This window comes from Amblyomma americanum, chromosome 1 (assembly GCF_052857255.1).
Source record: "Amblyomma americanum isolate KBUSLIRL-KWMA chromosome 1, ASM5285725v1, whole genome shotgun sequence".
In the NCBI taxonomy this organism is placed as follows: Eukaryota; Metazoa; Arthropoda; class Arachnida; order Ixodida; family Ixodidae; genus Amblyomma; species Amblyomma americanum.
The window spans coordinates 44,826,463-44,970,641 of NC_135497.1; the positions used below are offsets into that span (position 1 = coordinate 44,826,463).

The 144,179-nt window shown below is 46.0% G+C and overlaps 1 protein-coding gene across 6 annotated transcripts; it reads right to left on the bottom strand.

Annotated features, from left to right (window-relative positions):
* Positions 1–23,898: 23,898 nt before the first annotated feature.
* On the bottom strand, positions 23,899–82,970 carry LOC144112715 (uncharacterized). Of its 6 annotated transcripts, none has more exons than XM_077645543.1 (6): positions 82,528–82,970; positions 81,573–81,718; positions 70,190–70,810; positions 69,748–69,934; positions 34,552–34,697; positions 23,899–24,226 (listed from the first exon to the last, which is right to left on the bottom strand). In XM_077645543.1, the coding sequence occupies exons 3-6, from the start codon at positions 70,406–70,408 to the stop codon at positions 24,164–24,166; spliced, it is 615 nt and encodes a 204-aa protein (XP_077501669.1). In that variant the 5' UTR covers positions 70,409–70,810; positions 81,573–81,718; positions 82,528–82,970; the 3' UTR covers positions 23,899–24,163. The 6 variants fall into 6 exon arrangements, with proteins under 6 accessions (XP_077501669.1, XP_077501673.1, XP_077501668.1 ...); XM_077645547.1 differs by lacking the exons at positions 69,748–69,934; positions 70,190–70,810 and adding exons at positions 35,703–35,799; positions 63,607–63,686 and having other exon boundaries at positions 23,951–24,226; positions 82,528–82,954; XM_077645542.1 differs by lacking the exon at positions 23,899–24,226 and adding an exon at positions 27,939–28,041 and having other exon boundaries at positions 82,528–82,966.
* Between the last annotated feature and the right edge of the window lie 61,209 nt (positions 82,971–144,179).

A 144,179-nucleotide genomic window follows, 5' to 3' on the forward strand; every position in this document is an offset into this window, starting at 1 on the left:
TCTCAGCTTTTAGCATCTTAGAGCCATTTCCATCACATCTTGCGTTGAAAAATTGATAAAGCACGTTATTCAATCAAAACTAAATAGATTCATGGAACATCAAAATATTTATCCTGATACCATGATAGGCTGCAAATCAAACCTTTCGGCATGCGATGCCATGTTACAGCTGAAAGAGCAGGTCATCAATAAAAAGACTGTTGATACTAGGGTCATTGTTGGACTGGACGTCTTCAAAGCTTTTGATAGTGTCAAACACGTTGCCTTACTTCAGATAATTAGCGCGATAAATGTTCGAGTCAAGACATATAACTACGTAAGGGACTTTCAAATCGGACTGTCACCATCAGCCTGGGAGAACAATCACTCGAAAACATTAGATTGGGGAATTGAGGGAGGCTGCAAGGGTCCGTTATCTCTCCGACCGTTTAATGTAACGATGATTGGGCTTTCAGGGCAGCTGGACGGAATCACAAATCTCCATCATACTATATATGCCGACGATTTGACGCCGCGGGTGAGCGGATAGCGATGGACAGATTAAAAGCACACTTCAGAGAGCCATAGATGTAAAAGAGAAATATCTCGAGCCGATTGGCTTAAAATGCTCAGCAGAAAAATCACAGGCTCTTTTTCCGTCATCTCAAAAAAAGGAAAAGAAACAGTCCCCCTTGCAAGGGCTGTGATATTGTCGTGTGTTTTTGTTCTCCCTTGATCTTGCACTTAAGTTCATCTTCAACCAGCGGGGTGCCGATCTACGGTGAAGAGGTTGAGCTCGGCAGAACTTGCTCGTGAGCGCGGCTTCGACCGCTTGGCCTGTCTCTTGCGCCTACTCCTGTGGTCCTGGTCCCCCATTGTGCCTTCGACCCGCGTCGTCTGAACGACCCGTGACGTTCTGGTGGAGGTGCCATCTTATGCAACGTCATTTCCTACCTCCCGTTTCTCAGAGTCCCATTCCCAGCCCGGGCCGCCGCCCTTCTACTAATAGGGACGAGATCCGTGTCAGCCGGCGACTTCAAAGACTCAGCCCGAAATTCGGCCTCTTGCCGCACATTACCCCTAGTGCCCTTGGCCCGCCGAGCTCCGAGCCGCGGTTCTCCGAGGCGCACATCTTAGCGGACCACGTCACTTTGCCGCCTGACTCGAGCGTGTTTCCGCTGGTCGTGTCCGCACCGGTTCCCTCTGGCGAAGTTCTTGAAGGCAGTGTGCAGCTGCTTCTTAACATGGTGTTGGTGTTGCCAGAGGTGTCACGCGGCTTCACTGTGGTTGCGCCCAAGTCCTCGTCACCAATTTTTGTAGCGCTCCGCAGCACCTCACCAACGGCATAGTAATCGACTTCATCGAGCGCCCCAGCGCGCCTGTCGACGCTGAGACCTTGTCTTCTTGTGCACCCCCTCCCCAGCCCACGGTGCCTTCTTTGGTGTCAGCATTGCCCCGCAACTCTGCTCAGGAGATGAGCTCCTCGCTCTGCCGGGTGAGTTCCACGACTGCTTTTCTACGTCAGCAGGGGTTCGCCAGACGCCATTAGCAAAGCACAGAATAATTACCGACGACGCTGTCCATCCTGTTCGTCGGTCACCTTATCGGGTTTCGTTAAAAGAACGTGAAACGATACAATATGAAGTGCGCGACATGTTGGCCGATGACATTATCTAACTATCTCAGAGCCCGTGGGCGGTTACGGTGGTGCTGGTGAAGAAAAAAGACGGCACCCTTCTCTTTTGTGTTGACTACCGGCGCCTCAACAGTCACAAAGAAGGACGTATATCCACTTGCGCGCATCGATGAAGCGCTTGACCACCTGCGCCATGCTTGTTACTTTTCATCCATCGATCTTAAAAGTGGGTATTGGCAAAAAGAAGTCGATGAGAGCGACAGAGAAGAGACGGCTTTCATCACTCCGGATGGACTGCATGAGCTCAAGGTGATCCCTTTGGACTCTGTACTGCTCCAGCGACCTTCCAGCGCATTATGGACACCGTGCTCACCGGCCTCAAATGGCAAACATGCCTTGTCTACCTTGATGATGTGGTCATTTTTTTCCAGCACGTTTCATGAACATCTTGTTCGCCTAAAAGCGGTCCTGCAGGCTATCACAAAGGCCGGCCTCACCCTAAAGCCTACCAAGTGCCAGCTTGCCCATGACGAACTGAAATTTCTGGGTCACGTCGTCAGTAATGAGGGCGTCCGTCCTGATCCCGATAAGAGTCGCCGTCCCTTCCTTCTCAACGCCGTCGGAAAAGAACGCGTGCGGAGGTCCGTGGGTCTCTGCGCTTACTACAGACGCTTTGTTCGGAACTTTTCGGATATCGCCGCGCCGCTTGCTCGCAACCTGAAGGAGTTCGTCCCATTCCAGTGGTCTAGTGAAGAGCAGCTTACATTTGGCCCTCTAAAATGACGCCTGCAGGCTTCCCTTGTCCAAGGCCATTTTGATCAGGACGCCGCGACTGAGGTACACACTGACGCTAGTAACACGGGCCTCGGGGCCGTCCTGATACAGCACCAGTACGGCGCCGAACGAGTCACCGCATATGCCAGTCGTGTTTTGTCGAAGGCGGAAACCAATTACTCGGCCACCGAAAAGAATGCCTCGCAGTATTTTGGGCGAGCACAAAGTTCAGACCCTATCTGTATGGACGCCCATTCCAGGTGGTCACAGACCACCACTCTCTGTGCTGGCTGACCAATCTAAGGGACCCTGCAGGCCGACTTGAGCAGTGGGCCCTTCGACTGCTAGAATTCGACGCTGCGATCGTCTATAAGTCTGACCGCAGACACACTGATGCTGACTGCCTTTCCAGCGCTCCCGTTGAATCCGCGCCCACTGACACGGACGACGACTATGACATCTTAGGAGCTCTAAGTACCGAAGATATGGCGGCGCGGCAGCGACTCGACCCCGACCTTCGCGACGTGATCTCACATTTGGAGGGTCGAGGAGGCGTAGTTCCTCGTCCTTTTGTACGCGTAGTACGTAATTTATGCCTTAGAGACAACGTTCTTTATAAGAACTTTGCCCTGAGTCCGAGATCATGGCTTTCAGTTGTGCCCACTGATCTACGCAACGAAATTATAGAAACATCTCATGATGACCCCTCCTCGGGACACTTGGTGTTCAGTCGAACGCTCGCGCGAATACGCGCGAAGTACTATTGGCCACAACTTGACAGGACCGCCATTACACCAGGACCTGCCACGAGTGTGAACGGCGCAAGACTCCACCCGTGAAGCCTGCGGGACTTCTTCACCCCATCATTTCACCGCTCAGTACGTTCCAGCAGATCGGTATGGACCTACTCGGACCTTTTCCAAAGTCGCAATCGGGCAACCGATGGATCGCTGTTGTGACGGACTATGTCACGCGCTCTGCCGTCATCAACGGCTTGGCATGTGGCGAAGTTTTTCGTCAAGTCCGTCGTTCTTCGACACGGTGCCCGAGAGGTCCTTATCACTTATCGTGGTGCCGCATTTATGCCTCAACTTATCTCACTGATACTGAGCTCAAGCCACACCACCCACCGCAAAGCTACCGCATACCACCCGCAAACAAGCGGGCTGACCGAGCGCTTTAACAAGACCTTGGCTGACATGCTCTCAATGTATGTCGACATCGAGCACCGAACCTGGTACGAAGTGTTACCGAAAGTAACTTTTGCGTTCAACACTGCATTTCAAGAACCACCGGATTTTCCCCATTTCGCCTGGTGCGTGGCCGGGAAGTCGTTACCATGCTCGACGCTATGGTCTGCCACCAGCCAGACGTCTACGCTCACGCTGATGCTCAACTCGTCGCCCAACTTGCGGAAGAAGCCCGACAGTTGGCATGCCTTCGCATCCAAGCCCACCAGCAAGTCGATGCTCGCCGATACAACCAAGGCCACCATGATGTTCAATCCTGGTGATCGAGTGTGGGTGCGGACTCCAATTCGACGCCGTGGTCTTAGCGAGAAGCTGCTGAAACGATACTTTGGCCCGTGCAAAGTGATTCGCCGTATAGGCGAGTTAAATTACGAAGTGCTGCCGATCGTAACGCGGGCGTCCCGCCGCCCGCCTGCCTCCCAAGTTGTTCAAGTAGCTCTCCTGAAAGCGTACTGTGACCGCTCGGAGCACGCGGCCTAACTCTTCGCGCTCTACACGTTTTTCAGCCTTAATATTGCCTCTCTACGCATCGGGACGATGCGCATTTCGGGAGGGGAGCAGTGGCCTGTGTGTTTTTGTTCTCCCTTGATTTTGCACTTAACGTCATCTTCAACCAGCGGGGTGCAGATCGATGGTGAAGAGGTAGAAGCTCGGCAGAACTCGTTCGTGAGCCCGGCCGCGACCGCTTGGCCTGTCTCTGGCGCCTGCTCCTGTGGTCCTGGTCCCCCATTGTGCCTTCGACCCGCGCCGTCTGAACGACCCGTGACAATATTGTTTTACTAGTGAATAGCATAGCCATTCCGACGGTAGACAGGATTCGAGTGCTAGGGCTGCGCATACAAGCAAACGGCAAAGACACAGAAACTATCATGAGACTTGAAGCGAGTACCAGCCAGACGTGCCGGCTACTCAAGCGCATTTCTAACAAGCATGCAGGAATGAAGGAGGCCAATCTTTTGATATTGATTGTTCCCGGAAAACCACATGTTTCTTTTTCTGCTGCATAAATGGTGGTGAAGCAACGAAAGACAAAGTATTCAAGATCTCAAATGTTGATGACGCTTTCCTGAGTTTCCCATTCAGAACCGCATCAACTGGTCGCTTGATCGGTGTTGAGCCAATCAGTTGCATAAAACGAAACAAAAACTTTCCTGTTAAAAAAATAACATTCCTGCTATTTTCTCAGAAGTCTTAAAACCCATTAAACTCATTAAAACCAGTTACAAAACCCATTAGTCTAATGTGTTAACGAAGACACTCGCTAGCGAATTGTACGGCAACGTTGAGAACTAAGAAGCAGCCGAGGATAATAGCAAGGCAGATAGCGGACAGCTTTTTGCTATCTTAAGATGTAACTCTATATTCATGGCAGCTAAATTCCATTGGATTCTTTTATATCAATAAAGAATTCTCTAACCGTATAGCAATAAAAATGACGATGTAGACGGAGCTTTCTTCGTTCCTTCTATTGAGAGACATAGACAGGATTATATTGCATTTATGAAAACCTGGCGGTTAAATAACTATAGACACCTGATTTTAGTCGTATGTTTTCTTCTCTATGATGACGCATAAGAAATAAGAATACGAGGATCACCTCGTGATATTCGCCTACGACCACAAAATACATTTATAATAAAATTTTATCTTGACGCTGTTTCGGTTTCAACAACCGAATGATGGCTGGTAAGTACTGAAACAGTGAACACTGCCATATAATCGCTGATTGTCGTTTTGTCATTTCAGCTCTTGAAGTAGATTGAATCGAACGTTTTAATGAATTAAACTGTGTATCGGCGATTATATTGTGATCGTGAAAGTTATCGTTTGGTTGTTAAAACCGAAACATATGAGTACAATGAAGAGACAACTCAAGTATAAACTGTTCAGAGCAATACAGCATCGTGATTAATGTATTCTCATGTCTTGTGCATCAGTATACCGAGAAGAAAAATTATGCGAATGAGGACATAGAGGACCAGGCCTGCATCAGGAGAAAGGAAACAACGACCCTGGCGACACCATGCGTCCAGCACCGCAACCATGACTAGTGCTTTCTCGTACTGAGGTGGCCGCCATATTCAGCAGCGAAGAATCGACGTGACGAATTTCTCATTTCTGTTCGCCAGTTTTCCTGTTTATTTACGGGCTTGCATTGCAAGCGTTATGGTTCTTGCTACTCATTGTTCCTGACGGACAGTTTTTATAACGTAACTTGGGGCGTTTGTGGTGTTAGATTATTCCTTTGTTGTCTTAGTGCGCGACAACCTCCGCAGCTCTGTCAAGCTGTTTTGAAGGGTTTCCTTTTTTTTTAACTGCAGCCACCTAAAAGACAACCTTTGCGTTGGATAAAAATGAGTGTCGACAGTTTAGGAACTCTTTGTTTGGGCGCAAGCGTCGATAGATAAAAAAAATACTATATATAGCACTGCAAGTTCAGCGCGTCACTCCTTAGAAAAAGTGGGCAACCAAAAATAACATAAACAGAAATTTCACGCCAGCGTTTTGACAGCGTTTATGTGCGACGTAAAAACCTTCTGCAAAAAGCGCTGCTGAAAAATATTTCGAGAACTTCAGCGGGACAGCGGAATGCTTGTGGCGATTTTCTTCCAGGCGGTTAGCTCACGCGTAGACGATATATATATTTTTAGTCAAAAGTACCATTTACCGCTAACCGAATATTATGCACCCTGAACACGCTGTTTTCAATTGTTGGCGGGAGGCGGTAGTTTGGTAAACTATCGGAAAAAAGGAACAGTTGAGAAGATAGCTTGTAGCAAATTTCAAGAAGCGCAGCGAGATTTTGCAGTGCCTGAACCAAAAAAATAGACAAAGATTGAATGCAGTTTGAAGTGTCTGGCTTCCGTTTTTTTCCGTCGTCTATACGTGCTGAAATGTTTCCGCGCTGGTAAGCATTCCGAGACTGTAGGCAACACTTTGTTTTTGCAGGCAAAAAGTCGATACGAAGAAAATGGAACTTTTTTTTAAATGCCCATGAACTCTGCGCATTTCATTTTCTCAAGAGGCAACGAGAATTTAAACAGGCAGGACACTTTTAATAACGAGCAAATAGGGCCGCAATGAGACAATATCGCCGCTGTAAAGAGTGCTACGCGAATTTTATATTAACGAAGAATTAAAATTTCACGCATGAGACGCGGGGAAATGGCTTTCAGGCCCGTGGTATTCGGTCGAGCTCCGCATTAATTACAGCCATCCGGAGCTTTCAGGGACATTACAGTACGTGTGCATTATTTTTGTATTTTAGTATTGATAAAGATGCTCGAACCACTGCTGAGACCGCGGCTGTGTGCTCAATAGCGTACCGGCATCGTCACTGGACCGATGTAGCGGATACGAAAGAACAATGAAACTAAATTCAAAACAGCTTACATTCGCTCTACAGGCCTTAGTATCAGATGTCAAAAGATGGGCTTTTCCTTTTAGTTACTTGATTAGAGTAAATTGCATGCATGACTTCTTGCATGAAAAATACAAAATGCACGCGATCATCATGCAGTGGTTTTTAGCGCCACATAACGGTAGGCACAATGATAGACAAACTAGGAAAGAAATATCTTGTCCTTTTTTTACGAGTGGTTCCTCCTGGTGCTTTTTCTCCATTAGAAAAATTATATATTGGTGATTCAGTGACGATGGCCTAACTAAAGGTGCAACGCATCCCAGAAAAAAAATACGATAGAATCGTGTCAGAAATCCGAAAAATGTTTGGTAGTTTTGTCGTAAAACAGAATTTTCTCTTTTGTAGTGTTTTTTTATAGTACTGTAGTTTTTTCTGTAGTGCATTTCTGTAGTATTTTTCTGTTATAGGAAAACCAAACTCTGTTGCTACAAAAAAATCAGTTGTTAGCACAAACTTTCAAAAATCTATTGCGACCAAAACTTTCTCGTGTTATCTGACAACGCTGTAAGAGTTCGCAGGTCAGCAATAGTTCATATGCCCGCCCGCGTGCTTCGAAACATAAATGGTTCCCCCAAACAATTGACATTTTTCTTGTCCTTTTCTCAGCTTATGCTTTTTTTTGTAATTTTCTTAGCTGAAATTTTCCACAGCGCTCGAATGCTAGGACAATCCAAGTCGGCCGCCATCACCTTCGACGGTCCCATAGTCCCGAAGCAAGTCATCTATTATGGAGGCGAGATGTGGTGCTACTCGTATCGCCCCACGCGGCAGGTATGCTACATCTGCTGTCAACAAGGCCATCGGTCAGACGTGTGCCCAAATACGGAAGCCAAGGCGTGCAAGCAATTCGGCACGCAACATCCGGCGGAGGGCCACCAATGCACACCCAAATGCTTGATCTGCGGCGACAGCCACGTCACCGGAGCCAAAGAGTGCAAGGACAAACTGAAGAATAGAGAACTGCGCAACAACCACGGCGGCAGCGGAGGCGGCGGCGGCAGCCACGACGGCAGACGACGCAGTCGGGACGACCGCGGTTGGTTCAGCTCTGAGGGGGAGACCTCGCGGAGCCGTTCGAGATCCAGGGCGTCACGGAGCCATTCACGGTCCTTACCGCCCCTGGTGCCTCTGGTTGGCCAGCAGCAACAGCAGCAAAAGCAGAAGAAACCCGCAAGGAACACCGGAGTCAAGGTGAGCTGGGGAGCAGGAAATCCTTGGTTTGCTTCGCACTCGGGTGGGGAAGCTAAACAGAACACAAATACAAACAACAATAACGCGCCCAAGCAGCAGGAGGACGCGAACAAAGTTATCACAGCCCTAAGACGCGAACTAGAGCTCGCCCGTGTCAGACAGAGCGAGCTAGAACGCCAGGTAGCCGAGCTCACGAAGGCAGTTAGGGAACAGAGACCAAACAGCCCTCGGCAGCCGCAACCCGAGCAAATCCAACTGCCATCCTCGCCGCAAGCAGGCAATGAGGATTTCAACAACTTCAAAGCTAAAATGCAGCAGATGATGCAACAGATGCAGCTGCAAATTATAGCGATACGGAGCTCAATCCGCAAGCAAAAATTCACTAAGAATATTAGAGAGAAGGCATATCACCGTCCCGCGCTGGCGGCCCTCGCCAACACGACAACCAACACGGAAGCTTAAACATGGCCAACAATACCTTAAGCAAACAAGAAAACCTAGAAATTTGGCAATGGAACTGCAGAGGCTACAGGAGGAAGCAAGACCTACTTCAACAGTACATTCACACACAGCAAACGCCACCCGACATTATAGTACTTCAGGAAACGGGCATCACCCCACCCCTAGGAGGATACACGTGCTACGAAACCCAGGAAACAGGAAGGATGGCAACCCTAGTCAACAAAGCGATCATAGCCATAAGCCACGACAAGATAGCTCAAACGGACATAGAGCATGTGATCATAGAAATTATTCCACAGAACCAGAGGAAAAGGGTCAGCATTTTCATCGTTAATACCTACAGCCCGCCGAAACAGAGGAAAGCCAAATTCCAAGAGCTTTTACAAGGCGCCAGCAAACTGGCAAAGGGCAACACGCTAGTCGTCTTAGGCGATTTTAATGCCCGGGATAAAAGCTGGGGATACAAGAATTTCAATCTTAAAGGAAAGACATTAGCGGAAGCGGCAGAAACCGCAGGCTACAATTTACTCACAGACCCAGAGACTCCGACCAGAATAGGCAACAGTGTCAGTACCGACACCTGCCCGGACCTCACCTTCATTAAGGGTCCGGGACAGGCGCAATGGGAAAACCTGATGGAAAATCTGGGGAGTGACCACTACATAATCAAAACCCAAGTGGCCTCTGACCGACTAAAGCGGCAACTAGGCACGGCTAAAATCACAGACTGGAACGCCTTTAGAGAAGCATGCGACGAACACCTCATCAAAGGAGGGATTCAGTCGATTGAAGAATGGGGAAACATCTCAAGCAAAGGCAAAATGAGCACAGCAAAGAGATCAAGAGAACAACACAGACACCCGAAGTAGACGCCAGGCTCCTTAGGCTATGGGAAGCCAGACGTGGTCTAATCAAGAGGTGGAAGAAACAGAAACACAACAGGAAGCTCAAACTTAAAATAGCAGAGATTACAACAAAAGCAGGGGAGTACGCAGTACAGTTGGCGAAAACGAACTGGCAGCAATTCAGTGACTCCCTCAACGGAACTCTGAGCACAGCTAGGACATGGCATATCCTGAAAGCGCTCATCGATCCGGCCAAAACCAAAGCAGAAAACAATAAAGCAATATACCGATTAATCCACCAGTTCGAAGGAACCGACGAGGAACTCCTGGACAAAGTGCGCATCAAGTGCTTCGGGGACACAAACCCGAGAACCTATGCAAGAGATTATCGGGGGAAAGAAAATCCAAACCTAGATAGACCCATTACACGAGAAGTCTATGCAGCAATTCGAAGCACAACTAGGAATATGGCAGCGGGTGCGGACAAAACCAACAAAGCACTCATCTGCAACCTCAGTGACGAGCTAGTCGCAGAATTAACCGATTTCCTTAACAAGCACTGGGCAGCGGAGACCGTTCCCGAGGATTGGAAGCATGCAGAGGTGGTTATGATTCCAAAACCGGGTAAATAGATACAAATCGAAAACCTAAGACCCATCTCCCTCACATCGTGCCTCGGCAAGCTGCACGAGAGAGTGGTAACATTAAGGCTACAACAATACATGGAGGATCACGAACTCTATCCCCACAGTATGTTCGGATTCAGGGCGAAGCTGTCGACCCAAGACGTACTTCTACAAATCAAAGGAGTTCTAAGTAACGTCCCTAGGGATGGAGAGAACGTAATAATGGCACTGGATATCAAAGGAGCTTTTGACAACATAAGACACGAAGCCATCCTGACAGGCCTGGACGACCTGAACTGCGGCAGGAGGGTCTTCGGTTACGTCAAAGCTTTCCTCTCAGATAGAATAGCAATGATAAGGCTAGGAGAACTCCGCTCGGAGAAGTTCCACACCTCTAACAAGAGAACTCCCCAGGGCTCGGTCATCTCACCTACGCTTTTTAACGTTGCAATGATCAGCCTTGCAAAACAACTTAAGGAAGTCGAAGGAATACACCATGCCATGTATGCTGACGACATCACCATCTGGACAAATATGGGCTCACTGAAAGAAAAGGAAGAAAGACTACAGGAGGCCGCGACCTGCGTAGAGAACTACGTAAAAGCGAGAGGGCTAGCATGCTCCACCGAAAAATCAGAACTGCTCAGAGTCTGGAGAGGGAAACAAAACCGCACAGTCCCGAACAGCGACGAGCTTAGGCTCAACGTCTACCTAGAGGGAAAACCCCTACCAGAGAAAACACTCATAAGAATCTTGGGCATGTGGATACAATCAAACCAACGGTGTACACATGCACTTGCTCTACTCAAAGCTTCCACCCTACAAGTTGCCCGCATGATCACGCGCGTCTCCCATAAACGCTCGGGCATGCGAGAAGAAACGCTAAAGCTGGTCAGGAGCCTGGTGATCAGCCGAGTCACCTACAGTCTTCCATACTACAACCCAATCAAAAGCGACATCCAACAGATTGATGCGATTATACGCAAAGCATACAAAACAGCACTCCATCTACCGCAATGCACATCCACAGAGAAGCTTTTAGCACTAGGACTTCATAACAAATTTGAAGAACTGAGAGAGCCACAACACGTCGCCCAGTTGCAGAGACTACAGCAGACTCCGTCTGGCAGGGAGCTTCTGCAGAAGTTGGGATGCAACGAACAAATACAAGAAATCCAGCGAACCGCGACTATCCCGGACAGCATACGAGGCACAATTAGAGTGACCCCCATCCCCAAGAACATGGACCCCAACCTACACGAAGAGCACAGAAAGGCGAGAGCCGAGTACATCCAAAAATCACTAGCCCGCCAGACAACAACGGTGTATGTGGACGCAGCCACATACCCCAGAAGGACGGGACAAAACAACCCCAACGCGGTAGCGGCTGTGATGAACTCGGACATGCGGGAAATCATCAGCGCGTCGCTACGGGACTGCACGGTAGTCGAGCCTGAAGAAGTGGCCGTCGCTCTAGCGGCAGCGGAGGGCTACCGGACTAAGCGATCCTTAACAATACTAACCGACTCTCAAATGGCATGCCGAAACTTCATGTTAGGCAGAATAGGTCACAAAGCGCTCCGCATACTCCGCTCTGGGGACCGACCCAAGCAAAGCACAGAAGAAGAACCAATAAAACATACGATGGTATGGACGCCGGGACACGCGGGTGTGGAAGGCAACCAAGCGGTCGACAGGGTAGCTCGAGGGTACACTTTCTACTGAGCTCCCTCCACAAGCGACCTCGAGGAAGCCGAACCTGTCCCTAGAGATTACTCGGCAATCTTAAACCACTACAAGGGCTGCAGGAAACGGTACCGCCACCACATAAATATCTCTCCAGGGAAGACACCGTTGCCTGGAGGCTGCTACAGACGGGCTCATACCCGAATCTAAATACACTCAACAAAATACAACCCACACAATACACAGACAAATGCTCATGGTGCCATGAAACACCCACGCTCTATCACATAACATGGGCCTGCCAGAAACCAGAGGTGGCACCAAAAATACCAAACCCGAGTGCGGAGCAATGGGAAGGAATGCTCTCCAGCGACCGTCAGGATGTCCAACTTGGGCTAATCTGGCGAGCACAGCTGGCAGCGGCATCCAGCGGAGCCCTGGACTAGGGGCAGACGACCATTGCTAAGAAGACGGGACGACACACCTGACTCTGCCAAATTGCTCACCTACTCTCTAGTGCTCAATAAACGTTTTCCTTCCTTCGTTCACTTTTGCCCTCTTCCCTCCACATTGCCGCGTGTAAGACCTGATGATAAAATAAATCAATAAAAGTAAACATCAAACATCTTATTTGGTTCGTTTCCGAAAACTCGAGAATGGAGAGCGCGCGTAAACTTTAAACCGATACTACGGAAGAAACACGGGACTGGTGCCGAACGCGGTGTTAAATTCGGTGCACCCCGTAGCAAAGACGGGAATCATACGCCACCCAGCTCTCTAAGCGCCGAAACTAACTTGTACGTCGACAAACTTAAGCTGAAAAAGATTCCCCCATCCAGGCTAGTCGCCCGTGGTGTCAGCGCATCAAAGTTGTTCAACCGCTGGAAAAAAACAAAACATCCCAAAGAACTTTTACTAGGAAGGAGCGCAAAACATAGATTTGAAGATAAATCAAGTTTAATGGGGTCGAAGTGGCGACGGTCGAAAGATCCCTCACAAAGCGGCCGGAGAATTTCGATCGAGCCAGACAACTTCATGACAGAAAGACAGCGCTTTCATGACGGCGCTTTGTGGTGCCTCCCCTCTTGTCAGTGTTCGTCTTTGCCCTGTGTGAACGAAAGCATGAAATACCAACTCGCCCACCAACTGATTTTAAGAAAATAAAGAACAATTTTTATTTCTTCTCTCCGTTACGGTTTCTTTTCCTCAGTACATGCACTGAAGTTTTATGCCCCAAAACTTTCCTTCTTCTGTGTTGTTTATTTTTGCGATGCGAAGTCATAGAGAAGCCGTTTAGCAGTTTACTCCCATTGTTCAGGATACAACCGTTTAAAACAGTGCCAAAGAAATATTGCCGATGCCACTGCAGCAAGTGCCGCTCAAGTCAGATGGAGTGACGACCTTCTTTGGACCTCTTCCTTCAGTTATTGCACGCAAGCCTTTTGTCATGGCACAAAATAGCCCCCCCCTCCCTTCTATTTCTATGGCTCTCCATGTTTGTCTTCGATTCCTCGCCAACCAACAATACAGTCACGCCGCACCACAGCCAACCCCGTTGCAGCAATCTCCTTTCCCGCATAAACCTCTTTCCCTGGCGCCAACCCGTTTTTTCGACCGAAACTCCACAAATCAATCATCCCCGCAGGCTTCGACTTCATCTCGGCCGCCACCCCCCCCCCCCGTTTTATGAGCCTTAGTCATGTTTTATTATAAGACGCAGTGATAGATAACGCAAGAGAACACATGGTCAATGGAGAGCTTTAGTGAAGTGTTGGCGGCTAACCGCTCGCCATGCGAATACCTTAGCAAGGCATGGAGGAGGCGGATAAATTTTGCTTGTATAGGACAAAGTGATGCGCACAGATGGGAATAGCTGATGTATACACTGGCAGAATATCAATCGTAGCTTTCCTGTCTTGTTATAGAAAAAGCCATGGAAAATAATAGGTGTGACGTTAAGAGCCCGGAAGCGGCCAGAGTGGGTGAGAGAACAAACGCGGGTTAATGACATCCTAGTCGAAATTAAGGGGAGATGCTACTCGAAGACATCTTTTTAAAATAAGTGTTATAGAGCAATGCAATTTTGTGTGCTTAGAGCTTTCTCTGTTCGTTTCAAAAACCCTAATTGGTTTTTCTGTAGCTTCACTAGAGTGTTTTGTGTTCTCTTAAAGTGGAAGACAAAGGGACTTTTGTGCACACTTTTTTACATATTAATTTTTCACAACGAACATAGAAAAACAACTTATTCTTCTCTATAATAACTGTCGAACACTGAAAACTAGCCACAATTCTCTTTGCGAGCAGCCAGTATATTTTTAAAAAATTTGCTAATTTGCAGTGCTTCTATTTTCTATGCTTCTAATAAGTTACCTCCAGTTAGCATAATGATATAAGTATATTGTAATTATAGATACCGGTGTGCTGTACATATTAAAGAACAAGTGTGCCAAGTTTCGTTAAAATAACTTTGACAGAAGTGTGAAAAATTGTGCACAAACTTTGAAAATTGCCAAAGAATTGGAAAGGAGAAAACAGCAATTGGAAGTTTCAAAGACGTGCATTTACTGAAAATCAATTGGCTATGCATGAAACTTTCCCAAGATAAGAAATGGGCTGTCCTTTAAATGTCCACCATCACAAGAACTGGCCAGCACTGTACGTAAGACCCTCCTGGTCGTTGCGACTCGAGTCTTCAACAAGAGCCCTTTTTGCTATATTGCGACAGAGGGCTCGTGCCTCAGCAGTCTGGCAGGCAGACGTCTTTTTGATCCGCCTCTCACATCGAGAGTCTGTAAACATTAGCAGCTGGTGACAAGGGAGCCCAGCAAGCTCCTCTAACAACCATTCAAAGCTTGCGTGCCCTTCACTGAACCATAGCGCTGCAAGTGCTGTCGCCATCTCGACAACTGTCCGTGATGCCTACCGAGCTGCTGCGTCATATGAACGCCCTGGCTGGAAATGTGGCTACTGCACACAACAGCGCACTCCTGCGGGAGCTCTTCTTGCAGCGCCTACCTCCGCAAGTGCGCATGATCCTGAGCGTGCCTTCGTCTCAGACCCTAGAATTCCTGGCTGAGCTGGCCGATAAGATCGATGCCAATAAGAAGGGAATTGGGTAGCGTTCAGGGACTGTGGCCTTGTTAAGCGCATGATAATCACCACACGGTCGTCAGTCACTGCTCTTTTTCGGCACCACGTGGAAGGGCGATGCCCAAGAACTGCAGGAGGAAGAGATGCATGAAGCCAAGGTCCAGCATGTGTCCAAATTCATGTTTGGCAATAGCAAGGTAATACAGTGCGAGGCGACGAGCGCGAACAAACATGGGAGACCCAGTCATCACAAGGTTGCGAGAGAGCATAATTGATCACTGGAGAAGATAAAAATTTTTTCTGTGGACTCTGGTATGCCCCTTATAAATGTTGCAAATTTTCTTCCCTTTGGTTTATGGGGGTTTAACGTCTCAAACCGACTCGGGCTATGAGGAACGCCGTAGTGAAGAGCTCCGGAAATTTCAACCACCTGGGGTTCTTTAACGTGAACTCACATCGCACAGTACACGGGCCTCTAGAATGTGGCCTCCATCAAAATTCGACTGCCGCGGCTAGGATCGAACCCGCGGCTTTCAGGTCAGTAGCCGAGCACTGTAAGCACTTAGCCACCGCAGTGGCCCTTGGAGTATAATTAGTGCCTAAAGGGATATATTACTTGGAAAATCCACAAGACTGAGACAGAATTTCTAATAAAACAAAACAGCTTGCAGTAAAAGGTTTCAGATGATATTCTGAAGGACATGAATGTCTGGCTATCACTATATGTTTTCAAAATTGCTGGTTATAATTTTTGTTTGAAGCAATTCTCTTCTAGTAAATGTGCACGAGACAAGAAAGTAGCAAATTTGTGTGTGCACTGACATGACACAGCACATGTAATTTTTCTTCCATCAAAATATGGCCTGGATTTGATCGAGTGGCCTTGGGCTCAGCAGCCAAATGCCACAGCCACCGAGGTAGGCGGCTTTGTTCACATCCACTACAGTACTCTCAGGATGAAATCTCTGTATGTGTTTGCGTGGTACTTAATTTTGCCCAGAGAGCTGCCTCTGCAGGAGACAACAGGGTCATCCTTTGAAAGCAAGTGCACATCTGGTGCTATTATGCTCTTTACTCAACTGCAACCATGTGCAGGCCAGAACTGCAGGAAGGCCTCGAAAGTGTGACAGAATCTGGCAGTCATCCCTGTTTCAGTGCAAGCATCAGCTTCAATAATGTGAAAGCTCTAGCTGTAAAGTGATTCTCTCTGCCAGTGTACAAGCAGCTGGTGTCAATAGCACACTGCTTGGTACTGACAATGGCCAGGTCACAACAGCAGGAGGGCCTCCAAAGAATTTGGTAAGCACACTGAACAGAATCTGCAATGCTACTCTCATGCCCTGTCTTCAGATGCTCCTGCCCAGGTCATTATAAATAGGTTCACTATTTAGCCATGAGTGCGTCCATTCCTGTCACTGCTCCCAATGTGATCAAGAAATAGCTGGAAGATAGAGCACACACTTGGTTAATCCCACCACCCGAGGTATTTGTGGACTACACCAATGACCCTTGCAGGTCAGAAAGGTGTAACTACCTGCTTTCATAACTCATCCGAATAGCATCGAAAAGTCACCCGTATCACAGTAGAGGGAGAAGTGAATAGACAGTTCTTTTTTTGAACCTTCTAATGCCGCACTCTCATTTAATGTGTACAGGACGTGTGCCCACACACGGTCTCTAAAAAAACAGTTGCCACTCCTCTTCCCTCGAGTAAATACAAGCACATGGCCAGAAGACATAAAAGGTAACAAGAAAAATGTCTGCAAAGATCTTTGCGCAAGATTGGTTTGTAGCGGTTTAACGTCCCAAAGCAACTCAGGCTATGAGAGACGCCGTAGTGAAGGGCTCCGGAAATTTCGACCACCTGGGGTTCTTTAACGTGCACTGACATCGCACAGTACACGGCCCTGCAGAATTTCGCCTCCATCGAAATTCGACCGCCGCGGCCGGGATCGAACCCGCGTCTTTCGGGCCGGCAGCCGAGCGCCATAACCACTCAGCCACCGCGGCGGCTATCTTTGCGCAAGAGGCTACTCAAAGCCGTCATTAACTAACCGGAACGGCAGCTGCCAGGCTCTTTGCAATGAAAAGTGGCAGAACAAGAAACTCGTGAACACCTGATGTACCTAGCAGCGAGTCATTGGCCGACATTTCACGGTCTTGGGATACTGAGGTACCAAACTTGAATGTACAACAGCTGATGGTATGCCACCAAGAGACACACATTCAGGCGTGATTTAGAGTATCCTGTGTACAGAATTTGATCAAGTATACATTGGTGAAACGGAAATAAACAGTGCCGAGGCTGATACACCACTGCTAAAATACTTTTGAGTTAGTTGGCTCATAGGTGTAAATCGGGACCGTTACTATATGAGTTAGTCTGAGTAGACTCTTCTATCAGACTTACCTTGCCACGTCTACAAAAACAGGTCCTCAAATGCGCTTGCTGAAAAATGTTGAAGCCAAAGGCCGTGATAGACTTGGTCAAGCAATGCATATTAAAGAAGGAAAGGAACCTGCAGTGCCAGACATATCTGGAATCGAGGATTACTCGAACCACCAGGCACACCGGTCTCGGCAACGCCGCCTTTTTGCATGCTTGTGCCCGACGTCTATGACACATGCTGAGCCACAAATTGCTACTCATTTTCATCATGCACCACTCCACATGAACAAGGCCCCCCTCGATACATTATTGGTGCGGGCGAGGTCTTCTATCGACCTCAACCCACAGTACGTGAACACGGCTCCTGAGTGGAAGCCGAAGCGTCTCCAGCTTCAAATTGGTTTATTTACACCCAGTGTTCCAATTCTTCTGTATTCATGCCTATCCGAAAACTGACGGCTGCCATCAAACTCCGGAATTCCTGAGCTAGTGAGCGCATTTCATTGCATTTCTGGCGTCCACGTATAACATTACTGCAACATTTGATTTGCGCCTACTCTTATATTTGACGCGTTCAACATTGCGAGACGCTGCCCGGTTTGCCAAAAGTGCATTACTTTAGATATTCCCAAGCTGAGTTTTGGGTTTCCGCTAGGTTACCTTCACACACCGCCATAGCCTTGTCGCCAGACGAGCGCACCTGATGTGGTCTATGAGCTGCGACTTCCGACTTATGCTGGCAGTTCTGCATTCCGGCGATGACGCTCACATGTCCGAACTAAAGGGCTGTGCTTCATTGCCGATGCCTCTTGCGATTACGAAATTCAGACTCGATTGGTTTGCTGTATGATGCACATCGGGCCTACGTTGCACACCGTGCCTGGGCTTCGGTTCCTTTGATGCGTATTGGCAAGACTCAAAGCGTGAATCTTCCCCTTGAAATCCTTGATTTGGTTGCGAAGATCGTCGCTGGTCTTAACTTCACAATGAGTAGAATGCGTGAGCCCTTGTTAGCTTCAATAACTATTTTGAATTCCTCAATAAAGTAGAAAATACACTTCCAGTGCTTCTGTCCCGAGATCGAGCGTTCATGATGGTTTGGATTTGGATTCGTTCGACCATTGCCTCCTCTAGAAAGATGCCTGCGGTGTCGTTCGCTCACCCATTGCAGTCGCCGTGCCTTGAGTTGCGGACGGTTGTTAAGAGATGACGCTAGCTACTTCCCTATCTCTGCCAGTCAGGGTGGTGTGGTGCCGCGGCGGTAGCAGCCGGTGGCGGCATCGGCGGCGCTGGTCGACAAGCGCGACGGCCCGTCTGCTCAATTGTATTTGAGCTAAGTCGTTGTGTTCTGGCCACTTGCATATATTCGCGGCCTTTTAACTTTGATTTTTCTGCACTTAAGTTTCCGTTTGCTTATTAAACAATCAAAAACGCACGGAAGGCGCCGTCTGCCGCAGAGACGTGAGCTACAGCTACTGCGCGCCACGACCGCGCGGTAATGTGCGCATGCGAGCATGTGTTGCAAGCGGCCGCCACAAGGATCGCTAGCGACAACCTTAAGTGGAAAGGAGGAAAAAGAGAAAGGTAAGGGCAGCAGGTTTTTGGCGCATACAGCAGGCATCTTTCTAAAAGAGGCGATGGTTCGACTCAATGCCTCCTGAAGAACATGCCTGAAGCGTCAGGGGTTTTTCTGGCCACCGTAGAGCGCGCGTCCGCCATATGGCGGCGCTCTCAGATGACCCTCTAGCAGACGGCACGCAGGCAGCACAAAATTTTCTTGTGACTGCCGTTGCAGCAAAAAGTATGCCTTCTGGTGCGCTGTTTCTTATATTATTTGTGTGGTGTGTTTAATGTTACCGTTTCACAAGTGACACGTCGATGACTGTAGTTGCTGGAGGGAGTAGCGAGTTAAACTGCACTGCTGTTGCGTTCCGTTTTGACTGTCCAGTCAGCGAAACAAGAACCCTGGCGTTTCATTCCCTGAAATTCCTGCCAACTTAAAACTCCGGGAAAGACGGCTCAAGGTAATTAGAAGAAAAAACTGGCAGCCAAACACATCAAATAATCCTGCAGTCTGTAGCTTGCATTTACAGCCAAGGAAATGCTACTGTAGACAGTTGGCCCACCAAGACAGGGGTGGACTCTTTCACCTGACGTCAGCGCTCCGCAGAGTGTTGCATGGCCTCAAGAAGTTCGTCAATATCATGATGCTCAAAGACCGAACGCATCTTCAAAGGCCACTGGACACATGCTTGCTCCACAACTAATATAAAATCGCGGGTTTGCCTGCCCCGACCTGTGAGAACATGATAGCGGCCACAGCAAGGGAAGCACTACTCAATAATATCTGCAAAAAGTTAATCAAACCGTTGCTAACAAACCATGCACTTGACATAACAGACAAGAACGCAGTTGCGAAGATGTAAAACAAACCTCTTTCCTGAAGATTCTTAAAACTGCAGTAACAAACGATTTCCACCGCCTTCATCGCACCAACGCATGCCATTTTTCCTTGTAAGCACGTACGTGTCTGTGCCTTCAAGTGCAGTTTTTTTTTAATATTCACAAGTCGCTCGCTATGTCTGATACTCCCCGTGTTCCAGTTGTCATTTCATTAACGCACATCCTTGTCATTTGGAGAAATCTGCGGTGTTAGGCCTGCTGTAATACTCCCAACATCAATGTGTGTGTGTGTGTGTGTGTGTGTATCACCATCACACAGGAACCTAGTGAGCTGTGTTTTTTATGGAAAGAATATAGAAGAGGGGCATGAGTTTATTTGAAATTTGTCAACGTTATTCAAGGAGGTACCATGCAGCGAAAGCTAGACGGAAAAATTACCAGAAATAGCGCAGGCTGGGCCTTCCAAGGTCTGCTTCACCTGATCGAAAACCCTCTCGCAATGCTGCGCAGCAAGATTGTAACATACGAGCGCTTTGCAGTGTTCTAAGAACATTAGATATGATGGATGTGCCCCCTGCGCGCCAACGGCTAACCGGGCAGGTTAATTACCGCGACTTCTGCGGCTACCATCCATTGAGCGCCATGCAGTCCTCCTTTACCACGGGTCACCTGGCTACAGTTGAGAGGTCAGGTAATTCCAGACTTCCACCGGCCCTTATTCTATGACATGGATTATTTTCCCTTTTTGCTTGTCCGAAGTAGTAATTGATTTCTTGCCACTGGCAGCAGTACAATATAGAAACACGCATCATGCAGTTGTAAATACTTATTTTGCTCCATTTCTAGCCACATCCAGCACTTGCTGCAATACGGATGTTTCGAACACGTTCTCTTTGTTGTAAACCGTCTAAAAGTTACTGATTATGCAGCAGACAAAAGGTCCTAACGGCATGATAGAACGGCATGCGTAGCACGCTTTCAGATTTCGAAATCGAAACTGATGGCCCTCTTAGTATTATATGGAAGTCAGCTCAAACTTATTAAGCATTTGCTGCACTCTGAGATATTCAAAAACATGTTTTTTGTCATTAACAAATTAAAAGTTGTTGATTAAATCGCGAAAATTAGGATGAAAACGCATGATCGGGTGCCGCACATCAGTCTCCCAGCCATTGAGACCGATATTGAGGGTCATCTTTTAGCGCTGCCTAGCGGTGGGTCTGTGCAATTTCGTGGCGATCTCAGGGCCCATCGAAGTCGAGAAAACGCTTCAGGCATGTTCTTCAGGAGGCATTGGTTCAATTTTGAGCATTTGTGTTTTGATACGAGGCGACGAGGCTTAGCGAGCCATTTAAAAAGTAGTTTCAATAATTTTTACATCTAATTTGATAGATTAGGCGCTACTTTTTATGCTTAGTTTGGAAAAATTAGGTTTTCCAAAACATTTCACAAAAAACTTTTTTGCCGCCACAATTTTTTGGTTTGATGGCTGCATCCATGGGTCGGAGGTTTCGTTTCCTCCCAGGTTAAAGAATGGTTTCCTTTAAAGTTTGTGTGGTAACATCTGTGCTGTATGTTCACAGTTTTTGCGCAATGCTTTTTTTTTTAGTGGTGGTGTTTTTCTCACGCTTGCATTTTGAAGACTGCTGTTCCGGCGACAGGTTTGCTTTACCTTTCAGTAACCGCAAATACTTTCGTTCAGTAGGGGGTAGGGTTTCGCGAGATGTACCCGTCGTCTGCTATTCCAGTGTTGCGCCATACTACAGTGCTGCCAGACTACAAAATTTCCAGTGTTGCCAGACTATAAGGTCCAACCCAGTATAAACAGACTGCCCCATCCCCCCTCTCTTACGCTCTTGCCTCGCTCTCGTGCCATCGCGCCGGAACTGCCAAGCTCATTAGAGCAGCGCAGCTTGGAGCGGCCGCTGCCTGTTCGCCAAGCCAGAGAGACGTCCGTGGCGGTTGTCTACTTGGCTTCTTCTGAGGAAAGGAAATCGCGCAACTCAGTTGTCATGTTAGAAAATGATGTCTCGCGCAGGCGGGTACCGTGCTATACTTGAAATAGACTTGATATGCACGCATTCACGCAACTCATGTGGCACGTGATGTCTCGCGCAGACAGGTACACTTCGCGTAAACTGCCGGTGCAAGGCCCTGGCGAGCGTGTTACGGCGTGTTAATCGCGTGGTATACTTCGCGTACTATACAGAGCAGAATGCTGCGTCTAAAAATTAACAAACACAAAACCAAAGTAATGTTCAACCGACTAGCAATTCACAATTGGCAGTGAGTGCCTGGAAGTGGTAAAGGAATATGTCTACTTAGGGCAGGTAGTGACAGCTGATCCGGATCATGAGAGGGAGATAACTAGAAGGATAAGAATTGGGTGGAGCGCATATGGCAGGTTCTCTCCGATCATGAATGGCAGCTTACCAATTTCCCTCAAGAGAAAAGTGACACAAGATATAGCTGGTGTACTACACCAGCTATATCTTGCCGGTACTCATCTACGGGGCAGAAACGTGAAGGCAAACGAAAAGAGTTCAGCTTAAGTTAAGGACAACGCAGCGAGCCATGGAAAGAAAAATGATAGGTGTAACGTTAAGAGATCGGAAGTGGGCAGAGTGAGTGAGGGAACAACCGCGGTTTAATGACATCCTAGTCGAAATCAAGAGGAAGAAATGGGCTTGGGCAGGGCATGTAATGCGAAGGCAAGATAACCGCTGGTCCTTAAGGGTAACGGAGTGGATTCCAAGAGAAAGTAAGCGTAGCTGGGGGCGGCAGAAGGTTAGGTGGGTGGATGAGATTAAGAAGTTTGCAGGCTGGTGGATGACGCTGGCAAAAGCAAGGGTTAATTGGAGAAATGGGAGAGGCCTTTGCCCTGCAGTGGGTGTAATAAGGCTGATGATGATGATACTTGAAATAAACACGTTAAAATGCCTGGCGCAGGCGGGTACACTGGTGTAATCTGCCAGTGCATGGCCCTATAGCGAGCGTGTTATGGTGTGTTAATCGAGTGCTATACTTGAAATAAACATGTTAAAATGATGTCTCGCGCAGGCGGGTACACCTAGTGCAATCTGCCGGTGCATGGCCCTATAGCGAGCGTGTTACGGCGTGTTAATTGCGTGCTATACTTGAAATAAACACAATAAAATGTCTCGCGCAGGCGGGCACACCTGGCGTAATCTGCCGGTGCATGGCCCTAGCGAGCGTGTTACTGGAGAATTAGAATTAAAGAGAACTACAATTAGAATTACAATTTTCCAACCGAAAACGTGCGTTTGCAGGCAGAAATCTCGTATTCTTCTTCGAAAAGGAAGGGGGGGATGTCCCTATATTTGTATGAAAAGGAATCTGTTGAAAGGACACAATAGAGAAGGGGGTGTGAACGGGAACAATGAGTCGAGACAGGTGCTGGTCAAGGAAATGTATGTAACCTTTTGACAACTTGATCCATTAAACTGTATCTCGAAAGCTGCATGGTGATGGCCGTGGGGGATGCAGGTTCATCACGGGGCAGCCACTCCGTTTTCGAAGAAGCATACAGTAGCATTTCACTCGTCTCCCCTCGTGCTAGCACCTAGCTTCAGTCAGCAGAGCAGAAAGTGAAAACGCGGGCTGTGAATGAGGGTTTTTGGTTGGAAGAAACCTCTGTCTTCGTCTCAAAGTGTGAGAGTAATTGACGCTACCATATTTAAGTGAGCCGGTGGTGCGAGTTGTCCAGAGCGACATGGCTACCGCTTCAGTTAGGGTGGACTCGGACATCATCACTTTTGCCTGTATGCTCAACGATGAGAAGGCCGTGGACGTGTTTTGCCGGGAATACGGGCTGCTCCCACCAGCACTAACCGCCCCGCCATCGGACCCGCAGCGCCGCGGAAGACTCCTGAACACTGAGCACTTCTGGGGGTCTGCGGAGACCTGGGCTTCAACCCCGGTAAGCCAACCTGCACGGGCTCTGTCGTGACACGGATGCGAAAGTGTCCGAAGGGTCTTCGGCCCACCTTCCGCTGCGGCACCTGCCGGAAAGAGCTCTCCCAACAAAACGAAGAAGCTGTCCTTCACGGCCGTCAGGCCACGGCCAGCTTCTTCGCTTTCAGGGATGCCGTCCACCGGGCCCAAGTGAAGATGTCGCGATGTGAAATCATTTGGCTTATGCACGCAACAGCCAAAGGAATGAACGCCAGGCTAGCTTCTGAGTGGAGCCAGGGGCGGTTTAAGATCGAAAGAGAGGCCCGCACGGATTGGACAAACTTCATTCGTGAAGTTGTGGCCAGGGACCTGCTACAGAGGCCACGCATGGGCGGCCCCGGGGAGGAAGTCCAGGTCGACGAATCCCTGTTCCGCGGTCGCTGAAAGGTGAACCATGGTCGTCTGATGGCTGCGGACGGCGTTCCAGGCCGTTTCAAAGGAAACTACGGCGGTGTGGAGGATCGCCGACCTTGGGTTGTCTGCCTGCATTGGGTTGCTATGGGAAAAACCAGACTTTTTCAAGTCGAGAAGCGGGAAGCGGCACTCTCAAGGCAATAATCACCAACAACGCGCTGCCTCGGAGGAAAATAGTCACTGACGAATGGCGGGGCGACAACAACCACCTGGAAGCTCTGCAGGACGCGGCCTGCGACATGGACCTCGAGCATGACACAGTGTGCCACGAAGTCAGCTTTGTCGACCCGACCACCGGTGCGCACACGCAGAACATCGAGCAAGCGTGGCAGAAAGCTAAGCGCGTGCTGGTGCGCACCGGTGGAACCAGCCGCGCACTCTTTCAGTCACACCTGAACTGGGTCTGGTGGGCAAGCGTAAACGGCCGGACAAAGTGCCAGGACCCATTCCTTCAACTGGCCGAGGCCTTTGCCCTCTAGTACCCCCCAGTGTAACCACAAGGAATGTCACAAACTGCCCTTATCAGGGCCACCCAATTGGTGACTTGGCAGAAATCGCATTTGCGTCCCAGTGGACCGGTGATCCCTCTCTTCTCACTGATCAATATGTCATTAAAGTTATGAAGTGCTCGGAATTAGGCGATCTGAGCTGTATTATTTTACTTTTGCCTCATTAACGTGGACAGTTTGATTCCCGAGCAACAGCGCAGATAAAGCGAGTCGTTCACAATAACGATTCGTGAAAAACTGGCCACAAAAGTAAAGGTAATTTTTCATATCTGATTGTACTATGTTACTGTTACACTATGTTACATGTTACGCTTATATGTTACATGTTATGCTGTGTTGCTGTGCCAGGTGCACCAGGGGGGACGGGCTTCGTCAGGCTTAATATGCCTTTTGCCCTGCCCCTCAAGTATGTACACATGCTTGGAATAAAGAACTTACTAGTGGGAATTGAGAGATGGAAATTAAGAAGAATCTTCGGACCTCTAATATTATTATCCTAGTTGCCACTCGCTTTTAAAGAATGCTTTGCAGTTTGAATGTCCAAATGGCCTATCAGATGTTTGCAAAACCTGTTAGGGGCGTGACCACGTAGAATTCCTACTACTCCAGTGTTCACATTCCACGAACCGCTAGTACTTTCTACACTCAGTTGACAGCTTCTTAATGTGGATTTTAACACAGCACGAGCTCCAGAGAGCTTTCTTAACCAAGAGAAAAAAAAATAATCTAGCCACTGTGCAGTGACTGGGCAATAAAAGGATGCACGCACATGACGTAACTGTATTGCCAACGCTGCTTCTGTCAACATCCAAATGTCGCACTTTTTTCAAGTGCCCACCATGCTTCACATTCTGCGATTTCCTTGCTTCAGTCAGTCAGTTTTTATTTGCAAGAAAATCACATCATCCTGCAGGTGGTAGAGACTAAAGGCATGGTTGCCTGACGAGGTCTCTGCCCCCGTAACGAAAGGAGCAACCTACAGCAGTACAGCAGAGCTAGTACAAAAAAGAGAAGCTGCGTTACAGATAGTACATGCATACATACAACATATGGCTGTACTCAAGCACTATGGAGTTTTTTTTTAAAATCACATTGAAGATTCACTCAAATATCACAAAAACACGTAAAGTCAACAGTTGAAAACAAAATTCACATTTATCATTGTTACTCAACAATCTCAATGGAAAACGAAATTGCCTGCTGTTCACGTTAGAACCTTTTTTCTGGGTAGGCAGAAATCTAAAATAGAAGCAGAGTTATTTAACATGTCTATTATTTGGTATTCCAGATCTTGTTTTCCATAATTTGTTCTGACTTTTTATTTCTGCGTTTTGGGTTACAAATATCATATTGAGCCAAAACAGGAGAGTAAACACTGTGAAGTTCCTTTTTATATACTTGCTGTCCCAGTATCCATAGACTTTACTTGCTGGTAAAACATCAAATCTGAGAAAAAGTGGTTGCGCTGACAACAATCTAATACAGCCGGTGTGGTTCACAAAAATTCGGAGGACACGTTTTTGCAGTAGTTGTAGCCTATCACAGTTCCCTTTTGTCGTTGTTCCCCACACCAGAATGCCATACAAAAGTTTAGAATAGAACAGGGAGTAATATAATGATTGCTTTAGCCACAGAGGTAGAAGAGAAGCAATTTTTCTAATGCATCCAACAGACTCCGTGAGTTCGGACAGCAGATAATTAACATGAGGGGTCCAAGACAACTCTTCACTAAACCATACCCCAAGGAAGTTTTGCACACTTACTTGTTCTACGATATGTCCTCTGTACTGTAAGTTATTTTTTTATTCTCATTGATTGGCTTAAATATCATGTACTTCATTTACACTGCATTAAACTGAAGTTTGTTCTCACCAGTAATTCAGTTAAACACTGCCTAATTGAGTCAAAGTGTCAATTTTGCGTGAATGTGTGCATAACACGTTCATTTGAAAAAATAGCACGCGACTAACACGCCGTCACATGCTCGCTACCGCCATGCACCGGCAGATTACGCCAGGTGTACCCGCCTGCGCAAGACATCACACAACTGAGTTTCGTGAATGCGCAGATATCGAGTTAATTTCAAGCCCAGCACGGCACTGCCATGCCGCAACACGCTCGCTATAGGGCCATGCACCTGGAGATTACGCCAGGTGTACCCACCTACGCGAGACATCATTTTAATGTGTTGATTTCAAGTATAGCACGCGATTAACATGGCGTAATACGCTCGCTAGGGCCATGCACCGGCAGATTATGCCAGGGGTACCCGCCTGCACGAGACATCACACACCAACTGAGTTGCGTGAATGCGCGCATATCGAGTCTATTTCAAGTGAGCATGGTCCCGCACGAGACATCATTTTCTAACATGACAACCAAGTTGCACGATTTCCTTTCCTCAGAAGAAACTAATTAGACAACCGCCACGGACGTGCTCTCTCGCTTGGTGAACAGGCGACGGCCGCTCCACACTGCGCTGCTCTAACGCGCTTGGCGGTTCCAGCGCGATTGAACGAGAGCGAGGCAAGAATGTAAGACAGAGGGGGTATGGGGCAGTCTGGCCACACTGGGTTGGACCTTATAGTCAGGATAGCTGGCAACAATGGAAGTTTTGTAATCTGGCAACACTGGAATAGCAGATGACGACAGGTACATCTCACGAAACCTTACCCAGCAGGGAATGCATCTTGCAGATTATTGTGTACTTCTAAAGGCATTCAAATTTTGCTGACGTGGCCAGCTGCTGCCGCTAGCCGAACGTTTATTTTTCAGGTGTGTTCTGTTTGGCTGCACTAGTTTTACTAAGTTGTGCACAACCGGGTCAAGCAGTTCAAATGCAGCTTACCACTAGCCCTTTCACCTCCGAGCATTTCAAATGATTCGAAATTCTAATTTGACCATGTTTTTTTTCTATGCCTTTAGTTCCGGCCAGACAGTACAATAACTGATGCTGGTGTTCTTTCCAGGCATAATATAAACCATTCTTAGTTACATCCACACAGAACAATGACTGTTACTAAATTAAGTCCCCCATGACAACAAAAACCTGCAAAGCAAAAACCACTCAGCAGGAGATATTGGTGCAGTTTATGATGTCGTTCATTGGGACAGAACTCTACAGGTGTTATATTGTTCTGTAGACCCCAGGTGCATGTCATGCGAACACCGTCACACAGCTATTGCCATAAGAGGGGATGAGAAGATCAGGGGAAATTCTTAAATTTTTGACTTGGAGATGAAATTCGGCACACTGGCTTGAAATAGCATCAGACAGCTACAAAGTTTCACAATATCTTCAGTAGTTTTTATTTTATCATTATACGTTGCTCACATGTTGCTTGCTCGTGGAAAGCCTAGCGTGACAGCAAAATGGGTTATGGGCATTCTGAAAGAAAAAAGTATAACTGCTCTCGGAATTATGTCCGGAAAGAACAGTAACTACCACTTGTGTGAAAACGAACCAAGCCAAACCTAACCGCTTAAGGTGCAATAAGTATGAAAACAAAACTATGCAGCAATGTACATAGTACATCTTGCAATGCTACGTTCTCGTGCTGGCCTGATCAAGACCTGAAAGGACATTCAGCACTGAGGATCAGTCCTAAGCGGAAAGGAGGTCCTGGTGTGGCCATAACTGAAGTGCCAGTAAATGCTGCCTTTGGACAGAACTTTAGGAGGCTGTTCCATCTCTACGAAAAGCAAGCCACCCCTCTTTTTTTGTAAGTGGTGGCCTACATCAATGAAAAAGAGTTATGTGAAGGTTTTTCCTTTTCTGCCTCAGAAGCAAACCAATTCTCTGCTTCAGCAAAACAGAAAACTGGACGAGATGGCGGTTGCTGAAGATAGGTAGGCCCAAACTCAATGACACGGGAAGGCAAGACAGGACATGCTTCAGTCTTGCAACTGGTTTATTAGGAAAGTGAATGAAAACTTAAGACAACAAGAAACACACTGCTCCTGTATAAGTACAAGCTCACAAAACCATGAGTGTTAAAATCTCAAGATAGTCTCTTTCTACGAGAGCGTGAGAGACAGCTTGGTTACACATTTCGTAGCTGAGCAGACACTCCATTGTGTCCCTTAGTGGTGCTATAAATGGCAAAACAAGATAACCATTTTTAAAAAGATGGGCCAGCAACCTTTGCATGTGCAAAGATTATTTTTGTGCTCTCTGATACGTTTGGCCTATGTATGAATGTCTACACTTGAGAGGAATCTTATAGGCAATACAGGACCAAGTGCAAGCTTTAGTGAGTCCAAGCTCACTAAAAATGACGTTCTGTTGTGCTGTCGTGGTGAAACGTGAAGCGCGCAACACGGGGCTAACCAAATGCAGACCACTCGGGCTTGCATGTGCTGAAATCCTCCCGCATCTAGCTTCTCCACAGCTCAATCATTGTCCTTCTGATGCGGGGGAATTCCGTACTACACCAGTGTTTGCCATTGAGTTCTGGTTCTGTTATACTGCTGGCTAAGATTAAAAAGGTGGGTGCTGATGTTTCTCTTGAACTACTAATGCAAGAGGATGCCATGGCCATGCATAGGTTGCCCGCACAAAGGGACAGAACTCCAGTTATTCTTGTCCGCTTTTCTCGTCAGGAGCTTAGGGACAAATAGGTTGCAAAAAAGAGTGCCCTGCATGATGCAGATAGTTCTGTCGTCAAAGAGAACATGCCTAAGTATTCACGAGACCTGCTTAGGATAGTGAAAGAACGGGCGAAACGATTTGGCTTCAAATTCGCATGCAATGTAAGTAGAATAATACAGTTCAGAAAGAAGAGAGGGGTCTCTGCATTTGCCATTCAGTCAGAGTGTGACCTTGCTCTGTTAGCCCAGTATCCCGCCTCCCCAATGTAAAGGACTGTCATTAATTACTGCTTCCACATCAAGTAAATGGTTGCCTTGGCTTAAATAATTTCTCTGCCTACATCATCATTATCATCATCAGTCTGACTACACCCACTGAAAGCCAAAGGCCTCTCCCATGTCTCCCCAATTAACCCTGTCCTTTGCCAGCTCCGTCCACCCTATGCCTGCAAACTTCCTAATCTCATCCGCTCCCCAACCTGCCGCCCCTGCTATGCTTGCCTTCTCTTGGAATCCATTCGGTTACCCTTAAGGACCAGCGATTATTTTGCCTTCGCATTACATGCCCTGCCCAAGCCCATTTCTTCCTCTTAATTTTGACCAGGATTCCATTTACCTGCATTTGTTCCATCACCCACTCCGCCCGCTTCCGGTCTCTTAACGTCAACCTATCATTTTTCTTTCCGTGGCTCGCTGCATTGTCTTTAACTTCAGCTGAACCCTTTTCGTTAGCCTCCACGTTTCTGGCCCTGGCCCATAGGTGAGTACCGGTAAGATACAGCTAATGTACACTTTCCTCTATATCATACATATTAATGTACGATCCTTATGTAACAAATCTGATGGCTTTTCACATTTTGTCTACAGTAGGCAGCGCAATATTGATGTAATTCTGTTAACTGAAACGTGGGCTGTGTGTGATGCAGATTTTGTGAAATTGCCCAGATATGATTCTTGTTTCCTTAATCGCCCTAATCGTGGAGGAGGCGTTGCCATTTGGGTAAAAACAGCCTAAATAGACATGTCTTACATGACCTCTCTATAACGACTCGACTGTGATATGCTTGCGCTTCAGACTGCGGACAGAATTGTTTCTGTTGTTTACAGGCCGCCATCAGGTGATCCAGTTATGTTCTTAACACACCTCTATATATTCCTTTATTTTACCTCGGAAGCTCAATACTCCATTATTATTGGTGGTGACCTCAATATCAACATACCTTCTAGAATAATTGGACAGTTGAATTATACAATTACCTCCAATGGTTTTAAAAACCTTATGCCACGCCCATAAGGATAACACCTACGTCATCCAGTACCACCGACATTTTTATAGCACACATTGCTTCGCCCGTTATTTCTGCTGGTACTATTGCTTGTGATCTGAGTGACCATGGTGCCATTTTTGTATCCGTACTACATGTCTGTCCACCAAGTTGCGCACAACTGAACAGTTTTGCTTATCAATGTATAACTGATGTGATACTTGCTCAATCTCATGAGTATCTGTTGCAGACTGGAACTGTGTTGCTGCCTGTTTTTCTGTTGATGAGTCTTATTAGCTGTTTTTAAGTACTTTGAAAGAAATTTACAATAAGTCTTTTCCCTTGAAGAAAAAGAAATCAGACACTCAGCTCCGTAAGCCTTGGGTGACTCTAGTACACATCAAAATGATGAAACAGCAGTCCAGGTTTTTCAAACGTTTCATGTCTAGTCGTAACTGAGCACCTAGCCGCTTTTAAAAAATACCGCAACAAGCTAACTTGCGAGATGCGCAGTTCTAAATCTGCCGACCACTCACATTACGTCACTAGTAAAAAGGGTTCGAAAGCATTTTGAAAGCTTCTAAATCAATCATTTCGAAATGAGAATAAAAATATGCACCTGGGCCAGCTTGTGATCAAAGGCTTGCCCTATTTCTTTCCTTTTTTAGCAGATAAATTTAATGAGTTCTTTACAAGATTTGGACAGAGTAGTTGCCTGTTGAAGCTCTTCGTTTTCTTCTAAATGTAGGTTTAGAGACTTTCTTTCCATGTAACGACAAGTGTGGAGGTCTTCAGCACTGTAATGAACCTAAAATCGACTTCCATCGATTTTGATGGCTTCTAAATAAAACCAGTTAAGTTAGCTGCGGATCTGTTACCACCATGCTTAAGCTATATCTTTAACTCGCCGCTCACATCAGGTATATTTCCTGCATGAATAAATACGCAAGAGTAACTGGATGGGATAGAAATAAGTTGACAAACTATAGGCCAATTTCTATCCTTCTGTTTTCGAAGGCTCTTGAAAAAGTAATGCTCAAAAGAATCGATGGGTTCTTCTTGAAACATGCTTAATAAATGATAGTCAGTTTGAATTTCGAAAGGGCATGTCCACGGAACCTGCTTTACTCTTGCAAAAAGAAAATATTTTGAATATTGAAGCTAAAAGCTTGACTCTTGATATTTTCGTTGATTATACAAGAGCTTTCGACCTTCTTAAATACTATTCTGCAAACTTGAAAGCTATGGTGTCCATGGTCTCTCCCTTCAACTTCTTCCTGCATACTTAAACAGGTGCCAACAAGATATTTCAGTCGATATCCACAAGTCTCGTTCCGTTTTGATTCAGTACGGTGTCCCACAAGGTAGCCTTTTCGGTCCATTTCTATTTAACGTCTATACAAATGAAATCGCATCTATAGCCCATAATATAAGCCGTATTCAGTACGCCAATGACAAGTTTTTTCCATGGCTCCTCCACAAGGAAATATCAAAAGCGTTTCTAAATAAACTTGATGACATACTGGAATATGCCAGCAGAAACAAGTTTTGTTTAATTGGCAGAGGTGACTTCAGTATTAACATTTTATCAGATAATAATCGTGCAATAAACTTAAGAAATATAATTCAAGCTTCTGGCTTCACAAACCGTTCACCTCGCCAACCCATATTACAATTTCAAGCTGCTCTGCCCTTGACCTTCTAATTACCACGAACACATGCATTGTTACCAGTGCTGGCCCTATTTCAAGTGACATCAGTGACCACTGTCCTGTTTTTATGACCTGTCAAAAACACAAACTTTAGCCAAAAACTCGCAGAATCATTCAGTTTCCAGCATATCTTGAGCAACTCGCTCAAGTCGTTTAAAAATAGTATCAGTAGGTATGACTGGAGCCCTGTGTTTAAGGAAACTAATGTTGAAGAAGCATACTCCTAATCCATAGAAATATTTACGGGAGCGTATACAGGACATTTCCCATTTAGAACACTAAACCATTCCAAGAAGGCGAAGAAACCATGGGTTACACATGGGCACCTGAAACAAATCAAACAGAAAAACCGTCTGTACTTTCAGTTTCTTCGCACACAGACGGAGGGAAACCTTAAAGAATTTAAAACCTTTAGAAATAAGCTAAATACTACGCTTAGACGGGCAAAGGAAGCTCATTACGAGCATCTTTTTTCCTGACAAATGCAAAAAATGGCCACATATTATTTGGAAAACAATAAATAATGTACTCGGCAGAGGTAAAAGTGATTCGTCTCCAGAAACTTTAACGGTTAATGGTGCCGACCTAATTCGTCAAGCTCTTGCTAATCATTTTATTAATCACTTTACCAATGTCTAAAATCATAACTACAGCTTAACAACATTGCCTGAAATAAGCATCAGTACCCATGAAACCATCTTCCTTTGGCCGACGGACAAAACTGAAGTACGCAGATCATTTCTATGCATAAAAAACAGCAATGCCCTTGATTATGACAACATACAAATAAAGCCGATAACGTATGCGATTGAATTTTTGAGTTTAGTACTGTCTTATATATTTAACCTAGTAATAGAATTGGCTACCTTTCCTGGGGGCATGATGCGAGCAAGAGTCGCTGAAATCTTAAAGGTGGAAACAGAAATGAAGCAAATTATCGACCGATTTCTATATTAAATGTTTCCTCCAAAGAACTAGAAAAGATCATTTACTTATGCCTAATAAATTGCGTATCTATGTGGACCGATTTCTATATTACCTGTTTCCTCCAAAGGACTAGAAAAGATCATTTACTTATGCCTAATAAATTGCGTATCTATGTGGTGCATCTTATGTGGGTCAAAGCGGACGCTGCATAAACGACCATTTACGAGTGCACGCCAATAGCATCCGCATGGGATACGGCAGCACGCTCGTAAAACACGTCCCTGCCTGTCATTGCACACCCATCCTTGGATGAAGCCAGAGTTTGAGGCGGTATAATCATCAGCACAAGCGCAAGCTGTATAAAGCATTCATCATAGATAAGAAAAGCGTGTCATACATTAGCACACCATCAATAGCTTGACAAGAAAAGAGATTGAATATCTTGAATAACCGTGACGACATGACGCGATAAAAGGAAATCTTCCTCGCCTTCCTTTGGGTTTTGTTTTCCTTTTCGGTATTTATTGCGAGCAATGTGATGAACCTGTAGTTGTAAGTCAGCGCTGTGTTTGTGCATGTCTTCTTTTTTCGTACCATGAAAGCACGCTGTTTTTCGGTGAGATGTTTCAGCAGAGGCCGGAAATGCTTTTAATGTAAATGAGTCAGAAGTGTTTTTTCCAACTATGTAAGAGATCTCACAGGCTTCACAGAATTATAAACAAAATAAATAAATATCCTTCCAACACATATATGCAACTCTGAATGGAATGCTTTGAATGATGTATCAGTTATGCTTTTCAAAGTGAGGGCCACCTGAAAGCTATCCTAATTAGCACGTTTGCCTTAAGAAACATGTGCATACTTATATGGTCACTCGGACTACACAAGACCCCACGCTTGATTCAAGATAGCTGGTAGTTTGTAATAAAGAGTACAAAATTGTAGTTGATATTTCAGGCCGGAAGTCCAGCGAGCGAGAGAATTAAAAATGATGTTAGAAGGATTTTTACTTGCCGGAACTGCTTTGTCTAACCGGCACAAAAAAAATTCACAGGGATGTCTAATTCCACTCTGTGTTGGTAGTGCGATAGCATTACCAGCTGTTGATGTCTTTACCGAAAGTGACGTCATTACCGGTCTGGTGGTGACGTTCGTTCTCTACAGCAGGTGGAATTGTTACCGTCTTGTGACGTTACTTAATTCCAGACAACAGGAATGCTCCGATCTGGCGGCGTCACTTCCCTTCAGCCAATCACCGTAACACTGTCTTCCCGATGAAGCACCTAATGCTATAGCATACAGACGAGGCGTCAGCCGTCGCAGCTCTATGACGGCAGCCTCCACAGAACACCACTGCGCAGACGCACTTGAGGTGATGCGCACCTGTTGCTGTACTTAACCCACCGAAAGTTGTTCCTTCCACCACCGCTGTTCTGGTCTGTCGTGAATGGCTGGACCTTCACGAACCATCGCTGGAAAAGCGCGTGGCGGATAGAGCTCCTCCACGACGTCTCCTCCTCCTTTCTCGTGAAGCAGAAGGGGTACCTGTCCTGCAGGTGATAATACAAGGCACTTAAGCAATCCAAGATATACTCACAAATGGGCGGTGCATTTGTTTTACTGTGCAGGCCTACTTTTTGTTAATAACGCCTGCAAGACTAACCCATTGAGCGCAGCAGAATGGTTCCCTAATCAATATTTAATTTTCTGGCATGCTGCTTTTTCCGCCCATACAGGCGAAGTGATATGCTCTGCAAAACAGTGGTTGTGGGGGTGGCTGCAATTACAACCCCGCTTTTCTCTCCAGGAAATGATCCAATGCTCTCTACAAAGGTTCCTTAAGTTGCACGTTGCACAGCTGCACGTGGAATTTCTTGCTGTTACTGACCTCAGCATCCCCACTGCTCAGGAGATGGCAAAGTTTTTATATTCAATTCTTCATTTACCAGAATACTGGACGGTCTCCAGGGCTAAAAGTTGCTGCCTACAACTTGACTGGGGCCCTGGAGCCATTTACAAAACGACAGCAGCCATTGATGACAGAGTACGGTAACATCAATTACAACACTGTGTAGTAGAAGGTATCAGAAAATACAGACCTGCTGCAAGATTCATCACGACAATCAATTCTTACAACTGAGAAAAGTGTGCTCATAGTTCTTTTGGGGATTTGAAGGCTACCTGTCTGTGTTTATTTAATAAGGCTGGCAGAGTGTGTTTTAAAGAGGCTGTGAAGGAGGCTCTAATAAAGTTGCGGCATGCCTGGGATATTGAAGCATGACGCTTCACGAATAGTGTCCAGCAAGAATTTTTTAAATGCGCTTTGTAGAAGCTGAGTTATCTGTAGTTAAAATTTGAATTTCAGTGTCTTCGCGCCTTTCCCTCTCCTCTCGTCACTTTTTGCACACTGGAAGGTAGGCGCTTCTTCGCCGACCCCCCTCCCCCCCCCCCCCGGGAGCGGAGCTTCCCCACTCGCCGGAGCTAAACGGCTTATTGGCCGTGGCCATGGTAACTGCCTGACATCTGAAAGAATCTAACCAATGGCCACCTCTCACCTTGTCTACGCAGATGCGGGGGACGGAAGAGGGTGCGAGCACGAAAAAGTCGCCAGGAAGGGCTCTCCAACTTTGATGCGTGATTGTGGGTCGTCTGCTGCGTGTAGAAGAGTATTATTTGGCTCTGGTTTTCATGGCAACACAGTGCAGTGATTAAGTGAGTTAATGTGCTCTACTCAGAAGGCGTTTCAGAGAACCTTTAATGATAGCAATTTGTACTGAGTGCGAAAGTATGGGACTAACGAGGGTTTGGAAATTCAAGTTATAAAGGAGTAGCTTTAGGTTGCCGCAATGCCATCGAACGAAGGAAACTCTGGCTGTCATGCTGAAATACATAAAAAACATGTAGCAAGTGGTGTTCATAGTGATGGTCAAAGCTAATATTATTGTATTTTGCAAAGAGATGTCTTGTCGAGTGATGATCAATATTAGCTATGTAGCAAATGTACCTTTTTTTGCAGAACTGTCATATTTTCAATATTTGCTCTTGTGGTGCTTGCCCACACTAAACTGCAGTAGCTCATGTGCGGGGCAAATAATGCGTTATATAACTGAAGTTTAACTTTTTTGTGGCAGAACAGTACGCGACATCGCGACATAGCTCCAGTCACTGAAGAGATTTTTTTTTTGTAGCATAGTTGACAAGAGTGTCCCAACTCAAATGGCAAGAAAAATAGACACCAAGAATTTTGTGAGTATCGACAAGGTCAATATTTTTATCTTGAATCACTAGAGAATTTTCTAAAATGAATTTCTTATTTCTGGATCAATATAAAATGGCTTTCGTTTTCTGGTTGTTTATTTTTACGCGATTTAAATGGGACCAGGCAGACAATTTTTCAAGTACATCATTACAATGAAGCACAAGGGCATTGGGATCATTACCAGAAATAAGCACAGTACTGTCATCAGCATATATAATGAACTGAACACTGTTGTCAATATGAACTATGTCATTTGTGTATAAGTTAAATAGAAGCGGGCCTAATACACTCCACTGTGGTAGACCACAATATATTGGTAGTAACGATGACTGTTAGTTGCTAATACAGACACACTGGCTTTTATTGCTGAGATACGACTTAGGGAAAGCATGAGATTTTCCATGGATGCCATATGAAATGAGTTTTATATGTTATGGTCGAGAAGGTCAAAAGCTTTGCTGAAGTCAACAAAAAGACAGAGCGTATATATTCTGTTTTCAATGCTCTGGAATATATTTTATTTTATTGCAAGGAGCGCCGTTTCCATAGATTTGCCTTTTCAGAATCCGAACTGACAATCGGTCAGCGCCCTAGAGCCTTCTTCCAAAAGAAGTCTGCCATCTGTGAATCATTCGGAAAAGCTTGTTGCAGGCGTTTCCCAGCTTCTCCCGGCGAGCTTCGCGAAAGCAGGCTATTCTGAGGCACTCCTTGAAGTACTCCACTTGGTGCCAGGCCTCAGAGCAGAGAAGACGGCATAATCTGTCGCCATGCTTCCCTGACGGTGGTAAGAGACCTACTATCCAGAAAACTTCGTGCGGGATAAAGTGACGTTTGATAGAAACTGAGTAGAGGTACGCCTTGCATGTTGCTACAATGACGAGAGAAGTGTAGACAGAAGAATCCAGGAGAAACCACTTAAAAGAGGTACCTGATTTATAAGAAATTTACTGCATTAAGGATAGTTGCCGGGCCAGTTGGTACATGATCTTACCGAAAAACAGTGCGCTTACACGCTCTGTTACCAAGGAATAAAGCCAAGCCCGTCCCAGGTAGACAGTTCATGGTTTTGGCAACACTAAAGTGTCGTCTGGTTGAAGCGACACAAAATATTTACTTTTACAAGAACCAGTGCACGTAGCATAATCACAGAAAATATTTTTACACTGGACAGAAATACAGCAGCACAGTGCCATGACTGACACACGAAAGGCTTCGGTGACAGTGCGAGACTGATCTGAAAACCTACACAACGAACCAGCGACGGTACAGTGGCTAAATCCTTGATAGTAGTATCTAACAGCCGTCTAAATGCTCGCGTGCGCGACAGATGGGAGCGCTTTACTGCGAAGCAACAGTAAACCTTCGCCACTAGTCTAATTAAAAGTGTGCCTCATCGCGACCTCCACCAAACTTTTTTGCTCACAGTGGAACGAAGCAAGTACATGGGGGGTTCCAATAGCAACGATGCGACGTGTTAGGCTATCATCTCATCATCTTAACATAAATGATGCATGTGCGTTTGTTCCGGGCTGCCAATCAACATCGAGAAGACAAAGATGGTTATAAAGAAACAACAAAGCATGAAGCTGTCAAACCTCAAAGTGAACATCAGAAGTAGCAGAACCATCTAACCTAAACAATAATTCGAAGCTAAGCAGCAGAAGAAAATATATCAAGGCCAGGATTGAGCAAACAGAAAATCATCGAGGAAACCTAAAAGCAGCAACAAGCAATGAGAGCATACATGAGCGAAATATAAGCAGTGGGAGACAAACAGCAAGTAAGCTCTGATATGTTGATGGTGCTGTTAAGTATTCACGAGGATGAATTGCAGTGTACGCTTGGGGTCCTAAGCAGAGAAAGAACTGTGGGCACAGAGAGTAAGCAGAAACCACATAAGAAGTCCAATAGTCTCCAATGAGAATAACAGACTACGATGAGTAAAGGAACATTAGAAGTGGTAAGGAAGCTCTATGAAAGCCAAGTAGAGTTCGGAGATCTAGACCATGAGAGAGAAATTATCAGGAGATTCAGAAGTGCCTGCAGTGAACTCGGTGGGCATTCTTGTGTTTTGAAGGAGCCTAGCGATTTTGCTAAAACGAAAAGCCACATCTTGAAACTTGAAGGCTAACAAAGAGGCTTGAGATTGAATTCAGGAAGAACAGTAGGCCACAGAGATGAAAATGTTAGCAGTAACACTGGTCTGTGGCAACGCTGATTTCAGAACAAGCCTGAGTTGTCAATATTCTGGAAGAAAATAAAAGAAAATGGACCTGGTCACGGCATATGATGCAGCGAATAAATCACCAATGGTCTCTTAGGGCAACAGAATGAATTTGATAAATTTTAATGGTACAAGGCATCTGTGGCCAAAGAGTACCCTAGCACAAGTTAATTTCGTCTACTCAAGTTGAGGTCAGAGACCCATTTCCCAAGCATTTCATTCCAGATAAGCTGAGCACGAGGCCAGGAAACGGCTTGCGCACATTATATCACAACAATGAGTTTCAACCCAAGAAAAAATACAGCTAGAGATAGCTTATTATAAGCTCACTAGATAAGATTAGATTTCTTCGGAGTGTGGCATGCAGCTGGTGCAAGACATAGATACTTAAAGATCACTAGAAGAGTCCATTGTCCTGAGGTAAATGTAAACTAAGCGACGGCGATAATGAAATCCGTTAAACTCCTGCTTGAGCTGTTCAGAATCAGCTCAAGAGGGAAGTTTGCTCAGTGTGACAAAAAAAAATCAGAAGTTCACCCAAGAACTGGCATCATGGCAGTATCAGGCTGCAGGTGCAGAAAAAGTAATCCTGTCTAACAGAAGAGCTATATAGAGCACTAAGCATTTTGAGGCCAGTCCTACACTGACAGCTGCTAACAAATATTCTAAAACTGTTTTTCATTGCACAAACAATAATACCCAGTTTGTATTGGTCATGTGATTATGTTAATGAGACTCTCCTATAAATCCTGGCAAGAGCTAAACTACAAGTTGTCTCCGCTTAGTTTGTATAGCAGCAATGAAGAACTTACACACGTAGATTATTCATGTAGAAGTTTTATTCATGGTGTGACCTATGAATTTTAAATTATACTAAAATGTAATAAAGTGGAGTGCTTGTGCCTCAACAAAAAAGAGAACACAAGCTAAAGGTAATCACAAATTGCCCAAAACTTGAGTGTTTAACACAACAAAAATGAAAAGAACACCTCTCCACAACTGGAAGAAAACAAGGTGATACCAAGCACACATCTGAAAATTGTTTCTTCCAAATCCCGTCTGGTGCTCCAGCACTCATCAGCCAGCATGTCATGAAATGTACCTTAGTTCCGGTAGCTGTAAAGAGTACAGCTGTTCCGGCATTTTGATATATGGACAGTAACCCTCAATGACCATCAGGCTGAATGCTTTCACGTGACTTTTAGTAACAAGACTGCAGTGAATCGCTTAGCAAGTTATGCTGGCATAATAATGCAAACCGCTAAATCTGAGAGTTTGCTACCACGCAACTCTGAGATAACACCTAAAGTGTTGTAATCGAATGCAAAAAAAGATTGCCTATTTTATAAACAAAAGTCAAGAGTCTGCAATGCAATGGCACGACGGAAGTGAGGCAATGCAAAGGCACAATGGAAGTGTTGCAACACGGCAATAGCAGTACAATGTACACTTTAAACATAACAATAAAACATGATCTTTTATCCTTAATTATCAGAATTTAAACATCCTTGTTTTCCTTGCTTTCTTGCAAAATCAAGTTTAGATTGTGAAAGAAAGCAAAAAGACAAGGATACACAAAGTGATGGCCACACACAGTGCTCTTACTCTCAGTGTAGTTTTGAGCACGTCCAAGATCTAAACAATGGTTAACCAACTAGCCTAAACGCTGCCGTTATTCCAAAATTAAGCCTTTCACAAATTGGGAGCCCCTTTTACCATACAAGGTGTACCATAACTTGATCCAACACTTTTTTCATATTATAAAGAATAAACTCTAAAATAAACTCTGCTTGAAGATTTTGCACTAATACTTGTCTTTTTGATTCTACGAATGTAACATGCAAGTGTTCAATGAAATGACCATCTGCCCATCTTGATCATTGCTCGAAATCAGGGTATAATGCACCATGAAGGGCAGGCTCTGCTTGATTTTTATGATTCCTAATGAAGCAAGTACATGCAACTGTTCTGCTGGCTTGTATGCAGCAGGTTTGCACAGCTAGGTGAACTGTGGTTTTGCTATAAAAATTAAATGGTACTTGGGAACCGGATAGCTTTCTAAAATGCATTTAACATATATATACGGGCTTTAACAGTGCCTGGTGTAAGCAACATCAGGGGGGGTGACCACAGCGGTGGTCTAGTGGTCTGAGCATCCACCTCGCAAGCAGGAGGTGTGGAGTTCGATCCCTAGTGCCGCCGCGTATCCACCGGTGATACAATGGGTACAAGCTTTAACCTGATCTGGTACTCGGCTTATTTAGCATGAAATGCTTGAGAAATGGGTCGTTTAAATGGCCAGTTTAAAACTTGAAATAAACATGCTGCAATATATGCAAAAAAACTTTTTGTGCTCTCTCTACATGACATCAGTTAATCATATCATAGTGTTGGTAGTACACAAAATGCATGTGCGGAACATATACATGCACTTCTTTTTGTTCATATCTTACATATGTGCTGTTATGGGCAGTTATGTGCTGGGAAAGAAACAGAAAGTGAGCAATGTTGTGTTACAGCCTTTCTTCTGGTGAAATTTGAATCATGTGAAGTGCAGCTGAAAGAAATTGTTTCATACATAAGTATATTTCATGCAACACAACAAAAAGTGCACAGCCCCATGATGAGTTGTGGTTTAAACTAACAGCAAGCATTTTACTGCTCTATTTGACATATGATGCAAGTCAGTGATGCTGGAGGCACAAAACTAAATACTGTGAGGTAACTAGAGCCAATATGAGCAATCATGCCTTAAAGAGATATTTTAAATATGCATGTTCCAGAATGAACTAAAGTTATCCTTAGGAGCATTCGAGAGGAATACAGTTTTGCTAAATGCCATTTGCCAGAATAGGCTTTTTATGAAACAGTTGCAAATGTAAAGAATCTGACTTCAAGGCCTTACTATGCATGCTCTAACGGCGAAGTAGTTGCAACAAGCAATTTGTATACTACACCCCTAGTTTTACGGTGGGTCTGTACTGCACAATTTTCATTCAAGGTAGTGAAAAGTATGTGCCATAAAACAGACCTCTGCTTGCTGAAAGCAGCAAATAAATACTGGGTTTTTAAGGCAGGAAAGAAGTTACAAAATTCCTTCTGCAGGTTTTGAACTTATTTGAAAACTATCATTCCCTGACCTGCAATGATTGAAGTTTTAACAAATAACATTTCCATTGTAACATTGGAAACGCTTTCTTATTTGAGGAACGACTTTTGAAAAGCCTGTTTTTCATGGCAACTGTCAAGTAGCCCTGATAAAGAGAAACCAGTCACTACACACAACCAAGCCCCTGTAGCCGGAAAATGGCACATTTTCAACCATATCCTCATGATGTAGCTTTAAAGTAAGTGTTAAACAATACAAATCTCTTGATTTATTTCTTGATTTACCACTGGTGCATCCATACAAAGATAACAGTAAAAGATGTGGTTATCTGTACATAGTAAGGGCTTAATTGAGAGGTAACTCGCCATACAAGGATTGTATGGTACAGAGAGAGTAGGCAGATGGTTTCTTGACACTCGCAAAGTGAACAAAAGGGAAAACCTCAGGGTGCCTGCCGACGTTTAAAAAAAAAGGACCTGTTTTCGTCTGGAGTCAGCATATCCTGAGGAAACTTAAAATCTCTAAAGTGCAGGGTTGTCCACTCTTAGTGCGAACACGCGAACGCATGGCTCTGCTCTTTGGAGGGCCACTGCTTTCGACATTTCCGCACATCGAAGTGAAGTGACAGATGGCATGAAGCACCACATCCAGGTGCACCTCCTCCAGCTCCATTTTGCAGCGATAAGTGGCTGTGTCGCACGCAGTGGACCTCTAAACACTGCGGCCACATGCTCGCATGTTTGCACTTAAAGTGGCCAGCTCTATACATTCCGTCACTGGCATAATTACTTAAAAAGGCCTTGCACAAGGCAAGAGGTTTTCCAAGCACTTCATATTGCTGACTTATCGTTTCTTTCACCCTAACTCTCCCCCAACCCATCATTTCCACCTGAATCCCCCTCCTTTCCTTTTTCCTTTAATTTATCGTTATACTTTTAGCTTAAGCCCTGCACCTCCTGATGTCACTTCTGGGGACCCTTGGCTTCCACCCTCTTCCCTCCTCCCTTCTTTTTGCCTTTTCTCCGAACCCGCCCTCATTTTCTCTTTCTTTCACATTATTTTGACTGCCCCTGGTATTTTATTCTGCCATGCTGTTTAACTCCTTTATCCTAGTTTTTATGTAAAGGCAGCCAGCCATACCAAGTCACCTGTTGCAGCTGGACACAAAGCCTTTCAAGCCCACTACCTCTCCATACCCCAGGAATCTTTTTTACTGAGCTGGCCTTTTCTTTTCACAGTTTCGCAGGTCAACCGGTTAGTCCTCGTTAGCAGCCATCATGTCTGGACAAGGTTCACACTCCCCATCCTAATGGCCTTCCCATATTGCACCCTCGTCCCACACACCAGGCCTTTCTCCTCGAAGTGAAAACCTTGCTTAAACCCCACCAATGATGAAGGCTTTTCCAGAAGACAATTCCTCTTGTCGAAATTTCGCAAGCCCCCTGAGGCTTTTCCCTCCCTTATTAAGTTTGTGAGATACAAGGGATAGGTGTTCAAGCAGCCATACCACACTAAAACACATTTTTTAGTGACACGAAAGGCTCAGCACCTTTAGTCCTGACCATTCTGAATCATGCTTTGGTGACTTAGTGTGTAAAAATACTGGACATGACAAAAACAGCTAATTAGTGAGGGCTATTATTTGCTATAGGTGAAATTATAACATTCTCTTACAATAGTGAAAAGAAACCACCATCATTGACATCAATGTACAATTTGGTTGTAACATAGGGCTCTAATATGACAATCTAGTTAAACGTAAATTCCCTTTTTGCACTTCAAAACTGCATGCATTATTTCTAGAAAGCACAAGAACAGAAGTTCATACATAGAGCCAAAGAAAAGAGTACATAATAGTACAACTTATGAGGTGTTTATCAGCAACTGCAATGAGCAAGGCTATGTAACTGGTAATCCAGAGTTGCAGAAAATCAGAAATAACTGCAATTCAATTGAGACGTTGTCTGAGATCTGAGTGGAATGGCTGCCATTACTTTAGAAACAAAATGATATGGTACCAATCATACCTGAAACAGAATAGCTTCACCCTTTGCAAGTCCCGCACTATACCATGTACCAAGATAGTGCTAAAAGTAGCCTGAATCTTTCAACCAACTGTAAGCATGTGAAGTAAAATAGGACAAGTTTGATGGTTACATGGTTTCACTTCTTAAGTATAGACACCAAATTTTTGCTTGCGTGTTCTCTACTTTCAAACGATGCATTAGACATTTGTATACATGGAGTACTCTGTGGTATTCGTGTACGACTGCTAAATAATTTATAATTGAATTTCTTCTGAACGCTCTTTCGGTTTCATCAGTCGAACGATAACTATGATGCATAGTTGATCTTTAGGTCACATGAGGCATAAAAACTGGGGTATATATTTGCAGACACATCAGTTTGTGTCATTCCAGGAATTGGAAGAGGCTGTTTTATATGTCGTAGTGAATTAAAATTATGTATTAGCAAATATGTTTTTCTAGTGCATGACGTGACCAAAACAATAACTTGACATCACAGTCGTCGTCCAGTTGACGAAATCGAAACAGCATAAGAGAAGAAATTCAATCATAAGTTATTTAGCTGTTGTAGGCAAGTACCACCCAGTAACCCATGTATTCTAATGTCTAACACATCGTTTGACAGAAGAAATTGCACATTAAAATTAGGTGTTCATAGTCCTTTTAGCAACCAATGATAAGGCATGAGGTCATTATTCAAATTTTATTTGCCATGCTGTGATATCGGGCCAGTTGAGTGATTTTCACAATTCCTGACAGTTCATGCTTCTTGCTCATTCCATTCACCTGATATTTATTTTGTGCGGGGACCTTTTCTGGCCACTGCCTGTGCACAAACATCAAGGCATCAGTCACCAAGAAAGATGGGTGTTAAGACTGATTGAGAACAGAACGAAAAATTTAAAAAAAGCACAAGTGTTTTGTTTTGCTCCCAGAAGGCTACAGAATTCATTTATGGTTTATGGATGTTCAACATCACAAATCGACTCAGGCTATGAGGGTCGCCGTAGTGAAGGGCTTCGGAAATTTCGACCACCTGGGGTTCTTTAACGTGCACTGACACCGCACAATAAAGGCGCCTCTAGACTTTGACCTCCATCGAAAATCGACCACCACGGCCGGGATTGAATCTGCGTCTTTCCGGTCAGCAGCCGAGTGCCATAACCACTGAGCCAATGCGGCGGCTCTACAAAACTTCTTTCGGGCTGAGATGAATGCTTGAAATATCATCATGAAGAGTATCATGTGCGGCCACAGAAAAAATCACTGCATTTTTCATTTTTTCTATCAAACGAACAGGCAATTACAGTCAATGATTCTTAAATTAGCTATGGTTTAAAGGTTTAATGTCTATACTTTGAGTAACTAAAAGGGAGGAAGTTATTCTAGTGCCCTTCTCCCTGGCATTGGACTGACTGGTGGCTCCACTCTAAACTGTGATCAGCCCTCAATGCACTTCCATGTCAAAGTACTAAGAAGTAACAGCATCCAGCATGATGTTGCACTTGTTTGACATCAATCTATTCCCTGGCACTTCGAGGTTCCTGGACACATTAAATATCAGTCAATACCTGTACTGTACATGAAGTTCCTCATGGTGTGGTGCATTATGACAGAAAGCATGATAACTAAGTGGATAAGATAAAGAAATCTGTGGGGAAAAGGGGGCCACAGCTGGCACAGGACAGGAACAACCGGAGAGGCATGGGAGATATGTTTGTCCTGCAGCGGATGTAGTATTGGCACTGTAGTATTGGCCCGGGGTGGCCAAGTGAAAGGAGCCATGACTCAGTGGCTTGAAAATGACGTAAGAGGATTCACTGGACAAAGAACAGGAATTTATAGACTGAATGACCCTTATGTCTTACGAGTGCATGCACCTGAGAGGTGATTGCAGCTGTGGACGCAGCTGTCCATCGAAGTTTTGAGTCTGTTGAGATAACACGTTGGGTAAGCTATTCCCTGTTTTGCTGCCGAAGGAAAAATCGTCAGCGAGTGGAGTTGCTTTGCTGTTCATTGTCAATATCTACTGCTCAAAGTAAAGAAAACTAGCGTATAAGAAATACAGCATTTCATATTATGCTTTGATCAAATGCAGTGAGAATGAAACAGACTAGAGACTTGTCTTATGATGTTTGCATTCTTTACTTTGCACGAGGGGAAAATAAATTTGTGTAGAGTTGACCTACTGCTTGCCACTGTCCTAGAAGAAATGAATCCGGGTCTCAGAAAATCTACCGAGAATACTGATGCTGCATGTGCATTTCTCTGAACTGTTCTGAAATATGTACATGTTACCAATTTTTTTACAACCTGATTACTGTAATCTTTGCAAGACATGTGAGGTTGATGGACTGGGAAAAAAGTCAGGAATGGTACCTTTGGTACTTGGCACCTGGACAAACAACTGGCCACTGGGTGTCCCCAGGGGCTCTGCTACCAGGCGCCTTAGCAACAGTAGCCGATTGCCCAGATCCAAAGGAACCATGTGAATGATTACCGAAAAGTTGAGTTTATGGACAGCAGATGCATGAACACAAAACAGCTTTCAAACATTGCTTCAGTGGGATGAATGGGTCCAAGCCTCTAAACTATATCTGGTAGTACACAAATTATCACAACATCTCTTGCGCCGAATCATCCAAAGACACATTCGACATGCAGTACGAACGTGGACAGTTTGTGTTTAATTGAATCCAAAAGTTTACGCTGATCGACCAATGTTACTTCAAATAGAGACAGAAAGCGCATTCACGTTGTACTGATGTTATCGTGAACATGCGACGAGACGCAGGGTTATAATAAAAACAAAAAACCGCTTTCAAAATTTGAGAAAATGCTAACCTTCTCACAAGTTCGCTGAACCGGAGACGTTGCCGTGCGGCTGCCGCCAAAGTCACTCGCAATGCACAGAAACAATAAAAATGCAGTGCTGCTGACTTTCCTTGAACAATTTCAGTCGATTAAACTTCCAACTGTTGGCACCGACCCCACAATACACCTCTGCAAGCACGTCTAGAAGTTTGGCGCGCAGCCATGCCATTTGCCATTTCCAGAGCTGCAAGGGAAATTCATAGCGCCATTCGCATATTTGCGTCCATGCTCACGTCGCTAACGTTGCAAAGGCGCACAACGGCAAAAACATATAAGAAGTATTTAATCTTACGGTAGCTTTTTTTCGCTGACAACCTGAATGGTTTGGTATATTAAATTTTTTCTTTTCCTGTCGAAATAACGCAAGCGTTATTTCAACCCATGACGTCGCATCCGGATTGAAGAAAAGACGTCACGTCCGGCAATTATTTTGTTGTTTGAGCAATGCCTCCTGAAGAACAACATGCCTGAAGCATCAGGGGGTTTTCTGCCCACCACAGAGCACTCGTCAGCCATATGGCAGTGCTGTCCGATGACCCTCTAGCCGACGACACGGAGACGACACAGGATTTTCTTGTCACTGCCATTACAGCAAAAAGTATGCCTTTTGGAGTGTTGTTTCTTATATGCTTTGTGTGGTGTGTTTAGTGTTACCGTATAAGAAGTGACGCATCAATGACTGTAGTTGCTGGAGGGAGTAGCAAGCGAAAATGCATTGCTGTTGCGTTCGGTTTTGAATGTCCAGTCAGCGGAACAAGAAGCCTGGCGTTTCGTACAATGAAATTCCTGCCGACTTAGAACTCCGAGAAAGACAGGTCAAGATAATTTGAAGAAGAATCTGGCAGGCAAACACAACATCAAATAATTCTGCAGTTCGCAGCTTGCATTTCCAGACAAGGAAATACTACTGTAGACAGTTTGACTGACCACCAAGACTGGAGTGGACTCTTTTACCCGATCTCAGCGCTCCTAAGAGTGTTACAGGGTCTCAAGAAGCTCATCAATATCATGCTCAAAGACAGAACGCAACTTCAAAGGCCACTGGACACATGCTTGCTCTACAGTGTGAATAAAATCGTGGGTTTGCCTGTCCTGACCTGTAAGAGAACAAGGACTGCGGCATATTATATGCAAGAAGTTCATCAAACCATTGCTAACAAACCATGCACTTGACATAACAGGCAAGAACGCAGTTAGGAAGATGTACAAGAAACCTCTTTCTCTAAAATTCTTGAAACTGCAGTATAAGAAATGATTTCCGCCGCCTTCATTGCACCGACACATGCCATTTTTCCTTGTAAGTGTGCAAGTGTCTGTGCCTTCAAGCGCAGTGTTTTAATTTGCACAAGTCGCTCACCATGTCTGATACTCCCCTTGTTCCACTTGTCATTTCATCAACGTACGTGCTTGTCATTTGGAGAAATCCAGTCAATCAGGCCTGATGTACGTGTTACTCCCGTCACTGTGCGCATGTGCATCACACAGGTACCTAGTAAGCTGTGTTTCTAGCAAAAAGAATAGAGAAGACGGGCATGGATTTACTTGAAATTTGTCAACGCTATTCAAGGAGGTACCGTTCGGCGAAAGCTCGTCGGAAAAATGACCAGAAACAGCTAGCACAGCTAGGCTGCCTTGACCTCCAATATCTGCTTCACCCGATCGAAACATCTCTCGCAATGCTCCGCAGCAAGATTTTAACAGACGTGCGATTCGCAAAGTTCTAAGAACAACATTAAATATGAGGGTTGTGCCCCTGCAGGCCAGCGACTCCCCGCGGCGTTTCAGCTTCCATCCATTGAGCGCCATATGAAGCCAACTGCGTGCCGCTGACACCAACAACCACCAAAATCCTGAAACACTTGGAAGAATTTTCAAGCAGCAAATCGCAAAGGAGTCTTACCATGAACCTGCTCTAGGAAATCGTTGTTTCAGAGAACAAATCGTTGCATGTATACCCACAGGCGACCTGTGAATTAGCGCAGAAATGTTGCCCATGCGATTCAACTTGACCGCTTAGGTTTTCATTATGACGCCTCAAACAGTCTCTCAACTCCTCCATGTGTAGATCAAAGAAACAGAGAAGGTATGGCACGTGTTATTTAATGAAATGATGACAGTTATTTGCTAAAAGGTTATATTTTATAGGGGTTTAACGTCTTAAAGCAACTCAGGCTGAGGGACGCCGTAGTGAAGGGCTCTGGAAATTTTGACCACCTATTGTTCTTTAAGGGAGCTGCTGACCCCAAGTTCATGGGTTTGATCCCGGCAGAGGGGGTCGAATTTTGATTGAGGCGAAATTCTAAAGGCCCATGTACTGTGCTATGTCAGTGCACGTTAAAGAACCCCAGGTGGTGAAAATTTCCGGAGCCCTTTACTACAGTGTTCCTCATAGCCGGAGTTGCTTTGGGACATTAAACCCTCATAAATCAAACCATTCTTTTTTGTAATGATATGTAAGGCATTATTACACACAGATTACTGTGTGGTATGCTCCTACGGCTGCTAAATAATTTATAACTGAATTTCTTTCTCGTGCTGTCAGTTTCAACAGCTGAACTATGACTGTGACCTTAAAGAGAGATTGCAGGTCATGTGAGGCATGAAAAACTGCAATATATTTGGTGCTTCTACATTTGTTGTCATTCCTCTTGAGGAAGGCTGGCTTCAGCAGTGCAGTAAATTAAAACGATAAAGCAGCAATTATATCACAGTTTTTGTATGCCTTGAATGACCTAAAACCTCTGTTTGTCGTCACAGCTCTCATTCGGCTGTTTAAACCGAAACAGCGGGACAGAAAAATTCGATTATAAATTATTTAGCGGTCATAGGCGAATACCACATGGTGATTCATGCATGCACCGCACAGTACACGAGCCCCTAGAATTTTGCCTCCATCAAAATTCTAGAGGCCCGTGTACTGTCATGTCAGTGCATTGTAAAGAACCCCAGGTGGTCGAAATTTCCAGAGCCCTTCACTATGGCATCCCTCATAGCCTGAGTCACTTTGGGACGTTAAACCCCCATAAGCCATAAACCTTTCAACAAGGAACTGTCATCATTTCTTTAAATAACTAGTGCCATCTCCGCTTCTTCGACCTACACATGGGCACCGCCATATTGCTGCACTGCAGCTGCACTTCCATTTCGGCGAGTGCAAGCCAGCCTAGAACTCGTGCTGCACTTCTTGAACTAGTGCAGAAAGTGCAGTCAAATGGAAGAGACTATGATTATGTGGCCACTTCCTTTGCATTGGGTGGGCGAGTTTTTTGTCCTAGCCATTACATAGAAAGAAGAAACAAAAAGGAAACGTGGAAACATTCACTATTAAGACAACAGCTTCCACTTGTAGTCCCGAAATGAACAAAGCCTGCCTGAATATTGAACCAAGCAACTAGGCTGTCATGGATCTAGCAAATTATAATTTTGAAAGTGGGCCTCCTGCTGTGAAACTGGCAACGTTTGTGCCCCTAGAGGCAAGCAGTGGCGAGAGGCGAGAAGTCACAGACGAATGTAGATAGGAGAGGTAGCTGAACAAGGAAGTAGTTCCCATAATTGAATACACAGAAAGACAAGGACCAGACATGTTTACGTTCTTTCTTCTATGTTTGTCAATTTGCTTTCACAAGTTAGGAGTAGATGTTTGTTGTAGTTTTACTTTTTGAGGAAAATGGGGAGGCAGTTGTTTATCAGGAGACATGCAGCCCAAAAGACAGCACAGGAGTGACTCACACAACATTAGTGTTTGCATTTTGTTCCTACTGCTCTGTGTGCTTGCACCATTTGTCCCCAAATGGGGCATTGACATGATGTTATGTGGTGCTATGCTGGTAAAGCATGTGTGCTGCATGCATATGGGTGTGTGGCATTCAGATTCAAGCACCAACACACAGCTTCTAGAGCAGTAGGAATTATGGGGGCAAAACAACCTCAAGGATGTGGATGAGTAGTTTAGCTCTTCAACACGATAGCATGGCAGACGAGTTGGTGATACATAATTAAAAATTCAACAGCGCCGAAAATGGGGACTTCAAGGTTAGTAAACACAGGAGAAGCGCAGGCAAGTTGATGATACATAATTAAAAAATTAACAGCGTGGAAAACTGGGAATTCAAGGGTAGAAAACACAGGACAAGCACTTGTCCTATGTTTTCTACCCTTGAAGTCCCCGCTTTCCGTGCTGTTATGTTTTTAGCTCTTCAGTTTGCTTTTAATGAAAAAATTCTGTGCCAGGAGGTTTTAATACACGTCAGCCCACCCCTCATAAAATACTCCCTTGTGGGCCTTTGAGGTACAATTAAAAAAAAGTAATGCCCTTTCAAAATGTATAATTTGCAACTTTGCTGCAAGGTTTTCGGTGGCCCCTTCAGGGTGTTTGCCCAGAGCTTGTAGCGATTGCTCAATGTCACTTGGTCCTAAGAACCAGACCATCAACCAATTGCCCTTGTGCCTCTTGATGAGAAAATCTGAGGTAAAAATGACAATTTACCACAGCTGTGAACAGTAATGAGCTGGATGTATTGCCAGAGAATCAAGGTCATCTACTTGACCGTGGTAAGAATTTTGGGTTGGTTAGAGCATAGAAGGCTTAACATAATCTTCCATATCTTAATAGATGTGGCATTGTTGGCATGTGTAATTAAAAATTTGTTTAAATGTGTGTGGCTGGTGAGCTGTCAGCTCGGGCATGACAAAGTTGTAAGCTCAACAAGAAGTACCTGTGCTGTTTAAGCTCAGGGCAAGAGCTTTGAGCGAGGCCACTGCACTACGTCCTTGTACATTTGGATTTCGTGGTGCTCCAACTTCCTCCTTCCACCACCTCTATTAGGAATTTCGCCACGGGGCCAAGCGAAAGTGTTGTGGTGTAATTAAAGCAGTGGCATGGCCATAATGTCCATCCGAACAGCATTGCGTAAGGCTCATTTGCTGGATTGGCCTCGCAGTCAGAACTGAGGTGAGTTATAAGTGGGCCACTGTGGAAAAAGACAGTAGAGCAGCGGAAAACATGTCTTGAATGGTGGAGAGCTATAGTTTGGAGGCAACCTTTGATGCCTGTGTTGCCATTGTGGTAAAAGTTATCTGTGAGACCATCAAGGGCAGCACCTGTTCTGAACGCATCGCATAGCAATAGATTAGAACTTCAATTTTATAGCTGGCTGATGGGCATATGAATGCAGGAGGTGTATGAATCGGTTCAGACTTCACACTGAGACGCATCAAATTCAGCAACCTTAGCACTCACAGGTACAGTAAAACCTCATTAAAGCGTACCTCGTGGCACTGCAGAAAAACTATGTGCAAAGCGGCAATATTGTCATGAAGACGACAAAGCTGGCAGTGGTGCGGGAATGGAAAGGTCGCGTTATAGGCGAGTGGCCATAAAATCATCTCACTGCCATCATTCGTCACCGCTTTTTATTCGGCTGGTCGCTACGTAGCATTTGATGTGAGATGCGGGGTATCATCCCCATCCTGGATCTTCAGAGTCTTCCGCCGGCCGTGTGCACCTGGTAAGCCCCCCCCGGCTGTGCCCCAGCTCTGCGGGCCTGAACCGACCTCGCTGCTCACCCCAGCCCCGTCCTCTGCTCTGACCACAAGACATGTTGACATGACTACGCTGTGGCGACCCAAGACACCGCCCACATGTGAGGACACCACCCCCCTGCCCATGCCATTCGGTGCGTCCAAGGGCTTGGGCCGTTGGCTCCTGGCAACCTGTGATCTGGAAGCTTCGTGGACCAGGATTCATTCACACATATCTTTCATCGTGGCGGCCAGCACTTCAACCCCATGCCATTTCTGTCGTACCGTCCTCTGAACCCATCTCCACCGAGCGCATCTCTCTGTCGGTGTGTTCTTCTAATCACTATCGGGACGATCGCTCGGCAGCCCCGGCTAGTGTCACGAAAACGACAAAGCTGGCAGTGCCGCGGGAATAGAAAGGTCGTGCTATATGCGAGCGGCCCTTAAAATCATCTCACTGCCATCGTTTATTGCCGCTTATTATTTGGCTGGTCGCCACGTAACAATATGCCCAAACTGTAAGCAGCCTGAGTATATCCGTTGACCTGGTAAAAGATGATACCTGAGGCATTTCAAAGAATGTGCAGGTGAAACCTTTTGATCACATCGCTACTAGCGCATCCTCGAAGGCATATAAGCCATGTCCAGTGTCCCAGCTGCTCTATTAGGCCATATTAGGCACGCATTTTTTTCCAACTGTACATGGTTAGCTGTCTTCAGCTTCCATGTAGGCGTTACTTTCATTGGATGGCGCTTTGCCAATGATGGAAGCAACACTGTCGATACCAAACTGTGCTGAAGAAGTCTTGGACTGCAGTGTCTAACACAACACCAATCATGAAAAAAAAAAATGAGTCTTCACAATGCCTCCTCTGCAACAAAATACCTCCTGTAAACAGGAGGTATTTAGGAATACCTGCTCTATTCCGAAACCTGGATTGGGAACAGTTGGGGATAAGAGTTAATGGAGAACACCTTTATAATCTGCGATTCACAGGTGATATAGCTAAGTCACTCAGGAGATGAACTGCAAAGTAAGATCAGTGAGCAGAATGGTGGGTCTAAAAAATTAAAGGAGTATAGACACCTAAATTTCGAGTGCTTGTTTGTAATGATGCGTGAGGCATTGTTAAACATGGATTACCACCTGGTATTCTTCAATACCCACAAAATAATTTATAATCTCATTTCTTTCTCGTTCTGTTTCGGTCTCAGTTTCCACAGCCGAATGAGGACTGTGACGCCGCGTGCCTACAGGTCACGTGAGGCATGAAAAAACTGCAATATAATCGCTGCTTACACATTAGTTGTCATTCCGGCTCTTGAGAAAGACTTGCTTCAGCACTGTAGTAAATTATATCAAAAGGGAGGATTGTGGGACCAGTTGGTTCATGATTCAAGACTGAAAACGGTGAGAAAAATGGGACAAGACAGAGAGAAGCAACACACACAGCACCGATCAGTGCTGTGTGTTGCTTCTCTTTATCTTGTCCCGTTTTTCATGCCGTTTTCGGTATTGAGTAAATTATAACGATTAAGCAGCGATTATATGGGTGTTTTTCCATGCCTCACATGACACAAAAGCACTCTCTGACGTCGCCGCCATTGTTTGGCTGTTGAAACCGAAACAGCATGACAGAAAAAATTATAAATTATTTAATGGAAGTGGGCAAATATTACATGGTGATTCATGTGTAGTAGTGTTCTCCACATCACTGTAGAGAAGAAAACTTGCCACCACAATTACGTGCCTATACTCCTTTAACATGAAGAAAACCAAATGGAAAATGCTCTTGGCCATTCCCTTCATGCAAATGCTGAGTGGTGTATAATATTTTGTTACGTGGTGGCCGGCCAGAGAGGCGCGATGAACGATGGCAGGGATATGATTTGCATGGAGAGAATGGCCGAGTGCTCTGTACCGCACCATGGCCAGCTTTGTCGTCTCAGTCACAATATTCCTTTTCCCCATAACCATTGTCACATATAGGAAACTGGGTTGTGTATCATCGTTTGCGTAAGAACGTAAGGACACCGACAAGTTCCCAAGGCATCCGTTGACCACACGTCATACATGGCAAAATAACTTTTGAAAAGTAATTAAAATTCATTACTAGTTACTTTCCTAGAAATCTCACAGCAGTAATTAAATTACATCACAAATTTTGCTATCAAAAAGTAATGACATGACAATTACCTGCCTTAAGTAATAAACATTACTTCTTGATTTTGATGCTAAAATGTTGCGCATTGCATAGATTGTGCAAAATTTCTAGTTTTTTGTTTCCACCGCCACTGAGCTTGAAAATGGGCGTTGGAAATTTTGCCCCTTTAGTCAATTTGATTAGCCACTTTGCTGATATAGATGGTCTTTCTCATATCACTCTTTAATCAGAAGTACATCATTCAATGTGTAATATCGTCCCACCATCCTGGTTTTGAAGAATTTGTCACCCGCGTAAACAGCGGGAATACATTGAGTGCTTATCCACGCATCACCCAGAAATGCACAGGGGCACAGATTACTGATTGCGCGCTTTTAAGCCAAAAGCCTTAAGTGGCACATTAACGTCAATACCTGGCATTGCTGTCGATGTCCAGGAAAAGTGGTCCACAACCCCCAGTGACATCAGCAAAGAGAAAAATTTCTTCCAAGGGTGCAGAGAATTGAACCAAGGGCCTTCAGATTGTGAGGCGATCGCGCAAACCCATGGGCTACAAAACCGCATTGCTTCGTGGCAAGTAATGATTCATTTAATGTATGTGTTGCCCTAAGACTGTATGCTAATGACTAGGTGTGTCACTAGAAAAGAAGGAAGCAATATAAATTAAAAAGTGAATGTTTTTCGCCTTCAAAGCATGGAAGTAGTAATTTATTCTTGCTTTGGGGGTCGCCGCGGTGGCTCATTGGTTATATGGTGCTCAGCTGCTGACCCGAAAGACTGCCTTGATCCCGGCCGCAGCAGTCTCATTTCGGTGAAGGTGAAATGCTATAGGCCCGTATACTGTGCGATGTCCGTGCACGTTAAAGAACCCCAGGTGGCCAAATTCCTGGAGCCCTTCACTACGGCGTCCCTCATAGCCCGAGTCTATTGCTTTGGAACGTTAAACCCCATAAACTGCATCTTTGCTATGTATATTCTCATCTCCACAAATGCACTTTCACTTCATTATTAGAACTTTTGTGAATGTGGTGGCACAAATTTTGAAAAGTTCCTTTTCAAGCACTTGCAAGTTGTTTCCATATTTTTGTTTTCCATAAAGGTGAAGAGTTATGGCACGTACAATCACTCAACTATTTTTTACCGTTCTCAGATACTTTGTCCCGTTACACTTGTGCATTGTGGAAGAGCCGCAGCTGCTCTTAAGATGCTTTGTGTCCTTGCCTTTCTGCAGGGCAGCAGCGGCGTCTTTTTCGCAGTGCTCAGGTGCATTAGGGCAAAGCATCCAAAAAATGATGACTAGCTTGGCTACCATTTTCTCTTGGTCTCTGAATGCATCATATGATCAGAATTTGGCAAAATTATGGACATGTATACCAGGGAATCGCTTCAAAAAGTTATCCAGGATTTGTATTGTGAATAAAAATAGCACAAAACGCATAATTTTTCGTTTTGTGATACTGCAGATTACACGAACCAAGAACAGAACAGCAAGGTTCTACTGTATTTCTTTGAAGGGCTGTGACAGTTTTAAAGGGTGTCTAGCAACCTATAATTGCCTAGAGGAATTTCGTTTACCTGGAAAATTCGGGGAATTGTGAGGGATACCATGAAGTGGTCAAGTCTGGGAAAAGGACAGACTGAAATTAATTAACCGAGGTCTGCTGCGAGTTTTAACGATACTGTGAGTGTCCAGCACATGGTCCTTTCTTATTGGCATGACATATTTTTGCTTCTAACGAGTATTAGGCATGGCAGCCTATCTGTTCTAGCTGTCTTTTTCTTGCCTTCAATTAAGTGAGCATTGTATATACTGGTTGGTTCTGTACAGGTTACCATACTCCTCATTAAATTTGGTCTGGTGCATATGAATAGACACAACTACGTTCAAAAGAATTTTCTGTGGAATAAGCCGTAGTCATAGTAATGTGCAGAATTCATGCACTTTCAGTATACTGATGCGAGGTGCCATGCCACTCCAGTGTGGCATCAAAATCGATCTGTAAATCTTGCTCTCAGGCCCCGTCAATCTTTTGGCTGTTGCAGAAACAAATAGAGGCTAGTTTCTCTGCGGTTCGAGCTGTGATGACGAGGTCGTAAAAAGCTGTTACTTTTTGTCGAAAGCACTTGGTGCTTGTCCTGTGGCATTGCTGCAATCGAAAGGGATGCTAGTGTGCCTTCATTGGAAAGGCAGTAAAAGGCAGTGCTTCTCAGTGATGAGCAAACCAACCTTTGTCAGCCCTCTTTTTCAAGGGTTCCTTCTTGAAAGCCTGATTCATTCTTTCGCAGTACAATGAGCAGTGTATGGAGCTCCTGAAAGCATGCAGTGTGTTCCGTTTAGATATTTTCTAGAATTTTCTCAAAGTAGAGTTGTTTGTTTCTTTTGTGAAAGCACATGGAATGTCAGCACATATGGCCACCACTCTTATGAACCAATAAAAGAAAGCAAAAACTTGTGAGCACAGTTTTAACAAACTTCCAAATCTAAGACTCCGGATCAGCCAGGCACTTTTCATCTAGTGAGAAGGGAAACAGCTGCTGAAATGCCTGCACAGATTCCTAGTTGAAATGTGCCAGCATCTGTGGGTCCGTTACGGCCAGGGATTCCAGTGTGGTGAAACCCATACACAAGAGTTAAGCGGGCCATGTCCCGTCAAGAATGCTGCATCTGGAGCAGCATTCCACAGCTGGAGGTGTCACAAAGGAGTGTGGAAGGCGTCGTCTTGTTAATGCTCTCACTCTTGTTGTAGCTTATGCTCCTGTTCAGCGATTTTTTGTGTCATTAATGTTTCTCAACAATGCCACATCACGTCATACGCCTTCTCAGTGTCTGAACTGTGACAAGAACATCGCCACCGCAGCCGTGGGCTCGTGCTTGAGTGCTCGCGTCGGCTACGGGAGGTCGTGGGTACGATTCCCGCGGCCTCTGGTCTACCAGCCAATTAATCCAATTGGAACAGGCGGTCCCCCGGCCTAGTGTCGGCTCTCCAGGGGTGCACTGCATAAGAAGGATAGCCTGCGCCGCAAAATTAACGTCAAATGCGGCCACAAGAACGTCTCCACGTGGTTAAAACCCGCAGTCCAAAACTCTCGCCTTGTGCCAGTTACAAAACTTGCAACGTTCACCTCTCTAGCCTCAAGAGATGTGCCATAGCACTCACCGCTCACAAACCCCCTTCGAGCGAAGTGCAGCGGTATTTGCTTGCTACCGTTGTGGCTGGCTCACACGCATCGGCAGGTGTGCATGACGGGTTAAAAAAAAAATGGGCTTCTACTGCACGAGGTGGATTTAGGGTTGCTTGATGGCGGAACTTATCTCTGATCTGTCAAGGGAATGGTTTGGGCGAAGACCCTTCTCCCAAGCTTCTCACCTTTGATGAGCAGAGCACCATGGCGGGGGAAATCTTAAAACCCGTGGGCACCCGGTGGCACTGGGAATCGAACACAGCACCTCCCAAATGTGAGGCGGATGCTCTACCACAAGGCCGCGCATCGGTGCTATGATCTTCGCCAAAAGGCAGAGAAGTGAAAAGCCGAAAGACTGTCGTTCGGTAGCTTACAAAGTCAAGCTGTCATGTTCCAATAGATTGACCGAAAGTTTGAGCTATAAAAACGAGCACGAAACAACGAGAATTCACAGTGTGAGCATGTGTTTGAGGAAGGATCGCACATAAAAGGTTTTACCACTAAACGCACTCATCATAGTGCTTGCATGCGGCACAGCGAAATGGTGATATCGATATGGAATTCGGCAGCTGGCGCTTCTAGCCCTCGCAATAAAGAGGAAGTATTAATTTTTCCCTTTGCATAACAAACATCCAGTAGAACCCGCTGTTAGTGTTCGCGGTTGCTCCGTTTTTCCCGGTAAGTTTTTTTTTTTTTCATATGAGCCAGATAGTCCAGCTGCCACAGAAGCCCCTACAACTGAAACTCGATCGCCTATATCTATTGCATAATGATATTGTTGCATAATTCCCTTGTCGTACGTCGCGAAAGTCATCTCACGATGGTAGTTAACACCGTCCCAGAATTCGTTCAATGCGCGCGTATTGGCGACGCCGGCCAGAAAAAGCAAGACTATACACGTTCTCTATATAGGCACTTGTTCGCCGCTGCGTTCGGCGACTTCTGGAAGCACCCAGGCCAACGCCAACACACTTACAGACTATGTGATTTTTTTGTGCGTCTGTTGGCACAGTCACACCGATGCTGCGACGCTAGCGCAAACGACAGCACAAAAACGAAACTATGCCGCGGCAGACTGCACAAACAGTGCTGTACGAAATGCACTTGCATGGGTTCGCTCCGACAATTTTGTTTCTGCCATCCGCTTTATTCTTGTCGCCTGCACCTTAGAATACACAATTTCTGGATTCCAATATAGCAATGATTCTATCGGATTAATGCGGCCACCGCGACAGCAGCAAAGAAGCACACACGTACCGCATTTTCGTACGCTCCAGACATGTTCCCTCTTCATTGCTGAATCCCTTCCACAATTATCTACTCAGGCTTACCGAGACTCATCGCAGTGCGTTTCTGAAGGACGGTATTTGCTTGTGTCAGCTTTGTCTCCTTTTCCCTTATATATCATGTTCATTCTACTTGATCGCCATCCACTGGGGGCTTTGCAATCCACTACCATTTTGTTCAGTACCTCTATTAATGTTTGCTTGGATTTTGGTCCAAGCTTTATTGATATAATCGCAATACCATCTGGTCCTGTCGACGTGCCACTAGCAACCTTCTCTTGTCGTAACGCGAGCGCATGGTTGCGCTCTCTGGAGGGCCACTGCGTCCGACATGGCCACTCATCGCAGCCGAGTGGCGCAGCAGAAGTTGGACCTGGGCGCGGCACTTCGCATCATCTGCCACTTCGCTTCGATGCGCGGCCGTGTCGGACACAGTGGCCCTCCAGAGAGCGCAACCATGCGCTCCCGTTACGACAAGAGAAGAAGGTTCCCAGTGGCACGTCAACAGGACCAGATGGTATTCCGATTATGTTAAAAAAGAAGCTAGGACCAAAATCCAAGCAAACATTAATAGAGTTAGTGAACAAAATGATAGTGGATGGCAAAGCCCCGATGAATGGCAATCAAGTAGAATGAACATGATATATAAGGGAAAGGGGTACAAAGCTGACATAAGCAAATACCGTCCCATAACAGTGACATCTGTGGTGTACGTGGTGGTGATGCAGATTATAAAGGACAGGCTGCAGGTTTGGGTGGCGAACAAGGGGGTGCTATGGAGCTGCAAAAATGGTTCTGGAAACAAAGGAGGTTGGAGGACAATCTGTTTTCACTGACACAGTACATAGAAGTTGCTGAAAAGGAACACAGGCCCCTATGGCTAGCATTTCTGGATATCAGGCGAGCCTACGGCAACATTATTCAAGAGGATTCGGGGGACATACTGGGCACATTGGATGTGGAAGATATGGAGTAATTAATCTTTCAAAAGGTATATATAAAGGTAACAGAGTGCTTATAAAATCTGAAAAAAATGTGTTGCAGCATGTAGACATACAGCGGGGGCTTAAGCAAGGATGTCCTCTGTCTCCTTTGTTGTTCATGTACCTGCAAGGGTTCGAGCCCAAACTAGAGAGAAGCGGACTAGGCTTCAACCCTTTTTTCAAGCACGGAGAACGAATTAAACAGTCATTACCAGGACTAATGTACGCGGATGATGTAGCGCTAATGGCTGACAATAAGGAACATTTGCAGAACTTGATTACCATCTGCGATACAGAGGGAGATTAGGTTTGAAGTTTAGTAAGGAGAAATCTGCTGTCACGATATTTAATGATAAGGGCGGCCAGCATAGAACACAAGAGTTCACACTAGAAGTCGTGGATGAGTACAGGTATCTTGGGATGTGGATAAATAAAGGGGTGATGATGCGGTGAATGAATAAAGCTAGTAGGAGTGCAGCTGTCATGAAAAATAGGGCACTGGAATTACAATACGTATGAAGTGGTAAGGGGGATCTGGAAAGGTGTGATGGTTCCTAGTCTGACTTTCAGCAATGCAGTCCTGTACATGAGACCAGAAGTTCAAGCAAGGTTAAAACTCAAACAACGCGGCATAGGGAGGCTAGCTTTGGGGCCACATGGCAATACACCAAATCAAGGGGTACAGGATGATATGGGATGGGCGTCGTTCGAGAGCAGAGAAGCTAGCAGTAAGATGGCATCTGAGGAGCGATTGAGAAAAATGGGGGGAAAGCAGTGGGCTAGGAAAGTATTCAGATACGTGTACAGAAGGAGGAACGCGTTCACATGAAATGGAGAAAGCGAACCAAACAATTGACAAGCAAATATCTGGACAGGAGTAGGAGGGCAAATCAGCAATTATCGTTTAAGAAAAAGTTAAAGAAACAGAGTTCTGTGGAAAACAGGAATGCTGACGAAATCGGCACTGGGAACACACAGGATCTTTAAGCAGAAAATATCTATGATAATTGTAGGGGAAGCTCTGTTGTTTGAGGCCAGGATGGTAGGTTTGAGGACTAAGACATAGAGTCAGGTATCACGAGATAGATATGTTGTGCATTGCGTGCGGAGAGGAGGAAACAGCTGAACACTTGATACTTCTCTGTAAAGGGCTTCACCCTGCAGTGGTAAGCAGCGGGGCTGATTTTTTCAAAGCAGTGGGGTTTAAGGACAATGAAGAAAAATTACATTTTAAGCGGATAGAAGTAACCCAGCGAAGGTTATCTGATTGGCGGCTAAAATCAAGACAAGAGTAAAATTTCACAAGTCATGCTTTGTGGCTTGAACCACCACACGATTTAGAGAGTTCAGCCTTATCCATCCATCCATCGATCCAGTGTATTCATACTAAGGGTGGACGGCCCTGTACATTATAAATATAAGTGAAGGGCATGAGTCTTCGAAAGGCACTAGGTGAATATTGCCCACGTGTGAACTATTGCAATTGTTAAAGATGCTCTGCCTCGTTCGAAGTGCCTGGAATCGTTTACAAGATACCCGGCAACGATTGTAACTCAGTCTACATCGGAGAAACAGGAAATCTACCAAGGCGGCTAAGAGCGCTGTAATGATTTCGGCAGGAATCAAACAACCTCAAGTGCTGTGGCAGAACATGCGCAAACAGGACATGAAATTGCTTGCGATACGATAATGTGGAAATCGTTGCCACTGAAAGAAATTCGTAAGCGTGGCTGGGCCTGTAATCCTTAATACTACAGACCATGCTGAATACACAGAACAGAACAAAGGGAAACCTTCACCAGGCCTATGCAAAGTCATTGCGCTGATTAGTTAAGGCTTCATAAGCTTCTTTCATGATCGGTCCTTCATTGTGGACAAGAAACCTGTAAGGATTCCGAAATATAATCATCGTGTTTGGCATGGTCAGGGACCGAAGTTTCATCCTACCTTTAACGCAAAGTGGGAACTCCACGACCGACAAAGGGTGCCCTATGCGCCTAAGCTAACAGCAGTTGTGCCCTGCTCCCAAAATATATTCCACAACTGACGTCAAAAAGCAGGTTCGCCAGCAGGTTCGGAATCCATTTTGTGCCACTTCTCTTAAACTGCCCTACCTGAATCCACGCACTTTTTGTGTTCGCAGAAAGCACGGGTGGCAGAAAAAACCTTCCAGAAAATTGGTGTACTGCAGTGGTGTTCTGGGGGGTACTTCTGTCAGTAGGTCATGCTAGATAGCATTTCAACAGAGTATGTCCCCCCCCCCCCTTTAAAGCACATTCACTTGCCTGTGAGATTGAACTTCTTTTAAAAGATTAGAATACAGGGTATCATTGCGTAATAATATGAGCAGGAAATAAATTGCCAGTTAAGCTTTGTAGGGGGATAGTTGGTCATGCATACTGATACTGGGAAGGGCTAAATTCTAGAGAAGGGAATCACACCACATAGGAAGACAACGAGGCACGAGTGCTCAGTCTCATTATGAAATAAATTGGTTTGTTGCATATTTTCATTCCTTGTTCATGTTTCTTAACTGCTCAGACTGATATGATTTCTTCAGATCTAAGCCAACTTTCACAATAAGTCACATTGAAAGCTATGCATATAAGCAGAAGTAATTGTGAAGGCACGTTTCACTTTGCCATAAGTGTCACAAAGATACTCAAAATTGGTAAATTCATATTGGTTGGCATCAAGGAAAAGCTTTTGTTCATTGTAATAAATCTTGCTAATGTGTCGATATTTATGTATGGTACTGGTTATTCGAACGAGCTCCTCGACATGCGCATGGGCAGCCACAATTTCATGGCACTTAGGTACACTAACTTTATGCTTCTGTTAAGGTTTGTTGAACCGCTGTTAAAAAAGCTGGGATCACGTCATGGGAGCAGCTTAAAGGGAACCACTGGAACTTACAGAAGCACAATGCATCCTTCAACTGGGGCCATTGATTTTGGAGTTTAATTATTATTTTAATGTTAGATAGTTGTAATGCAGCTCTTTCTCTCTTATTAAATGAGTGGTAGACACCTTTGACGATGCCCTAAAATCTCAACTTGACAATTGAGAAGTATGATTATGTTATACGTAAAGTGTTTCAAACTGTACTTATAGATATTACAAGTTTTGAGAAAAATTTTATCAGTCTTTGGCATTGGCAAAGCAGCAAAGACTAATATTAAACATGGATCAAAATAATATTATTTTACCGCATATTCCAATATTGTCCACAATTCTTGCGGAAATTTGGAAGAGATATTAGGATGCCAAAATGTTTTAAACATTACGAATGTCTTCAAGTAGAACTTTTTGCTAGGCTTGTTGGTGCATGTTACTAAAAGAAGCGCCTACAGAGACAAGACGTAAGAAGTGACACGGGCAAGCGCTTACTGACAACTGATTTTTTATTCAGGGAAACACGCAATATATAGGCGAATAGTACCGGTGACAATAAGAGGTGGTAAACGTCACATGGTGTATAGGGACATAAAAGCAATAAAAGACTTGCATGGTGAATATGTAAAAACGATAAAAAGAGCAATGACACGTGGTGTACAGGCCACATGAAAAGGAAAGTATAAAAGGTTTTTAAAAAAAACATGAATTTCAGTTTTTTAGGCATGCGCAGATGCCAGCTTTTTACACATGTTCCAAATTCAACCGCGGCCTTCTAGGAAAGCCAGTTCACTTTCATAGAGCAATTTTGACGGGTCACTTACGCATTCCAAGCCCTTTCGTTTGATGAAAAACGCCTCTTTTAACTCACGAGCTAAGCTGTCTCGACTTATGTCTAAAACAACAGTATCTTCTAAGCGAGGCACGCACTTACATTTTTTGACTAGTCCGTCCGTCCGTCCGTCCGTCCGTCCATCCATCCATCCATTGCATTCATACTAAGGGTGGACGGCCCTGTACATTGTAGTTATAAGCGAAGGGCACGAGTCTTCGAAAGGAACTAGGTGAATATCGCCCACGTGCTAACTATTAAATTGCACGAGGATCTTGCAAATGTTAAAGATGCTCTGCCTTGTTTGAAGTTCCTGGAATCGTTTACAAGATATCCTGCGACGATTGTAACTCAGTCTACATCGGGAGGCAGGAAATCTACTAAGGCGGCTAAGAGCGCTGCAATGATTTCGGCAGGAAACAAACAACCTCAAGTGCTCTGGCAGAGCATGCACGAATAGGGCGTAAAATTGCTTGCGATGATGTGGAAATCATTGCCACTGAAAGAAATTCGCAAGCGTGGCTGGACCTTGAATCCTTAATACTACAGACCATGCTGAATACACTCAACAGAACAAAGGGAAACCTTCACCACACCTATGCAAAGTTTTGCACCGATTAGTTAAGGCTACATAAGCTTCTTCTTTCATGATCAGTCCTTCATTGAGAACAAGAAACCTGTAAGGGTTCCAATATGTAAATCAACGTGTTCGGCATGGTCAGTGACCCAAGTTTCATTCTACCTTTAATGCAAAGTGGGAACTCCATGACCGACAAAGGGTTCCCTATGCACCTAAGCTAACAGCAGTTGTGCCCTGCTCCCAAAATATATTCCACAACTGACGTCAAAAAGCAGGCTTGCGAGCAGGTTCAGAATCCATTTTGTACTTCTCTTAAGCTGTCCTGCCTGAATCCACGCACTTTTTGTGTGCAGAAAAAAATTCCAGACAATTGGTGTACAGCAACGGTGTTCTGAGGGGATACTTCTGTCAGTAAGTCATGGTAGATGGCATTTCAATGGAGTATACACCCCTCCTTTAAAGCACATTCACTTGCCTGTGAGACATTTTTAAGAGATTAGAATACTGGGTATAATACAGTAAAGCCTCATTATTTCAGATCTTGCGGGAGTAAAAAAATTGTCCGAATTATCCGAATGTTGAATTATCGAATGGACAACAAAAATGGCACATTTACAATTCTTTTATTGCATACCTTCACTTTGAGAAGAAGTCGGTGATAATCATTTGATTTTTCGCGGATAGCTGGGCGGAAAGGACTAGCTTCCGTACGTGCGACAATCCGTCCAGTGCGAGCGTGTTGCATGGAGCACCATAGCAGAACTACTCTAAAACAGCAAGAGTATCTGCGGCTTCTTTTGCAGTACGGTGCACCGGGAGTACATCGCACGGGTCATCTTCATCAGAAGCCTCACCTGCCACACCGAGAGCATCGCTGATTATCTCGTCATCGCTCAACTGGCCGGCGACGACAACGCCGTTGTCGATAGCAACGTGGTCGGCGAGCGGAAATTCGGTGGGGAGCAGGCCAACGAATGCCCAATCGTGGTCCTCTTCTGGCGTTGCAGACTCCAGGCTCTGGGATGTCTCGGGCCACACAAATCCACTGTGCCTAAAACAGCTCGACACCATTTCTGGCGGCATGTTCGCCCACACGTGGGCCAAAATATGCATCGCACTCAGAAGCGTGATGTTGTACTGCTGCTTCCGCTCCATGCAGGGAAGTATTCGTTCCAGCACTTGCTTGCGGTACCTTTTCTTAACGTACTGGAGCACTCCCTGGTCCATCGGTTGAAGAGCAGCGGTAGTGTTGGGAGGTCGGAACACTAGCCGGATCGCCTTTAAATTCGCAACGTTGCAGTGTGCGGTGCAATTGTCCACTATCAAAAGCACCTTGCATTACTTGGCACTGAAGCGTCGATCCAGCTCCTGCAACCAGGAACGAAATATCTCCAACGTCATCCATGCTTTCCAGTTTGCACGGTACTCGACGGGAAGTCGCTTGATGTTGTTAAAACATCTTGGCTACAGAGCCTTCCCGATGACGAGAATTGGAAGCCGCTCCGTGCCCGTCATGTTTGCTGACAACAGCACTGTCACCCGCTCCTTACTCCTTTTACCACCAGTGCACGGGTCCCCCTTGAATGCTATCGTTTTATCTGGCAGTGCTTTGAAGAGTGCCGATTCGTCTGCATTAAAGACGTCGTTGGGGTCGTAGGCTGCCACGTGTTCTTTAAGGTGGACGTTTTGCCAATCTTTTACGACTTCTTCCACCTCACCCCTCTCCCCGCACACGGTCTTAAAAACAAGTCCATGCCGGTCTTTAAAACGGGAAAACTAACCCTGACGCCTTGAATGAATCAATATTCATTCGGAGGGCATAGGTCTCTCCTTGCGTGATGGGGTCCCTCTGCGTCCAGCCGGCCAGGAAGGCGAGCTTCCGTGCAAGCTACACGCAGGCGTTGAATATTCAAGTATGCAACACATTTCCTCAACCCGTGGCGCAGAGTCGCAGCCACGGCAGGTCCGGACGAAATAGGCAATGGCAGGGCACGCTAGGAAATAGTTTATTATCCGAACACGAGGTAAAGCACACTGCGGAAGAATGTTCTATCCGTAAAATAGATGTTCAGTAGCTCACCAAGTCGTTGACGTCAACCGGCGTTGGTGTTCGGGGTCCGTGGGGCACTTAGGTAAGGTGCGGCAGCGAGAGTCCCTTCCCGCCGCGCGTTCCCAGCTTTTATCCCTTCGGGCACTGCCTCCCAGGCAGCAAATCGTTGCAGTCAAGCTTAGGCGTGCTACCCTCTCCGTAGAAGGCAGCGCGCTGCCGTGACGTCACGTCAGTGCTGGGGTGGAAATGAGCAGAGCCGCGGGGGTGCCTTCTCTCCACATTCCTGGTGGCCAGCGTGCCCGTGTAAGTCTTGGTCGCCGCTGGCGCGGGGGACGAGGAGGGGATACCTGTGTATCCCACAGCGTGCAGATGAGTGGTCCACTCAACGGCACCTTCGAATCACGGACAGCGGCAATCCACCGCAACAATGCTTCCTCCAGGGCTGGATGGGCAGCAGTTCGTAGGCGCTTCCGACCGGCATGAAATTTCTCGCCCTCAAAGGCTTCCACTATTTGAGCGTCATTCTCGACGTATGTCGATAGCGTGCTTCTTTTCACATCGAACTGGCGCATAACTTCTCTGGAAGCGCCGTCTTTCAGTGCCTTGAGGATCTTCACTTTGGTTGATAAGTCCTTGGCCGCATACTTCGCGTGCTTTGCCGGTACTGCCATCGTAATAAAGAGCACCACGACCGCACGCACCGACACAACACACCACACCACGTAAAGAAACCACAAAATGGCCGCTCTGGTCGTTCTCGTTTGTTGTTAACTGAGAAGTGACTGCAGTAGCTATGCATTTCCGGAATGGAGAGCGGTGTCAGCCGTTTCCAGTGATGGCGATGATCCTTGGACGATGATGATGAACTGAACGTATAGCAGTGCCACTTTTCGTACGCTGGCTTGGCTTGGATTGGAATGGATACCAGCACCATTCTTGCCCTGCCTCCAGTCCCAATTACCCGTGTGTGCGCAATTCTGCGCCGAATTAACGAAGGTTTGCTGCCATAGGGCTATGTACATTTTTGAAGGGAGGGAGTGAGGATGCTGAATTATCCGAATTAACGGGGGCCGAATTAGCGAGGTTTTACTGTAGCGTAATAATATGAGCAGGAAATAAATTACCAGTAAAGCTTTGTAGGGGGCTAGTTGGTCGTGTATACTGAGAATGGGGAGCGCTAAATTCTAGACAAGGGAACAACACCACATAGGAAGATTACGAGACACGAGTTCTCAGTCTCATTATGAAATAAATTGGTTTGTTGCAGCTTATTTATCATATTTTCATTCCTTGTTTGTGTGTCTTAGCTGCTCAGACTGATATGCTTTCTTCAGATCTAAGCCAACTTTCTCAATAATTAGTCATATTATAAGAAATGCATTAAGCAGAAGTAACTGAAGGCACGTTTTACTTTGCCATAAGTGTCACAAAGATACTCAAAATTGGCAAATTCATATTGGCTGGCATCAAGGAAAAACTTTTATTCATTTTAAAAAATCTTACTACTGTGTCAATATTTATGCGTGGTACTTGCTATTGGAATGAGGTCCTCGACATGCGCATGCCCAGCCACAAGTTCATGGTACTTTGTACACTAATTTTGTGCTTCTGTTAAGGTTTGTTGAAGCGCTGTTAAAAGCGCTGGGATCACGTCTTGGGACCAGCTTAACGAGAACCACTGGAACTTACAGAAGCACAATGTGTCCTTCAATTGGAGCTGTTTGATTTTGCAGTTTAATGATTATTTTAATGTTGGATAGTTTTAATGCAGCTCTTGCTGTCTTGTTAATATGAGTGGTACACACCTTTGACGATGCCCTAAAATCTCAACTTGACAATTCAGAAGTATGATCATGTAATACGTAAAGTGTTTCAAACTGTACTTATAGATATACAAGTTTTCAGAAAAATTTTATCTTTGGCATTGGCAAAGCAGCAAAGACTAATATTAAACATGGATCAAAAAATATTATTTTACCACACATTCTAAAATTGTCCACAATTCCTACTGAAATTTGGAAGGGAGATTAGGATGCCAAAATGTTTCATACATTACAAATGTCCTTTGACACAAAATTTGATTTAATATTGATATTCCTTTAGCTTTACAATAAATTTTTGCGTTTTCTTTACCATTCAGTTTTGAACACTACAGTAAGTCTTGTTTTCTGTTTTACAACATTTACTTATTTTCGCTTGTGCACCGACGTTCAGCTCTTCATGAGCACTACAATGAGCCTTAAATTTTATCATGTGATGATCACATGTTCAAAGGCTGTGTTCTCTCATGTCATGCTAATATATATTCCAATTCATTTTTTCAACACAGAATAACGATTACAAGCACCTTTTTTTGCCTTTATCGCTGTGATCATCAATAGCACCACCTTAAAGAAAATTGTAACTGATTTGTTGTGCTAATAATTCGTTCTGTTCACCCATTTCTCTTAATAATTCCCTTGAGAGTAAACAAGGTGATGGAACGAAATATTATAATACATAATTTTTTAACGATGTTTCAGGCAAGTTGTTTTGATACTTTGAAAGTAACTGCAGCACAAACATCCACATTCCAATTAAGGAAGACACCCATGGACGGATGCTGCAGCAGTCACATGTGTGTGTGTGAGGGAAAGAGAAACAGCTTTATTACGACACAACACGAAGCACCATGAACATCCTGTGCCAGGGTCACCAAAGCCAACTGTTCAATATCAGCTTGTCCGAGGCTGTGGGTAATGCTGTAATTGAAAGGCAATGGGCCAGGAGGAAAGGGACTGTTCCAGGTTAGCATAGGGATTGGTGCTAATGGGGCATGCAGGAAAGGCTCTGAGGTGGTAGACGAAACAATGGCCAGGGGTGAGAAGTGTACCTTAAAAAGGATGCACTGAAGAATACGAAGTTGGGGGGCAGTGAGAGGTTTGTCTGGAACAGGAAGGCTACAAAAGAGATCCTCTCATGTTGCCACAAGACGATTATTTTTTATCGGCTTTATGTGAATCTGGGTGCTTGTGCTGCAGTTGCATCAAAAGTATTTTAGAAGCCTTTCTTAGACATAACATTATTTTAATGCATATAAGGCATTATTATTGTTACTGTAATTGTTAATTGAAAAAAAAACCCTGCAAAGATGTCACAGATTAGCCTCTTCCTCGAAGAGATAGACTCTCTCATTGCACCAATGGTTTTCTGCATGATCCTGCATAAAAAGCTGATAATTTCGGTCAATGTTTCAGGCTTGCAGCAGGAATGGGATTAAGTAAACACAACATCAGCACACTAAAAAAACCTTTACCTTATGGGGGTTATTCTAGTAATAACGCTCAAAGGGCTAGAAGCAGTAGTCGCTCTCTAGCACCAGCGTGCCAGCCCTAGCAGTCAGAGCTGGGACCCCCAACCCGCGGTGCGCTAAGTCGCAACCACGGCGGGTTCGGGCCAGAGGGGACAAACACGAGTATTCTACTTGGATGAGCATTTATTGCTCCCGAGCAATACAATTAGCAGCAAGCAAGAAAGCAACCGCCGCAACGAGGGAGTGTTCCGCTCGCGTACAGGGGTGAAATGCACAAAAAGGGTGGAATGCACACAAAATGGTGGGCAAGGTTCCGCTCACCTCGCGTGGCTCCTCGCTCACGGCCCGCGGCGGTCAGTTCACACACGGTGGCCGGGCAATAACAGCAGCAGTCTCCGTGGCAGATCTGCGTCTGTGCCTGTGCATGCCTCCCCCAGGAGAACCGCGCGACCAAGCCTTCTCCTGGGATGTGGAGAGGAGGTCTCTCCGTGCTAAGAGGGGAAGATCGCTGCGGGGCGTGAAAGGAAGCGGGGGTGGCGTGAGTGCCCTCCCTCACAAACCTCCCTAACGGCGCGCAGATAACATCGCGTGATAATTACGCGCGGCTGTTACTATGGGACTGGGGATTCGCCTGTATCCCCACATCCCCCTCCTTAGAACTGCCTTACGGCCGAGAAGGACCGCGTTCACCGAGGGGTGTACCGAGTAGGGCCGGCGACACGCCGTTTAACTTTAAAACCAATTAAGAAAAGTTTCAGCTCACAGCCACAGGTGCCGTTGTCGAAGGCTGTGGATGACAGGACAGGAAGGCAGTGCAGACGACCACCATGGACGCCCGTGGAGCCAAGCACTGAAGGGGGTCGATGACCGCAGGTCCCACTTCAGAGGGTTTACTCGGCCAGGGCAGCCTTCCCGAGAGGCGCGGGCGGCAGGCAGAGTCGGGGCAAATATGCACGTTGCACAGCGTGCAGCAGGCCTCCATTCAGCTCGTTGTACTGTTCGCTCTTGGCTCGCCTTCTTTTCCTCTCGGCGGGGCCGGCAAAGGCGCTTCGACCCATTTTCCTACGGCCGCTGAGGGCTTGCGAGGCAGGCCCAGCGGGGTACCAAGCTGCTTTCGTGGGCGAAGCCTCTGCCGCGGGGAACGGGGAACTCCAAGGCGGCTTCTTTGCTGCAGCATTCGCTGTGGAAGAAAGTGGCGCCAGCTTCCCCAAATTTTCGCTCGCTCTCCTGCGGCCGACCGGAAGCTGTTTGTTTTCGGCCTGGTTGCTCGGTGGTGACAGCGGGCTCTTGGCTCTGGAATGAGGCTGTCCGGAGAACGGCCTGGCTTTGGATGTTCGAAGCAGCAACGGTCGTCTCTGCGTCCGTCAGCTCTCTTCCGGGCTCGCTGCGAAGGCTGGCCTGTGGCTGCAAGGCTGTCTTTTCTTTCTAGTTATTTTTACATTTAACATTTTTTTGTTTAAGTTAATCTAACCCCGCTCGGTCTTTTCCGAAGAGAAAGCGTGTGCTCGCTCTGGAAGCTACAGTGCAAAGTATGAAAGGGCTGTTCCATCCATATTAAGCAGGAGAAATTACTCCCTGCACGTTGGCCAGAGTTAGTTCTGCCGTGGGCGCAAGTTGTAACGAGGCGCTGGGCTCTGTTGTCGAGCCTTGCCTCTCAGTGCGGCTGCCTGCTGGCAGGGGAGGGTGTTCTCTACCGGCCACTCATTCCCTCTGTCACAGTTGGGTTTGAGATCACAGACATGCACCGGTCCGCCGATCGGTCTTAGCGTCAAGAACGCCAACCTGTAGACGAGAGAGGAAAGTTTCTTCCGAACTACATATGGACCCGTCCATTTTGACGACAGAAAAGCAGAGAATTTCTTACTGGCGTCGCTCAGGACGTGATTGCACCTCAACACCAGGTCACCCGGTTTGTAGTAAATTTCCCGGAGAGCGATCATACTGCGCCTTCTGCTGGGCCCGAGCAGTGCTCAGATTCCGGCGGGCTTTGTGTAAAGCCTCCGTCATCCTCGCGCGCACCCCGGTCGCGTAGTCGGCGTGTGCCAACGAAGCAATCGGGGTGTTGCTGCAAACCTGGAGAGTAAGTTCTACCGGGTTCGCCAGCTCCCTGGCAAGGTTGAGAGCGGCAGGTGTGTACCCAGTTGAGTGGTTCACGGTTGACCTGAGAGCAAACACAATCTCGGGGAGACAGGTGTCCCAGTCGCTGTGCGTCTCCACAAATGCAACGAGCATGTTCTTGATGTTGCGGTTCACGCGTTCCAAGGGGTTCGCCTGGGCATGGTACGTGGTTGTTCTTCTGTGCTTAATGCCAAGGGCCGCACAGGAGTCCACGAAGAGTTTGGCAGTGAAGTACGATGCATTGTCCGTTATCAACTCCCCAGGGTAGCCGAATCGTGTGAACACCTCGGTCAGCTTCCCCATGATTACGCGTGCCGTCAGCTTTCGAAGTGGGAACAGTTCCATTCATTTGCTGAAATGGTCTCTCACAATGAGCAGGAAGTGGTTTCCACTCGGAGTCCTGGGGTAAGGTCCCATGACGTCACAAGCCGCAATTTGCCAAGGACCCTGGCTATTGATCGGCTGCATAAGCCCGGGTGTGCGTCCACCACGCAGCTTGACCCTTTGGCACACGTCACACGAGCGGGCGTAGCGAATCGCATCCCGCTTCATGCCAGGCCAGGTAGCGAGGCGGCACAACTTGAGGTAAGTCTTAGGGCCACTCGCATGCCCAGCGATGCACGTCTCATGAAAGTAGCGTAAAAGTGCTCCTCTCATCGTGCGTGGCATCACCACCTTGAAGGACTCGTGTGTATCCTTCTCGGAGGGGATATATCTCAGCAGGATGCCATCGGAGTCGAGCAGATAGGAATCCATCGCGCTCACGGCATTACTAGCTGTGTTCGAGCGCCCCGCACGGACAACAATACCAGTTGCCTCCATGTGCGCCGTGGCCGCGCCGCCTGGCTCCCTGAGCCCGTCGAACACTTTTCGACAAAATGGATCCTCCCGCTGTGCCTCCAATAGCTCCTTTCTGCTGAAAACGCACACCACTGAACTGATGAATTCCAAGTGGTTCACGCTTTCGCCCTGGGAAGGCGGGTAGTCCCTTCCCTCAGGGCGTTGGGTGAGCTTCGCGGCAGTCGCGCTGCTCCGGCTGTTGGGCGCGGCGGAGTGGCCAGTGTTGTTACTTCCCACGCCATCAATGGGCGCGCGCGAAAGTGCGTCCGCCGCCACCACGTTGTTTCTACCTCTCCTGTAGCGCACGGTAAAGTTGTAACCCTGGAGGAGTAGCATCCATCGCGCTAGGAGTCCGCTCGGCTCGCCTAGGCGCCTCAGCCACGTGAGTGCTATGTGATCAGTCTCAATCACGAAGGCAACTCCGTCGACGTAATAGTCGAACTTCCGCAGAGCGAAGATAATCGCGAGACATTCCTTTTCTGTCACGGAATAGCTTCTCTCTGCGGTAGTTAATGATCGGCTAGCGAACGCCACCGGTCTCAGGCTACCTTCGTGATCTTGAAGCAGGATTGCTCCTAAGCCCAGGTCACAAGCATCCGTGTGGATCACAAATTTCCTGTTCAGGTCAGGCAGCCTCCGCTCTGTGGTTTCCACGAGCACGCAAGTGAGATGGCGTAGTGCCGCCTTTTGCTCGGGTCCCCAATGCCACTTCACACCTTTCCTCAACAATTCCGTTAAGGGGGCTTGCAGAGCTGCGCAATCTGGGATAAGCTGGCGATAAAAGTTCACCAGCCCTAGAAAGCGTCGCAGTCCGCCCATTTCTGCCGGCGACGGGAACCGCAATATAGCCCACAGCTTGTCCTCGCACAGCAAAAGGCATCCTTTGTCTAGCGTGAACCCCAACAGTGTTATTCGGGTCGCCGCTATCTGGGTCTTGTTCGGGCTCAGAGTGATTCCCGCCAACCTCAGCCTTCCCAGTACATCCCTGAGATGGTGTAAGTGCTCATCAAAGGTTGCCGAATACACGACAATGCCATCCAGGTAAGCAAGAGCGTGGTGCCACCTTGCATCGCCTAGGACACGGTCCATCAGATGCTGGTACGCCGCGGGCGCTCCGACCAGGCTGAAAGGCATTCGGGTAAACTGGAAAAGTCCCCTGTGACAAGTGAAAGCTGTTTTCTCTCGGTCACTGGGAGTCATCTCCACCTGAAAGTATCCTCTGCTGGCATCGAGCATAGTGAAGTACTTCGCTCCACAAACATTAGACACGATCGAGGGAATGCCCGGAAGTGGGTATGCGTCCTTCCGTGTCACCTCGTTCAGGCGTCGATAGTCCACACAAAAGCAGGTAGTTCCATCCTTTTTGGGCACTAGCAACACTGGAAACCCCCAGGGGCTGTTTGAACGTTCCACAACGTCTGTGTCGAGAAGTTCGTCCACAGCGTCATCGAGCGCTTTCCTCTTAGCCAAGCTGACTGGCCGAGGATTGCAATTCCACGGAACAGCATCGCCTCTCTCAATTTTGTGTCTAACCAGTGTAGTGCAGCCAGGCTGCTCCATGAATACAGCATCGTATTCGTTCAGGAGCAGAGACAAGCACGCTTTTCCCTCCCCCGACAAACCGCCTGAGTTGTTCAGAGCGGGCGGGAAGACCTGCATGCCGCCGCGGCGCAGAGTGCCACTGCAGGGGGGACAGGGGGGGGTCCCTCGCGCTTTTCCTCTCGGCGCGGTCGACCGGCTGGTATGGCAGCTCGGCCGAAGGCGTTTCGAGGGGCTTTTTCGGGCGATCGTTGCATACGTCTACGCGCGTAGCATCGGAAAGCGAATGTGCTTGTGACGCTTTTGGGAGTTTAACGAACGGTTTCAGGGTGCCACATGCTCACTCCCTATATCCTCCGTTGCAGACGTCAATAACAATGCCCGTCTTGGCGAGGAAGTCTCCGCCAAGAATAACAAAACCGATAGGCTGGGGAGGTGAGCGAAGCGCTGGCGCCTCACTCGTTTCTCCCACCGCACCACAAGCCGTGTGGCACTACTCGCGTGCGCTGTGCCGCTGGCTAATCGGAAAGTGAGGTTGCTCGCTCGCAGTCGGAGTCCGTTCCGACAGAGATGCTCACATACCTCGTTGCCAAACAGGGATGCGCTCGCTCCTGTGTCTAGCAAAGCCATGAACTTACGTTAAGCAACCGTAAGCTCAATAAGCGGAACTGCCGTGTCGCTGGGTGGTTCCAAACGACAAGCCAGCGGGGCTAAGAGTTCGTGTGACTCACTGAGCACCGCTGTTGATGCCGCCAGCTGTGCAGTGTTGCTCATCGGCGGCTCCGTTAGATTCCCGAAAGCACGTGCTCTCGGTTCACGGGGCTTCTGCATTCCCAGGCGTAGTGCCCTCGTTGGTTGCACCGGTAGCAGAGGGTGTTCGGCCGTTGCCGGGCGGGGCAGTTGTCGCCTCGCGCCGGTTGACCGTTCCTCCCTGCCGGGCGTACCGTCGGAGTTTCCCTTTGCTCTAGCCTCCCCGGATCGGTATGTCGGTCCCGATTTTGCGTACCTTGGCCAGGTGCAGTGTGTGCTGCCCGCATAGCATACGTGTACGGGTCGAGAGCTCGGTCAGACAATTCCCAACCATTTCTCAGTTGCCCGTCACTGAATGCAACCGTTTCGGCACCCAGCGAACGAATGCGAAAAGTGTCTCCGTTCCAGCGATACGATAAAGTTCGTCCATTGCCCTCATGTACTCAAGCAAGGATTTGTCCGGATGCTGAGTACACAGCTCCAACTCGCGCCACAGACGACGGTTGTAATCTGCGGGCAAGAACTCCTCGCGAAACCTCGCTCGGAACTCCTCCATTGTGCGTGACCGGTGGCCAGTGAGGCGGAACAAGCAGGCAGCCTGATCTGTCAGTGAGACTGGCATGACACGTGCCTAAACCTCGCCATCGGTAAGCCCCGTCGCCTGCTGGCAGTTCAGCATGCGATCCAGGTACTCGTTGGCGCTTACAAGATCATGATAGCCACCATAGCTGGGAAGGTCCACCCGTAGCCTCGGTCTCGACATTGGAGCGAGTGTTTGCAGGTTGTTCTGCACAATACCCGTGAGGCTCTCTATGAGGCGCAAAGCATTGCGCAACACAGCCTCTTGGGAGTTGGCCTGGCCAGGAAGTTCTGGCTGAGGGGCCGCGTGGGACGAGCAAGGCTGCGCAGGTTGCACCGTGCTCTCCGTACCTGGCGGCATAGCGCTTGGCGAGAAGTGCCTAGCGTCGCCGCTCGTCTGACCCAGTGTGTCGCGTGAATCACCGCTCGGCTCAAACGACATTAGATCGCAGGGGCTAGCGTCAGCCTCTGCCAATACGCCAGCAGTAGTTGTTACTGCCGTGTCAACCTGTTGCTGCTGAGATGCCATATCGGACAACCACAGCAGGGACTGGAAGTCAATCCCGCTGGCCACCATGGCTGGCCTGTGTGTCGCCAGCCGGTCACACAGACACCTGGTTTGCCACACCTCTGGCCACACATTGGGCACCAAGAATATGGGGGTTATTCTTGCAATAACGCTCAAAGGGCTAGAAGCAGTAGTTGCTCTCTAGCACCAGCATGCCAGCTCTAGCAGCCAGAGCTGTGACCCCCAACCCGTGGAGTGGTAAGTTGCAACCATGGCGATTTCGGCCCAGAGGGGACAAACACGAGTATTCTACTCGGATGAGCGTTTATTGCTCCCGAGCAATACAATTAGCAGCAAGCAACAAGGCAACCACCGCATTGAGGGAGCGTTCCGCTCTCGTACAGGGGTGAAATGCACAAAAAGGGTGGAACGCACACAAAATGGTGGGGGAGGAAGGTTCCGCTCACCCCGCGTGGCTCCTCGCTCACGGCGGTCAGTTCACACACGGTGGCCGGGCGATAACGGCAGCGGTCTCCGTGGCAGATCTGCGTCCGTGCGTGTCCACGCCTCCCGCCAGAAGACCAGCGGGCCCCAGGAGAACCGCGCGACCACGCCTTCTCCCGAGATGTGGAGAGGAGGTCTCTCCATGCTAAGAGGGGAAAGAGGGAAAGTCTCCGCGGCAGCGTCGCTGCGAGGGTGCGAAAGGATGCGGGGGCGGCGTGAGTGCCCTCCCTCGCAAACCTCCCGAACGGCGCGTGCATAACATCGCGTGATAATTACACGCGGCCGTTACTATGGGACAGGGGATTCGCGTGTATCCCTACAACCTGGTTTAATATATCTTCTGAGGCTCTCGAAAGGGAATCTGGCCAGGTTAGTGCAATTTCTGGTGAAATAGGCCCACTTCACTGTTACCATGGGTTCATTATGCTTTTGCAAACATTGATATTTTTGATTGATGAGGTTCAGGAAAATACTGTATTATAACCTGCAAAGCTTCTATATGAGTCACTATTCAAGGGAAGGCAAAAGAATGCATTGAGAACTAATAAATTTACCTGTTATTGATTCCATCACAAATACTGGAAAAATTCTTATCTGAATGCATCACAAAATTTTTTAACATTCTCTGTTCTTTCGAATCGTCAATATCGCTATATTACAGGAAAGGGCATTGCTTTAATTCTTGACAAATTTACAGATGCGCTGTATTCGTCATTTGAGACATTGTTTAACTGCGCTTTCTTTCTCAATGTTCAGAAAATCATTGATGCGGTGAGCTATGAGAATTTACCAAGCAAACTGTACTCACTTGGCTTTTAAGGTCCCCTTTTCACTATCCTGAAGAATTTTTTGCATGATCATTTATTATTAGATTAAATAACCAAACCGAACCTGGTGATAAACTGCCAATATATATAGGCAGGTAAACCACTGGAGTCTATTTCACCGTCTGTATTCTTTAAAAAATTTAGTAACTAATGGTTTCAGCTCAATAACTTAAGGTGCTTGGTCCTCCAGTGCATGGACAGTACAGTTTTGCTCACAGATCAAGCACACTTTGAGACAGCAATTCATTAGTTGCAGGAGAACGTAAATTGTGTGATTAAATGGTTTTCTGACAATGGAATTTCAGTTAACACACTAGAAAATTATCTGTTTCAGGAAGGCTTATATATAGAGTGGTATTTTTACTTACCCATCGTTCTCTCTACTACAGCTGTATACCAATAGAACATGCGAACTGAATCAAATATCCTGGCATATTCTTTGATACTATAGTAGTAGTTTATTATGGTGTGACCACTTCATTTATGTTTGCATCACATTACGGAAGATTCCATGGTTGCTCTTTAATGTGAAGTTTTTCGCTAGTATCTATGAAGGAAAATGCAAAAATTCAGACATAGCACTCTTAGATAAGGTATTACAATATTTGTTTCATGTCCTTCACGACGATATTGCCGTGTGGACAATATAGCTTGAAGAATGTTTGAAATGTGTTTTTAATAGCTAGCCTATGTCATCAATTGCTCGCATCTTCCTGTTTCTAGGTCTTACATCTTTCCATTGTCTTCTTTTACAAACAGTTACTCATCAGTGCTTTTAGAAATCAAACTTTTAAAAAAAATCTACTTCTCATCGAAAGTTTCAGAACTGCAAAGTATAGGTAGGCACATGAAGACAACGCGCTGGCTTATATGTGCCTGACAACTTTGATGGGTCACCCAATGAGCTCTTTACTGTGACATCTGTGCACAGCCTGAAGGTGCAACTGAAATTGCTGTATTAATCTTCAACTTTTACTGCATTACCACTCGCAGTCTAATGACAGTGAAAAAGCCGCTGTTGTCTGTGTGCAGGTGTATGTGGAAGGTAAATGAAAGTGCCTTTCCCAGACTGCATCTTCGGAAAGAGCATAGATAAGGTGAGACTGAAAATGTTTAACCATGGCACATTACAAACCATGTCATGTAAAAGCAATTCTACTTGATAGCACACTTCTTGGGAAATCACATTCCCACTGTGAGTGCACTATGATCAGTTTGACTGCAACATTTCTAAAAGAAAAAAAAAACTGTGCTTGTGTTGTGCCTGGGATAATTGTTTCTAGTACCTTTTGCTTCTTTTCATTCTTCTTTTGCTTCCTGTTGCAGTAATTATATAGTCTGCCTTATCTGATGTATCTACAATCTACAATTGTCAGACTGGGAGATGAATAGGAAAGAGGTCTGGGTACATTGTCAGGCATATCATGCCTTTTCATCAATGTATAGACAGGACGAGTGATGTACATTTTATTTTGTTCTGCTCAATAAATGACCTGATTTGAAGCTTTGTACACAAGCATTGTTACAAACATATTGATTTATGATTGACACATACTGTAATCTGGGGATTTAAATTCTTCTACAGGGCCTACTGGCACTTTTTGTGCTGTCTGCATCATTTTTGCACTGAGCTCAGGTTCATCTGATGTATATTCTTCCATGCTTCATCTTTAACGGGGTACAATGTATGCTTTACATAGTTTTCTTGCCTCAGCGGCTTTGATAAGAACAAATGTCAAGAGCTTTCAACCTGACATCTTAATAATAAGCAAATTATTTCTACTTCTATTTAATGAAAAAACTTCATCTTTGTGATGCCCACGTAATCAAATGGCCTATGTCCCGCATTACAGTTTAATCCCTACTGTAACTTTCTGCTTGATAAAAATTCCATACTTTTCACTGAAAATGAAATGGGTCCTGTATTTCTACAGCACTTACTTTAAGGAGCTTTAAACCTATTTTTTTCTGCGGTTGACAAGATATGATATCAGCTCGTTAACGTGAAATATAATTTGCCTTCACCGGGTAATTGCCATCTGGATTTACATACACGCAAGAGAAACATCCTAAATTGAGAATTTGGCGTAGTTGCAGCTCATATGAACCAAGATCACCCAGTCTCAACCAGAAACCTGTTGGCCACAGTTTTAAACAAAGAATCATAGTTGTTTGCTAATATGTGACGGCACACCTTCTCTTCCAAAGCATTGTCCCAGCTGGAACTAAGTGAATCTAAAATCAAAACAGGTGCACCTGAAACTCAACGGCAAATAGTTCCAGTTAGCGACTTAATAGAAGATGAAAGCTTCTGTCTTGGCCCAACAGTAGGTCAACTTCATAAGCATGGCAGATTTCAAATGGTCTCCAGCTATGGAAACCACAGGGTTCTATGTGGTCTCAGCTGGGATATGTCAGATTAAACTGTCTACATTTTCAGTTGGTACCAGTCAAAAGCCTGCAGGGATGCATTGCTGCAGTGTTAAGGCTTCTGCTGTAATCTTTCTGTGCGAGATGTGTCCTAGTTTTGATTAGTTCTTCTTTTATAAGGAGTAGCTCTTAAAGAGACCTTTTTGACACCGGCTGAACCTCGAGAAAGAGTAACAGGGAATACACTTTAGTGCCCGTGGCAGGAACTGCTAGAGGAGATGGGTGGGTATGCACTTGTAAGCGTGGCTGCAAGCCATTCTGGCCTATGCGGTTTCACCCATTTGGGCACCGTAAACTCATTGGGCTGCAGCCACAACGGGAATCATATTTTGAAAAATCTAAAAACTCATGCGGATATTATGGTCAGCTATAATTAACTTTTCAATAAATAAGGCCCGTTACTGTAAATGGCAAAAAATTAAATCATATATTAGATTACCAGCCTGCTGGTTAAATAACACATGTTAGTTTATTTTGATGCACTCCTCGGGCCATAACATGCTGTTGTGCTCAATTCTACTCCCACATTAGAAGACTGATATACACAGGAACTGACATTAACATGTTATGCCTAATTTGGCTACTATAAAGATATTTAGCCATTCCAGTCATTTGAAAATAACTTGCACGCCACCAAAAGTGAAGATTATTTCATGTTTCTTGACTGGTATATACCAAACTTCAGGCAGGTTTTGCTCTCAAAAGCGGTACCCGAAACACACTGCAACATAACTTGCGCCCCTTTGTGTCTCTGAGTAGCTAGGAGAAAAAAACTGAACTTTACTTGCTGTTCAGTTTATTTACCTGTCTGCAGATAATGTATCACCATTTGGAGCTATAGCAGGTGTGCGGGGGTAAAATGGATGAACACATAGTACGCAGGTGAGCAAAGTTTTCGGAGTGCCAGAGTGGCCCTTTCTAAAACATATAAATAAAAATATTAAGGCACACACTGTGTCAGATAAAATGCTTGTAAGTAAAGCCACACAGATCTACGAGCGCAAAAAGCCTCAGCAACATGCCCCTACGGAGGCAGCTGGACTGACATTTCTTTACTTGTCCCGCAGCACATCACTCCAGTGCTGGGGCATGCTCAATACAAGAGAAACAAGTAAACAAAAAATGTGTTCCAAAGAAGATAAGAATGAGTACCCAGGTAATTAGCCAATTACATGCTACCAATTGTAGCAATGCCTCTTGAAAGTGAATGAAATCATTTGCACAGCTTATAACAAAACTTGATGGCTCAGGAGGGGGGCAACGACAAATGCGTCGGTTCAAGTAACACAAGGGGCTTGGTTAAGGTCATGGAAATAATTGTTGAAATAAGCTCAGCTAGTGTAGTGCAACCAGTAATTGAATGTCGGTATGAATAAAAACAAGAATGATCAAATATTCAAAAGATTCCAAATGCATTTGAACTGTACAGTGCAGTCAGTTGTGGCAAAAGGAGTGTGAAAGAACAATAACCCTAGCAACACTCATGACATACAGAACAAATGCCTTTCTTCTGCACAGCTTCAATATAAGCTTCACAGGATTTCACGTAATGCAAGGATAATCTCGTACAGCACGAATTATTCATGCTAGCCGCACCTGTGCCTCTAAGGCACACTGTTCCACTTGAACGCTAATATTCAATAATGTTATCACACCACTGGTTCACTTCAAACTTGCCGTGCCTTGACACAGGTAGGTACTGGTGAAGTAAAGCTATGATGAAATTGAATCGCTGCTTTTAAGCTACTCTAGAAAGGTCATGAAGCACATATATATTTTTGTATTTGGTCTATACAGTGCTCAAAATTCCCAAGCAGGAGAAGCATGAGCATAAAAACTGTAAAAAAAAGCATTACACATTATAACACAATGTCTTCGATTAGAGCCATACTCTCATGATGCCCACAATGCCTTTTTGCTTTCTTCTTGATGCTCTTTCAAAAGATAAAAAAGAAACAAATGAAAGAGAGAGAGATGCCAGACCAGAAGACTTTTGTCAGGCTACAAGCAAAGACAAGAAAAAAACAACTGTCTGTCATACCCACACATACCTATTCTTTTACAGGTGACATGCTTGATATCCGGTATCAATGGCTGATAGGCTACCTCAGGTTGAGGTAGCGTTGGCTCAATGATGGACGAAAGGAGATGCAATAGCAGCGTGATGATACCGGTGGGGTAGCTGTACAGTCCTTCACTGCGGACGCATTTGAAGAAAGGTTGAATTAGAGAGATGCTTTCGTAAATGTGATCAAAGAAGCAACATCCCATTACAGCCTCTAGCGGTTCAGTCCAATGTGTTCAGGAGTGGAGGCTAATGAGTAATTACCTATGATCCATTAGCTTGCATAAAAATGGTTTAAAAAGGCAGTCATATTTTCTTTAGAACTATTAATCGCGAATCACGTTATACTGTTATCGCTTCAGGCTGAAAATGGGGAATGACATTCAGTATATTGAACGTAATTCAAATAAAACGACAACGTACCTTCCAGTGTGCCATTACCTCAGGTGCACTGTAATGGAATGGTTCTGCTATTTTTAAACGTAGTTTCGTTGACCAAAGGTATTAAGAAACGCAGCACTTCATACGACTGCGACATGGAACCGGGAATTTTACATATCGAGTAAACACTCAGGCCGCAGAATCAAAAGACGCACGCCGCTACAAGCACTTTTCCTTCCAATGGTCTACTTTTTACGCGTTGCTCCTGTACAGTCAGAATAACGAATCAAGCTGCGCCTGAGTTCTCAGCGTGCAACCAAATTCTATCATATAACTTATTCGCAACGATGCTGACGCAAAGAGCGCAAGGGGGCGAATCTAAAAGGCGCATCGCTGACACGCGAGCGTGTCAAAACAACACCTATCTGCAAGCGATCGTGTCGTGCTCGCATTTCGCACCTCACGGCGAACAAGACGTAAAGACCAAGCCTAAATGCATTCGCAGCCCTCATGCATCCCCACGACACACCACAAAAGTCATTTTACAGTTCTGTACTTACATTCGTCTGCAATCATGGTAAGCCGTTTCTCCAACCGGGCGTCGGGGGCCGGCCGCTCAGGCGTGGTGTTGGGTGCGGTACGTCAGAGCAGTTTTTGAGAACTCCATGCACGTAAGAACGTCTTCCGCAGCGCAGGGGCCATTTGTCAGCTTCCGAGTTCAGCCACACTGCCACAACATTAACGGGGCCGCACATTCAACAAAAAAGGCTGAAGAAACCAAATCTCGACACAAAGACTCTATTAAAGCGTACTAAAAGAGGTAGTGTAGCACACGGCCGATAGTAAGCATGGGGCGCTCAACCTCGCAACCGGCGAACGAAAAAGCGGCGCTGAAGTCGCAAAAACTAAAACGCTTTAAAAGAAAACTGGTAGCATTATATTTTGCCAAATGCGTGGTGCAATAAACGACGCTACATTTTGTTTGAATTACGAAAGCAGTTGATGGTTAGTGATCTAGTAAAAAAAATGTGACTAATCGCAACCAGCTGTTCCTGGCGGCGCTGCGAACGAAAGCTTTCGAAAGCGTGGCGCGAAGTAGCTGCAGGCGACGCAGCTGGGCCCAGGCAGAGAGCCGCGGTCGTTGCATGGCAGCACTATCTGATTCTAAGGCTTTAGCTATTTCACCGTAAGGCAGCGCCGCGGAATCGGGAGTGATGATGTTGGCCAGCTCCACTGGTTTCGGTTTTTAAATTTCGCATATTGCGTGGCTTGCTGTACCATCGCCTCTTCTAGCAAGATGCCTGCAGTGTGCGCCAAAAACCTGCTGGCCTTACCTTTTTCTCTTTTCTCATTTCCACTTTAGGTAGTAGCTAGCGATCCTTGTGGCGGCCGCTTGCAACATATGCCCTCATGCGCACATCACCGCGAGGTCTTGGCGCGCCCGTGCCGTAGCAGACGACGTCTCTGCGCCAGACGACGCCTTCCGCGCGTTTCCGACTGTTTAAGCAAACGAAAACAAAAGCGATACGTGCAAAAAACTAAAATTTCATTGCAAGTGGCCAGAACACAACGACTTCGCTCAAATACAATTGAATAGACGGGTCGCGCCGTGCTTGTCGAGCAGCTATAGCAGCGCCGCCGATGCCCGCTACTGGCTGCTACCGCCGCGGCGCCTCACCACCCTGACCAGCCTCCCGCAATGGCGCAGATGATGGAGGAAGGAAAACTAATTTTTTTTCCTTCCTCCATGGCGCAGATAGAAAAGTAGCTAGCGCCATCTCTTAACAACCGTCCGCAACTTAGGGCACGGCGGCTACAATGGGTGAGCGAGCGACGCCGCAGGCATCTTTCAAGAGGAGGCAATGGCTGTACTCTGCACAGCTTAAAAATGAAAATTCGTTTTGAGGAAAGCAAATGGCTCAGTGACAGTCTCACTTATCTCGCTGGTCACCCGATCCGCGCGGTATAAAGAAGAGAGTGAAAAAAGAAAGGAAGAAAGAAATGCCGTAGCGGAGGGCTCTGGAATAGCACACGGGCGCCTTTTGCGTTTCGCCTCCATTGAAACGCGACCACCACGGTCGTGCCTCATGCCATTTACTGTACGTGTGTGTACCCTGAGAACGCGAGCGTCCGTGCGCCGCCGCAGAGCGATTTGCGAAACAGTGCAAGCCCGCGCTGCCGCATCGCCTCTGCTTGGTGCGCGCGTGCATCATGCCATTGAGCGCCTTGCACGCTTTTTGCTCGAGCAAGGCCCGCTGGCAGTCTCGCTGCCGTGGCATTTTGTGCGCTACCTTAATTATTGCCGCTGCCTTTCGTGGTCTTCGGCTCTGCATCTCGTCCTCCCCACAATATGCAGTATTTCTTGCTATTCGAAGGAGTGCGTGTAATCATGAATCAAGGGAAAGGAAGGCATTATTTAATTAACGCTGCTTACCACGTTGGAAGTGCAGGCATGGAAACAAAGAAACCAAAACGTGCGTGCGCGCACGCACACACACATACACACACAAACACGCGCGCGCTCGCACACACACACGCACGCACGCACACACCAGTATAAGCATCTAGCTTCTCGTCGAGCAGTGCCTTGAAGGATCGCCATATACGTTTATTACTAAGTAATATCGCCAGAAGTTGCCGACTAGAAAAAACAAGTCAACTTTTAAAACAGCTATCAGTGACGGCGAAGAAGGGTCGAAAATGTTACGGTGAGGGAGAGGGAGAAAGTTTTAGGGATCGAGTAAAGGTGAGAGAGGACAGGATAATTTTTCAAAATAAGAGCCAGGGTGAGGGAGGGCCATGGATTCAAAAGTGACAGTGATGGAGGAAAAGTAAATATGAGGGCATTTCCCCACCTATGGTATCAACACAACACTGCTGAACATCCACGCGCAGTGAAACCTCAAGGCAATAATTTACAGATCACCTACACAAAAACATTTTTCCTGTGAATCCTTACATGGCTATAGAGTACGAAGAACAACTGGTTTGAAAGCAATAAGCTAATAATCTAATTGAGATACGAAATGTGGGTCGAATAAAGTGATATGGACTTTCATAATGCCGTATGATGCCTTGGCAGCATAAATCATTTTGAAGTTATCAAACCAAACCGAGGCCGACTAGACACAATGGGTGGTTTGTGTCAGGTTCCAGAAAATGTTTAACTGATAAACAGTCATTCATTCTGGAGGCGTTCCACTGCATGCCCAGCAAACAACGTACCTCCCCAGGTGCGCCCAGAAAGGATGGAATGTCTCAGTCCCAGTAAAACATTTATCGAACATTTCCAGGCCGTAGAGGCAGGACACAGAAGCACAAGCAAAAGGGAAGTGCGCCCACTAATGGCCTGGAAACGTTTTCTCGAGGGTGTTAAGCAGAAACAAGAATAAATCATAGCATTTTGGTCCCAGAAAGGTAACTGGGAGAACGTTTTTAGGACCAATGCTTTTCAACAAAAAATACAAATTGACACCTCGCTCCATTTTCTCTCTCTCTCTCGCGCCAAAAGCTACGGGCAGAGAAGGTTTCGCTCTTGCACTCGCCGTTTTGAGAGATCAAACAGTTTTGCTCGAGCAGCCGAAGGAAGCGCATTTCACCCCGCATCTCTCTCGTGGGCAGTCGGCTCCATTCTGCAGGCGGGCAGGCGACGGCGGTCTGCCTTTTCATCGCACCGCCTGGAGCGGCGGTCACCAACGTGCCACTCTTCCATAGTGTTTCCAACTTCAGCACGGTGCGGAGGTCTCTGCAGGCATCTCGAACTACCAGCAGTCCTCGTTGCGCCGCTGTCTAGCAGAGGCGCAGTAATTGCCTCCCGTCGCTCGCCCCGCTTCCTCGCTGGACGGAAGCCATCTTGCGCACACGTATTCGCGCAGCCCCTAGCCGCTCGCGCGCAAGCCCCAGCGCGCGGCAGCTCTTGCTCTCATCACTGGGCTGTCGTGAACTTCGTAGCTACGAATTCATGGCAGCTTTCCCGCGCACCTCTGCGTGCCCACATATTTCCTTTTGGAACTGGTGCAGCGGCGCGCGGCACATCGCAAGTCTTTTGCGCAGCTTCACGGCCCTACACCATAATGGCGCTCTTACAGGCGTCGTCCGCGGCAGCGGATTTCAAGGCAATGGGCGACTCCTAGCGCGCACTCTGGATCCCTCAGCGCTTCCGATGACTGTGGCGTGTTGTTGGTGCGCAGCGCGGCCGTCCACTGCGGTCATAGGCGGTAGAGATCTTCGGAAGCCCGCCAGACTCTTGCTGCGAGTGCCCATGGATTAACCTGCTCTACCTACATTGCCGTCCTGTCGCATGCAGCGGTATAGTTTGTGTTGTGCTCGCGTCGCTGACTTTAAACCAACCCCACAGGATTACTTGTGCCTTGATCCCCTTTATCTCGCCTCCCACGCCGTATTGTGCCGCACGCGCGGTCTGCTATACCATGGGTGCGGCGCGACAGGGCTCCTACCTCAAGACGTCCTCCCTTTCCATTCGGCTCCAAGCAGTCCTATCTCCACACCTAGTCACAAGAAAATAAAACGGGGGTGTAACGAAGATGTAAGGCGTATGCTTGAGCGTTCGCTGTGCCGTGAGAAGGCGCAGGACAGAAGGCTGCGTTGAATTCATGTATATAGTTGCAGCATTTTATTTCATCCCCGGGTTTTCGTTGGCAACGTCGTCAAGGTTTATGCTCGTTTTTTTTTATTTTCGCCTCGTAGAATTAATTTTTTTCCTGTTTTATAACACGCTCAAGCTTACTTCGAGGCTCGTGCGAGAGGAAAAACCATATGGAGGTTTCACCTTGCAGAACATCCGTGACCTGAAAGCGCGTATCTGTATCGCACGCCCATATCGTCTTTTCTTTTGGCACCCAGGTTGCTCTTTACATGCGTTTACTTTTGCGTGTGCATATATGTTTTTGTACCCTTTAGAATGTTTTGCTTAAGGTGCATCAACATTCAGCCTGTATTATGTTTTTATTGCTTTATTTTTTCAGATTTCTCAGAGCTAGAGAAAAATTTGACCACTATTATATGCTGGTGCCGTAGTGCTCCGTACATTGTGTGTTAAATGGTGCATACATATGCGTCTCCTGTTTGTATTCATTTAAATGCAAAAAGCACATCTAAGAAACTGAAATTACATCTGTATTGCGCTGATAGTTCCTGTTATATGGGCGGGATCGGGCGACTTTTTGAATTCATATTTCCTTTGTGTGTAAAATTTTTCCACATTTCATGTTCTTGTGGCGGGAGCAGCGCATCACGAAACAAACAATAGAGAGGCGGGAATCAATGCTGACTAACAACCATATTTTTAATCCACGTTCGATCGAATATATATATATATATATATATAAGTACAGTATTACGACAAACGCGACTGTTCGTTTTAAAGGTTTATTGTGCCAACAGTTTCGGGAATGGTATTCCCTTCGTCAGGGCAGGCTTACAAGCCTGTAAGCCTGCTTTGTAAGCCTGCCCTGACGAAGGGAATACCATTCCCGAAACTGTTGGCACAATAAACCTTTAAAACGAACAGTCGCGTTTGTCGTAATACTGTACTTACACTTGTAAACTGGCGCATTGGAACCCCTACAGAATATATATATATATATATATATATATATATATATATATATATATATATATATATATATATATATATATATATATATATATCTTGCTCGTGCAATAAGGAAAGAACAGAAGCATGACAAACGCATAAGATGTATACATGGTAAAAGATTAGGACAACGCACGCAGATAATCAATTTCGCTGTCACGAAACGCTATCGAAAGTATGCTGACGCATATACGTCACTCTTTTGTCGGATGTTGAAGGCTTCTTCAATCTCCCTGGTCCGTTGATCAAAATATGACGTGATGACCATTGTGTTGCTAAGCTGCAGGTCACATTCATGCTGTCTGCAATGTGTTGCTAATTCACTGCTAATGGCGCCCTTTAGGGATCTTTTGTGCTCTCGAAGCCGTTCATTCAAACAGCGCCCTGTTTGACTAATGTAGGTGCGTCCAAATGACAGATGTATTTTACAAACCCTCTTTTCACACATTTCACACGTTTTTTTCAGATGATTTTTCTTTCATTGATATTTCTTTGCTCGCTGTTGACTTTGGCGCAAAGGCTTCTTAATTCGTTGGGTGCTGACATGAGCACTTTTACACCAGCTCTTGCGCCTACCTTTTTGAGACTGAGGGAAATGTCATTACTCTAAGGAATGACCACGTACGGCTTCCTTTCTTGTGATGTGGTTGTGACATATTTTCTGCCTGTAAGTGCTGGCAGAATCCCTTCTGTGTGCCTGAAATTTGGCACATATGCGCGCTTATGTTCCTGAAGTCTGCATGAAAAAGAAGAAATACTTTTATTGAGCCAGAGCCGAGAAAACTAGCATTAACCTTTTGGGGCCGTCCCTGGGACGCACAACTTTTTTGACACGGCTAGTTGTGGGACGTTTCTTGGATGTCTTCGGGAAAAATGAGTACCTCCTGGGGACATTCCAAATGTTCTGATGGGATATTTCTGGGAGATTTTGAGGAGGTTTTGTGTTTTTTGGGTGCTGCACATATATTTAACCCTTATGTAGAAGTCTAGCCCCAATTTACGGTTTGTGTATACTAGGGCAAATTTATGTAGTGTTTACGAACATGAAGGCTATACCAAGCTGCTGGATGCTGAGTGACGATTTAATAGTTTATGAACTACCTTTGTGAAAAACTGTGTCTACTAGAAATGCCCAACAACATGGTTTCTGAAGGTAATGTGACATGACTTGAGTCGCGCATTTCATAAGTCTAGTCTTTCAATACCCGGAGTGCAGCGGCCTCATAATGAAGAATGATACAGCAAGAATAATCGTAACTACAAAAGGGAAGTGGCCTCTTTTATACTGTGTTAAGGCGAGCCGCGTTACCTGCCTGCTCTTGAAGTCGTGCTTCATAATTTCTTAAGAAATTTTGTGGCTTCATTTAGCACGCAGTCTCCTAAACATCACTCGCCCCTGTAGCACTTACATTAGAAACGGAAATGCCATCAGGAGAGCACCCTATGGAAGGCAACTGGTGTGAAGCGATACGCGTCTTGCATGTCTCAAAACCTTGGCTCTTATTTATTACCGTTTTTCTACGAAACAGGCACATTTTTATCGTTAGTGGTTCAAGCAACCATGGCTAGTGTGCATATTGGTTTGCTTCTCAGGATTTCATTAATGAGTGGATAAATGTATGATGTGAATTTTGCACTTAGAGTATTTTCAAAGACAAGAGGTGTATAAGTACTTGCAGCGAAGTGGCCCTTCTGATATCTAGGATATTTTAGAGAATGTTCCATGTCACAGACTCGATTTGCCCCTTTCCACGCTCTTTGCGTTTTATATTTCACCATGCATGCCTGAGGAGGTTTTCCAGACTGCTGCACGAGCTCTTTAGCTTGGTGCCTGGGCACCTCCAGCGAACTACTTCGGCATAGATGACAGGCCTCTTCAGCTACACTCTTGAAAGAAAGGAAATACGATCAGGACAGAAAAAATTTTTAGCTGTATAAATGAAGGGCACTAAAGTTTGAAGAAATTGTATAAAAATAATATTATATGTGAAGAAACCTTTGGCACACAATTAAGGTGCGTAAATTATTTGCTTTCATGGTTAACAAAAATCAAATGCATACAAATTCAATTGATGCACAACGGGATTGGCAAGGGAGATCGGTGAAATAATTATTTCTTTAATTTCATTACTAAAATTATGTGAAGTTTCAGGAAATTAAAATAAGACTATATCCGAAGGCCAGCGATGAAGGCTATCGACTTCTGCTTCTCTAAGCTTTTGTCGGCATGTAGACGTGTTTTTAGGTGTTTCATTCGAGTCGCATGTGATGACCTGTTTCCGGGCTTCTGAGCAAATGCCTGCGCAAGGGAGAGCTCCCGATGACCTCGCACGGGATCGAGTTTACGGTTTCCGAAAGCTGCTGTGGATACACAAAAACAAAAAAAGCCAACGCAGCACGTGGACTGATGACGAGTCTTTGACGTTAGCGTAATCACGGTACGCGCAGATGTAGGCAATCTAGACTGACCTCCGCCGCCTCCGCTTTCTCAACCTTCTCTGAAGGGTTGCCATTTAAGCATTAGCGTTAGCACAGGCAAACTCACGACCGCGAGAGAGATGGCTTAGAAGATGAATCACACAAAAATTTTGTCGGACTACTTTGGCCACAAGGGAGAATTTTAAAGTGGAAGCTTTACTACGCCGGCCAGCGAGCCGTTTCAGCTCGTCGCGCACTTCAGCCGTATGCCGTGGCTAACGAACGACTTTGAGTTGCCGTTGCCTAGCAACACCGCACCCGTGTTCCAAAAGATGACGCCGCCGTCGACGCCGCCGCCGTCGCCGCACGCTCCACCAGATGTGCTCTGCTGGGGTAGAGCGAGAGGAGCTGTCACCTCGCGGGGATATATATATATATATATATATATATATATATATATATATATATATATATATATATATATATATATATATATATATATATATATATATATATATATATATATATATATATATATATATATTTATATATATATATATATATATATATATATATATATATATATATATATATATATATATATAAGCGATTCGCCTCAGTAGTGCTGTTTTTTAACCTACACTGTGCACTTCGTGCAAGTTTGTGTAGGTGAGTGGAGGGCGGGGCTAAAGTTATGACGTGAGGCGCTGCACTCACTCGTCTGCACGAGCATCAGCCAATAGCGTGATACGGAGCGGTGCCGTCCTCGGGTGCAGACGACAACGTCTGAATTTTCGAGTCGTCGTAATTTATTATAAATTAAAATGAAGAAATATATACTGCAAAACGTTTCTGCGTGGCGATTATTACAGTAGAGAAATGCAAAGGGCCTTTTTGTTTCCCCTCAAATGGAGCGCAACATACAGACTTGTATCGTCTGCTCGGCGGATGCATGGAGCGTATCACGCAGCTGTCACTAAGTTTCTTGCACAGTAAGTTCATCGTCGGATGACGGGTCGTGGACGGGTTCCTCGTGCGAAATACAAAGCATCCATGCTTCTGTCGTGGCTAGGGGAACAGCATTCTGCGACGCGTTCAAACCGGCGTTCCGCGGCATATGGGGTGCTACTTTCGATGGCTGTTCCTCGGCTCTCAGCCAGCAGCCTGACCTACCGCTTTGTGGCGCCGCCGTATTAATACACAGACGTGAAAGGCGACACTGTAAGCGCAGGGAAGCTTCGCACTAACATACTCAGATACGCGGATGACCATGCACGCTAAATACATTTTTTCGCGTGGGTCGCTCAGCGCCGATACCAACGAAACGAACGCGGCTTACCTAAATGCGAAGTAGCGTTCAGCAGACTAATATACACACATTCTGACGTGTAAGCAGTTTTTATCTTCGCAGAGGGTAAGGTTGCCACTCTCCGTCTCGTGGGTGCACCGCCATAACGCTACCATCGTCCAGGCGGGCGAACTTCACAAACTTGCGAGACTGCGCTGCAACCGCTCGCGACATTTACGTGGGTGCGTTTTAAACGAGCGCCTTGTTTTTTTTTTTGCCAGGCTACAACTCCAAAGAAATCGGTGTAGGAAGTGTAGTTATCGGAGCTACGCTGTGCGTAAAAGAAATACGTTCGTGTAGTTGGGCGGAGATACACTTTTTTTACACTGATAAATGGCAGTGGCTTAGATCAGCTATGCCAGGATATACGTAGCGAGAACTGTAGTTCTCCGCTGGATACGCACGTTGTCGAGTTTGTTGTTGTGACTAAAATGTTAACCATTGAAGAAGTATTCGGCGAGACACATCGTTTATTTATCCAATTATTTTGACAGAAATAAACACTGCCCGATGATTGGTAATGTAACAGGCAGTTGTCTCAATGCTGGCTACACGGTATTTAGAGTGGTTGATATCTCTCAGATACACAAGGTCAATCCTTCGGGTCCAGCATCTGAAGTACCCAGATTCCAACACGACCGCGGCGGCTGCGTTTCGATGGAGGCGAAGCGCTAAGGCGGCCGTGCGCTGTGCGATGTCAGTGCACGTTAAAGATCCCCGGTGGTCGGTATTATTCCGGAGCCCTCCACTACGGCACCTCTTTCCCCATTCTTCTCTCAGTCCCTCCTTTATCCCTTCCCTTACGGCACGGTTCAGGTGCCTTTCGATACAGTGAGAGAGATACTTTGGGATTTCCTTTCCACCAAACCCAAATTTTCATGAAACGCTGGTGCACTTTAATGCGTTTAGCGGAACGTTAGGTGCGATCCATGCGACGCCTGCAGAGGAGTCTGACACCGCGGACCGCGGCCGTAAGGTTAAATTAGTTTTTGGGAAAGGATATGGCGTAGTATCTGTCTCACATATCGGCGGACACCTGAACCGCGCCATGAGGGAAGGAATAAGAGGGACTCCGGAAGAAAGAGCGGTGACGGCGGCGACGAAGCCCGCGGTGCACCCACTCCTCCTCCCCGGTTGCCATGGTAACGGCGCATACGCACAACTTTCCTCTCGCTTGTACCGCGAAATGCTCGACTGGTAGCTTAGTGTAGCTCCCGCTACAAAAATGGCCATAGTGGCAAGCGCGAAAGAGACGAAACAACGACAAAACGAAGCGAGGAAGAGAGAACGCGCTCAAGAGATGCCAAAAGAACGCGCCGCACGAGTCGAGAAACGCCGTAACGGAGATGCGGCTAGAAGAAGTCGTGCCACGTCCCGGAGTGACTTAAACTGCGGAAGAGACCGGTTTGAGCTCTCTATAGCGTCGGAATGAGACGCTGCGTAGACGACGTGCCGAGGAAACGAAGCTTTCGCAATTCAACTAGGGTTAACCAGAGCTAAACCACAGCCCATTTTAACGCGACAGCATTAAGGAGCTCGTGTCGCAGAGAAGCCGGTCTCGTCGGCGTCCGCGTCTTTGGCCGGGAGCGAAAAATGGCGCATCTCGGTGGACACCTGAACTGCGCCGTAAGGGAAGGGATTTTAACGCGACAGCGTCATGGATTGATTGATTGATCGATTGATCGATCACTGGTTGATTGATTGATCGCTCGATCGATCGATTCATTGATTGATCGATTGATTGATTCATCGACCGATTGATCGATCGATTTTACCCTCCCTACAGGCGCGATCCGGGTGTCCAGCGAGAAATATGAGACAGGCGTCATTTCCTTTCCTTAGAAGCAATTGTTCGTTTCATTTTCTTTCCCTTACGGGCCGGTTCGGGTGTCCGCCGAGATGTGTGACAGGCGTCCTTTCCTTAAATTGTCCAACGGGCCACGCGTCGCTCCGAACGGGTGATGGCGTTCCGTGTACTCTCGCCAACGCTGCTACACGCTGTGGCGTCTCACGCTTAAAGACGAAGCTTAAGCGTCCTCCAAATTTTTTCGAGCATTGAATCGACAAGCCCACAACGTCCACTGCGCATTGCTCCTTGCTGCCACCAATACTCAAGCCGCTTCTTCGCCACATCAATCGCTGCGACTGCGTTACTCTGCGTCCTAAATCCGAGCGCGGTTAGCTGCGATGACATGCAGCCCAACGCAACCAACACCCCAACGCTATGTTCGTACAGCTCGTACTACTCGTACAATCTTGGTTGCCAGACGTTGCAGCGCCCGCTGCAGCGCCCGCTGAAGTTGAGTTTGCTTGAGAATAAGAGGGGGTAACCCCGCCTTTCGGTTATTTCCGAAATTCTCCTGCTATGGCAGGCAGGCTGGCTGCATGCCTATTTCAGCTCATTCAGTTGTCCTATCCAGCCTTGTCCGTATTATTGCCTTTTTTGAATATCAATATTGTGTGGGATGGCAAGAATTATCTAACGGCTTGGAGAGAAAGGTTGAAGAACAAAATCCAGATGGTAATTTGAACTTATTTGCCGATATAGTGCGATCATGTTTGGTGGTTGAGCGCAATGACCTCTGCAGCTGGAAAATCGTGGGGACGATTTCTCAGCGGTGTGTCGACTACGTCAGACGCCTAATGTCTTAAAGGAATTTGTTCATTCTGAAATATTTAGAGCGCAAAGACAGGACGAAGAATGAAAAACACATTACGAGGCGCCACTTCCAACTTAAACGACCGGCAATGTTTTTGAATTCAAGTCTTGCAGCGTTATTTGAGAACGTTGCATTTTTGCCTTCGTCAAGGCAACCTTTCGTTACCGCTGGTTTGTGACATCAACGAGATATGTTTTTTGAAATCAGGCCTTGCTGCTTTGTTTGATAACGTGGCATTTTGTCCTTCGTGGGTTCTCATTCGGAGGTGATCGAGAAGCAGTTTTCTAGTGAGAGCTACACTGGGCTACCAGTCGAGTATTTCGCGGTGATCGGGAGAGGCCAGTTGTGCACATGTGCCGTTACCATGGCAACCAGAGAGGAGCTGCAGGTTCGGCGTGCGTTTCGCCGTCGCTGAGGCCGCGCGTGACCTGACGCGGATGAGCAGTTTTGCGCATGCGCCGATACCATGGCCACCAGAGAGACCACACAGGTGCGCCACGCTGTTCGTCGCCGCCTCATAGCGAAACATACTCACGTATGGTTCTCTATGGCCACCTTGCCACACGCCGCCCTATCACCGGAACCGCGCGTCGTATGCGCAGCATTGCGTATAAAAGGCGGAGATGTAATGAGCGGCTGTATGACAACCTTTGACACGGATGCAGAGAAGGAGAGACCAGCCGCTGCTAAACGGTAATAATGCAGCGGTAGTATAGACAAGGGAATATTAACTCTTCCAATATTGAAGTTCTCGCCTGGCACTTGTCTACTCAACAAAAAGAGAACGAGCATAAGAAGGCGAAGAGAGCAGCGGAGGCGCCCGAACAGAAAGAGGAATGGCTTGCCAAACGGAGATGCCAGAATGCCGATCGTAATAGACGGCGCATAGCCGCCGAGATGAAGCCTATATGTCTGTCACTGCTAAACATTCAGCGACCACAACAAGCTCACGCAGAGAAACGTACCTCTCACGATGTATATCCTGGCATAGCCGAGCTATGACACTGCCAATTGTTTTGAAATAATTTTGCATATCGGCGCGCAAATAAGGTCACTACGTAATGGTCCAGAGCGAGTTCATAATTTCGTTATTTGGACATTTCCGTGGCTCTGCAGATCGCAGGTGGATGCTCACGATCTCCGCAAGCGGCACGCAATTTTGTTTGCCATTGCGGCGCGGTGGATAGGCCAGCAGGCTGGACTGCTCTTTGTGCGTAGTGGCGCGGACGAACGTCGTCGCTATGCCGTCGACGCCGATGTACTACATTTCAGATCATCGACCGGCAATGCTTGTTTTGTCTCTCCCTGGAGCTGGAACCAGTCGGCCGTGGCGTCTAGATGTGCGCCTGCCGGAAGGCCCGCATTCAAATGCGAGTGTGTCACATGCTTTGAGCTCTACACTGGTCGACAGTGGCAGCAACACGTGATGCGCACCGAAGACGCAGTGGCACTGGAATTGCTGCGGGGAAGATCCCACGTTGCGCCGTCGCGTGTCAGATGACCTGGTAGGCACGGCAGCGAAACTTAAAATCTCCCTTTGCTGCTTCGTCCCGGTCTGCTGCAGCTTGGTGATGTAGGCGCGGCCCTTGTCCACATCCCGAAATGTAGCGGTTCGCAAGACCAAGCTATGTAGTACATAGCTCAAGACCAGGTGGTCAATCGCCCAATGTGTTGTCGGAGGCACAATTCTGGCGCATTTCGAGACTATGCCACAAACAGCCATCGCAGTAGATGAGGCGGCTGCTGTAGCACATTCCTTGTTGACCACGTTGCCGCAAAAGCCCCTGGGGTACATAACGCTCATTGTGCGCCTCCGACTTAGGAGCAGCTGAAGGCTGCTTCCAAATATAATGAAGCGGGGATCAGCGCCTGTCCCGGATGGTCTGCCGATGGAATTTTACCTAGTGTTCCGGAAAATCTGGATCCATCTTTAACATCTGTTCTGCTCCGGTGTTTCGAGAGCTGCGATTTTCTCGGCAGTTTCTGGAGCGGAGGAATTATTCTTATAGCTAAACGCGATTCAGGGTCACTTCGACCGGAAGACTACGGAGGCAAGTAACGGTCCTCAGCGTGGACTACAAAGCTTTTGCAGCTAATGTAGTCCGGCGCTTGAGGGGTGTGATGGCGACCCTCATTGGTAACCATCAAGCCTGCTCAATTCCGGCCAGAGACATTCACAGACTGTTGTTCGTCACTCGCGATATTACCTCGTACACTCAAGCGCGCTTGGCTAGAGGTCTGTTTTTTTTTCAGATCAGAAAAAGGCGTATGACCGCATCGAGCATAGTTAATTTTTTGGAGCACTCAGGGCTTTCGGGTACCTCGTAGGGCATACGAGGGTATCCACAGCACTCTCTTTATGGATGGCTGGGAGAGTTCCCCTTCCCCGTCACACGTAGGGTTCGGCAGGTTTGTCTCCCGTCGCTAATCCGGTTTGCGCTGAGCACCGAACCTTATCTCAGAACCATAATACGACATCCTGGCTTTTATGGCTTCCTCACGCAGTTAATGTGACGGCTTTCGCTGAAGCTCCACCCCACTAAATAGATTGCGTCGCACTAGTGGGGATCAGTGGGTGACTTAATGTGGATTAGTGGTGCAATTTTTGTAATTCTATGCGATAATTCGATTAACGGTGCACCGACGTTTTAGAAGATGACTCATGCATACTATATAGGGTCAAGACCGCCGGAAAAATGAAAACTGGTTTTCAGGAAAGGAAATAACGCAGTAACTGTCTCACATATGTTGGTGCACCCCCGAACCGCGCCGTAAGGAAAGGGATAAAGGAAATACTGAAAGAAGAAAGCAAAAGTGGGGAAGGCGGGCCAAAGTGGAGATCTGAATAATTTTGCGCACACCCGCCGCGGTGGCTCAGTGCTTACAGCACTCGGTTACTGATCTGGGTTCGAACACGACCGCGGCGGCCGCGTTTCGATGGACGCGAAACGCAAGGGCGCCGGTATGCTGTGCGATGTCAGTGCTCGTTAAAGATCCCCAGGAGGTCGAAATGTTTCCGGAGCCCTCCAATATGGCACCTCTTTCTTCTTTCACTCCCTCCATTATCCCTTCCCTTACGGCGCAGTTCAGATGTCCACCGAGATGTTAGACAGATACCCGCACCATTTTCTTTCCCCGAAAATCATTTTTCTAATTTTTCACCACCCGTTGCGATGTCTCAGTGGTGAGGGCGCTCGGCTACCGGCTACCGGAAGATCCCCAGGTGGTCGAAATGTTTCCGGAGCTCTTCACTACGGCACCTCTTTCTTCCTTTCTTCTTTCACTCCCTCCTTTATTCGTTTCCTTACGGCGCGGTTCAGGAGTCCAACAACATATGAGCCCAATACTGCGCCATTTCCTTTCCCCCAAAACCAATTATTACTACATTTATTAATTTTCCACCTGCGGACCTGTAACGTGGACTTACATCAAACAACACACGCCGCCTTTTGCGTTTGGCCTCCATCGAAACGCGGCCACCACGGTCGGGCTCGAATCTTTGTTATCCGGCTCAGTAGACGAGCGAACCACGACAGCATGTCAAGAAAACCAGTTCCAATCCGAGATTTGGCGGGAAAATCGCAAGAACATTAGAAACTCGTTGTAGAAAACATAGCACGCACCTAAAGGCTATAGAAATTTTATTCCTTAAAAATTGTGGTTAAGAAGGCTGCCAACCTTTAACACAATAGCGTTAGGCCCCGTTCACATAAAATGCGCGTCGGCTTCTTTCACTCCCTCCTTTATCCCTTCCCTTACGGCGCGGTTCAGGTGTCCAACGATATATGAGACAGATACTGCGCCATTTCCTTTCCACCAAAAACCAGTTATTATTATTATTATTATTAATGAAGGTAATAATCACGGGCATGGGTCTAGCAGGTAGCCGTCAGAGAGGAACACGGGAAGCAGGCGGGCCACATAGGTCACGCGACCTTGCAGCGTCATCGCAATCTGCTAAGACGGTAGTTAACAAAGTGCCCACCGTGACAGGTGCCGGTTAATCTAACGATTTGTCGCTCTGAAAGAGTAACATGCATCGAAGTAGGCCCATGGATGGTACGGCATGGAGCACGTACCATCGTAGAGCAGTGGTGAATCGTTTAGCCACTACACCACTGCGCCAAGAGCAGTATAACGTTCTGCATATATCGGAATTGAACAATTAGGCTGTCGTGGTATACCCTTAGGCGAAGCTTAAGCGCCCCCTCGAATTTTTTTACCGTTATATATTGGCGCCTGATTGCAGCTACAGATTAGTAGCTGACCATTATGAGCCGGCATAGATTCGGTACGTGCTATATTCTCATGCGCTAGCGAGCCAAATACATGTGGGTGATGCCCGCCGCATCGGGCGCTTCGCTTCCAGCCCACTGCAAAACAAATATGGTTATGTGAAAAGCAAATACGCAGTAACTAACTAATTTTCGGTCAACACCTCACCCGCCCCAAAATCGGAAGGAAGGAAGGAATGAAAGAAGAGATAACGAGTGGCTGTAATGCAGGCCTCCGCGTTAGTTTTCATTTACCTGGATTTCTATATCAAGCAAGGTCACACCCCGGCCATGCCAGCCGCGTTGGCGTTGGAGGCAAAATGCATGACACCCGTGTGTTGTTCAATCTCAGGACCCGCTAGAGAGCCCCAGGCGGCCCACATTAATCTGGAGCCCTCCACGATTGCATCTAGCTTTCTCTTCTGTCTTTGTCCTTTTTGAAGCGAAAAGCTTCACTACGCTAGTAAACACCGCGCTTCGTGCGAGCCGGCGTATGCCGGAGCACGAGTGATGTCACGCGCGGCGCAGGTGGCCATTGCCATGAGCTGTGCGTCATCGTTTGAAGTTCGCTGCGAGCGCGTGTTTATCGAGGAGGTCGACTATATAACCGCTTGCCAGAGAATAGGTGTGCGCACTTCGACATGGAAGGGAAGGAGAGTGAGGCTGCTGCTAGACCACGCAGAAAAGCTGAGAAACTAAATTCGTCCGACCCAGAAGTACTCGCTTGGGAGCTGGCTGCACAACAGCGAAAAAAATGATAAAGCCAAACCTAAACGCTTAACGGAATAATGGGGCAGATCCAGTGACAGGACAGCAGGAGAGCACAAAAACAAACACGCGCCACGTGCAAAGCTAAACGTGCAGCCGAAACGCCTGAACAACGGGAAATACGCCTTGCTAAACGATGTCGGAAAGAAGCCGAAAAGCGTGTTTTGGTCGCATCATCAGCCAGCAGCAGCCAAGCGAGTGAGGAAGAGAAAACAAGAGAGTCAGAAGAGGAAAATCCCAAGACTCGCCGTTACAATGACCACGTGGTACGGCTTAGTGGTACGACTGGCTTTTCGCTTGTATATCCAGGCTTAACCACAGCTAAGCCACTGCCAAATTTTTTAAAGGGGCCCCGAAACACATTTTCAGTGCATTGTTTTCCCTGTTGGTTGCATAGAATGAGTTATAGGGATGCTATTAGCATCGGTCATACCGCGTATACTGCGGTTTTTGATATTTAATTAGGTCGCAAAAACAAATTTGTGGCGCTGACCGTGTCACCATACAGTGGCGGTTTTTAGCAGCGGATATGACATCACTTAGCGGGAGCTTGATGATTGGACAAAGAGTAAATATATTGCAAATTGTGTTAATAACTAGAGATAGGTTTTACAAAGTTTTTGTGTTTTATATCACATTAACAAAACCAACTTGTTTGCCCTAGAGAAAAGCACTGTAAAGCAAGTAAAACAAAAATACACCACCAAAGGCTCTGGCTACTTTTTGCATCGAAGCACTTTGCGCCTCTCTGTAAACGGCCGACGTTATTTCGAGCAGGTCGAAATAACGGAAAGCCAAGCCAAATCGTTATTCCGACCTGGTTGTAATAACGAAAGCGTTATTTTCACCCATGGATCATAGTTTGGCTTGGCGGCATTTGTGATTTGTGGATCGCGGTCGTGCAGGCGTTTTGCATCATTTGCTTGTTTGGTCGGCCTCTGGATGCTCTGGACTTGTGGTGTGGCACATTCTTGTGAAAAGACGCTAGTGTGGTTTGTGTGCTTGCACTTGTGTAATGCCTGTGCCTTTTCAGGGACTCCAGAAAAATGAGTCTTTTCGAAGCTTTCTCAAGAAAATCTTGTCTTAATTGACAGTATGAAAATACGCGTTCATTTCGCGTAACTTATGGGTTGGTCGAGTGGGCTTATGTGTGCTCCTCCGTTCCGAGCTTTCATCCTGATTTTCGCAAAGTATAGGCAAATTAGTAATGTGAATTCTTTACAACGTGTGGCAATATTCAGAGATACGATCAGGCACGGTGGTTCTGCAGTCCCCGAGGCATTCGTCGGTCGAAGCAAGCAACGGTCCCATACGTAAAGGGTCGTCCACCCTGAACACGCGAGTGTGTGTCTGCACTCTCTGGAGGGCCACTGCGTCCGACACGACCACTCATCGCAGCCGAGTGGAGCAGGAGAAGTTGGACCTGGGCGTGGCGCTTCGCGTCATCTGCCACTTCGCTTCGATGCGCGGCCGCGTCGGACGCAGTGGCCCTCCAGAGAGCGCAACCATGTGCTCGCGTTACAAGAGTAGGTGGCTAGTGACACGTCGACAAGAACAGATGGTATTCCGATTATGTTAATACAGAAGGTTGGACCAAAACCCAAGCAAACATAAATAGAGTAAGTGAACAAAATGATAGCGAATAGCAAAGCCCCCAATTAATGGCGATCAAGTAGAATGAACATGATTTATAGGGGAAAGTGGGACGAAGCTGACTTAAGCAAATACCGTCCCGTAACAGTGAAGTGTGTGGTTTATAGGACGGTGATGCAGATTATAAAGGACAGACTGCAGGCTTGGGTTGAGAACGAGGGGGTGCTAGGGGAGCTACACAATGGGTTTCGGAAACAAAGAAGGTTGGAGGACAATCTGTTTTCATTGATGCATTATATAGAGATTGCCGAAAATGCACATAGGCCCCTAAGGCTAGCATTTCTGGCCATCAGGCGAGCCTACAGCAACGTTATTCAAGAGGATTTGTGGGACATGCTCGGCACATTGCATGTGGACGATGGAGTAATTAATCTGTTAATATATATATATATATATATATATATATATATATATATATAAGTAAAACAGTGCTTATAAATTGGGAAGAAATGTGTCGGGGCCTATACACATACAGCGGGGGGTTAAGCAAGGATGTCCTCTGTATGCTTTGTTGTTCATGTTGTACCTGCAAGGGTTAGAGACCAAACTAGAGAGGAGCGGACTAGGCTTTAACCCCTCTTTTTTTCAAGCAAGGAGAATGGATTAAACGTCATTAGCGGGACTAATGTACGCAGATGATGTAGTGCTAATGGCTGACATAAGGAAGATTGTCAGAAGTTGATTACCATCTGTGGTACCGAGGGAGATTAGGTTTGAAGTTTTGCAAGGAAAAATATGCTGTCATGATATTTAATGTTGAGGGCGGCTAGCATACAATAGAAGAGTTCACACTAGAAAATGCTAAGGCTTTCATTTGGGCTAGTTAGTTGTAGCTGTCAAACATACTGACTTGCGCATACACAGACAGGGACCATAGTAAGAGTAAGAGACAGGACACACGCGTGTGTCCTGTCTCTTACTCTTACTTTGGTCCCTATCTGTGTATGCGCTAGTCAATATATTTCTCGCACTAGAAGTCGCGGATGAGTACAAGTATCTTGGGATGTGGATAAATAATGATGAATAAAGGGGTGATGAAACGGTGAATGAATAAAGCTAGTAGGAATGCAGCTAGTTGTCATGAAAAATCGTGCCCTGTGGAATTACAATAGGTATGAAGTGGTAAGAGGGATCTGTAAAGGGGCGATGGTTCCTAGTCTTACTTTCGGCAATGCGGTCCTGTGCACGAGACCAGATGCTCAAGCAAGGTTAGAAATCAGACAAAGCGGCGTAGGGAGGCTTGCTTTGGGAGCACATGGCAATACACCAAATCAGGGGGTACAGGGTGATATGGGATGGGCGTCCTTCGAGAGCAGAGAAGCTAGCAATAAGATGACATTTGAGGAGCGGCTGAGAAAAATAGGGGAAAAGCAGTGGGCTAGGAAAGTTTCCAGATACGTGTACATAAGGAACGTGTTGACACGAAATGGAGAAAGCGAACTAGAAAATTGACAAGCAAATATCTGGACAGCAGTAGGGGGACAAATATGCAATTATCGGTTAAGAAAAAGGTTAAAGGAACAGAGAGAGTTCTGTGGAAAACCGGGATGCTGACGAAATCGGCACTGGAAATGTGGAGTTCCCTGACCTTTCCGTGAACTCGTTGGTCTTGTGTTCTCAAGGAAGGCCGCTCCAGTGGGGTCGGAAGTTGCCAACAAAGGGATCCGTCCCCGTCTCGGCCTCCCCTGCTTGCGGCGGACATCCTCGTTTACTCCGCGCCGTCACGGGCATAGCCCGTCTTAAGAAGCCTAACCATGTACAGGTGTCGACATGTGTTCGTTGTCAAGGGGTCGCCGAGGTTTCGGGAATGCAAGAGATGCGGCTGAGTATTAGCCGAGAGATCGGACCGTAACGACTGTCTTCTCTTTCGGTGTGTTCTGTAAACAACTTTAGTGATCGTCTCGTCGGCATATGCGAAAGAGAAAACATATGTTAGGAAAGTGGTAACCGCTGTGCCGTGGGTGCCGTGGGATAGTGTTGTCGCGTTTGTGCTGTTTGGGTATTTGATTGCAACCTCTCCTTTCCCAAATGTTTAATCAGCACTCTTTCTCAAACCTGTGATTAGTTGGCGGAAACCTTATTTTCCTTTCCCTGACCACTGATTGGTGAGATGTGTCACTTGTAATCTTATTGGTGTCTGTCCCCGCTAAGGGCGGAGACAGAGGGTTTAAAAACAAGCGCGCTGTGTACAACGGGGGCTGAATTCGTCTGATAAACGATTTAGTCATGTAAATAGTTTTCTCCTTGCTTTGTTTCTTCTGGTTTTATTTATGTTGTAAATAAACAGTTAACCTTTTCTATTCCGCGAGTAATGTGAATGTTTGCGATTTAGAACCACCGGGTCATCAAGAAACCTCGATTTCATCATCAACAAGGTGTTTCCTCTCATCGCCACCTGAAAGGGCAAACTCAACTGAAAACATACAGGATCTTTAAGCAGAAAATTGCCAAAGAAAATATCTGTGGTAATTGTAGGGGAAGCTCTTTGTTGTTTGAGCCCAGGACAGTTTTGCGGACTAAGACATATAGAGTCAGGTACCACGAGATAGAAATGTTGTGCATTGCGTGCGGAGAGGAGGAGGAAATGGCTGAACACTTGATACTTCTCTGTAAAGGGCTTCGCCCTGTAGTGGTTAGCAGCGGGGTTTGTTTTTTCAAACATTGGTGTTTAAGCACGTTGAAGGGAAAGTAGTTTTTGAGCGGATAGAAGTACCGAAGCGAAGAATATCTGGTTGGTGGCTAAAATCAGGACAAGAGTAAAATTTCACAAGTCATGGCTAGGCCATCCATCCATCCATCCATCCATCCATCCATCCATCCATCCATCCATCCATCCATCCACCCATCCATCCATCCATCCATCCATCCATCCATCCATCCATCCATCCATCCATCCATCCATCCATCCATCCATCCATTCATCCATCCATCCATCCATCCATCCATCCATCCATCCATCCATCCATCCATCCATCCATCCATTGTATTCATACTAAGGGTGGAAGGCCCTGTACATTGTAGTTATAAGCGAAGGGCACGAGTCTTCGAAAGGAACTAGGTGAATGTCGCCCACGTGCTAACTATTAAATTGCACGAGGATCTTGCAAATGTTAAAGATGCTCTGCCTTGTTTGAAGTTCCTGGAATCGTTTACAAGATATCCTGCGACGATTGTAACTCAGTCTACATCGGGAGGCAGGAAATCTACTAAGGCGGCTAAGAGCGCTGCAATGATTTCGGCAGGAAACAAACAACCTCAAGTGCTCTGGCAGAGCATGCGCGAATAGGGCGTAAAATTGCTTGCGATGATGTGGAAATCATTGCCACTGAAAGAAATTCGCAAGCGTGGCTGGACCTTGAATCCTTAATACTACAGACCATGCTGAATACACTGAACAGAACAAAGGGAAACCTTCACCAGGCCTATGCAAAGTCATTGCGCTGATTAGTTAAGGCTTCATAAGCTTCTTTCATGATCGGTCCTTCATTGTGGACAAGAAACCTGTAAGGATTTCGAAATATAATCATCGTGTTTGCATGGTCAGGGACCGAAGTTTCATTCTACCTTTAACGCAAAGTGGGAACTCCACGACCGACAAAGGGTGCCCTATGCGCCTAAGCTAACAGCAGTTGTGCCCTGCTCCCAAAATATATTCCACAACTGACGTCAAAAAGCAGGTTCGCCAGCAGGTTCGGAATCCATTTTGTGCCACTTCTCTTAAACTGCCCTACCTGAATCCACGCACTTTTTGTGTTCGCAGAAAGCACGGGTGGCAGAAAAAACCTTCCAGAAAATTGGTGTACTGCAGTGGTGTTCTGTGGGGATACTTCTGTCAGTAGGTCATGCTAGATAGCATTTCAACAGAGTATGTCCCCCCCCCCCACCCTTTAAAGCACATTCACTTGCCTGTGAGATTGAACTTCTTTTAAAAGATTAGAATACAGGGTATCATTGCGTAATAATATGAGCAGGAAATAAATTGCCAGTTAAGCTTTGTAGGGGGATAGTTGGTCATGCATACTGAGACTGGGAAGGGCTAAATTCTAGAGAAGGGAATCACACCACATAGGAGGACAACGAGACACGAGTGCTCAGTCTCATTATGAAATAAATTGGTTTGTTGCAGGTCATTTATCATATTTTCATTCCTTGTTTGTGTGTCTTAAGGGCACAGGGTAAGGTGAAATTAGAAAAAAATCGTTTTTTTTCTTTTGGAATTTTAGAAGTTCAATTCTTTCTACACATGTTCCATGATCGCACTTTCCTCAGAAAGCCATATTTACGGCTGAAAAACGCTTTTTCCGAAACCAAGTAGTGAGCGGCCACGCCCCCTTTCAGGATTAACGTCAATTTTTTCAACCAAAAAGTCCACCACCCGATTTCAAAACTTGTCTAAAATCAGCTACATATAAAAAATTGTCTGGCAACTATTGTACAGCTCCTCTTTTTTAGCCAAGGCAATCCTGAGACGCTTTGCACGTTTTTTCCACGTTTCTGCAACCTTCATGCAGCTGCGTCCGAGTGCTATCCCTTTCGATCAGTATTGTAAATTGTGCCGGTGTTGGTTGCTGCTGATAAGTTGAGATGCCCAGGGCAAAGAAGGCCTTCGTCAGGCGTGAATTTCACGGCAACCGCTACGCTCATCGTGAAAAAGCAAAAGGATGTCCACGACCGAATGAGATCCCGAACGCCGAACGCGCCAGCTCCTCGACATCGAAGCTTTCAAGATTTTCTCTGTGCTTCCAGGAAGAGGATGTGCTACAGAGCAGCAGCCAATATGCCTTAATGGACATGGACGGCATTTGTGCCGCAATTACACAGATTTGTGTGTGCAGAGAGTGCGGTGGAAGTGTTGAGCTCATCGAAATTGTGACAAAACGGGTAGGTGTTGCAAGCGTTTACAGTTTGAACTGTGAAGTGTGTAGTGCCGCACAACGATTTGAGACGTCGAAGAAAACTACTTCTGGCCTCTATGAAGCCAACCTCAGGTTAGTGTATGCCTTGAGGTCCATTGGTAAGGGAATGGCTGCAGGAAATATACTCTGTGCTATGCTAAACCTTCCTAAGCCGCCGACAAAGTTTGCGAAATACAATCAAGAGCTTCTAGGTCACATCGAAGCTGCTGCTCAGGAGTCGATGAAAAGGGCAGCTGACGAAGCTGTGCAGCTGAATGAGGGGGATAAAGACATCGCAGTTGCTCTTGATGGAAGCTGGCAGAAGCGAGGCCATACTTCCAATAACGGCATAGTCTCTGCGACCAGTGTAGACTCTGGGAAAGTGCTGGATGTGGAGGTTTTGTCTAAACGTTGTCCAAAGTGCAGCATCAAGGGTACAAACAGTGACCCCCTTCATAGAGAGGTATGCCAAAGCAACTACCAAGGCACCAGCGGTGGAATGGAAGTCGCAGGAGCACTGAAAGTTTTCGGCAGGAGTGAGGAGCTTCACGGCGTTCGATACGTCAAATACCTTGGGGATGGGGACAGCAAGGCTTTTATGGCTGTGAAGGCACAAATGCCATATGGTGATTCCGTTGAAATATCCAAGGTTGAGTGCATAGGGCACGTGCAAAAAAGGATGGGCACAAGGTTACGAAGGCTAAAAAAAGGAAACAAAGCAGGAAAACTCTCTGATGGAAAGAGCCTCTCGGGCCGAGGCCGACTGACTGATGCAGTAATAGACAAGCTCCAGACGTACTATGGTTTGGCCATCAGAAGAAATGTAGGAAACCTGGATGAAATGCGAAAGGCCGTTTGGGCAACCTTCTTCCACTTATCGGCCACAGATGATGACCCATGCCATGGACTTTGCCCAAAGGGACCTGATACGTGGTGTGCCTTCAACAGAAGTCAGTCAGAGGGCAAGCCATTTTTCCACAAGGAGAGTTTGCCTGCATCTGTCTTGGAGGCTATCAAACCCATTTATAGGGAGCTATCGAAGGCTGAGCTCCTAGAGAAGTGCCTGCATGGGCGAACTCAAAATGCAAATGAGTCGTTCAACCATGTTGTTTGGGAACGCGCGCCAAAGAATGTGTTTGTTAGGCTTCGGACCCTACGGATGGCAACACTGGATGCTGTTCTTTCATTTAATGATGGTAGCATCGCACGGGCCAACGTTTTGAAGGCGTGTGGATTGAACCCAGGGAGCAACACCATCAAGTGGCTGAGGGAAGCTGACCATAAGCGCATGTACTTTGCGGACCGAGCAACACGACAGCTTACAAAAGAAGCCCGACAGTCAAAACGACAAGCCGAAAAGCGAAACAATGACAGCGACAGTGACTACGAAGCAGGGGGCTAATTAACCAATTACTATGAAGGCGTTTCTGCGAATAAAAAATGGTTTTTCACATCTTTTTTCTCTTTACGCTCTATTATCTCAAAACAGTGTTTTTTCTTACAAAGGTACCATTATTTTCAATGCCTTTCAAGACAGACGGCTGATTTTTTTTGCAATCATCTACATAAGTGTTGCCAACTACTGAACTAGAATTAAGGAATTTCACTGAGCAGTTATTCTGTTATGAATTTTGAAATGCGCAAAAAAAGGCCATATTTGTGTACTACCGGAAAAATTTTTATTAAAAATCGAATTTTCAACACAATTCAAATATTCTAGTTCAGTAAAAAGAGCACAAATTTGGCAAACAATGATATATTTATTATTAGGCTACTGTTATTAGTTAGTGAGAAACATGTACCTCAACATGGCCTAAAAGGCATGGGAAGTATAGGGCTTACCCTATGCCCTTAACTGCTCAGACTGATATGATTTCTTCAGATCTAAGCCAACTTTCACAATAATAAGTCACATTGAAAGCTATGCATATAAGCAGAAGTAATTGTGAAGGCACGTTTCACTCTGCCATAAGTGTCACAAAGATACTCAAAATTGGCAAATTCATATTGGTTGGCATCAAGGAAAAGCTTTTGTTCATTGTAATAAATCTTGCTAATGTGTCGATATTTATGTATGGTACTGGCTATTCGAACGAGCTCCTCGACACGCGCATGGGCAGCCACAATTTCATGGCACTTAGGTACACTAACTTTATGCTTCTGTCAAGTTTTGTTGAACCGCTGTTAAAAGAGCTGGGATCACGTCATGGGAGCAGCTTAACGGGAACAACTGGAACTTACAGAAGCACAATGCATCCTTCAACTGGGGCCATTGATTTTGGAGTTTAATTATTATTTTAATGTTAGATAGTTGTAATGCAGCTCTTTCTCTTATTAAATGAGTGGTAGACACCTTTGACGATGCCCTAAAATCTCAACTTGACAATTGAGAAGTATGATTATGTTATACGTAAAGTGTTTCAAACTGTACTTATAGATATTACAAGTTTTGAGAAAAATTTTGTCAGTCTTTGGCATTGGCAAAGCAGCAGACTAATATTAAACATGGATCAAAATAATATTATTTTACCGCATATTCTAATATTGTCCACAATTCTTGCGGAAATTTGGAAGAGATATTAGGATGCCAAAATGTTTTAAACATTACGAATATCTTTAAGTAGAACTTTTTGCTGGGCTTGTTGGTGCATGTTACTAAGAAAAGAAGCGCCCACAGAGACAAGACGTAAGAAGTGACACGGGCAAGCGCTTACTGACAACTGATTTTTTATTCAGGGAAACACGCAATATATAGGCGAATAGTACCGGTGATAATAAGAGGCGGTAAACGTCACATGGTGTATAGGGACATAAAAGCGATAAAAGACTTTCATGGTGAATATGTAAAAACGATAAAAAGAGCAATGACACGTGGTGTACAGGCCACATGAAAAGGAAAGTATAAAAGGTTTTTAAAAACAAACATGAATTTCAGTTTTTTAGGCATGCGCAGATGCCAGCTTTTTACACATGTTCCAAATTCAACCGCGGCTTTCTAGGAAAGCCAGTTCACATTCATAGAGCAATTTTGACGGGTCACTTACGCATTCCAAGCCCTTTCGTTTGATGAAAAACGCCTCTTTTAACTCACGAGCTAAGCTGTCTCGACTTCTGTCTAAAACAACAGTATCTTCTAAGCGAGGCATGCACTTACATTTTTTACATTGAATCGGAAGATTAGATCCAGTGCCCTTGTCAAGTGATCGGTCATGTTCCTTCAAACGCTCGTTAAGACACCTTCCTGTTTGGCCAATGTAAACCTTGCCGCATGTGAGCAGGATCTGGTACACCACCCCTTCCTTGCATCCGACAAACATTCGAGCATGCTTGGTTCTACAAGTTTGCTTTTTTGGTTTTTGGTTATTATTCCGAGGACACAAGGAAGCCAGCTTACAAAGGGCGGAAAAAACTACAGGGACCTTGAGCTTATTCGCCACCTTCATCAATTTATGTGCCACACGGTGCGAATACGGGACGACTACAGGTTTTACCCTCCTGTAAACCTCCGGAATGTGATGCCTTTTTGTGCCTTTTAGTTTTTGAAGCAAGGACTCAGTTACTGCCGACAAGACGGTCTGCGGGAATCCTGCCCTGTGCAGCCGTTCGATCTGGAGTTGAAAGCTCCTTTGCATACAATGTTCACATGACCTCTTAATCGAGTATTCTAATGCTGATATGGCTATGGCTCGTTTGACTATTTTTGAGTGGAATGACTTATATGACAACAGGTCTTTTTGAGCCCGTGGGTGGTACACCCAGCAATTTCCATCTTGTACCAAGGTGAGTTCCATGTCGAAAAACTGCAACTTTTTGCCTTCGGGATGTTCACAGGTAAATTCCAATCCATGGCTTTGCTGTCTAAATACTTCTAGAATATCATTCATGGTGTCAGGGTATGTCGATGGGTCCTGTTTGTTTAAGACGACTAGAAAATCATCGACATACCTAAATACCTTCAGAACTTTCCCTTTGTCCAGAACAGTGTCCAAAACTTCATCAACAGCTGAGAGAGAAGTGTTACTTAAAATAGGCGCCACACAAGAACCTATGCAAATACCTTTCTTTTGAATGTAGACCCGATTTTCAAATTTGACCACCGTGGCACTTAGGTAGAATTCCACCAACGTTAGAAAACTAGCGTTTGAAGGAACATGATCGATCACTTGACAAGGGCACTGGATCTAATCTTCCGATTCATTGTAAAAAATGCAAGTGCATGCCTCGCTTAGAAGATACTGTTGTTTTAGACAGAAGTCGAGACAGCTTAGCTCGCGAGTTAAAAGAGGCGTTTTTTATCAAACGAAAGGGCTTAGAATGCGTAAGTGACCCGTCAAAATTTCTCTATGAAAGTGAACTGGCTTTCCTAGAAGGCCGCGGGTGAATTTGGAACATGTGTAAAAAGCTGGCATCTGCGCATGCCTGAAAAACTGAAATTCATGTTTGTTTTTAAAAACCTTTTATACTTTCCTTTTCATGTGGCCTGTACACCACGTGTCATTGCTCTTTTTATCGTTTTTACATATTCACCATGCAAGTCTTTTATCGCTTTTATGGCCCTATACACCATATGACGTTTACCGTCTCTGATTATCACCGGTACTGTTCGCCTGTATATTGCGTGTTTCCCTGAATAAAAATCAGTTGTCAGTAAGCGCTTGTCCGTGTCACTTCTTACGTCTTGTCTCTTTTGGCGCTTCTTTTCTTAGTATTCGAATGTCCTTTGGCGGAAAATTTGTCATGGCTGAATACTGATATTTTTTTTGCGTTACTGTAAATTTTTTTCCTGTTTTCTTTTTTTAACATTCAGTTTTGAACACTACAGTCAGTCTTTTTTTCTTTTTTCACAACATTACTTATTTCCGCTTGTGCAGTGATTCAGCTTTTCATGAGCACTAGAATAAGCCATACATTTTATCGCGTAACTATCACTTGTTTAAAGACTGTGTTTTCTATATTTCAATTCATTTTTTGAACACCCAAGTAACGATTGCATGCAACTTTGCCAACTATATTGCCATGTGAACATTATAGTGTTGAATGCAATATATTTCCGTCGTATTTTTCATGGGACGGCGAAAAAAAAAACAGAACAGTCAGGAAACGTGGTAGCCGAATGTTTAGCGTGAAAAAAAATGTGCAGCGTTGCCTGCAGTTTTTTATTATTCTGACATATGCACCATATGCTTCTCTGGAATTAGCAAGGCTGTGTGGTTCTCACGATCGTTCTGCATGCGCAAAGCTTCAGAAACGCACTGCGATGAGTCTCGGTTAGCCTGAGCAACTCTCTGTGGAAGGGATTTAGCAATTAAGAGGGAGCATGCCTAGAGCGTGCGAAGATGCGATACGCGTGCGAAGATGCGGTACGCGTGCGAAGATGCGCTACACGTGCGCTTCTTCGCTGTTATCGCGGTGGCCGCATTAATCTCCTAAAATCATCGCCTTTTGGAATCTAGAAATTGTGTATTTTAAGGTGCAGGTGACAAGAATAAAGCGGATGGTAGAAACAAAATTGTCGGAGCCAATTCACTCAACCGTATTTCGTACAGCGCTGATTGTGCCGTCTGCCGCGACATAGTTTCGTTTTTGTGCTTTGGGTCGTTCGTGCTAGCGCCGCAGCGGTGATGTAACTATGCCAACAGACGCACAAAAATCACATAGTCTGTAAGTGCATTGGCGTTGGCCTGGGTGCTTCTTTCCAGAAGTCGCCTTACGCAGCGGCGAAAAAGCGCCTATATAGAGTGTACGTACGTGTATAGTCTCGTTTTTTGAGGCCGGCTTCGCCATTACGCGCGCATTGAACGAATTCCGGGACGGTGTAAACTACCATCGTGAGAAGACTTTCTCGACGTACGACAAAGAAATTATGCAAAAATTGCATTATGTACCAGATATAGGCGATCAAATTTCAGTTGCAGGGGTTTCTGTGGCAGCTGGACTACCTGGCTCATATGAGAAAGAAACGTAGCACCGGGAAAACGCAGCAACCGCAGACTTAACAGCGGGGTTCTATTGAATGTTTGTTTTGGAAACGGAAAAATCAATCCTCCATCTTTTCATTGCGAGGGCTAGAAGTGCCAGCTGCGGAATTTTATCTCGTAATGATATCGCCGTTTCGCTGTGCCGCATGCAAGCACCATGATCAGAGCGTTTTGTGGTAAAACCTTTTATGCGCGATCCTTCCTGAAACACACGCTTACACAGTGAACTCTCGTTGTTTCGTGCTCGCTTTTATAGCTAAAACTTCCGGTCAATCTATTGGAACTGAATTAATAGCGCCAAGAGTGAACGTATGGTGTGCGGCGGTGGTTTTGTAGCCGTGCTCTCTTTGAGCAGTGTTCTATATAAATTTGTCGCTATAATAAACTTTTAAGATTTGCGACAAGTCTTTCGAGGATGAAGACAATATATCCAACGATCATTACATTTAGGGACAAGTTATGCGCGCGCCATGGATGGAAAATATATATATGGCATCGTACCTATGGTCAGGCATTCGACGTCTCGATACTTCAAACTATTAAGCGAACGAAAATTTGTTCAAACTATGCTGATTAGAAACGAAGGTTAAGGGGACCGAAAAATAGTTCTTTACGCTGAGTTCGGAATAAAGGGAGCCCGACCAGAGGGGTTGGTAGAGGTCTATTCATTCTTTTGCGACCGCTCATCAGCATTGACAGCGTTAATAGCGGCGCCTCACAGATTCCACTCTATCGGCCCCGCATGTGCTAAAATAAGCTGGTCCCACGTCGTGACAGGAACAGGAGTGCAGCTGGGGAGAGAAACTACACTTCGAAAGCACCGTGTGACGGGGCTAGTAGAATAGTAGTTCTCCACGATGGCTGCATGCAGCACGCTGCATTGCCATACTTCATTAGTCAGGACAGCTAAGCTGTACGGCCGTTGCGTACGCTTATATTACCGGCAGCTTTGTCGCACTGAAATAAGCGATTTTGACGGGAGCAAAGTGCCAGTTTGTAAATACCGCAGTTTGAATTAAGCGATTTCACTGTCTGTATACAGTACGCACCTTACACACCTCTCTGGCAATAATGGCCCTCAGCAGCTGAGAAAGATAGAACAACAAAAATTAATTTGACTTAAACAGGTGATGCAAATTCACTCAGCGACCTAGCTCAGGCCACTGTTCTGCTTGAGGAAAGATCGGTCACAATAGTAAGAGAAGACTATAAAACAAATTTAGCAAATATTTAGGGCCTTTTGTTAGCAGTTAACGATTGATATTACCCCGTTTGTGCACCCGAAGCATAAATCATGAAAATCAGGTTAAGTCCAATTCCTGCTCAAAAAGTGCCTTCAAAGGAAATGTAGTTTTCCAGTGCAAGTCTGAAGCTACCGTATAGAAACTGGCAGATGTCTTGAATCTGAAGGCAATGGATACACTAGCCAAGTGATGGCTTCTATGTCATGTATTACTGTGGAAGACATCGTTTTTTTTATGCTCTCTTACAGTGCAGTTTCGGGTAGTACCAATTTCACAAACTGCCAGCAAGAGCCCAGTGCTACAGAATCCGCCTCGTTTGCAGCGAGTTGCAATCCCAGTAGCACTGCTAGGACAGTTACCTTCCCGTTGTAAAATACCTACAAATAACATTCAATTCATAGGGCCTCGATTACAATGTTCAGCAAGAGCTTCCCTAGCACTGCCAATGCTCAAGTGCTGAGTAAGGTGGTGGTATGGGTACAAGCATCCAACCTTCAGTGGTGATGCAATTAGATAAGGCCCTGCCCACCTGTAAAAGAGTTGAATGAAACTGGCCCCTCCCATGCATTAAAAGTAGGCATGTGCAGTGCAGTGCCCACAACCATGCTGTTCATTACCTGATTTACATTTTCAGTGGGCTTCAGCACCCCTTTAGCAGTTGTCTCAAAGCAGTATGTTGGCGAAATTTCTTTTCCTCATTAGTTTGTGGAGCTCTTTCTACTGCAATGGTATAAATAGGAAGGCAATATGTGGTTCTGCAGCAACACTTCAGACTGTGATGCAACACACGACAAGCACTTAACTGAAATATGAGTAGGTTACTCAGAGGAAACAATGTGGTGGATGGGTATGGTCGTTAAAAAAAGCTGCTTTGTAACACGGTTTTCCGATACGGCCAAGGAAGTTGTTACTCATTTATTCATACATTTCATTAATTACTGACAAGGCGTGTCGGTAGGTATACTTTATTTGGCAAGAAGTCCTGGCCGACGTGGGCCTAATGCAACTGCCTGTAGGCCAAGGTGCAGACTTGTGGGCACATTCTTGAGCCAGTAGCCTGGAACGGGAAATAGGTGCCTTGGACCACAGAATGCCGCGCCATGCAAGCTCGGCTGCTGCAGTCCCTCCACTAGTGTAAGTTATACACAGGATTGGATGCCATGAAAAGAGAAAAAAGTATGCAAGCTCAGAACAATAAAATGCAACTAATAAACCACTGAGAGAAACCCACAAACAAATACACAAAAAATGGAATGCATATGAGAGAAAAAGATAAGGACATCTGCCTACTAATTATAGCAGCAGCCCACGGACTTCTGTAGTGACTTTGCGTATGGAAATTAAAAAGATCCTCAAAAAATGATAAAAGAAACATTGCTAATTATAGCAGCAGCCCACGCACTTCTGTAGTGGCTTTGCGTATGGAAATTAAAAAGATCCTCAAAAAATGATAAAAGAAACATTGCTCAAGATGTGGCGGAGAAACCACACACAAAAAGAAGTGTGTACAAGGCAGAGCTCCAAGAATGAAGAAAAAATAGGCAAGACAAGCAATGAAAGGGTTTCTGAAATGCTTCTGACGCTGGCTCACCGGAGGTCACAGGCTCCATATGCTAAACCCAAAGCCTTAAAGAGGTGGAGACACCAAATCTTTTGTTGCAGTGTTCTTAGTTTCAAACATAGCATACTCCCACCAGGCGCGTGATACGTGCTCCGCGATTCAAATATGCGCATTAAATATTATCGCATTATTTATACTGAGCGATTTCGGTCTCTGATTGTCAGGGTCTGCTATGACGTCACTCCCAAGGAAGAGCAGCAATCCTGGTCATGTGGGCTCCAAAAGTAGTGCCACAAGGACCGCTGCATCGTCTGCTCTCGTACACATGCTGTGCATATCAGGGTCTTTTGAAATGCCGGCCAGTACTGCGATATGCTTTTTTTTTCGTGTAGTTCAAATATTTAGGCAGATATTTGAAATTACACTACAAACATGTTTCCACAAAAATGAAATGTTGAAAAGCAACATTTCACTTGAATATTTAATCCTCCTCATCATTTATCACATCCCAAAGCTTACTGAGCATCGCAATGAATGAGGGGAAATGATGTAGAATGGTAGTTTGAGCCACAACTGTGTTCAGGAAAAAAAAACATGACAGCTTGACTTTGTATGCTGCCGAACGACAATCTTTTGGGCGTTTCACTTCCGGACTTTTGGCGAAGATCATAGCACCGAAGCGCGGCCTTGTGGTAAAGCATCCGCCTCACATTCGGGAGGCGCTGTGTTCGATTCCCAGTGCCGCCGGGTACCCACTACTTTTTTAATGGGTACAAGATTTCCCCCGGCATGGTGCTCGGTTGATGCTGAGGAAAAGGGTCTTCGAGAAAAGCGTTGCCTTGAAGGATCTGAGAAGTTCTCGCCAAGCAACCCTAAATCCGCCTTGTGCGGTAGAAGGCCATCTTTTTGTAGTGATAGCTGCACTACGGTAGCATTTCGAGCCCTCAGCGTGGTGGCGCCGCCATGATGTCACGTGGTGCGGAGCAGCTGCCGGCGGCGTGGTGCCGTGGCTGATCACGTCGTTCGTCACGTGGCCAAGTTCCACTCGTCCAGCTGCAGCTGTCGCATCACTCCTGGTTTAAGCAAAGCTAATTACCGCCAATATTTTTTAACCCGTCATGCACACCTGTCGATGCGTGTGAGCCAGCCACAACGGTAGCGAGCCAATACCGCTGCACTTTGCTCGAAGGGGGGTTTGTGAGCGGAGAGTTCTATGGCACATCTCTCGTGAGGCTAGAGAAGTGAACATTTCTTGAACGTTGTAAGTTTTGTAACTGGCACAAGGCGAGAGTTTTGGACTGCGGGTTTTAACCACGTGCAGTCGTTTTTGTGCCCGCATTTGACGGGAATTTTGAGGCGCAGGCTATCCTTCCCACGCAGTGCACCCCTGGAGAGCCGAGCACTAGGCCGGAGACCGCCTGTTCCCATTGGATTAACCGGCTGGCGGTGGATGGGAGGCCGCGGGAATTGTACCCACGACCTCCCGTAGCCGAGGTGAGCACTCAAGCACGAGGCCACGGCTGCGGTGGAGATGCTCTTCTTGTCAGAGTTCAGACACTGAAAATGTGTATAACGTGATGTGGCATTGTTGAGGAACAATAATGACACAAAAAAATCGATGAACAGCAGCATAAGCTACAACAAGAGTGAGAGCATTAACAAGACGACCTCTTCCACACTACCTTGTGACACCTCCAGCTGCAGAATGCTGCCCCAGATGCAGCATTCATGACGGGACATGGCCCGCTTAACTCTTGTGTATGGGTTTCACCACACTAGAATCCCTGGCCATAACGGACCCAAAGATGCTGGCACATTTCAACTAGGAATCTGTGCAGGCATTTGAGCAGATGTTTCCCTTATCACTAGACGAAAAGTGCCTGTCTGATCCGGAGTCTTAGATTTGGAAGTTTGTTAAAATTATGCTAATAAGATTTTGCTTTTTTTAATGGTTCATAAGAGTGGTGGCTATATGTGCTGACATTACATGTGCTTTCACAAAAGAAACAAACAACTCTACTTTGAGAAAATTCTGGAAAATGTCTAAACGGAACACTCTGCATGCTTTCAGGGGCTCCATACTCTGTTCATTGTAATGCAAAAGAATATTTCAGGCTTTCAAGAAGGAGCCCTTGAAGAAGAGGGCTGACAAAGATTGGTTTGCTCATCACTGAGAAGCACTGCTTTTCAAATGAGGGCACACTCTGGTATCCCTTTCGATAGCAGCAATGCCACAGGACAAGCACCAAGCGATTTCCACAAAAAGTAACAGCTTTTTACGACCTCCTCATCACAGCTCGAACCGCAGAGAAACTAGCCTCTATTTGATTGCTTCTGCAACAGCCTACAAGATTGACGGGGTCTGAGAGCAAGATTTACAACTCGATTTTGATGCCACACTGGGGTGGCGTGGCACCTCGCATTAGTATACTGAAAGGGCATTAATTCTGCACATTACTATGGCTATGGCTTATTCCACAGAAAATACTTTTGAACGTAGTTGTGTCTATTCATGTGTACCAGACCAAATTTAATGAGGAGTGTGGTAACCTGTACAGAACAAACCAGCATATACAATGCTCACTTAATTGAGGACAAGAAAAAGACAGCTAGAACAGACAGGCTGTCATGCCTAATACTCGTTAGAGGCAAAAATATGTCATGCCAATAAGAACGGACCATGTGCTGGACACTCACAGTATCGGTAAGACTTGCAGCAGACCTCCCGGTTAATTAATTCCAGTCCGTCCTTTCCCAGACTTGACCACTTTCTTGACGGCATCCCTCGCAATTCCTCGAATTTTTCAGGTAAACGAAATTCCTCTTGACAATTATAGGTTGCTAGACACCCATTAAAACCGTCACAGCCCTTCAAAGAAATACAGTAGAACCTTGCTGTTCTGTTCTTGGTTCATGTAATATGCAGCATCTCAAAACCAAACATTATGCCTATTGTGCTATTTTTATTCACAATAAAAATCCTGGATAACTTTTTGAAACGTTTCCCTGAGAAGCTGTCCATAATTTTGACAAATTCTGACCATATAATGTATTCAGAGACCAAGAGAAAATGCTAGCCAAGCTAGTCTTCAATTTTGGAGGCTTTTCCCATATGCACTTTAGCACTGCGGAGAAGACGTTCCTGCTGCCCTGCACAAAGGCAAGAACACAAAGTATCTTAAGAGCAGCTGCGGCTCTTCCACAATGCAAAATTGTAACGGTACAAAGTATCTGAGAACGGTAAAAAATAGTTTACGGACTGGACGTGCCATGAAACTTCACCCCCATGGAAAACAAAAATATGGAAACAACTTGCAAGCGGTAGAAAAGGAACTTTTCAAAATTTGTGCCACCACATTCAGAAAAGTTTTAATGATGTGAAAGTGCCAATAAATGCCAGGGACTAGGAAATGGCGCAAAACCTGGACATAGAGACAGTCACGTACAGACCAGCAAAAAAATTTTCATACGTGCTAATTCAAGCTTGTTGCTAAAACATTGCATTCATAACATCCGAAAAAAAAATTTGGTGGAAAAAGGGGGGGGGTGAGACAAAAAATAAAAGGGAAGGTGGCACAAACCTTTGCCTTAAAAATGCAAAAGTCGTTGCTTCGTACCATTTGCAGAAGCTACCATGTCAGGATTTCGCATTGAATTAAAAGCAGTGTGCAATCACCTTGAAATCAGTGTGTGGACGACTAGCCAGCAATTAAATTACTGTAATAAAATTAGAGTAAATAAATTACTTTTCTCTGTAATTTCTAATGTAATTCATTACTGTTGTGGCGTCGTAATTTTTAATGCAATGAACTGCTTTCAAGCAGTAATTTCATGAAACATTATTAATTATTAGAGATATAAATTTTGCTGCATACCGAGTCCATGTTTCTCCTCGTATCTGCCATGCTTTGGCCTCGAATTTGCGGAGAGAAGCATATACAAAGCGAAGATGCAGTTTATGAGGGTTTAACATCCCAAAGCAATCGACTCGGGCTATGAGGGACCCCATAGTGAAGGGCGTCGGGTATCTGGCCACCTGGCGTTCTTTAACGTGCACTGACATCGCACAGTACACGGGCCTATAGCATTTAACCTTCACCGAAATGAGACTGCTGCGGCCGGGATCAAACCAGAGTCTTTCGGGTTAGCAGTTGAGCACCATGTAACCAATGAGCCACCGCGGCGACTTCCAAAGCATGAATAAATTATGGAGGGCACTAGAGACTACTTCCATGCTTTGAAGGCGAAAAACATTCACTTTTTAATTTATAATGTTTCCTTCCTTCCTAGTGACACAACTACTCATTAACATAGAGTCATAGGGCAACACATACATTAAATGAATCATTAATCCCCACGAAGCAATGCGGTTTTGTGGCCCATGGGTTGCGCTATCGCCTCATAATCTGAAGGCTCTTGGTTCAATTCTCTGCACCCCCGGAAAAATTTTTCTCCTTGCTGATGTCACTGGGGGTTGTGGACAATTTTTCGTGGACATCGTCAACAACGCCGCGTGTTGACGTTAATAGGCCACTTAAGGCTTCTGCCTTAAAAGCGCGCAACCAGTAATAGCCAGCACCCCAGGCAAGCGGCGCACGCGGACGAGAGTTGATGTGCGCGCAGGTACCAGCACTGCCTTTGTGAACAGTCTGCATATCAATCATAGGACTGCTACGCATCTTCCTGCACTGCATATGGTCTCACACACAAACGCACTGCATGGTCGCCAGAAGAGCTCCATGACCAAAGCATGTCACTGGCACCTTTGCACAGACGCACTGCGAGTGCTTGGGCAAGTACTTTGACATCGCCGCACTGACAAGAAGTCTCAACGGACACGTCTAAGAAAGTTAGTTATGAGTTGTCGGTATTTTATGGCCTCATTTGAAGCCATATTTCTAACTCAAGGGCAACAAAGGCAACAGCGTCCCAGCGACATGCAATTTATTTCCACCAACTTGCCTCCAGAACAAATCAATTGAACATCAGCAGAATTGGCAGCTTCTCTGCGCCCCTGTGCACTTCTGGGATGATGCGTGGATAAGCAGTCAATGTACTCCCGCTGTTTACGCGGATGACATATTCTTCAAAACCAGGATGGTGGGACGATATTACACATTGAATGATGTACTTATGATTAAAGAGTGATATGAGAAAGACCATCTATATCAGCAAAGTGGTTAATCAAATTGACTAAAGGGGCAAAATTTCCAACGCCTATTTTCAAGCTCAGTGGCGGTGCAAACAAAAAACTAGAAATTTTGCACAATCCATGCAATGCGCAACATTTCAGCATCGAAGCCAAGAAGTAATTTTTATTACTTAAGGCAGGTAATTGTAATGTCATGTCATTACTTTTTGATAGCACAATTTGTGATGTAATTTAATTACTGCTGTGAGATTTCTAGGAAAGTAACTAGTAATGAAATTTAATTACTTTTCAAAAGTTATTTTGCCATGTATGACGTGTGGTCCACGGATGCCTAGGGAACTTGTCAGTGTCCTTACGTTCTTACGCAAACGATGATACACCACCCAGTTTCCTGCATGTGACAATATTCATGACAAAAAGGAATATTGTGACAAAGTCGACAAAGCTGGCAGTGGTGCGGTACCGAGCACTCGCTACAGAGCACTCGGCCATTCCCTCCATGCAAATCATATCTCTGCCATCGTTCGTTGCGCCTCATCCTTTGGCCGGCCACCACGTAACAATACTATACACCACACATCATTTGCATGGAGGGAATGGACAAGAGAATTTTACATTTGGTTTTTCTTCATGTTAAAGGAGTATATGCACGTAATTGTGGTGACATGTTTTCTGCTCTACAATGATGTGGAAAATACTACTACGCATGAATCACCATGTAATATTTGCCCACGGCCGCTAAATAATTTATAATTTTTTCAGTCATGCTGTTTCAGTTTCAACATCCGAACAATGGTGGCGACGTCAAAAAGTGATTTTGTGTCACGTGACGCATAGAAAAACGCCCATATAATCGCTGCTTCTTCGTTATAATTTACTGCAGTGCTGAAGCCAGCCTTCCTCAAGAGCCGAAATGACAACTAATGTGGAAGCAGTGATTATATTGGAGTTTTTTCATGTCTCACGTAACATGTGCGCACACGTTGGCGTCACAGTCCTCATTCGGCTGTTGAAACTGAGACTGAAACAGCACGAGAAAGAAATGCGATTTTAATTATTTAGTGGCTATAGAAGAATACCAGGTGGTAATCCATGCAAGCACCTGAAAGTTAGGTGTCTCTACTCCTTTAATTCTTTAGACCCACCATTCTGCTCACTGATCTTGCTTTGCAGTTCATCTCCTGAGTGACTTAGCTATATCACCTGTGAATCGCATATTACTAAGGTGTTCTCCAGTAACTTGTATCCCCAACTGTTCCCAATCCAGGCCTCGGAATAGAGCAGGTATTCCTAAATACCTCCTGTTTACAAGAGGCATTTTTGTTGCAGAGGAGGCATTATAGAGACTCAATTTTTTGCATGATTGGTGATGTATTAGACACTGCCGTCCAAGACTTCTTCAGCACAGTTTGGTATCGACAGTGTTGCTGCCATCATTGGCAAAACGCCATCCAATGAAAGTAATGCCTACATGGAAGCTGAGGACAGCTAAACCTGTACTGTTGGAATAAATTGCAGGCGTACTAGACACTTGCTTGCTCACTCAAATACGGCCTAATAGATCAGCTGGGACACGGGACGTTACATGCATTTGAGGCTGCACTCGTAGCTATGTGATTAAAAGGTTTCGCCTCCAAATTATTAATAGAGCAGCTGAGACCCGGGACCTGGCTTATATGCCTTCGAGGCTGCGCTAGTAGCCATGTGATTAAAAGGTTTCACCTCCGCATTCTTTGAAATGCCTCAGGTATCATCTTTCACCAGGTCAACGGGTATACTCAGGCTGCTTACAGTTTGGGAATATTGTTACGTGGCGACCAGCCGAATAATAAGCGGCGATGAACGATGGGAGTGAGATGATTTTAATGGCCGCTCGCCTAAAGCGCGACCTTTCTGTTCCCGCGCCACTGCCAGCCTTGTCGTTTTCGTGACACTAGCCGGAGCTGCCGAGCGATCGTCCCTATAGTGAATAGAAGAGGACGCCGACGGAGAGATGCGGTCAGTGGAGATGAGTCCAGAGGACGGTACCACAGAAATGGCATGGGGGGAAGTGCTGGCCGCCACGATGATATGCGTGAATGATTCCTGGTCCACGAAGCTTCCAGGTCACAGGTCGCCAGGAGCCGACGGCCGAAGCCCTTAGGCGCACCGAACGGCATGGGCAGGGGGGTGGTGTCCTCACGTGTGGGCAGTGTCTCATGTCGCCGCAGCGTAGTCATGTCAACATGTCTTGTGGTCAGGGCAGGGGACGTGGCTGGAGTGAGCAGCGAGGCCGGTTCAGGTCCGGCGGACTGGGGCACAGCCGGGCGGGGTGAACCAGGTGCACACGGCCGGCGGAGGACTCCGAAGCTCCAGGACCAGGATGGGGATGATACCCCGCATCTCACACCAAATGTTACGTAGCGAGCAGCCGAATAATAAGCGGCGATGAATGATGGCAGTGAGATGATTTTAATGGCCACTCGCCTATAACGCGACCTTTCTGTTCCCGTACCACTGCCAGCTTCGTCGGATTTGTGACAATATTGCCGCTTTGCACATAGTTTTTCCGCAGTGCCACGAGATACGCTTTAATGAGATTTTACTGTACCTGTTAGTACTAAGGTTGCTGAATTTGATGCGTCTCAATGTGAAATCTGAACCGATTAATTCACAACCTGCATTCATACGCCCATGAGCCAACTATAAAATTTAAGCTCTGCTCTATTGCTATGTGATGCGTTCAGAACAGGTGCTGCCCTTGATGGTCTCACAGATAACTTTGACCACAATGGCAAACACAGGCATCAAAGGTTGCCTCCAAACTAAAGCTCTCCACCATTCATGACATGTTTTCCGCTGTTCTACTGTCTTTTTTCACAATGGCCCACTCATAACTCACTTCAGTTCTGACTTCGAGGCCAATCCAGCAAACAAGCCTTATGCAGTGCTGTTCGGATGAACCTTATGACTATGCCACTGCTCTAATTACACCCCACCCCTTTCGCGCGGCCCCATGGCGACATTCTAACAGGAGTGGGGGAAGGAGGAAGTTGGAGCCCCACGAAAGCCAAATGTACAACAAAGACGTAGTGCAGTGGAATCGCTCAAAGCTCTTTGCCCTGAGCTCAAACAGCACACGTACTTCTGGTTGAGCTTACAACTTTGTCATGCCCAAGCTGACAGCTCACCAGCCACACATCGAAACAAGAACAGCTACTGTTTTTTGAGGAGAGAACTTGAATCCATTTTTCTCTGCCCAAGCAGCCAGTTTATTTAGTGTGATTTCTATTTGTCTCTCGCAGGACAGTATGCTGGAAGAAGTGTGTGCTATCTGTAGGTCATCTACATAAACTGAATATATTACGGACTTGGGTATTATTTGGCTAAACAATCAATTTTTACTCTGAAGAGTGTCGTACTTAAAATGCATCCCTGGGGTACGCCATTCTCTTGGGTGAATGTCATTAACAGAGTTGATCCTGGACAGATTCTGAATGTACGGTTAGTGAGGAAGTCGCTCAAGCAGTTCAGCGTCCTGCCGCGGATCCCCAGCTCTGCTAGGTCATGGAGGATGCTGAACTTATACGTGGTATCATAGGCCTTCTCCAAATCGAAGACCCCGATACAGTGTTGTTTGTGGATGAACGCCTCCCGGATGGTGTTTTCTAGGCGGACAAGCTGATCAGCGGTCGAGCATGCTTTCTTAAATCCACATTGATGTACATCTAAGAGTCGACGAGATTCAAGTGTGAGGGTCAGTGTAATGTTTATTATGCTTTCTAAAGATTTAGCAACGCCGCTCGTGAGGGCTATCGGTCTGTAATTGTTAGGACTTGTTGGTGGTTTTCCGAGTTTCAGAAAAGGTACTATAATTGCTTTCTTCCACTCCTCAGGTATATTCCCTGTTGTCCATATTTTGTTAAAAAATTTCAACAATGCCTGCACGGCTGCCTCAGAGAGATGGGCAAGCATAGTGTAATGCACATTATCTGGGCCGGGTGCTGCCTTTTTAACAGAAGATAATACCCTATTCAATTCCTGGAGTGTGATGGGTTGATTGTAGTCCTCGTGCATACCTGCTGCAAATGGAAGTTTTTGTTTTTCTGTTATTGCTTTGTACATCTGGAACGTGTTTGTGTAATTGGACGAACTGGAAACTTCAGCAAAATGTTCACCAAGTATGTTGGCCTGTTCTTCTAATGATGTTTGTGTACCCGGTGTAGTCAATAGAGGAAGTGTGAAAGGGGTATGGTCACTACTGAATCTACGAAAATTTTCCCACATTTTTTGAGGTTACTGAGCTGTTTATTGACGATACATATTTCTGCCACGAGAATTTCTCGGCATTTCTTGGAACGAATCGCGCTCTGCCCTTGGCCCTCTTAAAGGCAATCAAGTTTTCCGCTGTGGGATATCGACGCAGAGAGCCCCAAGCTTTATTTTTTTTCCCAATGTGAATTCTTGCGTCCACCATACTTTATGTTTTTTTTTTGTGTACGAGTCCTGTTGTTTGTTGTATGGCTAGTGTAGCGTCCGATATTATGCATGTAGTAAACTTTTCATTAATTTCGTCTATACTGAGGTCTTCACAAAATTCTTTTTCTAGTGTTGCACTTGCTGTGAAAAGTGACCAGTTGGCGAGGTGAAGTTTCCAGCGCCGTGGTCTTGTGGGGATGACTGGATTAGACGATGAGAGGCTGATGATAGTAGGTAGGTGATCACTTCCCAGCGGGTCATTTAAAACATCCCATTTAAAATCGTTAAAAAGCGATGGTGATGCGAGAGCTTAATCGAGGAAGCTCGTTTTTGCCGAGCTTGGGCAAAATAAGTGGCTTTTCCCGTATTTAAAAGATAGATAATATTTGAGAGGATAAAATCTTCGATTATTTGTCCCATTCAGTCACATCGTTCGCTTCCCCGAAATGGGGAGTGAGCGTTAAAATCGTCAGCTACCAGATATGGCTCCGGCAGTTCATCAATCAGGCCTTCTAAATCTTTGATTTTTAATGTGATGTGCGGGGGATGATATGCAGAACATACTGTTATTATTTTTTAGGTAACGACGCTAACTGCAACTGCCTCAAGTTTTGTGTTAAGTTTGATTTCTTGAGGAGGAACGCCGCTTTGAATGAGAACTGCGACGCCACCCGAGAGTCTATTTGACTGATCGCGATCGCGTCGATAAATTTTATAGTGTTTTAAGATATTCACATGTTGCGGACCAAGATTGGTCTCCTGAAGGCACAAAGCAATGGGCAATATTGACCCTAAAATATGTGTTACGTCACTGTAGTTCCTCAGCAATCCTCGACAGTTCCACTGAATCACAAAAGTCATGTTCGTGTTGCTGAGTGGGAAAGGAGCGGAAGGAATTTACTTTTCTGGGCCCGTAATTAGGGGTCTGCCTTTTTGTTTTGCTCGAGAGAGCTGTTGCGCCGCTTCAAATCAGACGGACTGGGAGTTATATCCATCACCTTAAGAGAGGAGCTGGAGGACCGCGAAGCCGCGGATGTCTCATTTTTAGGCCTCCCCGTTGGGGGGAAGTCCTGCGGGAGGCCGACCCATTGGATGGATCTCCCTGCTTTGGGGATGGCAGATCAGCTTTCGCTGTCTCTGCCTGGGGCGTGGGTGGCTCTGCCATAGGCTCACTGAGCGTGGTCTTGGCAGATGCCGGAGTGCTGTGTGGCGCACCGCCCCCGCGCACCATATCAGCAAAGGTTGTTTTTGCAGAGAAGGTGAAAGTGTTCTTCGCGTGGAAGAATCGTCTCGTTTCCTTGAATGTGAAGTTTTGCTTTGTTTCATTGTAATGATATCTTTTTCATTCTTACATGTTTGACATGACCTTGAATATGCTTGGTGATCATCTCCGCAGTTTTCGCAGTGAAATGCTGCTCCTTCACAGTTATCGGAAGCATGGTCTTTTGAGGCACATTTCGGGCACGTTTTGTGGCCACGACAACTCTGTGACCCGTGTCCATACCTTTGACAATTGAAACACCTTCGTGGATTTGGAATGTAATGGTGTACATTTATTTTCAAAAAGCCTGCTTCTATGGACTCTGGAAGTGTGCTGCAGTTGAACGTGAGGACTATGTGTTTCGTTGGGATTTCTTTGTCCTTTTTTCTTATCTTTATACGGTGTACGTTTATGACATTTTGGTTCTTGAGGCCTTCCAGCATCTCTTCCTCAGTGAGGTGGATAAAATCTGTTTCAGAAATCGCACCACGGACGGTGTTCAAGGATCGGTGTGCAGTGATAGACACAATGTTGTCCCCAATTTGCACTTGGTTAGAAAGTTTGGAGCATTGTACAATGTCTTTTAGTTCAAGTAGTAGGACACCATTGGGCATTTTTCACAGTTTGTAGCCTTTGCTGATGGCATCAGTCAGACATTTTGAGACTAAGAATGGGGACATAGTTCTTGCCGTTTTTTCTGTTTCCTCACTTTGGAGGACATGAAATTTTGGAAATGATTCCTTCGTTTTCCTGAAGCATTGAGTAGTTATATCTTCGGTCCGCACTCTTTTAACAGAGCGATCAGGTTCTGAAAGGGGGGAGCCATAAAAAATGTTTCGTGTTCGGCAGCGGTGCTAGCCGCCCACCACGGAGCCCAACATGGGGATGGGACAGGCGCCTTTAAGAAAGCCCTGCCTACACCAGCTATACACCGCCACTATAACCTAATACGGCATAACACAGGGTTGTCAGCCACACATGATTAACCCTCGCCGCCTATGAAAAGTGAAAAAAAAAACAGAGAAAGGAGGAGGGGACAGGAAAGTTGTAAGAAAGAGATAGGAAAGTGAAAGATTGAGGGCAGGACAGGAAAAGGCAACTGCCGATTTCCCCCGGTCGGGTCAGGCCGGAGGTGCCGTCTACAGGAAGCTGGGGCCAAAGTGGTGTGTTGCCTCCGCCGAGAGGCCTTAAAGGTCCAAACGCTCGGCATCGGCTCCACCACCAGCATCCCCTTTTCCCCGGACACGGCGAAGCGCGGGTGCTCCGGTCCGTGGTGATGCACGGTTCACCATCAACCCCCAGCGTATGCTCGGGAACCCGCGGTGTCGCCACTCACCGACGCCTGCAAGCTGCAGACGCCCATCCCCCCTGCGGGGATCCACATCCTTGAGGTTTTTTGCTTCCATAATTCCTACTGCACTAGAAGCCGTGTGTTGGTGAATAATAATAATAATAATAATAATAATTGGTTTTGGGGCGAAAGGAAATGGCGCAGTATCTGTTTCATATATCGTTGGACACCTGAACCGCGCCGTAAGGGAAGAGATAAAGGAGGGAGTGAAAGAAGAAAGGAAGGCAGAGGTGGCGTTCTGGAGGGCTCCGGAATATTTTAGACCACCTGGGGATCGTTAACGTGCACTGACATCGCACAGCACACGAGCGCTTTAGCGTTTTTCCTCCATAAAAACGCAGCCGCCGCGGTCGGGTTCGAGCCCGGGAAATCCGGATCAGTAGTCGAGCGCCCTAACCACTGAGTCACCGCGGAGGGGCGTGTGTTGGTGTTTGAATCTGAATTCCACACACCCATACGCATGCAGCACACATCCTTTCCCAGCATAGCACCACGTAAGATCATGTCAATGCCCCATTTAGGGACAAGGGGTGCAAGCAAACAGAACAGTAGGAACAAAACGCAAACACTAATGTTGTGTGAGTCACTCCTGTGCTCTGTCTTTTGGGCTGCATGTCTCAAGATGATCAACCCCCTCCCATTTTCCTCAAAAAGTGAAACTACAACAAACATCTACTCCCAACTTGTGAGAACAAAACGACGAACATAGAAGGAAGAACATAAACATGTCTCGTCCTTGTCTTTCCATGTATTCTACAATTATGGGAACTACTTCCTTGTTCAGCTACGTGTCCTACCTACATTCTTCCGCGATTTGTCGCCTCTCGCCACTGCTTGTGTCTAGGGGCACAAACGTTGCCAGTTTCACAGCAGGAGGCCCACATTTAAAATTATAATTTGCTAGATCCGTGACAGCCTAGTTGCTTTGTTCAGTATACAGACAGGCTTTGTTCATTTGGGGTCTGCAGGTGAAAGCTGTTGTCTTAATAGTGAATGTTCCCACGTTTACATTTTTTTCTTCTTTCTATGTAATGGCTAGGACAAAAACTGCCACCCACCCAATGCAAAGGAAGTAGCCACATAATCATAAGGTCTCTTCCATTTGGCTCCACTTTCTGCACTAGTTCAAGAAGTGCAGCACGAGTTCTAGGCCGGCTTGCACTCGCCGAAATGGAAGCGCAACTGCGGTGCACCAGTATGGCGGTGCCCATGCGCAGGTCGAAGAAGAGGAGAAGGTGTGGCACTAGTTATTTAAAGAAATGATGATAGTTCTTTGTTGAAAGGTTTATGGCTTAGGGGGGTTTAACATCCCAAAGTGAATCAGGCTATGAGGGACGCCACAGTGAAGGGCTCTGGAAATTTCGACCACCTGGGGTTCTTTACCATGCACTGACATCACAGTACGCGGGCCTCTAGAATTTTGAACGAGGCAAAATTCTAGGGGCCCGTGTACTGTGCGATGTCAGTGCACGTTAAGGGAGCATAGAGACCTAATTTTGGTGGCATATTTTCTTCTTTATAATAAAGCGAAAGACACTACAATGCATGAATCACCATGTGGTATTCGCCTACGACCGCTAAATAATTTATAATCTAATTTTTCTCTCATGCTGTTTTGATTTAAACCGCCGAATGAGAACTTCTGATGACAAAGAGATGTTTTAGGTTATTATAGGCATAGAAAAATTGCGATATAATTGCTGCTTTATCGTTTTAACTTACTGCACTGCTGAAGCCAGCCTTCCTCAAGAGGGGGAATGACAACAAATGTAGAACCACCAATTATATTGCAGTTTTTCACACCTCACTTGACCTACAACCTCTCTTTAAGGTTACAGTCATCGTTCAGCTGTTGAAACTGAAACAGCACGAGAAAGAAATTCAGTTAAAAATTATTTAGTAGCCATTGGAGCATACCACATGGTAATTCGTGTATAATAATGCCTTACACCTCATTACAAGAAAAGATTGGTTTGGTTTATGGGGGTTTAACGTCCCAAAGCGACTAAGGCTCTGAGGAACACTATAGTGAAGGGCTCCGGAAATTTTCGACCACCTGGGGTTCTTTAACGTGCACTGACATCGCACTGTGCACGGGCCCCTAGAATTTTGCCTCCATCAAAATTCGACCCCCGCGGGCGGGATCGAACCCATGTCCTTTGGGTCAGCAGCTCCCTTAAAGCACGCCAGGTGGTCAAAATTTCCGGAGCCCTTTACTACGGCGTCCCTCACAGCCTGAGTCACTTTAGGACGTTAAACCCACATCCTTTCAGCAAATAACTTCCATAATTTCATTAAATAACACGTGCCATACCTTCTCTGCTGCTTCGACCTACACATGGAGGAGTTGAGTGACTGTTTGAGGCATCGTAATGAAAACCTAAGCGGTCGAGTCGAGTCGCATGGGCAACATTTCAGCGCTAATTCATAAGTCGCCTGTGTGTATACATGCAACAATTTTTTTTCTGTGAAACGACGATTTCGTAGAGCAGGCTCACGGTAAGACTTCTTTGCGATTTGCTGCTTGAAAATTCTTCCAAGTGTTTCAGGATTTTGGTGGTCGTTGGTGTCGGCGGCATGCAGTTGGCTGCAATTTCGTGACGACAGCAAGGCTATCAGACAATCGGGCCTACACTCGACCATTCGTTTTGGAAGTGGCCAGTGTCAAGCTTTATTTGAACTGTCTGAACTGACGCTGCCGGCACCCCCGCGGAACTTCACAGAACTAGTGCAGAGATTGCAGACAAATCAAAGAAACCTGTCATGACCACAATCTTAACCAAGTGCTAGTTTGGGCTTGTTGGTATAGCATATTAGAAGACATAGCGCAGCACAACGCGACAAAGAAAAGGAGCACACAGGATAAGCGCTCGTCCTGTGTGCTCCTTTTCTCTGTCCCATTGTGCTGTAATATGTCTTGTTCTAATTAACCATAATGACCTGTCACACACTGCAACAGTGCCTTGTGAGCTTTATGCACCTCACAAGCTTCCAAACAGTCAAAGGACATCAAGCACATTGTTCCCAGTGTTCATCTCTTTAAGGCCTCTTTACAGCATCAGCTGTAAAAAGGTCTTAAGATTAGAGGCCTTAAAAGGAATCTTCCTTTTACAGTTGCCTCATGCGCTCCATGCTAGTTGGCCACCTAAGTCCAAACACCTTCCCCACTTAAAACCGATGTTCGGTACAGGTGGCACATCACTCATTTTAAAATTATCACAGAAAGTGGAGGGCTCACCTTGTGGCGCCTCAAAGCCTTTGCTGCCTCAGCATTTTAACGTCCCATTTGTTCAGCCTCTGCGCCCGCAAGTGAACGCCAGACTCGAAGCAAGAATCGGGAAGGCCCGTGCAGACCAGAAAACTGCCTGCCAGTTTTTCATGTGCTGTTTTCTGAAATAAATATGAATTTAAAAGAAGAACATGTTTCGTTCTGCAGACACCAAAGCCTAATCGCTTATCTCACCGCAATTTTTGCACCTGTTTTAGAGAGAGAATTGTAACAGGAGCACACAATTGTAAAGTGCAATTAAGTCAACACTCAAGAGACTTTCCCAGCCGCGGGGCCACAAAAAATCGGACCGCGTACAAAACTCATCGCGCAAACGGTTAGTTCAACTCACGACTGGCTTTCTTAGTAATAAAGCCGGTCGTGGTTCAACTGGACTGTTGCCAAAAGTTTCCCGCCTTTTTTCGGGAGCACGCAAAAGCCGGTAATTATGCGTGTTTTACATGACCATGAGTTACGTTGGGCTGAGTTGACAAAAGGTATAAAAACACGCTCAGCGCTTGCTCTTTTCCGTAGACCTGCACAGAGCTTTTGAGCAGAACTTACGGTAAAACAGATGAGTCTTTCCCTTCGAGCCTTTGGGTCCACTGGCGGGCAAGGGTCCCCGTGCTTGTCCTGGGTTATCTGCTAACACAAAATATTCGAGCGCAAGGAAGTTCACTACGAAATTCCGAGTGTCAGATAACAGGCAATCGCTCAGTATGTGCATACCAAAAGATAGAAAGAACAAATTACTCACGTGCAACACGATCGCACGCCCTTCCCGCCGACCGGCCATAGTGCTACTGAAAGCAATGCTTGGCTCGGCTCAAACATGACTCAAACAGCAAAAAAGTTGCCGGACGTGACGTATTTTCTTCAAACCGGATGCGACGTCATGGGCTGAAATAACGCTTGCGTTATTTCGACCTGGCTACAGCAGTCACTGCCGTCGAAATAACGCCGGACAAGTCGAAGCGCTAGCCAAGCCTGCAGTCGGAATGCAACCATGTGCGCAATGAGGCACCGGTGGAGGTGGTTGAACAGGTGCTTTGGGATGGTTTTTGTTCTTCCGTGTTCACTGCGTGCGTCCTGCGCGTTGTATTGCCGTTAGTGTGTGTATATGTGTACGGCCAGAACGCTGCACTGGAGTGTACAACCGCTTGCTGTCCCGTGCAGCATCGATGCATTGTAATACAATTATGCAGAATGTGCGTTACAATGCCAGTGGCCCTGCATGAAAAAGGAGACTTGAAGCCGACGGAAAAGCTGCTCTCCCTCGCAAGGAACAGTCGACACGTGTTTTGGTGGATGATAGCGTTTATCACGCCAACAAATTCAGCACTGGCCAATAGCACTGATGAGCTGCTGCTGCTGCATCATGATAAACACTTTTGTGATGTTTGTTACAAGCTTGTTGGGTGTGAACGTGGCCATGAGTGGTATTCGTCGAGCAGCGGCCCTCAGCACGTAGTATCAGTGAATACCTGAAGACGATTACTGTTTGCCCGCGCCCTGGCGACTCGCATTCTACCGCATGCATAGCCGTTAATTATTTATATCTGCATTTCACACGTAGTTGAACTGTCGCAAATATTACAGCCGCATTGTTAAAACGTACTGTCTGAAAGCACCCTTTTTCATTTTTTGTTTTGAGGGAGGGGGTGGCGTGAATGAGCGGCTGCTCAAATGTCATCATTATTTTGAGCTTACTTTTTAAATATGTGCCTGGGCGGCCCATTCTCGCCTCATGTTCGCACTGTAAGCAGTGCGTTTATTGGGCAGAAACTTATTTGCTGTTGTGTTGGCACAAGGTTAATGATTTTCATTGCACTGTGGTGCCATGTTCAAACAAAACACATAATTGTACACTCTCCTTGCAGAATGTCTAATGGGGTAATAAATTACTAAGCAGTGAGTATGCACCGTGATAAATGGGAGGAACGTTACTGAATTACTTCACACTTGGTCCTTTCAGTTGTGGTTAGTGGTTACGTATGCCTTGGTGCCTGCTGCATTCCAGTGTAGGGGCGAGAGGCGTGTCAAGCTCAACTTAGCAGCATATTTCTCTCCACTGTCTACTGGTCAACATGGTAAACTAAACCGAACATAATGCGTGCTTGCTCAGACCAAGCTAACACTACATTTTACTTATCTACTCTCAGGGCCGATCGGCGTCGGAGAGAGGAGTGGGTCGCTAACAAAAATACATGTGTAATAGGCAGATTAATTAGGATGATTATATACAGCAGACTTGAAGGTGTCGGAAGTAACGATGGACACGACGAAGGCAGAGAAGATGTGACAGTTGGAAACGTGGAAAAGCAGAGATCTGCGTGAGTTTGTACACGACTTAAGCTGAACACTAGCAAAAAATTAAGATGGCGCAGAGGACTGAGGCAAGAGTTAAAACTAGTTTTTATCCGATGAAAGTACTTCCAAGTAAGCCAAATGAGCAAATGCAAGCAGTTATATGAACACAGAACAGGGAAAATGAAACACCTTTTTGGACAGAAGGAAAGCTAAGGCACATTGCTAATTGTGATGTTGCTTAAGAAGCTGGTGTCTAGTTCCCCTTCATATCTGGTCCTTCCACACCCAGCAACTGAAATGCCATCAAAAAAGAGCATCTCCAATCACTCTAATTACATGGGAGGTACACATCTTCAGTTGTCAGAGGCTTGGTGTCTCATCTTACGCACTAGCTAGTTTGGTAGATACAAACTTAACCGCATGTAAGAGGCATGTTGTAGTCTCGTAGGGGGAGTATTTTGTAAGTCTTACAGCATGTTGTACAGTGCTGGCATGTTTCATTATTTACATCGCAGTAATATGCTAGCACAGGCTAGAAAGTTTGTAACTGAACAGAAAAAAATAATGTTCATGCCATATCTTAGCGACATTCTTAGTAACATATAAAATATCGTGCAAATAAGGAACTGCTCATTTCTTTGCCAGCTTTTTCTTTCCAAGCATTGATATTTTGCAAGTTGGCAGCTTTCTACAGTCTTCAGTGGCTATCAGCTGTCCCACTTGTTTGTCAAAGCTGCCAAGTACACGATAGATTGTGTCAGTGCAAGCTAAGTAAAAGATGGATTGAAAATTCATGCTTTCAGAGTATTTCCAGAAAAATCTGCTTTTATTTCCTACTAAAGATGAAGGAACAGCATCGATGGTGCACATCCTTCTTGTCACTGCAGGAATTATGGCTGCTCGCTGCTTTTTCGTGGCTTTTCATTTATCTGCAGGAAGAGCAGGCATGAATGGGTGGCAAAGCAAAGGGTACCTACTAAATTAAACGTCACAATGAGCAATATTTTTTTGTGCTCTTGTTATCCATGAAGGAGTTAGCGTTTTTGATTGATGGATGTGTAGCAAAGATGTGACTGCTACATTGCACTGCGTTCACAGATTTGTTTGCCCATGCGTTTAGTTTTCTCAATGGGTCGTTTCCTTACCAAACAACAGAATAAATTCGGCTTTCAACCTTTGCACTTTTATCATGTTTGCAATGTATCTTTAGCTGGTGTTCAATTTCAATCTGGAGAAGTTGTCTAACCGTTGTCCGTGTCTAAATACTTTCCAACTGTTGACCTCATTACGCTGCATTTTTCATAGAAAACAAATGTCGAATTAACATTTTAATTAAACGTTACCCTGTCATGTAGTTAGCGACGTGGCGAAAACATTTTTTAAATAAAACAATCCTTGTTTGGAAGAAAAATTTATTGGTCCCCAAATGTATACAAAAGATGATAAGTGTACAGACGAGGGTCCGATAGTCAAAGACTATACCAGGACCCTCGATAGCTCAATAATACAAGAAATAAATGCAGCAACAGTTAGCGCATAATTATAAAATATAGAAAATAACAAATGAATACTTCACCACAAAAACATTATAAAAGCACGAAATGCAGGTAATATACTTAAAAAGAGAATAAAACATCAGCATTCCAACAAAAATACCTTGAGGTTTTTCTTGAATACAGCAAGGAAATTAATGTTCTTAGAGTGGGCGGCAATGTATTCTAAAATGAAACTGCTTAAATAGACGACGTCGTTTTGCCATAATTTGTATGGGCTTTGGGGAGCAGAAAATTGCTTTTTGCTGCAAATCGGGCAGAGTTGTGATTGATGAGGAGAATGGTGTCTACAAACTGAAAATGAAGGGTGCATGTAGTAATTTAAAAAACATGATACCAAGGTGATACTAGAAAAGCTGGTGGGCTGGTAAAACATTGTGCTCATGCAATAAAGAACGAGCATTAGTAGAGAAAGGGCTACGGGTAATAATGCGGATGTCCTGGTTTTGTAAGTGTGGCAGACATGATAAATGACAATGATAAGTATTTCCCCATGCAATCTTCCTATAAGTGATCCGACTATGTATGAAGGCATAATATAAAGATAGGAATAGGCTGCATGGAAAACACAGACGCGCCCTAATTAGCGCTCTGATGCCAAATATAGATTTTTCTTTGATGAGCGGTATGGACGGAAAATTTAAGAGCTGAATCAAGAATAATACTCAGAAAGTTGGTGTTATCAGAAGCCGGCACATTACAACAACAAAGGGTTTAGTAGGAGGACACGAAAGAATTTTCTGGCTACTTTTCAAGACTATGAATTTCGTTTTAGTAGGACTAATCACTAGCTGATTATCGGTACACCATCTGGCTACATTACTTAGAACGGCATTCAATTTGAGAGTCAGATCATCTATGTCCGTATTAGATGACACAAGTGTAATCAGCATATAAGACACAGTGAGTTGTGCTAATAGAATTAGGAAGGTTATTAATGTATAGCATGAATAGTAAGAAACCTAAAATGGAGCCCTGAGGGTCACCTTGGTTAATAGTTTTAGCTTATGAGAATCTTACACCAATATTGGTTATTTGTTGGCGATCTTGCAAATAGCTTTTCATCAGTCGCGACACGGGACCTGTAATTCCATAGAACTCAAGTTTTTTAAAGCAATATGGTGTGAATAATCATGTCAAAAGCTTTTGTGAAATCTAAAAAGACAGAGCCAACAAATTTGCCATTATCAATACCTTGCTTGGTAAAATCAGTCGGAGAGATGAGAGCTAAGTTAGTCGAGCTGCCAAACCGAAAACCAAACTGATGGGTGGAAATGATCTTAAATTATCTAGGTAATTGTTTAAGCGTTGAACTATCAATTTCTCAATTATCTTACTGAGAGAAGATAAAATAGATATGTGTCGATAGTTAGAAATTATTCGTCTGTCTCCTTTCTTGAACACTGGGATTACCTTAGCTGTTTTGAGGCAAGCAGAAAAAACACCTGTCTTTAGGATGAGATTAATAACATGACAAAGTGGTTCAGAAACCAGATTGGCTACAAGTTTAAGGTGGCGGGAGGATATCTTATCTAATCCAGCGCTAGTGTCCTTGAGGCCAGTAATCAGCATTTCGATTTCAGGAGGGGAAACAGGAAAAATAAAAAGAGAAAAAGATTGTTTCGAGCGCTTTATGTTTATTTCGGAACTAAGTGGAGGACTATTATGAGGCGGAGAAAGGAAGTCACTAAAGCAATTCGCAATGTCGAATGGCTAAGTGTAGAGTGTACCATTGAAATTAATTTCAGTAAGGGGGCTGTTCGGGCTGAGTAATCTGAGGAAGTCACTCAAAAATTTCCACTGCTTTTAGTGTTATCATTTTTACATATTTCTTGCTGATAGTAAGATTTTCTCGCACGTTTCAGTGGGTTATTTAGGAAATTAGCGTGCTTTTTTCAGCGTGCAGCTAAAAAAACATTAAAAGGAAAGCCGCGAAGGCGCCCCGTAGTCGACGGCGGGCAGCTACGCGAGAAAAGGCGCACAATACGTCGCCGCGTGATCGGCATGCACTTCGCAGCCGCCGCGCCTTTCGACATTTCCTTCAGTGAGGCGCCCGTCTGAGCGGCTTTTGACCTGCGGGCAAGCGCGGAAGGCAGATAGTTTTGGGAGACAGAAGAGGGCATAAAAAAAGAACGCGCTTAGAAGCGAGGTTGTGTGCGCTTCTGCTAACCAATGTGTGTCAGAGAGAGAGAGAGACTCTTTAATAACGCGCAAACCTGTTGTAATCAGCTCCAACTCTGACCGGACCAACCTCCCCGCCTTCCTTCGCCCACGCCTCTATCGTTGTTTTTTGCACAGCGATTCCAGGTTGCGAAACGCTTAGTGCCCGCCTGTAGCTTAAAGCGCAGATTCAATAACCTAGCCGGCGCGAACCTGGTTATTTCCTGGGCGGCCAGACTTCGCAAACGCTCTTGCGCCTGAACACGACCAGCTTTCGTGCCGTATCTGGGTTTCAGCGTAAACTCGTGAGCGCATGTCAATATGAGCACTGACTAAACTTGCGGAGGTGTTTTTCTGCCAGCTTTAAAGCCAGCCTGCTTACGTGTAGAGAACAAGCAGGCATTGGGAAAGCGCAGGCTACGCAATCGTGCGTACATTTTTTTTAAGCGAAAGCTTTACTGGCCGCGAACTTGCAATTTCGCCGTGGCGGTACTCCGCGCAGGCACATGACGTCACAACGCGCGCATCCCTGCAGACATTTCTCTCTCTCTCTCCCTAGTCACTACTGCGCATGCGCCACTAGTAGCACCGAGCCACAGGTGTTCAGCCGCTGCGCAGGGCCGCGCCTTTCCTCAAAATTCAGCTTTCAATTTTCAGTTTTCGCTTTCTTCTTTCGCTCCCTCCTCTATCCCTTTTTACGGCACGGTGTGGGTGTCCACCGATATAGGTAGTTACTGTGCCATTTCCTTACCTCAAAATCCAAACAAACCATGTGAGCCGACGGCGTTCATACAGTGCATTGGCGTTGACAACATTGCAAAGGCCGCTCATTTTCACGAAAGGAAAGACGCACAACCCGCTCTGTGGGTCAGTGGAGACCTCAATCTCGTTTTCATGTACGTGTTTCATGTACGTGGTGTTGGTGTCGAACTGCAAAAGCCTGCTTTAATTGCGTTCCGCGCAATGGATAGGCAGCGCGCCCTCCCTGCCACCCTAGGAGGCAGCATGCAGTTAATGGTTGATCGCGAGAGATCGATCTCCAAATGAACGCTGCGGCCTAGCTATTGCTTCAGTGCCGCATGTCAGCCACAACGCTTGGCAGCGCTAATGCATTCAGGCCACATCTCTCTCTCTCTCACCACCGCCACGTGTATCTAAGTGCAAATGAGGCGTCCGCATATCCAGGGAGTCAGTTATGCGCCCTTCCTTTAATCATAGCCATCGCCGTGTAGAACATTGTCAACGCCAATGTCAATGAACACAGTGAACGCTGACATCTTTCGCTTTGTATACCTTGGATTAGCTGAGCTAATACACATTATTTTTTTTTTCAATTGCAGCCCAATGACAGTTTTAGTTTCACTGCATTGCTTGCCAGGCGTGCAAACTCACGCAGCTTAGCCGTTTCACGAGTGCTACGCGACGACACACTCGCAAGAACCCCGCTGAGTGTAAATGATGTGAGCCGCCTCGGTACAAGGGATGCATTTAATACAAGGAATGTATTTGTGCGGTAGCCCTCCGCGGCTGCTAGAGCAACAGCCATCTCTTCCCCCTCGGCTACCGTACAATCCCTTGCCGACGCACAAGTGATTTCCTTAAAATCCGAGCCTATCACTGTCGCTACGACCTTTTGCTCTGTCGTTCCTCGTTTCCAAGGATACACTGCGGCGTCCGTGTAGACCGTGTTTGCTTTGGTTGCTAGGTTTTTCTCTAAAAATTTTGCCCTGGCGTTTCGCCTGGCCGTATGTAAATTTGGGTCCATGTTTTTTGGGAGCGGTCCTACTTTGATAGAGCTGCGGAACCCATCCGGTAGGTTCGCCGTTTTTGTTGCTCTCTGATTCTTGATAGCCCAGTATGGCCAGGAGATTTCTGCCGGTGGCAGTCTGCTGGAGCCGGAGTAGCTGTGATCCCAGTTGCGCCTCCTTCAACTCCTCGAAGGTATTGTGTAGCCTGAGGGCCAGCAGCTTCTCCGTTGAGGTATTGTTTGGGAGGTGCAGCACCGTCTTGTGTGCTTTGCGTATGATGGCGTCAATCTGTTTGTTCTCTTTCACCTTTGTTGTTGCTGTAGTAGGGGAGGGAGTACTTGATTCGGCTGATTACGAGGCTCCTAACCAGCTTGAGCGTATCTTCCTCCCTCATGCCACTTCGTTTCTGCGACACGCGGTTGATCATGCGAGCCACCTGCGTGCTCGCTTGCTTCAGAAGGTTGATGGTGTGTATGCATCGCTGGTTGCTTTGCACCAACAATCCCAAGATTCTGATGGCTTCCTTCTCTGGTATCCGTTGACCCTCTAGGGTAACGTTGAGGGTTTCTTCGTTTCGTTTTCCTCGACTGACTCTCAGGAGCTCGGTATTCTCCTTCGAGCAGGCGAGGCCTTGACGTAATCTTCCATGCATTTTGCTGCAGCTTGGAGTTTGTGTCTGAGGGAGCCGTGGTTGGTCCAGGCGGTGATATCGTCGGCATAGATGGTGTGTTGTATGCCTTCGAACTTCTCCAGCTTATGGGCCAATTTAATCCTAGCTATGTTCAATAGGATTGATGAGATATCGGATCCCTGCGGGGTTCCTTTGTTGGGTGTGTGGAACTTTTCGGAGCGCAGATCTAATCCCAACGTGGCTGTTTTGTTAGACAGGGACGCTTTTACGTAGCCGTGGATTCGCCGTCCGCAATACAGGTTGTCCAGTGCCGTGAGGATGGCCGCATGGCTAACGTTGTCAAACGCTCCTTTTACATCCAAAGCCATTATTACGTTTTCTCCGTTGTATGGGATGTTGCTGAGTACTTATTCTTTGATTTGTAGTAGGACGTCTTGGGTTGATAGTTTAGTGCGGAAACCGAACATGCTGTGGGGGTACAGGTTCTCGTCTTCCATATGTTGCTGTAGCCTCCTTTTTACGACTCGTTCATATAACTTTCTTATGCACGAGGTGAGTGATATCGGTCGCAGGTTTTCAGCTTGTAGTTTTTTTCCTGGCTTGGGAATCATCACTACTTCCGCGTGCTTCCACTCCTCCCGCACTGTGTCCGCTTCCTAGTGTTTATTGAGGAAGTCTGTCATCTGCGTGACTGCCTCCTCACTCAGTTTGTGGAGTAGTGCGTTCTTGATTTTATCCGCGCCTGGCGCCGTGTTCCGGGTTGATGCCCCGATTGCTGCGAAAACCTCGTCCCTGGTGATGGGTCTGTTCAGGTGTCGGTTTTCGTTGCCTCGGTATCTTCCCGTGTACGCCTCGGGTTGGTCTTGCCCGTAACACTTTATGCGGACTTCTCTAACAGTTCCTCATCTGTTCCTTCGAAATTGTGTACCTGTTTTTGGATGGCCTTGTTAATTTCTGATTTGGTCTTTGTTGGATCCATCAGGGCCTTGAGGATGCGCTAGGTTTTCCCAGTGCTGAGAGTCCTGTTTAGCGAGTCGCTAAATTGCTGCCAGTTCTGCCTTGCTAGTTGGATCGCATACTACTCTGCCTCCTTGGTTATCTCTGCTATCTTCTTCTTGGGTTTCTTGTTCAGCTTCTGCTTTTTCCACCTTTAAGTGAGGCCCCGTCTTGCCTCCCATAGCTTGAGGAGCCGGGAATCCACTTCCGGTGTCTGCTCTGTTCCTTCCACCTCTTGGGTGTATTGCTGCTGAATGTCTTTGAGGTGCTTGCTCCATTTTTCTATTTATTAAGGTTATCCCCCCTCCATTGGCTTGCATTCCTTCCGGAAGGCGTTCCAGTCTTTTATTTGGGCTACTCCTATCTTGCGTGTGATGTTTTCTGCTGGCACTTGCGTTCTTATTATGTAGTGATCGCTACCCAGGTTCTCCAGCAGGTTCTCCCACGCGACTTGCCTCCCTCCTTTGACGTATGTCAGGTCGTGGCATGTATCGGGGCTAACGCTATTTCCTAGGCGCGTCGGCTGGTTTTCGTCTGTCAGGAGGGTTCAGCCTGTGCTTTCCGCTGCATCGCTGACCTGCGTTTTGTTCTTATTATCTTTTTTGTAACCCCAGCTCAGCTCTACCCGCGGGCGTTGAAGCCGCCTGCGATTAGTATGGTGTTGGATTTGGTAATTTGCTGGCACCAGTGAATAATTTCTGGAAATCGCCATCTCTTTGCCTTGGCGGGCTGTATAGATTTACTGTGAAAGTACTTTTCTCTTTCCTTTGCTTTTTTGGGATTATTTCTGTCACAACGTGGTCTATTCGCTTAGCCGAAATTTTGTCGTGTGCTATGGTGACTAATTTTTTACTGATTAAGGTAGCCGTGCGTGCTTTTTCTTGGTATGTGTATCTCTTGAGCGTCGGCACGGTGTTTGTCTCCTGAAGCGCGATTATGTCAGGAGAGTTTTGCTGTGTGTTTATGAATTGCTGCAGTAGGCCTGGTTTGTTACGATAGCCTCTGCCGTTCCATTGCCAAACCTGTAGTGTGTCTTGTCTAGCCATGAAGATTTGTCATTGATTTGTATCGTACATTGGTTTTCTGCACCGAATCTTTTTTCGTCTTAGAGTCTATCTCTAGCCTCGTTTGTTATCTTTTGCGTATTTTGATTTTTGATGTAATTGCGAAAGCTCTGGTCTTGCATTGCCATTCGCTGTTGCATTAGGTTCATTTGTTCCTGTACCTTTTGCATGAAGGATTGCATTTGAATTTCGAGTGTTACCGTTGGTTGTGGCTGTTGCTCCATGGATGTTGTGGTTTGCGGCCTACGTGGGCTACCTGTCTTCTGTTCTCGTAGCTCCCTAATTAATTGTTTTATGCGCTATTCAAGCTGCTCTGCTCTTTTCCTTCCCTGTTCTAGCTCGCGCCTCAGGGCTTTGTTTTCCTCCCTTAACTGTCTGTGTTCGTTGTTATTATTATTGTTATCCGAGTGGGGAAACTGTGACTGTGAGGGCCTGCTCCCCAGCTCAACTTATCTCCGCCCTTCGGTTGTTGCTGCTGCTGTTGCCGCTGTTGTTCCTTCGCCTCGGGTGGTGGCCCTTGCGGTCACCGAAGAGTGTGTCAGCAAAACCATCGCCCGAATCCTAAAAAAGGAGGTCTCCACGTTCCGCACAAGCCCACAAACAATGTTGCGCTTTGCCTACCTGTTCCCAAAGACCGGCTGCGGAGAGAATGAGCCCAAAGCATTGTCTACAAAATTCCTTGCGCTGACTGTGACGGAAGCTACATCGGCGAAACAAAAAAATTCAAAGAAAGAATTCGGCAACATAAAGACGACATCCACAGCTTCGCAAGAGAGCGCAATCCAGTAGCCGAACATGCCGAGGACTTCGCCCATAGAATCAACTTCGAGGAAACCGGCATCCTCTGAACCGAAACAAATTGCCACAAAAGGCTCCTTCTGGAATCCTGGCACATCCAAACCACCCCGAACAACATCAACCACACAAGAGGAAATCTGACCCGACCCCAGTATATGCCCAGGGACTTCGCTCTTCAATTCAACGAAAAAAAGTCGCTATTCACCGCCTCCCCGCAGTGCGACAACGTGAATAACAGCCTTAACCCCCTCCTCATCTCCCCCTTCCCCACGCCTTTTGCATCACAGCTGTCGTTCCTTTGACCCCCTCCTTCCCTTCATACTTAAACTACGCTAGCTACTGCCCTCAGTCACCCCTGATGAAGGAGCCGAGTCGGCTTCGAAACGTTGGGTTAAAATTAAAAAAAAAAATTTGGTTGGAGATGTGCAGTTTATTAAAAGTATTTAAACCCAACCAGACAGGCAAATCTGTCGAAATGTTTTGTTTTCACAAATTTTCACAACTGAGCCGGAGTACCCAGGTTCGAATCCGACCGCGGCGGCAGCACTTCGATGGATTCGAAATGCAAAAGGCGCCCGTGTGCTGTACTCGCCGCGGTGGCTCATGGAGTGGTTAAGGCGCTCGGCTACTGATCTGGAGTTCCCGGGTTTGAACCCGACCGCGGTGGCTGCGTTTCGATGGAGGCGAAACGCTAAAGCACCCGTGTGCTGTGCGATGTCAGTGCACATTAAAGATCCCCAGGTGGTCGAAATTATTCCGGAGCCCTCCACTGCTGCACCTTTCTTCCATTCTTCTTTCATTACCCCCTTCCTCCCTTCCCTTACGCGGTTCGGGTGTCCAGCGAGATAATTGCAACACTTCCTGCGCCGTTTCCTTTTCTCAAAACCAACTTTCATTTATTTCTTCTGCTGGCTCCTGACGAGTGTACCGGTGCTCAAGACGACGTCCAGCCCGCTAATGTACACCGAAGGCCCATTCCGGGCGTCAATGCCGCACATGCAGCGGTTGACTCTTGTGCACACACTGAGCTGGTGCAGGGAACGCGAGGACCTCTAATGGGCGCATTACAACCCACGAGAGAGGAAACATTCGCTGCATGCACTCACAGGAGCTAAAGATAGGACCGCGGCCTTCTCCGTTCAACGTAAAAGGGTGAGGGACGCGTGTAATGAAGCTGTTTAAGTCATTCATTCCAGGGGTAGTTTAACTAATAGCGTAAGGACGACACGCAGCGAAAATGAAGAGAAAAAAATTGCTTGAATATTTACGAGACAAAATGGAGAGCTGCGAGAAATGATAGCGGAGCGCGTACCGGTCAATACCTGCTCGGGGCAGGAAAAACTAAAAAGTGGCGAATATAAAAGTATAGGGAATAGAGGACGAAAGAGAACGTTGGCGTAGTGCGTGGCTTGTACGTACTTCCTGTGTTTAATCTAGACTGTATACGTTTTTAGAATGCAGTTCGTTTATGCCCCACGCAGGCTGTGAGATATATAAAATGCCACTAGGTAGCATTTTTGGCCAGGCAGCTCAGAAATGCGGATACGAATGCAGGTCCCTCTTCCGTCAAAAATGCCGTACATTCTCTTGCGGAATTCTTGAACGCACCTCACAAGAAGCCTTGAAGGCGAGTGCACTGCTCTGTATCAACGTGACCCGTATACCCTTGAACATGTTCTGAAGGTACTAATTTATCTGTTCTTCCCTACGCCACGCTGGATTAACATGGAAAAGTAAAGCAGTTCGCGATGCAAATGGATGCTGTTTGAAAGGCTCCCGCAATTGTTTTTCTGTCAATAGCAATTTTTGATGCACTAAATACGGATTTTGTTTACTTGCAAAAGCTACACCCTCCGTGGCCATTAGAGACGCCGTAGTGGAGGTTCCAGGTTAATTTCGACCGCCTGGGTTTGTTTAATCTGCACTGTCATTGCACAGTTCAAGCGGCCATGTTTACGTCTCGCTTCCAACGAAAGGCGCCCGCCGAGAACGGGATGGAACTCGCGAGCTCATGCTGGAAGCCGAACTCCCTCCGTGTAGGCACTGAGCGAGGGTAACCAAAAATTCAGGGGCGCACATCGCTGACCTAAAGTGTGGCGAGGCGAAAGCCTTTAGCGCGGTGTTGCTTCTTGTGTCGTTGAGGTGTGCCGATGAAGATGTTAATCAAGTTCTCAATTGTTTGTGAATGTTAAATGCTGGTGACACTGGAGGGCGTTTGGGAGACATCCGTGTGATTCGACGCCTTTCCGCAAACACTCTCCAGCGTCCTTACGCTAGACAAAATTGTGGTACTATAAAAAAGAACGAAGAATAAAGTGTCCCTGCCCGTGCCAGTAACTTTACGCTAGACATATATTAGTGTGAGCAAAGAAAAAGAAGGAAAAATAACGTTGCCCAGCCCACACATTTACGCTAGACAAGAAGAACCACGTACGCGTTGGCATGAAGTAGCGTAGTCGTTAGCACACTCGGCTGTGGAACGGAAGGATGGTGGTTCGAATCCCGCCGTGCACAAGGATTTTTCGTCTTATCCAGTTGCTCAAGAGCGTGACTTCGGACGGACAGGCTCGTGGCCGCGAGTATGAGCCATTACAGGTTTCCGCCTTTAAACGTCGGTTTCTGTTCACCGCCAGGCACGGCACTCCGACAGTGGTCATTTCTTGTCAATAGCTACATATATAACCGCGAAGATTTGTAACGTTTGTTTGTTCGTGCTCCCAGCTGCCCGCACACAGCCTTATCACTTCGTTGTGACGCGAGAGGCAAAGAGATTTATCTGGGAATATTGCAGCCGCGAGAAAATCCTACGGCGTCGTAGGTTGCCGCGCAGGCGCCTAAATCTCCGCGCCTTTTATATTCCCAAAATTTTTTAATTGAGCGCGGCGGGGATTTTGATTTTCGACGACCGCTGATTTGGGTTAATCTGAGGACTCACGTTTGCCAGACAGTCCCGAGTTCCTCTCCAGTGTTTTGTCTCCCGTCAACACCTTCGTCCGTGCTGTCAACACGGGGGTGTGACGGGCTTTCTCGGTGGTATACGCGGCGTGTG

Coding starts and splice junctions, on each gene's coding strand:
- LOC144112715 (XM_077645542.1), bottom strand. CDS start 70,408: ATGGAGGCCTGCTGCACGCTGTGCAACGTGCATATTTGCCCCGACTCT. Junction 34,698..69,747: donor TGAGCGAGGAGCCACGCGAG/GTGAGCGGAACC, acceptor TATCACCTGCAG/GACAGGTACCCCTTCTGCTT. Junction 28,042..34,551: donor GGTGGAAGGAACAACTTTCG/GTGGGTTAAGTA, acceptor TTTTTCTTTCAG/AATGCCCATAACCCATTTTG.